The sequence below is a fragment of the Eurytemora carolleeae genome, unplaced genomic scaffold (genome assembly GCF_000591075.1).
Source record: "Eurytemora carolleeae unplaced genomic scaffold, Eaff_2.0 scaffold68, whole genome shotgun sequence".
Classification (NCBI taxonomy): Eukaryota; Metazoa; Arthropoda; class Copepoda; order Calanoida; family Temoridae; genus Eurytemora; species Eurytemora carolleeae.
In genome coordinates this window covers 278,673-399,982 of record NW_019396093.1, presented here as the reverse complement: position 1 = coordinate 399,982, position 121,310 = coordinate 278,673, and the positions used below count along the sequence as shown (strand labels likewise).

At 31.4% G+C, this 121,310-nt stretch overlaps 6 protein-coding genes and 1 long non-coding RNA gene across 17 annotated transcripts in view; 2 read left to right on the top strand and 5 right to left on the bottom strand.

Moving 5' to 3' along the window:
• LOC111718488 (uncharacterized) overlaps positions 1–13,128 on the bottom strand; it is a 70,130-nt gene extending 57,002 nt beyond the window's left edge. Inside the window, exons 1-16 of the mRNA XM_023463690.1 lie at positions 13,056–13,128; positions 12,015–12,090; positions 10,123–10,556; positions 9,289–9,354; positions 8,571–8,619; positions 7,198–7,267; positions 6,794–6,851; positions 6,034–6,080; positions 5,181–5,304; positions 4,478–4,647; positions 4,099–4,306; positions 3,313–3,364; positions 2,585–2,698; positions 1,946–2,083; positions 1,006–1,109; positions 425–591 (exon numbers count right to left, since the gene is read on the bottom strand). Of these exons, the coding sequence (XP_023319458.1) occupies positions 425–591; positions 1,006–1,109; positions 1,946–2,083; positions 2,585–2,698; positions 3,313–3,364; positions 4,099–4,306; positions 4,478–4,647; positions 5,181–5,304; positions 6,034–6,080; positions 6,794–6,851; positions 7,198–7,267; positions 8,571–8,619; positions 9,289–9,354; positions 10,123–10,556; positions 12,015–12,088 (1,875 nt within the window). The 5' untranslated portion in view covers positions 12,089–12,090; positions 13,056–13,128. The remainder of the gene's footprint in view (positions 1–424; positions 592–1,005; positions 1,110–1,945; positions 2,084–2,584; positions 2,699–3,312; positions 3,365–4,098; positions 4,307–4,477; positions 4,648–5,180; positions 5,305–6,033; positions 6,081–6,793; positions 6,852–7,197; positions 7,268–8,570; positions 8,620–9,288; positions 9,355–10,122; positions 10,557–12,014; positions 12,091–13,055) is intronic.
• A 13,043-nt stretch (positions 13,129–26,171) lies between these two features.
• On the bottom strand, positions 26,172–30,578 carry LOC111694720 (uncharacterized). Its single transcript, XR_002763696.1, has 4 exons — positions 30,508–30,578; positions 30,209–30,255; positions 29,339–29,393; positions 26,172–26,914 (listed from the first exon to the last, which is right to left on the bottom strand). It is a non-coding gene; the product is annotated as an uncharacterized LOC111694720 (long non-coding RNA).
• A 3,316-nt stretch (positions 30,579–33,894) lies between these two features.
• LOC111694707 (cilia- and flagella-associated protein 251) lies at positions 33,895–35,714 on the bottom strand. Its single transcript, XM_023463696.1, has 3 exons — positions 35,560–35,714; positions 34,246–34,419; positions 33,895–33,986 (listed from the first exon to the last, which is right to left on the bottom strand). The coding sequence occupies exons 1-3, from the start codon at positions 35,675–35,677 to the stop codon at positions 33,919–33,921; spliced, it is 360 nt and encodes a 119-aa protein (XP_023319464.1). The 5' UTR covers positions 35,678–35,714; the 3' UTR covers positions 33,895–33,918.
• A 6,164-nt stretch (positions 35,715–41,878) lies between these two features.
• LOC111694718 (myb-like protein X) lies at positions 41,879–56,536 on the bottom strand. 2 transcript variants are annotated; one of them, XM_023463709.1, is made up of 13 exons: positions 56,496–56,536; positions 52,570–52,661; positions 50,150–50,217; positions 49,278–49,339; positions 48,446–48,604; positions 47,874–48,177; positions 46,935–47,255; positions 46,631–46,706; positions 46,318–46,356; positions 45,438–45,698; positions 44,670–44,716; positions 44,404–44,469; positions 41,879–42,641 (listed from the first exon to the last, which is right to left on the bottom strand). In XM_023463709.1, the coding sequence occupies exons 1-13, from the start codon at positions 56,496–56,498 to the stop codon at positions 42,379–42,381; spliced, it is 1,761 nt and encodes a 586-aa protein (XP_023319477.1). In that variant the 5' UTR covers positions 56,499–56,536; the 3' UTR covers positions 41,879–42,378. The 2 variants fall into 2 exon arrangements, with proteins under 2 accessions (XP_023319477.1, XP_023319478.1); XM_023463710.1 differs by lacking the exon at positions 44,404–44,469.
• Positions 56,537–60,160: 3,624 nt separating this feature from the next.
• On the bottom strand, positions 60,161–71,066 carry LOC111718485 (metallophosphoesterase domain-containing protein 1). 9 transcript variants are annotated; one of them, XM_023494104.1, is made up of 11 exons: positions 70,992–71,066; positions 69,562–69,615; positions 68,728–68,823; positions 68,286–68,352; positions 67,634–67,743; positions 66,596–66,695; positions 64,318–64,421; positions 63,323–63,455; positions 62,078–62,250; positions 61,549–61,873; positions 60,161–60,909 (listed from the first exon to the last, which is right to left on the bottom strand). In XM_023494104.1, the coding sequence occupies exons 1-9, from the start codon at positions 71,037–71,039 to the stop codon at positions 62,123–62,125; spliced, it is 840 nt and encodes a 279-aa protein (XP_023349872.1). In that variant the 5' UTR covers positions 71,040–71,066; the 3' UTR covers positions 60,161–60,909; positions 61,549–61,873; positions 62,078–62,122. The 9 variants fall into 9 exon arrangements, with proteins under 9 accessions (XP_023349872.1, XP_023349874.1, XP_023349873.1 ...); XM_023494106.1 differs by having other exon boundaries at positions 61,549–61,834; XM_023494105.1 differs by having other exon boundaries at positions 62,083–62,250.
• Positions 71,067–74,795: 3,729 nt separating this feature from the next.
• On the top strand, positions 74,796–79,477 carry LOC111694705 (uncharacterized). Its single transcript, XM_023463694.1, has 6 exons — positions 74,796–74,997; positions 75,405–75,507; positions 76,669–76,732; positions 78,049–78,113; positions 78,424–78,514; positions 79,146–79,477. The coding sequence occupies exons 1-6, from the start codon at positions 74,931–74,933 to the stop codon at positions 79,251–79,253; spliced, it is 498 nt and encodes a 165-aa protein (XP_023319462.1). The 5' UTR covers positions 74,796–74,930; the 3' UTR covers positions 79,254–79,477.
• Positions 79,478–94,562: 15,085 nt separating this feature from the next.
• LOC111694709 (cyclic nucleotide-gated cation channel subunit A) lies at positions 94,563–116,388 on the top strand. Of its 2 annotated transcripts, none has more exons than XM_023463697.1 (22): positions 94,563–94,822; positions 95,360–95,425; positions 96,302–96,430; positions 99,887–99,942; positions 100,699–100,748; positions 101,387–101,482; positions 102,019–102,084; positions 102,304–102,397; positions 104,002–104,070; positions 105,671–105,761; positions 107,034–107,129; positions 107,863–107,938; positions 108,229–108,327; positions 110,373–110,442; positions 111,527–111,711; positions 112,011–112,122; positions 113,470–113,525; positions 114,241–114,291; positions 114,763–114,906; positions 115,521–115,612; positions 115,946–115,996; positions 116,204–116,388. In XM_023463697.1, exons 2-22 carry the CDS (start codon positions 95,391–95,393, stop codon positions 116,244–116,246), a joined length of 1,761 nt encoding a protein of 586 aa, XP_023319465.1. In that variant the 5' UTR covers positions 94,563–94,822; positions 95,360–95,390; the 3' UTR covers positions 116,247–116,388. The 2 variants fall into 2 exon arrangements, with proteins under 2 accessions (XP_023319465.1, XP_023319466.1); XM_023463698.1 differs by having other exon boundaries at positions 116,312–116,384.
• The last annotated feature ends 4,922 nt before the right edge of the window (positions 116,389–121,310 follow it).

Here is a 121,310-nt window from a genome sequence, read left to right as displayed (position 1 = left end):
AGAGAATTCAAACGTTGGTTGAGCCCCTATTCATTTTTCGCGAACACTCCCTTTAAAAAGAAAAGTTGATTTCACGTTAATTATTAAACTAGTGAGAGACAAAAAAACTAGTTATTTAGGCATAAATCGAATAAATTCGAAATTATCAACAACAAAAAACGTCCACATTTTTATTTTTTGATAATTATGACTTAGATACATGATACTTCTGAGATACATTTGTTGATATCCATATCGATATATTTTGAAGAATTTTTTTCGGTCCTACTAGCTCTCAGCTCGACATTTTTTAAAAATTTTGATAATTTTAGTTTGCAAAACTTTAGAACAGTTAAGGGAAGGTATATCACAGGGCCCTAATATTGGTTCCAAAATCGACCGACGACCATGCCGGGCATTAAAGATTGTTCATCTACAAGTTTACCTGAGTTTGACAGTATTCAATCTTTTCCTGGCACTCTGTCCCTTGGAATCCTGGAGAACAGATACAAATATATCCATTGAGTTGATCTACACATCTACCATTGTTCAGACAAGGATCTGGGATACATTCATCTACCTCTACCTCACATCCTTCGCCAGTATATCCATCTAAAATTATATAAATCAGGAATAACATCAATATCATGACCATGATCATCATTGTCATCATTATCATCATCATCATCATCATCATCATCTTCATCATCATCACTATCATCATCATGATCATTATCAAAATCATCATCATCATGATGTTAACCATCATCATCATCTGATTATCATCATCATCATCATCATTATCATGATCATCATTATCATCATCATGATCATCATCATATGATCATCATCACTGTAGATCAAAATCATGATCAAGATAATCATCATTGTCATCATCATCATCATCTTCTTGTGTGATCTGCTTTATAAGTCAAGATATGAAATCAGGATTATTGGTTAATTTTCACCAATTTTTAGAAATGATCAATTCATCCTTTTTTAAATAAAAAGATAATATTTAAATACCTTGGCATACGCACTCAAAATGATTTACTAGATCATGACAGGTTCCATTGTTTAAACATGGTCGATCCTCACATTCATTAATATCCACCTCACAGTTCTTTCCTCTGTTGTATCAAATATACATTGTTCTATAACTATACAAGTTGTAATTTCTCTGTGTTTGTTTGTTTGTTTGTTTATTTGTATGTCCTATCATAACTCAAGAAACCCTTGACCGAAAACCACATGGAATGTTTTTAGCTTGATTTTCAGATTCTGAGTTGAGTTGGTCTACATTTATAGAGAAAAATTAGGTAAAATCGTAATTTATGACCAAGTGCGGGTAAACGGTGGGAGTAACTATGTGTACCCTGGGCAGCAACGGATTCCCAATCTGTACATGGATAAATTTTTAACTATTTTGAAAAAATTAAGTTTTGTTATCATCAGCAATTCTAAAAAGTTAATCAAAAATAATAATAAGCGTTTTTGGAAATCCTGTAAATGATAATTCAACTGTTAGATTGAATTTAATCCTTGTTACATTTAATTTTATAGATTGCTGACAAATCAGATTTGTATTATTTTTGTTTTAAATAGTTCCGTTTTCAGATTTTTGGTTTGTTAAATCTGTCTTCCTTGGTTAAATAAAGTTAGATTTATTTTAAAATTTCTGTCTAAATTCTGGGCCGCTAATTTCTTGATTTATAGACTAGGGTTTATAATTTTTCCAGGATTAATTTGGATCTGTAACAACCTTTCGAAATGTGTAAATGTGTAAATGTGCAAATGTGTAGCATTAAGATAGTGGATCTATTCTGAAATTCCAAAAGAGTTATTTATTTATTACTCTTAACAGCTTCAGAAAAGGTTCCGTGAGTCCTTAAATGATCCAAATTGATCCGGGAAACTGAAACCATAGTTAAATATGACAGGTTTGTTTGTTTAGTATATGAAATCCCTGAATCCTGGTGAGCAGGTACATAGGTAGCTATTTAGCAGATCAACACAGGTAGCATTATTATCACAAGGTGATGATAAACATTCGTTTATCTCAAGCTCACAGCGCTTACCCTCATAACCAGGCTGGCATTTACAGCTAAAATAAAAATAATTTTATTTCTTTTCCTAACTTCGTTAAATAAAAAATATATGAAAGAAAAAATGCGGCTGAAAATTTTGTGACAGCATAAAAATATTAAAAAAAAAAAAAAAAATTAAACAAATTGTTCAAAGGTTTTCTATCTAAAGAAAATTGTCAAATAATGTGGAAAATATTTGAAGATATTTGAATTAATGAATAGTTTTTTAAAGGCAATGCACACAAAAACAAATGCAACAATTGGTCAACCTTATATAATTGTTTAAAACCTTCTAATTATAATCACAAATTCTGTTGTTTAGAGAAATTTCGAATAATTCCGACAACAGAGTCCCTTGGGTTGTTCAGTAAAGTTTTCGAGAGAAAAAAATCACGCATTTTCATCTCAAAAGACGATAAAATTGTGTACAATTACTCCTTCGGTAAATAAAAAAATTTGACCAAACTACAGGTTTCCTCAACCAAGTATGTGGTGGGAACCCTTTGTCTTATTATGACCTGAAGGTATTTATAAGATCAATGCAAGTAGATCCCTCGCGACAAGGTGAGTGAGAGCATTCATTTATATTGATTTCACAGTTCCTCCCTTCAAAACCAGGCGGACACATACATCTAGAAATATACTTTTGCATATTTTGTTGTGATGTGTAGAATTATGAAAACTCAAAGCAAAGAATAAATGACTGATAAAGTAAGAAAAACTAACCAGCTATATAAATTAAACTTCATACGTATAACAATGATATATAAGATATCTCAAAAAAATTAAAGTTATTGGTTCAGTTTTATATTTGATCCACAAAAGGGAATATATATCTAGAAAAAGTTTTTTTGTTGCTAAATTAAGATATTTGCAGTGATACATTACGTGATATGTGGAGAAAATATGCTATATTTATAATTTGCTTGTCTGGGTGCCTGTCCGTTTGAATCGAATACGCGTCAAAATAACTGAACCAATCGGGGACAGATTTTGTGTGGGACCGCACATGAGCCTAGGGAAGGGTTATGGATGCTCAAAATTACAAAAATGTATGTCCAAAAGTTTTTGATTTTACAAAATATTGAAAATTTGCGAACAAATATTCTGAAATCCGCGAACATGTTTTTGCTTTTATTTTATATTGTAAAGAAGAAGATGCTCACAGATAAGACCACATTTAAAAGTTAAAATGGAAGATGGGCGCGAAGCTCCTAAAAAGTCTAGTAAGATTATATTTTAATACCTGTAGGAAACTGTTAAATCTTCACATAAACCTCCATTTTGACAAGGTACGCCTGAAAAATTGACAATAAGAAAAGGATAATTGTTAAAAACCTTCAGAAATGGTAACTTTTATCAGAACAAGCTTGTTCTCGACAAGTTTAGTCTTTTCATTTGTCCATCCTCATTCTTAACCCGTCTCTCAATGGTCAACCTTCGGAAATGTTTGAATTATGTATCTATATATATATATAAAGTTGTGAATTTATATTTGTTTGTTAAATTTTATGTCCTATTATTACTTAGGAACGCCTTTACCGATTTGCCTCAAACTTTTATTGGGAAAGTATTGTTCTTAGTTTGTTTTTTAATTTAAATTTAGTAGGTTTTTTGCGAAAGTTATTTTCCAGGCAAAGCCGGGTTCCCAAGCTAGTTTGTTACATATATAGTACAGTAAAAATGAGTCTTAACAATTAGAACCTATTGTTTTTATGTTTTGCTATTTTATTCTTTTTTTTAGTTAAAAAATTAAGGAATATTTTGGTAAATAAAATGTCCCACGCTATTTGTGGTGAATTTAGAATAAGAGTCCAAAATATGACTGAAAATATTCCGTGCAACGACAAGATGATCACTTTGTTCTAGCTTTTTTTACATGGCCCCACTTAAAATTGTATTCAATATTTCGAGATTTGAGACGGCGCTCAACTAAAACCGGTTTGGTTCAGCTACACGGTTTGAGTTCTTCAAATTCGGCCTCTGAATTAAATGGAATTGAACTTTCAAGCATGAATGTACACTTTAGTACCTGAGCAAAGATCAATATTCTTTTCGCAGAGTATCCCGGCGTACCCTGGAGAACATGTACAGTTAAACCCATCCACTTGGTCGTGACAGGTCGCCCCGTTCTCACACGGTCGCAGAGCACAATCGTCGAAATCTATCTCACAATTGGTTCCTGTAAACCCGTCCAGGCATTCACACTTGTAACCGTTTACTTGGTCGACGCATGTTGCCTGGCAGCATAAAAAAATGAAACTTTGAAAAATTGAAATATGTGCTTAGCAAAAAAACGTTGTACGCCATGATTTTTCACATTTATATATAAAGATATTAATTCTTAAATAACCATCTTAAAAAAAATAATTTGAAGCAACACAAGTTTTAAACTTTGCTAAATTTCATCCCTTGTTTTCACATGGATTATTTTCGCATTCATTGATGTCGATGTCGCAGATATCTCCTCCAAACCCAGGTGGACAGTCGCAGAAAAATCTGTCGACAAGGTCGACACATGTCCCGTAGTTCTGACAAGGATATCCCACACAATCGTCGATATTTGTCTCGCAGTGAATTCCTAAATTCAAGAAAAATATATATAAAAAGAACTATGAATGGAGATATCAACTCGTTCCTAAATATTGCTTAACAGTGGCTTAATTCAGGCACGAGCTGACTGCTCCTGGCCTTAAAAATTGGTGTACACGGTTCACCTAGTACACCTACAGTTTAACCCAGAACTTCGGAGCCATCAAATGAATTTATAAAATGTCGTCTTCTAAACCTTTTGATAATAAAATGCTGCAGTTATTTAGTTTTTTAATTGAATGATTTTTTAGAGCACTTTAACACTGTTCACGCATATTTCTGAAATTTAGGTTTAAAAGTAAAAACCCCTTGACAAATTGTCAAGACGACATTTCATAAATTATTTCGATGTCTCTGAAGTTTTTGGTTAGACTGTATGATATTTTAGCCTGGTTTGGTTAAGGCCAATTTAAGCCGGGTTCCTCTACTAGGACGTATTTGGGGACCGAGTTTTACTTCTAGTAAAGGATAGTTTTAGCATGGGGGGGAGGGAAATTAGAAAACACTAGAAAGTTGTTTTACCTGTAAATCCTTTCTCGCAGATACATGAGTATCCTTCTTTTCCATTTACACAAATACCAGAGTTTTGACAGGGAGCTATTCTACACATATCAACCTCGGTTTCACACAGGGATCCTTCATAACCCTAAACATAAAGTTGTAATCTCTGTTTGTCTGTCCGATCATAACTCATGAACCCTTAGACCGACTTGCCTAAAATTTTGGTTGAAAAAACCACTTAGTTTTTAGATTCTACCTTAAGTAGGTCAACTTATCAGAGAAAATAGCTAAAATAGTAATGTATGACCAAGGGCGGGTAACTGGCGGAAATAACTATTAGTACCCTGGGCAAAGCAGGATTCTCAATATAATAATAATAAGTTATCTAGAGAAATTTTCAATAAAGGGAATATTGGTAAAATTTCAAACTAAACCAATCATTTTTAAGTTTAAAGTGGCAACCATTGTAAATATGACTTTTGAAATAAAGGATCAATTAAAAATTCTTCAATTGTCACTTTAAAATGACAATTTGTATTAAACGAGCAAAAATAGAGGGAAAACCAGTCAAACTTCTTATCCAGTTAAATTCAATTAAATGACGTCATTTTGTTGGATAATGAAAATGGTCTTTATCTTTACGCTTTAACTGATAAAACAACTTTATGCATTTAAAATATTTCAATTTATCTCTAGTTTTATTATTGAAAAGAGAGAACCAAAAAACTCTAGAATAGTAAGTCAAATTTTAGACTCGTTAAATAGTCTAATGAACATAAGACAGTGCAATGAAAACAGACCCAATTCACTTTATAAGTTATATATCGTCTTCCTCTTCCAGAGTTTTCTGGTTCTTTAGTATATTCTAACTTACTCTGGGACACTGACACTGGAAGTTATTAACCAGGTCCAAGCAAACCCCTGAATATATATTTTTATATTTTTATGAAACTATTGTGTACTTTATTCTTTATACTCACTTCATGCTCAATTTTATATTTGCCGTGCTATAAGCCTATGGCGTAGTAATCGTGCTATAAAGTTGAGTTAGCTTTATATTATAGCATCTAGCTTTAAAGTGATAATCGTGCTATAATCCAAAATTAGGAGTATATTTTGATGTTTCTAGATTTTTTTTTCAATTTAAATGAAAATAAAAATGAAAACAACTTACACAAGTACACAAACAAAGCTTAGGACAAAATATAATCTAAAATGTTTGAACCTTCTCGATAAAGAAAAAATATCTGTTCAAAAACTTTATAGCACTGCGAACCAAAATTATTGTTTTATAAATAGTTAATAATTCTAAAGACTCAGGAGAAATAAGAATAAAACGTTTCATCAATTAATTTAAATTCAAGATTCAAAGAAAAAATATTTTTCTCAGGACAACATTTTTGGCTAGTTTACTCTTTCCAAACGAAAAACTAGGATCAAGGTTTAATGCACAAAACAGATTTTATAATTATATCATAACAATTTATATTATATCATTTTTACTTTAGAGCATTTCTAAAACTTTTCATTGACTGGTTTTAATCAAAGAGACAAAAGGTTTTAAATTCCACGAAATTTCTGATTTAATGAAAAGATATTGAATAGAAAGATTTCTCGATGAAAAGATATTAAACCTGAGTTGAGACATGGATCCTGATAACAATCATCTTCGTCAATATCACATCTCTCTCCCTAAACACAAATCACATCAGGGCATTTCTTCAAAAATGTGCAGTATGAGTTTTTGCCACAAACTCAAATTTTCTAATCTCTATTCATTTGCAATCTGATGGTGTAAACCTTTGTTATTTAAAACTTAAATTTTGTGTTAAAACAGAATTCAAAGTTTTAAAATTCTAAAGTCTGAAACAACTTCTTCATGAATAAACCTTATTCAAATCTTGGATCGCTGTAATTAAAGAAAGCCAAATAAGCTGAATCAAATTTAAATTTCTAGGTTTGGAAAGTTATTCTTGAATTCCATATAATATTGGGAATCAATAAACAAAATAAAAACAATTAATTAATGGAAATGTACCTGATATCCTGGTTCACAAAGACAATAAAATCCACCAAATGTGTTCTCGCAAGCTCCGTGCTCACAAGGACTAAATAAGTAGCTAAAATTATTAAAAATCGATCATTAATGTACGCCATTACTACGTTAACTTAGTTGGGTAATTTCATGGTAAACTAAATAGCCTAGTAGCTATTCATTGGTAATAGTCTTACTTTTCAAAGATATCTATATATTTAAACAAAGACGACGTTCTCTCTCTCTGTCAAACCGGTTTCTAGATCCCAACCGTGGATTTCTGGGGAAGTGGGGGAAACGGATCAATCCGTAAAATGTTTAAATTAAGGAATATATTGATAATAGGCCATTTTTAATTAACTTAAAAAAAAAAGATATTCACAAATAACTACTAGATACTACGGTAGTTTAATATTTGAAAATTTAATCAATGTCTATGACAACAAGCATCAAATAGTGTGAATGCAAAAATACCTTTGCGCTGAAATTCTGAACGAAAAATCGGCGTTTTCTCCGGCAAAGCTAGGACTAATACCAATGAATAGCTAATTATAGGCTATTTAGTTTACCCTCAAATTACTCAAATAAATTTCTTCATGGAAACATTCAAAATGAAAGTTCTTTAACATCTTCTTAATCTAATCTTTAGTATTTTTGTTGAATTATTTAGAATTTGAAAACTAAATATTTCGGAGGAAATGAAATGTCATTATTAAATATGCACTAAGTATAAAGTTTACATTTTATTCATAGTTATCAAAGTATGTCGTAGGGTTAGATTTTATAAATACAGGGGATGTTTATAATATAAAAAAATGGTGTATTCTAATTCATCATGGTTTGACATATACTCTACAAGTTCTACATGGCAGTTTTTTAAATTTTTAGATTGTTCTGAGAAACTCAATGGTTTCGAAAAAAAGGAGTTTTTGCCACAAAATAAAATGGTCTTATCCCTATATCTTTGCAACCTGATGGTGTATATCTTTGATATATCAATCTTAGACAATTTGATCCAACAGAATTCATATTTTGAAATATCAAACGTCTGCAACATCAGGTTGCAAAGATAAAGGGATTATAAATTTGAGTTTGTGGGAAAGGCTCAATTCCTTTATTTATTCTTGGGGCTAGTTAAGTGCTAATTTAGTGCTAATAAGTGCTAATTAAGTGCTTAATAATTGCTATTTAAGTGCTATTCAAGTGCTAATTAAGTGCTAATTAAGTGCTAATTAAGTGCTTAACAAGCGCTAATTAAGTGCTAATTATGTGCTAATTAAGTGTTAATTTAGTGATGTAAAAACTGAAATGTATGATCCTAAGAGTGTTAGATGCAAAATGCATAAAATAATATATTGATAGATTTGAAATTATACCTTGAGATACATTCATTTATATCCTCATCACAAGATGATCCTTCAAATCCTGGAATACAAATAAAAATAATGCAAAATCATAAAAGTTTATTTTAATTCATATTTTACATTATTTTAACAAAAGATTAAAAACGAAACAAAATAATAATAATAATTTTGAATATTTAGTTTTGTTAACAATCCTTGGATCTGGATTCAAGTGAAAATTTGAACCCAAAACTTTGACCTTTTCAAGGTACCACCATTTGAAAGATCTGTGGCCCGTCCAATTCACAACGGTACCTCTGAACGTTTCTCAACCAAAGAGACTTTTCCTCCGAATCAATTCAGAAATGATCTAGGTTTTCAAGCCAGAAAAAACAATGTTATGATTGTTTGTCAGATTAAGGTTTCAAGGTACGTTGAAACCATAGTCTGATCAAATATGAATGGTTTTGTTTCTTTAAACTCATCTGAAAGTGAATTACGCATTCATTGCTTATAAAAAGCAATGAAGAAACTCACAAAAATAAAAAAAATCGAATCAGAAAAACGACGATATCTTCCACATTTTTATCAGAATAAGGTTTTAAGGATATCGCTGTAAATCAGACGGTTGATCAATTTACACTTACAGTCCCTTTAATCCAATAAAAAATCAAATAGTATTTGTTTAATTTAATAAATTTAATTTAGTCAATGAATTTTTTAGCCGGCCGGATTTACCCATAGCGAATACCTGCATTGCACACACATACATTTTCTATACAAAAACCATGAACACAGGCAGAGGAACAACCAGAATCTGAATTCGTAAAAACATTTTAGGGTACGTACAGTCGTCGTAGTATATATACATACAATGAATACTACTTGTATTTTCAATTTATCTCAAACAAGATTCAAACAGCTAGGATACACATAAACATGAAAACAAAGAGAATCTGTCAATTAACAGCTTCTCTTTGTTCACTTGTAAACTTGTAATTTGAAGGGGAAAAATCAAATCTCAAATAGAAAAAAGTTGTCTTCATTGTATTGCTATAAACGCCGAAAACAATATTTTTTTTTTATAATTTCACAATTTTTTTCGCCCAAGGAAACGCCAAAAGCACAATACATAATCACTGGTAATAATGGATTTACTGAATTAACATGAGTAAACTTCTTCAAAATAATCTAAACCCTTATTATTTTTTAGATAATTTCTATTTTGAATAATTTCGCTTTTATATAATGTTTGAATAATCTTTCCTGACACTAAGGTTGTTTCCTTTTGCACTCTGAGGTTAAAATCTAAAACAATTTTTTCCACGGAAAGATTGAATTCTTCATTACAACGATAACCAAAAGCTTTAGAATAGGAAAACGACATTAAAGCAATACTGCAGTGCATTTGATGTTGTTACAAAGCAAATAGCTTTACTAGTAAGTTAATAAATTCCTTATAAAGTAAAATGGGCCTGTTACATTGCACAAATGCTGTGCCTCATCTATTTAAAGTCATAACTTGAGTCTAAAAGTCGTTTTTCTATTCCAGAGTATTCTGGTTCTTACTGTATCATTTAATTACTTGGTGGAATGCTGCTTGAAGGAGGTTTAGGTCTTGGTTTAAACCCTCGCTCAGGTCCAGGACCAAATGTGCTGAGGCTGGATTTCGTTCTCGGCTCAGGAACATCTTCATCTCCGGTTTCAGAAACAGGATCGACTCCAGGACCTGGTTCTGAGTCTGACTGTATCCGGGGTGTAAATGAACCTTCCTGGTTAGCAACAGGGAGGAGAAGGTCAGAGAAATTTGTATTCTCAATCCCATTCACATCTCTGGGAATTGCAGATCTATTCTCAAGTTCCTCAATCTCCCCATCTATCCACTGAGGATAAAGAAAATTAGGGTTCGATGTATCCTGATGGTCTATTTCTAGAACAGGCAAGGTTGGGTTCAGCTCCGGTTTAGGTTTGTCTCCAGCATTGAAATGTTCTCTGTTCTGAAACTCAGCAATGGCCGGCCTAACCATTCAAATTGTTTGTAACAAAAACAAATACGACAGAAATCTAACAAAAAAGTTCAGAAGAAAAAACGCAAAACCAGACACAGAGGCCGTTTATGTGGTGGGGGGACGTCCCCTCACTGGGAGTCTTGGGGGGGGGACTCCCCCCCCCTTGGAAAAATTAGAAGCGCAAGAAGAGAGAGCTTGCACCTATAGTCCTGTAATTTTGATTTTTAAGAATAGATTTTTGAAAAATACTGCGAAAAAGGATCAAATAATAATTGAAAAAAAAATAATTGGAAAACTCGTTTAAAAATTTTCTATAGATGTTTTACCTTTTTTAAGTGAATCCCATATAATATGTACTTTGATTAACTTTCTAGCCTGTGTCAGGGCTATGCCAGGGCTATGGGCCTGCTCTGTAATTGTTGTGTATCTTGCTTCAGGCCGCAAACAGTTTAACATTGTAAAATGGCCTCACTCAATATACAATCTAATTTTTTATCTAAACTTTTTGACAGAAGAAGTGAGAATTCATATTATATAATAATTTGTAGTTTCAAGGTTTGGTTTTCGTAAATTTACGCTCAGGTTAATCAGGTTGACATTTTCATCAACGAGGGACAATTAATTTTGTTTGTTAACAATGGCCACTCGTAAACAAGGGAAGAAAGTATTGGACGTGAATAGGACAGGATGGTCGGGCCTTGAATAATAGGTCACAATAGGTCCTGTGCTGTCCTTTAGAAAGTTAAAGTTATAAAGGTAATCCTTATCTCCAGTCTCTCCTTAGTTCTATTCTCATTGGTTCTAAGAAATTAGTTTGTTTGAAGACAATTCTTATTTTGTAAATAAAACAATCTTTACAAAAAAGTTTTCTTTCTANGAAGGACATAATCTGAGAAAATAAAAAGAAAATATTTTTTTATTTAAAAAAAATTTCAAAAAAGGTGTAAAATCATTTCGATGGAGATAATTTTGAAGTATAAAAGTGTTCTGCGAAATGTTACCAAAATTTACTGAATACAAACAGGGATAAATAAAACACTGGTTAACAGGTTTATTATTAAAAGAATTCTTAAAAGAATAACCCTGTTAACCAGTGATGATCAATTCGCAATTTTTTTTCACAATTTCTGAAAATTCGAAAAATGTTGACTAAAAATTTTCATGATTCGCGAAAAATTTTACATTTGTATGAACATCGAATCGTAAGGTTGTGTAAACAATAAATAAAAACGTTACATTGAGCGGTAGACATATTTAGTTGATTCTTATTTCAACAAATAGTGTAATATGTGAATTTGGATAAAAGTAATCAATCCCTTTAATAAACCATTTATCACAAAATAGTCATTTCCTGTAGTTCTATTGTGTTCTTTACTTTACTGTTTCCTTAACTACTGCAAATATTTGCTGCAGTTCTTCCGCGAAAAAAATCTTTGTTTTTCTGCAAAAATGTAAACAATTTGAATTCCTGGTTTGATTCTGGTGTACTATTTCTCCCTCTGTACATTGCAAAAGCAACAACCAAAGCACATATTCAAACATTTCTGAAAACAATTCGTAAATAAATAAAATTTCTAAATTTTATTAAAAAACATTTGATTTTTGGAAAATACAATGAATATAAAATGAATATAATGCATGAAAGACTTCTGCCAAAAATATACATTTAGACCAATACGAAGAAGCTCATAAAGTTTTGTTGATTTGTTACTTGATCTTTCTCTCTTAAAGGGACCGTTCACTTTTTTGGGTAATTTCAGGGTAAAGTAAATAGCTTATTAGCTATTGATTGGTATTAGTCTTACTTTTTAAAGACATCCTGGCCGGAGAAAAAATCAGATAATTGTTTAGAATTTCAGCGCAAAGGTATGAAATGGATTAAAAAAAAATGTTCGGATATAAAATTCAACTATAGTATATAATAGTTAATTGGAAATGTCTTAATTTTTTTTCAAAATTTTCTTTTTCTAAAACAACACTTTTTAAGCAAATTGAATAATACTGAAAACGTATAATTTAGTATTTAAAGCAAAGGTTCCGAACCTTTGCACTGGAATTCTGAAATATAAATCAGCTTTTTCTCCGGCCACAGCTATCTTTGAAAAGTAAGACTAATAAGAATTCACAGCTAATAGGCTGTTTAGTTTACCATAAAATTACCCAAATAAGGGAACGGTCCCTTTAAATTGCATAAGTTTTTGAAAGGGGTGGTTTAAGCACAATGACACATTTCAGAGTAACCTAAAAAAGATTGGCGTAAATGAAAACGAGATAGTTTGTTTTTAATCTTCATAACAGAAATAATCTGAAGAACTGACGAGGCCGGTCAACCCGGACCGAAATATATTTTTAATAAAATGTGGAACTAACATCTACTTTATTTACTCTACAGAAGTTTGGTTCATCACCATCACCGAATTTGAAAACTCGAGGATTATACGAGGTCGCTAAGGTGCCCTAGTAATTTCATATAAATATATCCTTGTTCTTTGCATGTGCATAAATCTACCTGCAATACATTAAAGATACTACCAGGCCGAATTTAAAGTGTTGCAAGGCCTTGACCCGTGGCTTGACCTTTTCTGACATAATTGTAGTTATTTTAGACTCTGGTATCAAAATTTACTGCAAAACACTTGTTTCATTTTAAGTTTAGAAGGTGTAATTAAGAACATATACAAATTAATTTATATTAGTGAGCATCTAGTAAACAATTAAGTGCCTATCCATTGTCACTCAAATTGATATTAATGTCCCCTATTTTAAGTTCATAATGTCATGCGCTAAGTATTTTTATTTTGTAATATTTGATTTTCTAAACATTTAATTGAAGCGTTTGGTCAACATGTTTAAATACATGTTTAAATAATTTTTTTAACTTGTTTAGTTTATATTTAATAATAATATTTATTTTTAATGATCTTTTTAAAACATTTGTTCCTGTTTCGAGGATTTTTGATAATTAAGACAACATTTCCATATTTTCCAGGAATGTTCGAAAATCCAGCGCCAGCGAAATATTATTTTAAAAAAAGAAAATCAAAAACATTATGAAATATCAACTAAATACGAATGCGTCGAAAAATAATCGATGGCTACTGATTGTAATATCTGAATGATTTGTTTGGAATTAAATTGATTGTTTTACGATCCAAGTTGAATGTTGCAACTTTCTGAATTTCTGTTGACGCTGCGCTACATTCTTCAGCATAAGTCATTTTTAACAATTTTCTCCTTATATAGACGCTACAGATAGAAGTAAGATTTGTATCGATCAAAGCGATTATTTCTCGCCGTGAGCTCATACCTCCATTCATTTTTCGCGAACACTCCCTTTTTAATATAGTCAAGAAATAAGAAGTTATAGATTATAGCAAAGGTATTCTACACGACACCACATTGTATAGTAACTGTAACATGATTTGAGATCGGAACTATTGTTGGATTTTTATTAATCTTGAATGCTTGACCTCGATAGCCAATGTGGGTACTGAAAGATTCGGAAATCAATTCATCCCTAAATTAAAATTGGCCCTGTAGGGTATGAACATCGAATACTAGAGAGGAATTTATATTACATAGATCTGCATAAGATGGAGATCAATGCTTGATCCCTATAGTCACAACACAATAATTCTGACTCCTAGATAACTTCATACAATACATGAAAATTTTCATCTTTGTTTTTAGAACCCTTGTCTACTCCTGGTACCGCTATTTTGCCTAGAGCTCTTACAATCTTACCACAGCATTTTAACCCCATTATACCGTCTAAGATAGTCTACACTCTAGGCTCATAAACTCTACACTCTACACTCAACACTCTACACTCTACACTCTACACTCTACACTCTACACTCTACACTCTACACTCTACACTCTACACTCTACACTCTACACTCTACACTCTACACTCTACACTCTACACTCTACACTCTACACTCTACACTCTACACTCTACACTCTACACTCTACACTACTCAACAATCTACGTTCTGCACTCTTCTACTGCCCCTGCTCTAAACTCTGCATTCTGCCGGTCATGTACGTTAATATTAACCAGCTATCCTAGGTATCAGTAATCTGGTTTATTCTGGTTTTAGATCATTTATGTATAGCATTCACACTAGACTAGGTCATGGAAGATAAACAGTTACCAAGAAACCCAATATCGATGTTGATAATGCAGAAGTGTACCATGCATTATCTGGAAGGAACATAAATAAGTTCATGCAACATTACTGGTCCGGCTTTGTATACTCATAGCTCATCGAGTTTTAGTTCAGCACGCAAGTATAAGAAAAGCAAACGAATCCAGTTCATATTTGAAATTCAAAACATTTTTGTTCTTTTCTCTAGCTCTGTAAGAGGAGATATGATTGAAAATATAAAAGATTTAAATCTAACGTGCAATGTATACGAAAAAACCGTCGTATATAATCAAATATAGATGCCCAATTACTTCTTTAAAACTGAACCTAGAAAAAGTGCATTGTGCATCTAAAATGTACATATCTAGGACTAGAAAAAAATAAAGTTAGAGTGGTAAACCCAAAGGTCAAGACGTTGCAACACGTCCAAGTCGACCCAGTCTTAAAAGTTATGAATCTTTTTATAGCTGCCTGGATCTTCACTGGAAACTTCACATCTACTTGTTTTATTGCTTAAAAGAACAAATAAACTCTTTTTCAAATTAAAGTATTATTGAAGCATAGAAATTAAAAAGGCTTTAGGTTAAAATAACTTTTGAATTTTCTGTGTCGGCAGTTCGCCTTTCATTTCAGTTGTAAATCAAAAAATAACAACAATTTGTAACTTTTGGTTGTGAAAACATTTTTGCGTGTTTGTCTTATGAAAAAGGAAGTTGTCTTAAACTTGATTTTAAGTAAAAGTAAAATTAATAAAACGACAATGATAAATAATGGAGCCAAATATGATTTTATGTCGTTCTGTCAATTAAGGGAGAGAAGTTTAGCCTAAACTTAAAAAATAAAAATAAAAAGAATCTCTCCGATCTTCCCCGGACCGAACTCGTCGGTCGCGGGATATAACCAAGAATCTTTTAGGATTAGATATACTTTGGATACTAATCTATATAATAAAACAATTATTTAAACAAAACAGGAAAGAAGGAAGTTACACCAGGAATTCACAAATGTTTGCTTATATTGATAAGCTATAATATATCCCAGGAATTGCAATAATTTATAAAATGGAGGTTCTTGGTTTATCATTCTTGACAAAAACCACCGAACTTAACTTTCAATCTGTATATTTTTTTAACGCACAGGATTTGATCATGCCTTTTTTATTATATAGTTTACCATAAAATTAGTGAGCTTTGATAAAATCATCATTATTTTTGTTTGCTAAAATTGGTTCTTTCTTGGTGAAACGGTACTATTGATTAACAATACAGAAGTGTTGACTGTAACTAAACAATTAAGTCCTGAGGCATCAAGGACTATTTGTGGTTTTAAAACTGTCTCAATGTTTTGTCCTTTTTTGATGTTTGAAGTATGAATGAAGGGGTGGAAGGTTGGAAAAGGAGGAATATATAAATTATATCAAAGTCAGATCAAATAATCTATGTGTAAATTGACAAAGGTTGCAAAGATATAGGAATTGCAAAATTTGAATGTTTGGCAAAATCTTAGTTTCTTTATAAATAGCAAGTTCGAGCTTTGAATTACGATGTTACTTAGTACGTTCTTGTTGGCTTGTTCAGAATATTTTTTAGCCTTTTTTGCATTTAACATTGTGTTGACACTTATTTAAAAACAAATAAAAAGTCTTCGGGCTTTATCTGTATTTACCGAGGATAATTAGCTAATTCTAGAAATTCCTTTAAATACAGATCATTTAAAAATAACAAGAAATTTTCTGTTTAATCTCCTCTCCTGAATCTTTAATTAATCGTATTTTATCATTTTAAAGTGCTTAAATCCAAAAAAATACTTAAAAGGAAAACATATATTTTTACCCCTCACAGACTTAGGGGGAAAGGGGGTATTAAATCCTGTATACGCCCTTCTTATCTAAGATGGCTTTGTAAATCTTGTATTTAAAAAATAAACAATATTCTCACATTTTCTCTTATACAATTGTAATGTTTTACTTTTTTTATCAAAATGATTTTTAATGTCCGGCACCTGGCACACCGTCCGGGTAGAGATCGACGCGTTCGGCTTTTTTTCATTTTGATTGTTCATCATTCATAAACGGTCCATTTCGTTCGTTATTTTATTCAATTGTTGAAAAAAATAATTAATTTCGTACGTTCTCAAAATTATCGTTTATTTTCCCTATGTTTCGTTCGTTTTGTCAATAAACGATTTTTCAATAAAATCGTTAGTTCAGACAAATCGTTCGTTCAATGAAATCGTTAGTTCAGACAAATCGTTTGTTCAATAAAATCGTTCGTTCAGGAAAAAATATCGTTTTCGAAATGTTTTTTTATTAGTAAAAACACTATTATTTTTTAAATAGTGTGCTCGAAAAAATCGTTCATTCTGTATAAAAAACGGTAGTTTTTTTTTTAAATTTCGGAAAATTTATTTGTTTAGTTCAAAAAAATGAACAAAAAAATTCATGAACGATCAGGATCATTCGAATCATTTTAGATCGTTGGTTTTTGTTTTTTACTTTCGTTTTTAAAAAACGATCATTTTTATTTCTCTGATGATCCATTTCATTCTTTCATCGTTTTATTTTCTTTCACGAAAAATGTTGTTCGTTTTAAAAATGTTAAGTTCGTTTGTTAAAAAATCCGCGACCAATATCTAGGCACAGACAATCTCTAAGCACACGGCAATTCATTATGATTAATATTTTTAAAAATAAAATCTCTTAGAAGGCTGCTTCAAGTCTAGTACAATGAAAACCAGAAAACCTTGAAATAGTGCAGAGTAAACAGACCCATTTCACTTAATCATTCATTTAACAAGTGTCTAGTAAAACAGTTTGCTTTGTAATTGCTTTAATGTGCTCTTCATATTCTACAGTTTGTTGGTTATCACTGTAGTACTACGATATTTTTTCTTTTATAATATAATAAGCTATGAGCAGAGTTTCCTAAGACTAACAATGTTTTTTTTTATTTCGTCTCGACGTTTGGAACCTAAAAAGTGTTTTATAAAAGAAAATGTTTAGGGTTAACATTTTTTGCAGTTTAAATGCCTTAGTAGAACATGATTCAAGTATAATTTGGTAAGATTTAATAAATAAGCTTAATTTCCAAAATTTAATCTCTTTAAGCTACCGAACCCAATTAAATGCAATACTAAACAATCCTTAATTTAGATAATTCATCTAATATCAAATTCTAAACTGTTTTGCATAAAATAAGAATAAATTGTCTTGGAAACGTTTTCCCTAATTATTCATATTAGTGTATACACTAATTTTTCTTTATAATATACACTGTAGTGTATATTATACACCATTGTGTATGTACGGGACAGTATTAAAGGGACTGTACGGCACAGTATTAAAGGGACTGTACGGCTCAGTATTAAAGGGACTGTGCGGCTCAGTATTAAAGGGAATGTACGGCTCAGTAGTAAAGGGACTGTACGGCCCAGTATTAAAGGGACTGTACGGCTCAGTTTTAAAGGGACTGTACGGCTCAGTAGTAAAGGGACTGTACGGCCCAGTATTAAAGGGACTGTACGGCTCTATCTAGATTTACGTGAAAATATTTAATTTCCTGCGGATCTCGTTTAGATTTTCAGGTTTCCTGGCTTTTATTCATCCTTATATTGATGTTTTTATTTAGAAGAGGAAATCAGCTGGTATAGTTCCGGTTCCGGTAGCAAGAATAAATATGTACTTTCTTCATGGTACACCAGTTTTGATCCAATATTAACGCATGATTTATGCTTTTAACACATCGTAAAATAAAACACTGATTACAGATTAGGCTTAAATCACAAGTTGCTCAAACTATAATTCACAAATGATTTTGTATTTTTGGTCTTCTCACTTTCAGAACCTTTGGACAACTGAGAGTGGTGGTACGGGGTGGTTCTAGAAAAGTGCATGGATACGGGACTGGATATTTATCCGGGGTGGTTGGTAACCATGGTACCAGGCCGCTAAAACTGCCTGAACTGTCGGACTTGCGACGCATCATGCGCATCAAGCCGAAAACCAAAACACAGAATTAAATACATAGGTGTCCAGATACTAAGATATTTGCAAAAGGGGGAGGGGAGGGGGGCTTTAAACTAAACTAAGCTAAACAAAACTACACTGAACTGAACAAGTTAATATATGTTTTTTTTTGTATATTTAAAATCAATTATAACAGAAGATTTAAATACAAAATCAACATAAATTTCTGCCAAATCTAACAAAAATCATAAGTTAAAAAAAAGTGTACTTTGTAATTGCTTTTAAAGTTTGATAGTGAATTCCTTTGACCACGGCAACATTATGTGCATTAGGGTTATTTTCCAAAAAAAAGTGTTGTAAAAAATGAGAAAAAATTTAACGTCTAAATACGGTGCAAAATTCTAAATTCTGAATTTATATTTGTTTAGTTTAAATTAGTTTGTATCACAACCATTTTAGAGAGGTTTAGTTTAGTTTATTTTGGTTTCATTTAGTTTAGTTTAGTTTAGTTAGCTTAGTTTAGTTTATTTTAGTTTAAATTAGTTTAGTTTAGTTTAGTTTAGTTTAGTTTAATTTAGTTTAGCTTAGATTAGTTATAGTTCAGTTTAGTTTAGTTTAGTTTAGTTTAGTTTAGTTTAGTTTAGTTTAGTTTAGTTTAGCTTAGATTAGTTATAGTTCAGTTTAGTTTAGTTGACTTGAGTTTAGTTTAGTTTTATAGTTTAGTTTAGTTTAGTTTAGTTTAATTGACTTTAGTTTAGTTTAGTTATAGTTTAGTTTATTTGGATTAAGTTTAGTTTAATTTATTATTATTATTATGATTATTAATGCAATAAACATGTTACATTGATTAAACTCTATATAAAGTAAGATATTGAATTTTTGGCAATTGAAAAAATTACGTAATTCCATGCATTTTACTTCCGACATTACACCGAAAAAATCATATTATTGTTTGCTATGCCATATGTCATAGATTTAAGTTCTTCATTTATAAAAAATATTTATCAACTTAATTAAACTTTTCAGTAAACAGAGATATATTTATCTGTTAAATTGTTTTATTATGTATCTAGTCAATATATACTTAAAGTTTACAATGCAGAGATCTAACTATTTGTTAAATTGTTTTAATATTTTTGTATCATTTTTGTCTTGAGTTGATACGATCAAACAAAAGGTTATTTAATGATTCGACTGTTTTGTTAGTTATTATTTATTACAATTTACGTGGTCGGCAGTTAAATTAAAGCATTTAACATAAAATGCAGTCAATGTGTTAAATATGTTCCAAAATCGTATTTTTAATCAAAGAAAGAAACAATTGTTGAAAGAAAATGTACAGTCGTCTCCGAAGTCTCATTACCTAATAGTAGAGAAACCAAGAATATAAATTTCCGTAAATCCATTTTTCCCCTATTTATTAAACGGCATTTTATTAAACCTGAAAAAAAATTATTATGTGCCTTAAAAAAAGTTTTTGCTGAATTTCAGGCTTATAAGTCTAATTCCGTGCCGGGATTTAAGATTTAGGTTTTCAAAAGTGCAAAAATTCACTATAGCGAAAGAATTTTTAAAACATGTCGATATTGCATGAGATTAAGGTATCAAAAGATTCGCCCATGGAAAATTTCGGTGAGTGTCGTCCATTTGTTTTTGTTTCAATATTTTCAAAATTTGTTTTTTATATTGGCCCAAAAAAAATAAGGGACAAATTATTCTCAAAAATCAGTTTTCGCTTCCAATTTATAAGTGAATGTCAATTGTATATCTTTTTTCTTTGAATAAATCTTGATGATAATAATAATTTGTTTAATTATTAACGAATTTTTACTATTTTAAAAATTCTAAATTCCGTGTTTCTCGGATCTTTTGGTTCCTATTCAGATCAATTTTGAAGAGTTTTGCGTTTGTCACTGAGTCAATTTTGTTCTTCATAAAAACCGGTTTTCGGGAGGCAATTTCTACTTTGGTAAAAATCGGGGTTTTTTAGATGTTGTTATAATTTCTAAAACCATCGAATATTTTTCGTCGTAACCTAAATTCCTCTTTCATTTTACTAGTAGTTTAAATATTTCTGAAAAAGTCAAACCTTTCCATTTTTTGTTTCTGGAGATTGAAACAGTCGGATTGTAATTTTAAGTGTTTCACTCAAAGGAACTGAGTTTTTGCCGCAAACTCAGATTTTTAAAATTCCTAGATCTTTGCAACCCGATGACGTAGATACAGTTTGATATTTCAAATCATGAGTTCTTTTGTTATATCAATTATTCTAAGTTTGAAATATCAAAGGTTTACGCCATCAGGTTGCTTAAAGGAATAGAAAATTTGAAATTTGAGTTTGTGACAAAAACTCAATTTCTTTGTTATCGATGAACGGAAAACGTTCAATTTAATGTCACGAGCTGGGGAAGACAGCGGCCCTAAGCTTTAAAATTTTCCCCTTCCATCCCAAATATTGACTTTATCCTCTCTCGGCAGCTGCATGAGCTACAACCGTACGGTCTTCCATGCCGCAGCAAGGCAGTTATTACGTGTGTAAATAGTGCATTGAAAATGATGTAAAATTTATTAGTCTTAAAAAACTTATAAAATTTCTTAAAGGTATGATTTTTCGCGTACTGCACCAGGATCTTAAAAAATTGCAATTTCAATGCCCTAAATTATCACTTGAAAACGTAATAACTGTCAGATGACTCAAACAATGTGGCATGGAAGATCCTGCGGTTGTGGTTCATGGCTGCCGAAAGACAAAAAAAGAAAATAAGTGACATGGAAGGGGAAAATGTTGTGGCTTATGACCGCCTGCCTTCACCCCGCTCATGTCACACGTGCCAATTAATTATCTTCATCGAATAAAAACACTTTTTCAACTTCCAAATGTACCCAACGATCTTTTCAAAGTTTAAAGGTTTTTTTTCTCAAAAAAAATCTTTCAATTTTACGTCTTGTATTGCCCATTCAAGTTCTTTGAATATGAACCTGCTGGATATTCCATGATGTCAAGATGTAAGATAAACTGAAGGTGATCATAAATCTGATTGGTTGACAATCCTATCTAAATATAATCTATACACTACAAACCAGACCGTGGTATTGCAGTGCCGGAAAATGGGGAGTGGGGGGGGGGGGCAGAATGTAAAAATCAGGGAATGGTTATATTTGATAAAGGCCGCGGCGCAAGAAAGATACAATCTTAATTTCGCTTGTCCCTATATCTTTGCAACCTGATGGTGTAAACCTTGATATTTCATACTTAGCCTATTTTATCTGTCAGAATTCAAAGTTTGAAATATCAAACTACTACGACAAATCCGGATGCAGATATAAAGGGATGAGAAAATCAGAGTGTGTGTGGAGAAATCAGTTCCATTAGTAAACATAGATGTGGGGTTCCCTGTGTCCTTGGAATAAGAAAAAGGATAAAATTTTGTGCAAATCGAATTTTAACAAACAAAGTACATTTCAGGTAATTTGGTCGCTTTGTCGGCCCTCACATACTCGACACGAAGCTTGACAGTTCAGAGACGACTTAAATTTTTTATTTTGATCCATTAAGCAGTTTGTGGTATTCATTTGTAAATCTATTTTTACAAGAAAGATTGTGTAATTCATATTAGCTTTTAAGGGCGCTTCTTGTCCATCTTCCATTTTAACTTTTAATCGTGGCTTTATCTGTGAGCATCTTTTCTGACAATAGACAACAACAACAATAGTTTTGATTTGACAATAGTTTTATGCGCATTTTTAGAATTTAACAAAAATCAAAAACTTTCGGACAAAATTTTATGTAATTTTCAGCATTCATAAACGTCTTCCCTGGAGTCATGTGAGGTCCCAAACAAAATCGATCGGTTCAGTCGTTTTGACGTTTATTGGATACAAACTTACAGACAAACAGACAAGCAAAGTATATATTCAGAAATTTTAGATTAATAATACTATAAAGTTCGCATGGGGTGAACATTAATCATATATCAAATCCCTTTAGTCTTGGGATTTCCAAAATGTCATCTGCCATCTTTGTGCTTCAAAAATTCTCAAAGATATAAAAGTCATAATTAAAGAATTTTAATAATAAATTTCAAATCTTTATTTTTAAAAACATTTTTTGCTTTCTACAGTGAAACCCTTAATAACGAATACATCGGAAGAAATTATTAAATGTCGTCTTTAAAATTTACTATAATTCGTAAATTTCAGTATTTGTGAAAATAAATAATAGCCATGAATATGTGGGAACAGTTTTAAAGATTTCCATATAATCATTTAATTAAAAAACTAAATATCTGCAACATTCCATTACCAGAAAGTGAAAAATACGACATTTGATGACTTCTTTCGATGTATTCGTTATTAAGGGTTTCACTGTACTTTATTTTGAAATCTTTTGCATTTGCAATGTCAAAAAGTACATTTAAAAGAATAAGTTTCCCATGATTCTTAAGAAAACTCTGAGCTTGTTAAGTGTCGTAGAAAACTCTGAGCTTGTTAAGTGTCGTAGAAAACTCTGAGCTTGTTAAGTGTCGTAGAAAATTGCATTTTCAAACAAAGTATTTCTTTCTCGAAGTTGGCGAGAATTCACCAATAGAAAACAACTCTTTGCCAAAAATTCATGATTAATTAAACTTGCACCAACATTCTATACATTATAATCTAACACAGTAATCTGGGTTTAATTGCAGTGTATGAAGTTTATATCAATACAATGAAGACGACAATAAATTTTAATTTATAAGCTTTTTTAAAAATTAAAGTTTAGAAGTAAAAAAAAATTGTTAATTGACAGCTTCTCTTTTTTCCATGTTATACGTGCATTAATACTGTTGGAAAGCTGCTGAGTAGAAATCAAAATGAGAAATCATTACAATTAAGAAGTCTGTCCATAGCATACAGTGAAACCAGAAAACGATGGAAGAGAAAGATGACATTATAGCAATATTTAAGCGGTTTAATGTTGTTACAAAGCAAGTATTTTTACTGGTAACTTAGCAAAGCACAATTAAAGGGGAAAAGGGTCTATTAATACACTGTACAATTGCCGTGTCTAATGTTCATTGTTCATTGAACTAGTTTAATTGTCCTAACTTGAGTTTAAGGGTCGTCTTCCTATTACAGAGTTTTCTGGTTATCACTGTATTATTCCATAAAAAACCTACAGGAAACCTTGAATTTAGGAAAAAAGACCGTTTTAACCCAGAATTTTGGAGAAATCGAAAGAATTTATAAAATGTCGTATTGACAATATTTCAATGGGTTTTATACTTTCTCAGCAGTTATTATGAAAATTAATAAATATCCATGGTATGTGCGGAAACAGTTTTGATTTGAAGAGCTCATTATAATTATTTAATTAAAGAAACAACATATCTGCAGCATTTCATTAACAGTATGGTTTGGAAAACGTCATTTTATAATTTCTTTCGGTTCCTCCGAAGTTTTGAGTTTAATTTTACCACATTGGTAAAATGTCTCTGAAGTTGATATCTGAGGATGATATAAACGCGATCGATAATTTAACAGCATACTTTATAGGTCTTAACCTTAATACAATCAAGTGGTTCTTAAACTTATTTTGCATTCATCATTTATAGAAACACACAAACAAACATTAAACCCCGTTGAAGTTTAAAAGAAAAAAACTCGAAAGTAGAACTATTTGAAAGACGACTTTCTCATGAACCTTAATCTTCTAACAGAATGCATATTTTGATATACAGGGTATCCCACGAAATATGACAGTTGGTGAAAGGTTTAAAATGTCTTCTTCCATAATTTGTTTTATACCAAAGAAAATAATTTTAAAATATTGTATGGGAGTCATCTTAAAGTAAAGTTAATTTCAAAGTAAAATATATTTGACTGAAAGATTTTTTTGACAAATTAATGTACAAAAAGTCTTTAATATCTAATACAGTATATGGAAGAAGACATTCAAAACTATTCACCAACCTTCATGTTTCGTGGGACACCCTGTATCTAAGTTCTACGACATTGGTGTTGCTAGTCCTACGTTTAGGAATTTGCGATGGAATTTGTGGCAAAGACTCAATTTCTTTCAAAAATCGTTTCATTATCATGTTAACAATTGTGTCATTGTAATGATAACAATTTTTAATGTTTACTAATCGTGTTAGTGTTAAAGGTTTCAGTCTAAAGATCGAAACATCCTTGTAATGACGCGAAATACGTTTACCACCCTTAATATTTAAGTATGCAATAAAGTGTTTATTTTTCATAGAATTTTAACAATGATAGTTGTTTATATTAAAGAATGAAGATAACTTTCGATTTCAATTTTTGATTTCTACTAAGGTTTCAAACAGTATGGATACACGCAAACAGGGAAACAAAGAAAAGCTGTCTGCAATTAACAGCTTCTCTTTGTTTAATTTAATTTTTGGATTAGAAAAAAAGCTTTTTAGAAATAAAGTTTTAAATAAAACGTCGTCTACATTGTATTTATATAAACGCCGACCGCTGTATCGTACAAAAATCCTTTTTATGAATGAAGCAGTTTAGTTCATTCGTTTTTGTTCAAGCCAGGGCAAACGAGGGGGGGAAGGCGACCCGCACCCGTTTTACCTCCCACCCGCAGATGACGTCACAAAATGGGATTTACGGCATGCGCTTACTATTGTGCCGTCCGACCCTCACCCATTTTGCCTTACGGCAAAATGTATTAATTTGTACATGCATTTATTTTCAGCCTGAAGATTGTTTTTATTTCTGTACGGCAGCGTCAGGCAGGCACTACTAGTTTCAGCAAAAATTTGATAATTTTAAAATATAAATTTTAATTGGATTCACAATAAATTTACCCTTTTTTTAATTAAAGCATATTCTTTTCCTGAATCGCACGCCAAAATGCGAGATTTTATTTGAGAAATTATTTTTATTTAGTGTTAAAAAAAAATTTCCAGTAGATTATCGTGAGCCCTTATATGATTAAATATATTGATAAAGACTATACTACGAAAAACCGCATTTATCTTATGAATACTAATGCGGGTCGGAAGACATGTATGGGTAAGTGACGTATATAGTGCAATGCCGCAAATACAATCTTCACTAACTTTGATCAGAATTTTCAAAACTATCGCTTTTTTCAGCGTGAAAATGTGTTACTATTACAAATAAAAAGTACGATGAATAAGTTCTTTATATGATAGATACCATGACGTCTTTATAAATTTAAATTAATGCTTCATTTGTCTATAATTAAATTAAAAATTTTGCCGGAAGGCAAAACTGGTGAGGGTCGAACGCCACAGGGGTTATTGCGCATGCCACAAATCCTTTTTTGTGACGTCCATGCGGGCCGAAGAAAAACGGGTGCGGGTCACCTCCCCCCCCCACACTCCCCCTCGCCAAACCGATTTTACTGCATTATAAATCTATGTATAAGCGAGCGTAAAAAAATCATTTTTTAGCTTTTTATTTATGGCACTAATAATAAGATTTTGTTGTGAAATAAGTACAATTATATAACAATATATTCATAAATGTAAAACGTATTTATATAATATATTATATATTTTTTTTATACAATACATACAATTAATTACTTAAACAAAATTGTGCGCAATCTTAGATGCAATTAACATAAAACAGAGTCTGTATAATAAACATGGGAATTTAGTGACAACAATTAATGTTTATTGTTGTTATTTGAATTTAATAAAAACCAAACCTTATTTAAAATGTAATATTATGAGATTTGCATAAGACACACATGAGATCTTTATGCTTGGATGAAAAAAGTTTTAAAAAATGCATCTCTTTTTTTCTGCAACGGCTAACCTGATTTAGAAGTCATTTTTCTGTTTAAGAAAAATAATAATAGCTTTTCATTTAGTAGTCGTTCCTTAGGTCCCATTTTAAAGAAATATATTGCAACACAAACACTGAGAAAGAAAAAAATATTTTACAAATAGAAATTTTTAAGTTTTAAATTTTAATTAAAGATGAATATTGTGAAGAAAGATATGCCATATTATCGGCTGGAAATCTCCATTTTTTGATGATAATTTTTAAAGAAGCAAGAAATCGAGAGAGTTTAAACTATATGGCACACCACATATTGGCATACAATGATATTAATTAAATTTTCAGGCGGGAAATATATGCGTTAAAATAACAATATAAACACTAAAATTTATTTTCTGGCATCCATTCTATTCATCGCTCCTTGGGAACCGTTTTCCCCTTGAACCCGTTCACGTAGCCGTCAGACTTGGGGTCAACTCGTCCTTCCTAAAAATTTAAAGGGACTGTTAGATTTAAAGGGACTGTTAATTTAAAGGGACTGTTAATTTAAAGGGACTGTTAATTTAAAGGGACTGTTAATTTAAAGAAAGTTTTCTGAACTGTATCCAGGCTGGGCTATTTTTGTCAGATATAGGCCGGGGAAAGGGGTGTTTCCCCCCCTCTCTCCCAATGATTTTGCCTTTGAGTTGAGACACGGGAGTTTGATATATGTCCTAAGTCCAACTTTTCAAGGCTTGTTCATTACAAAAAAATAGACAGCTCTAACTTTAATGGTTACTGGTTAGGGTACAATTGAGGCTTTTTAAAAAGTTCTAAAAGTACGTCGGAAAAATGTTTAAAAATAATTGTATTTAATTTTGACGAAAATTAACATGTGACACATGTTATTACATCCATTTTTCAAAGGCTTTTTAAATATATGAAGTTTAGCTTAGTAGCTTAATTAATAAAAAAGTTATTTAGCATTTCTGATTTTTTTAACACCGACCCGCCGTTTGACTTTCCTCCACCCTACCCTATGCATAAAAAAGATTTTATCAAAATTTGTTTACAACTATATGATGTTGAAAAAGTGAAGAAGCTTAAGTTTAGTAATACGGATATTTGGCATAAATTCCTCAGAGTACGTACGCATTTTTTATCAATCAGTGCAGTCCGCTCAAATTCCGAGTTTTCTGGTTCGATTTTCATTTTCATTAAAATTTTAGAAAATAAAAAATGCTTTTTTTATAGAAAAGTAGGTGATGACTGGTTGGCAAGTATTACAATATGTCATGTTGTGTAGTAAACCATATTTCAATATATTAATATTATTACAAGATAAGATTGGTTCCCAATACAATTCACTCCCACAATCTAATCAATGGTTTCCCCAATACAGGGGAGTAAAAAGTTTCTTTTCCTTTATTTATAAAAAATACTTCATATTTTCTAAAAAAACTTCACGTCCAAAAAATCCAAAAAATATTATTTATTTTCCGCTAAAAAACATTGTTTTTAGAGTTTCCACCAAAATGAACGATGTACATAAATAACTTTCAAACTCTGACTAAAATAAAATGAGGAGAGAAAATGTTATCTATTAAAAAATTGTATCCTAACCCCATTAATGTTTGCCAACATGATATTAATACAAATATGCATTGAAAACAAATAGAGAAAATAAGATTTTACTTATTAAGCTTTAAATTTTTATTATGATAAATTATTGATACAAAGGTACTGAGTTTTTGTCACAAACTCTACTTTTCTAATCTCTATATCTTTGCTACTCAAGACCTTTGATATTTCAAACTATGAATTCTGTAAGACCAAAAAAATTTAAGTTTTAAATATCAAGGGATTACATCATCAGATTGTAAAGATATGGGGATTAGACAATTTAATTTTGTGACAAAAACTCAGTTTATTATATTCATTTCAATCATTTATTTTTATTCTTTTCTTATGTTTTTTAAAAAGACATAAAAATTCACGCTAATTAAAGATTATTTTTTAAGACTAAATGTTGTTTCAATGTTTTTTTTTAACTGTGCAGTGATATTAAGTTTTTGTAAATTTTGGTAAGTTTAAATGTCGTCTTTTATATTTATTCTTCAAAAGAAAAATCTATTCAATGTTGTTTAATAAAAAGTGTATTGTGTGTCACATATATATTACATAAATTAAATACACAGGGAGTGAAGAAAAAATCATGTACAAAAATTAGATAATTTAAAGTTTAAACATATTGTTTGTAAATATGTCTGTTTGTTTGTTTATGTATTATTGAATGTTGTATAATGTATATGTAAGCAGATTAGTATTATTCAAGACTGTTGTTATAGAGTGGAAAGTCTGATTCACAACGGTACCCTTAAAAGCTTTGTCTGATCAAATTGGATTAGAGATGTTCATGTTTTTGATTTTGACAAATAATTATTTACAATTTTGATTTTTCTACAAATTGGATTTGCGCAAAATCTACTGCTGCACAGAAAGCCAACCCTATGTAGAATTATCAGTATTGATCACTTGTCAAGCTAAAAGAAGGCGTTATCTTCTATATTTTCTATCTGATGATACCGTTGTGAATCTGATCTTCTACATATTCTATCTGATGGTACCGTTGTGAATCTGATCTTCTATATATTCTATCTGATGATACCGTTGTGAATCTGATCTTCTACATATTCTATCTGATGATACCGTTGTGAATCGGGTGAGCCCATCTTTAAATCGAGAGTCGCTTGAAAATACACGACAATCCAGTTAATCGACTGATTTCAGCTTTGAATAAAAAACTAATTGTCCAAAGATCGAAGTCGAATTTTTGGCTTTTTCCAAGAAGATGTTTACCCTTCAGAGGCAAAATTTATAGATTTCACCGTTATTAAGCTTTTTAAAGCTTTTATTTTGATCGACTCTTACCTTTCCTTTCCCCTTTCCAGTTGTATCAAATCTTTGTTTGTGAGTTCCTCCATATCTACAAAGTTTCAACAATTATTTATCTGAGCCAAAAAAATTCATGGATGATTTTAATCATAAATCACAAAAACTAGTACAGAAAATTTCAATGGATATAAGTTATAATGCAACATTTATGGAAAACAAATGATTGACATAATTTTGTCTCATAATTTCTGAAATCAATTTACAGTTTAATTTTACTCTTGAAGATCGAAATCCATGGTTTTCATTTTATGAGTAAAACATACGAAAAATTTCATAGGGTCTTAGGTTCTTCCTGTATTGCATTTATAAAACTTTTATAGAATATTACTTGTAAACTCTCAATTTTTGTGTAAAATTTAAAGATTTTCGGTTTGTAAATGCACTTGAGCTACTTTCTCTTTGTTTACCGAGGGCAAACATGAAACTTTAGATATAACACTTTTGTAACATTTAAACAGTTAAAGAATCTTGATTATTCTAAAACATAAAACATGTTCGCCCTACGCAGTCGGTGTTGAGAAAAGGACGAATATTAAAATGATTAAGAATTAAGACGAGTCTCAAGAAAACGCAATTATCTGCAGAATTACCCACAATGGATGAGACAGACGATTGTACAGAATTTGTTCAGTCCGTTTTCTTGCATTTGGGGTTCCTTGACCAGCCAAAACTGGCTTACTTCTGTGCTGAATCATTTGATTAATGCTCAATTGTATACAGAAACCAAAAATCAAGCTTTAAATCGTCGTATTAATAGAGTTTTGGGTTGTATTTACAGTCTCATCATTAGCGTGTAACCCTGTAAGACTGCTGTGTTTATCAATTTTTTGGGAAACCAAAAAAAACCTGGATGTGTCAGTTAATCTGTCCACTGCTGCATTTTTTGCGACGCTCTAAAAAAATATTTAACAATTCTAAGATACATTAAATTGCATTAGTTTCATTTAAAAAAATCGATTATTATTTTATTTTTTTTATTTCCACAATTTTTTACAAAATAATTCTTTTTTATTTAATGTTCAGAATTTTTTTTATAATATGCATTAAGTGAAATTAATTATTGGTATTGACATTTTTTTTGATAATAAGAATTTTATTCTTAATTGGTTCTGAAAAAGCACTTTTTTATAACATATATTTATTACCGTAGCTCCAGAAAGCCCGGGTTTACCACACTCTACAAGCTTAGTTTTCAAGGTGTTGACATGAATACCCTACCAAACCAACAGGATAAAGGAACGGAACTCATCTTTAAATGCTTTAGTAAAATTACTAAAAAAGCAGATGGAAAAAAAAAATTTTCAGGATAAGCATTTTTTCACGACTACTCGCTGTAATGCTTGTTCAATATATTTTATTTTTGACACTTTCAATTCTGATAATACTATTTCTATTGTTTGAAAACTGTTTGTCACGTAGAACCAAGGTACTAACGCAAGGAAAGTTATTTCATAGGTGTACTAATTTTTTGTACTGCAGTGTACTGTCTCTGGCTAGTAATGTAATCACAAAACGGATGTCACAGCCTGACATGGAATCCATTTTCACATAAATAATCTCTGAAATATTCTGGTCGTAGGGAAATATTACGTGAATCATCAAAATTATCAAAAATAAATGCTTTAATCCTCCTCGGATACTAGACGAACACTGATGGATCTACTCTTGCTTACAAATTCCGCCCAAAGAGAACTGGTTTTAATATGTACGTAGAGTATACATAACCGCAATTAACTTTCCTTGCATTAGTACCTTGCACAGAACTATTTTTTATTTTTATTATTATTTCGTTTTTAAGAACTAAATTATTTAAGTATTGTGTAATTTTCAAGTGTTTGTCTTTCTAATTATGTCACATTTTAGAATAAGTTTTAATTTCAAAACATTGGAAGAATCTCATTTATTTGTTGTTTATGTAAAATGTNTGAAATCTTAGAAAATAACAACAGAACTAAAATCACATAAGAATTATGAATCTTGATCGTTCTTTAACCTATTATTGTAAATATTTCTACCAGTTGATAATGATATTGGGTTGTTAAAAAGTGGTTGTACAATTACTCAAAATGCATGATCGTTTGATCGACGACTGATCCTTAACGTTCGTTGTTTAACTGTGTGGGTTAATGTGTCTATTGATGAAGAAAAAACGATAGATAGTCATTGTAACAAATTCAAATTTTAGCTTATGTAATTTATATTCTTTGGTTCCTTGGAATTTGCGATTTCTTCCAGATACTTGTTCCAGCCGGCAAAGCTGAGCTTCGGGGCGTTCCTAAAATAATTATGATGTCAAAAATGGCAGAGCATCCCAGCCTTTGAGTTGCAAAACTTTGTTGAGTTCCCCTCCTGGGCAAATTTTTGTATACGACCTGAGCTGAAAACTTTAGAATCAGATATCCTTAATTCCGATTGCTTAATCTGAGTTGAGTATCCAATGGACACACTTTTGATTTTCTTCTTAATCCTCTCCTTTTGGATATCCCTATTCCCTACTGTATAAAAGTTACTTTTGATAACAATTACAGATACTATGAATTTAAAAATATTGTAAAATTTAATTAAAATAAATTATTAAAGTTAAAACAGATACGATGCTATATTGATTAGACTAATATCCGATTGAACTATAGTCTCACAAGCAGTCTTTTAGAACAAATAAAGAAATATAAACTTAATCATGTTAATATGAACTTGTTAAAAAACATTTTTTATCACATTTGAGGACTATAGTCATTTTTAACGTTAGTCTTAATAAACATTAATCCAAAACTTACGTTTGTTCAATCGATCTTTAGTTCAATTGATATGACACCATCAACATCAGAAATGCGCAATAAATAAAAATCGGTTTTTCAAAAGTTAAAGAACGCATCTTGACATGGCACGCTGATTGGTTGAATTTAAACTTCTTTCTTGGATATCGAATGCGTATATTAACCTCATCTCGGGTTTAGGAAAACCATCAAGCATCCACCATTTTAAAGTTTTCAGCTCTGATAGCTTTTAAATTTTTTCCCCAAATAATATGGACCAATTAATTTATCTTAAAAGAATAATAATAATTAATTTCAGAATATTAATGTATTATAATTATACTAGCGAAAGGGCCCGGCATTGCCGGTAGAAAAAAAATTTTTAGCCTATGCCACCCCTAGACTACCCATTAGTGTCCACAAAAAAATCAGCCCATTTGGTCTAGCCGTTTGGCCGGCTATAGGGAATATATATTCGAATGTCTTGTTTTACTATGTAGATATCTTACTTTGCAACTTTTCTGAATGCAATCCCAGTATCTGTGGTAGAAATCTTTTTCCCATCGATAACCTAGAAAAATCCAATATTATTCTGCAGGGTAAATAAACTATATCAGATTGACTTTTATTATTATTAATATAACAATATATTATAAGATATCCCCAAACCCCTACACGTTTACTTGTACTGTATAGTTTTCAGAAAAAAACTATTTAGATTGTAAACCTTATAAAAAGATCGCATTAATATAGTCAATAATAACGAGTTTAATCACAACCTGAAATCTTATTTTATTGTGCAAATTTTCTACCAAAGAAACTGAGTTCTTTCCACTAAATCTTATTTTTTAATCCTTATACATCTTTTTGTTGTATATCCCTCCAAATTTAAAGTATCAAATATTCAAGGGTTACAACATCATGTTGCAAAGATATAGGAATTTATAGAAAATTTGGGATTGTAGCAAGAACTCAGTTCCACTGTTCATATTATTTCTGATTTTATTGTGTAAAAAGCATTCTAATATCAACAGACTGAACCTGATAATTCAGATAATTTTAATTTTAAATAAGTTTTTTTAAAGAAATAAGTCAGCACACATTAAACTTTCTTGTTACACTTGTTTTCTTAAATAGTTTAGACGATGTGCTTTTCTTAATTTCGTATTTCGCTTAGCAGTAATAACAAACAACAAATCTTATTCTTATTATATATAATCTTATAAATATATTTTTTCATCTTGAAAAGAGAAACCTATAACTTGCAAATTTTAGGCAATGAATATTTTCTATTTTACTTTTTGTAACCTTAATATATCTAATTTTAGGATATTTCCACTGTAAAGACAAAATATTTTCGACATTTTTTAGTTATTCAATCATTTTTCGTCAAAGAAAAATACGAAATAGATAGTGTGCAATTGTGCATTGAATTAAGAAATTAGTCAAAATCATTTTCCAGTTTCTTTTACATTATATTTACAACCTCTTTATACATTGGAAAACTCTTTAAAAGAATGAAGGAAATATCCCCCCACTTTATAAAAATATGTTTACTTTAATTTAGATCAATATTTTTTCGTTAAAGTTTTTTATAATTATTTATAATCACATTAGCAGTATTGTTTTTTCGTTATTATTATCCTTTATTAATATCAAAATTTTTATCAGTGCTATTATTATTATCTTTAGAAGTGTGGATAGTATCATGATTACCGTATCTAGTATATACTATCATAGATTGTGTTGATGTTATTTAAGCAGTTTATGATGATGTTATTGTTACAATTATTGTTATTTCTATCTCTTGTTAACCTTATCTCCGAATTTTGAAAACAAGCTGAACTGTTCTTTTAGCAGTGCTTTATCTGAAAAATGGCATACCATATAATTATAAAATGTTATACTTAGAATAAAATAATCTTTTAAACTTGGAAAGTCAATTTTGTCGAATTTTAAAATCTGAAGCTCATTTTTAAAGTGATACTTGTGTTTATTTATTTATTCTAAATTCGATCTTTCGATGTTTACAAAATCAGACGTTACAAAGTTGTAATATGCTCACTTCACTGAAAGATACAATCGTTTAAAGCATAATCAAAGAATTAAATCTAAATTAAAAGAAACCTGGTTCCTCTACTTTTTCTTCCTCAGCTTTTTCTTCTACTTTTTCTTCTTCAGCTCTTTCTTCTACTTTTTCTTCTACTTTTTCTTCTTCTTTCTCTTCCTTTGTTTCTTCTTCCACCTTCTCTTCTGATGCTGGCTCCTCATGCTTTTCTACTTCATCATCTGGAGTTTCATCTACAAAATTTAAAAACTGGAAATAAAATACAACTGACTAAATAAAAAACCATTTGGCGACCTATGTCAAAGGAATGTAATTACTTTGTATATTACTATGTCTTGGAGCTTGCCTGGGCCTCCCCTAGGAAGCCCAGGCCCAGGCCTAGGAAGATTTAAAGCTGCTTGGAGGTCAGGTTGAAGCTTACCAGGACCTCCCCCTGCCTGCAGGTAGATTTAAATCTTACCTGGATCTTCATCTGGTTGCAGGTCAACTTGAAACTTATCTGGACCTTTTCCTTCCCTTTAGGAGTCCTAAAGCTCTAATAGGACTCTTGAAGCTCTTAAAGCTCACCTCTACCTACCCAGCTTGCAGGTCAAATTGAAGCTTACCTGGATCTCTCACTGCCTGCAGGTCAAATTGAAGCTTACCTGGACCTCTTACTGTCTGCAGGTCAACTTCAAGCTAACCTGGATCTCTTACTGCCTTCAGGTCAAATTGAAGCTTACCTGAATCTCTCAGTGCCTGCAGGCTTACCTGGACCTCTCTCTGTCTGCAGGTCAACTTCAAGCTTACCTGGACCTCTTACTGTCTGCAGGTCAACTTCAAGCTAACCTGGATCTCTTACTGCCTTCAGGTCAAATTGAAGCTTACCTGAATCTCTCAGTGCCTGCAGGTCAACTTCAAGCTTACCTGGACCTCTCTCTACCTGCAGGTCAACTTCAAGCTTACCTGGACCTCTCACTGTTTGTAGGTCGACTTAAAGCTTACCTGGATCTCTCACTGCTTGCAGGTCAACTTCAAGCTTACCTGGACCTCCCTCTGCCTGCAGGTCAAATTGAAGCTTACCTGGACCTCTCACTGCCTTTAGGTCAACTTAAAGCTTACCTGGACTTCTCTCTGCCTGCAGGTCAACTTCAAGCTTACCTGGACCTCTCACTGTTTGCAGGTCAACTTCAAGCTTACCTGGACCTCTCTCTGTCTGCAGGTCAACTTCAAGCTTACCTGGACCTCTCAATGCCTTCAGGTAAACTTGAAGCTTACCTGGACCTCTCACTGCCTTTAGGTCAACTTAAAGCTTACCTGGACCTCTCAATGCCTGCAGGTCCATTTGAAGCTACCTGAATCTTCTGCAGCCTGAAGGTCAACCTGAAGCTTACCTGAACCTCCTGCAGCCTGAAGGTCAACCTGATCAACCTTTTCCTCCAAATCTTTCATTGTTCCCTCCTCCTGGTTCTCCTGCTCCTCCCGTGTTCCTTTTTCCTGTTCATCGCTCATCTGAAACTACAAAACAAAATTGTGAGATCCATGCTTCATTCTCTATCGATGTTCTTTGTTGGAATTATAAAAAGCGATACGACAAGAAACGGTTGAACCTATTCTCTAGTGTGGCCAATTAAGAATGAACCATAGAAATAGGTGAATTAGACATGCCTAGTTCAACTATTTTTCCATTTATTTTAAATCCAACATCAGAGCTGAAAACTTTAGAATGAGATATCCTTAATCCCGATCGATTAATTTATCTGGAGATTAATAGCAAGAGGAAAACAAGCATTATTTAATCTGGAGATTAAGAAAAAGAGTGGATTAAGCATTAATCCCAATATCCAACATTTTAAAGTTCCCAGCTCAGGACACTTAAAAATAATGATTTAAAAGATAGAAAATGAGATCAATAATTAATCCATCCAACGAAAGTGATAAACGAAGCTCATTATTTTCAATTTTACGATCTACAGAGTCTAGGTATCTTAAAAATAATGTGAAATAAAAAGCGTTAATATTTTTAATGATAATATTATTTTAACAACAAATTCTTTCCGTTTTTAAATATAATATACAATAATATATATAATAAACAAAAACTTTTTAAAAATTAGCAAAAGATGATAATTTTTGTTATGGTTTGGATTTACTTTACATAACTTGTTCATCTAAGAAAGGAGAGTGTTCAGGAGGGATGAAGGGGGATGGAGGGCACACCGGACTAACCCAGAGTGAATAGCATTCGGTTTCTTCTATTTAAAATCAAGCGTGTTTTGGTCTATATTTCAACAATCCTTTACTTTACGGATTTGTTTATTCTATACTTTTTAATTCAAAATGCATATGCCGACAAAAAAGTATTCAAGACAAAGGCTAAAAAATTATGTTTAATGGGTTAAATTGTGAGCGAAAGTCACAGCTTTCTGAAATACTGACAGAACCGTTAAATCCACGTGAGGGGGATGGAGAAGGATGAAGGGGGGAGGGAGGGGATAAAAAGCATAAAATACATTTTCCTCACTTTTATACATATGTAATTTACTTTTAGAACAGATAACAATCTGAATTGTCAACATGTTTCCATAAAATGGTGGAGGTCTTAAAGATAACCGAGTTTTGTTTATACTGAACTAACATTGGACGCAGGATACAGATAAGAAGGAACAGAGTTAAGAATATAATCCAATTAATGTAGATTTTGGAAGGTGCTCTTGTACCATTTTTCTTTTATCTTTGTACTGAGTAAATTAATTACAAACAAGGAAAGATTGGTTTTAGAAATAGGTTTAAAATATATAAGCAATCTTTATATATTGTATATTTATACATATATAATATATTTAATATATATGTATATCCATGTTGAATCTTTGAATTAGACTTCTTGAAGTAACCGAAACAACGAAGCGTAGCCGCTAACTATATATAATTAAATTCATTGCTAGTTTAAACTTGTTATAATGATTAAAACAAATAATTTAACAAGGTTTTTAACGTTAATTTTAGAAACCAATGTTGTGTATATGGATTATGCATATATTGAACTTATTGTTTCTATCTTCTAACTTTAATCTTTATTAATGCGCGGGAGGGGGTTTATCAACCAAAATTGGTATTTTATACCAGAGGCGTTTTCACCTTCCCTCACGATATATCTAGTATTTTACCATTCTTAGATATTTTTTAGTTTTGTACTTTTGAATGAATCTTAAATTATTCGTGTAATCTAGTAAAGTAGAAAAACATCCTCCGAATTGACCAAGGAGTATGGAATTGAAGGGAGATTTATCATTTAACTGACGCGGCCCACCCTCCCATATCATTATACATGCTTCGCAAACGGTACTTCACCTAAATAAGAAATATTTGTCTGATGTACAATTACTGCGTATATTTCTTATATAAATGCAAAGCATGTATAATCATATGGTATGGCGGGCCGCGTCAGTTGTATCTCCCTTCTATTCCATACTCCTTGGAATTGACTTCTAAATAATTAATTTAAAGTTGCTCTTAAAGGGACTGTAAGCGTAGTTTCAACCTCCATGCAAAGACACAAACGTAACTGATTTTAAATGGTAGCCTTTATATAATTTAACTGATCATCGAGAGCAGAGTATATTTTCTTTAATATTGAACAGCTTACAAACCAAATAATCAGATTTCAGGTGTCAATGTTACTAAAGAAAATACAAGGATAAGGCCGTCATCCACTTGAATCTTCGAGTACAGTCCCTTTTATTCTTTCTTTTCTAAAACTTTAATGTACAAAGAAAAAAGAAATTTATTTCACTTTGAACTTTAATAATTAATCCACAGTTACATGAATCATTTCTCTGAGAGAGTAAGTTCTGTGAACATTCTAAATTAGCCATTTTGGTATTGGTTTAGTCGGAGTGATTATTCCGGGTTTGTGCCCTTAAAACGCCCCAAAGACTGGAAATATTTTTCAACGATTTTAAGAATGAGCGTGATAAACTGTGATGCCATTTTGGTTTGAAGAACTTTTAAATCGCCTACAATTTTGTTGTTAAATTGCTTGTTCATATTTCTACATTAAATTATAGAAATGGTCTATATTTAGTTGATAAGAAAAAAGGAAGAGTTTGCAGTTTACATATTTTTATGCAAAGGTGCAAAATGTAATAAATGAATTAAAAACTTGGAGTCCAATAAATGTTGGATACTATAAGTACTAATTACTAAAAAGGTAAAAAGGATTACGTTAATTAAAATATATTTGTATTGCTTTCGAGAAAAAAATGCTTACATTTTCAAATATAGGTGTCGTTTAAATAGGTTTTCAGGACCTTTTATAATGTAATATATTTATAAAAAATACCAGTTTTGGTTTAACTTAATAAATGAAAATAAGAAAAAAATTTGATGTATCTTAATAATTTTGAAGGCTTAAAAAAAGACCGTATTTTAAAAATGGAAAAACAATGATTTTGAGGATTTGCTTCAAATGTTCCGAACTTCCGAACGAACTCAAATGTGGTCTCTTAACTGTCACTCAAAAATTGATAAAAATCTGCAATTACGTCTTTTAACTTAAAATTTAAAAAAAACCCGTTTTATAGCTTGAAAATACACACTTCAAAGCCTACAAAAAATATATAGGAGTTGCGACACTTTAAGGTCAAATCAGATTTAAAAATGTATGCAACTTTTCATAGCAGTCTGTATCTTTATATCCAATATCCATATTGATATTATTTCTTCAACCATAAATGTTTTTAGTCTTCACAAAAATAGGTCAATCATGCATAATTTATCACACGGCTCCGTAAATATTTCTCATACGTTATTTCTTTCTTTTTACACATTACATTCAATGGACAGTTTAAAACATAGCTAAATAGACATTAATTTTAATTTCACTGAATAAGGGTCTAAAAAACAAAAGTTTCAGTCTAGAAATATTATTTATCGATATCAGAATTAAGATAAAAAAGTATTTTATTTTTCAGACAAAAAAATGATGTTTCCTATCAAACAGCCATTAAACTTCGAGGTCAAGGAAACACGTTTTTTACTTAATGATTTAAATACTCAGCTTTTCACTGGATTTTAAATCTAAGTAAAATTAATAAACTTAAAAAAAAGATAATTAAATGACAACCTTTGCGTTCAGAACTTTAGACAAAAGCTTGTTGTTTTTGTAAGCAAATACGGAAAAAAGACGTTTTAATGCATGGATAAAATGAAGAAATTTCGTTAAGTTAATCGAAACTACTAAGTACTAATACAATACTGTCAAAGGCTTTCTGTTTATATATAGACTATAAACTATATATGTGGAACCTTAGAAATTGGATTAACTTTTTATTATTTCCCGCCCTGAAAGAAACAGCTGTGTCCTTTTAGACTAATAAGTTTATCTCTCATTAAAATTAAATAAATCGTCACCAAATTTGTTGACAAAAATACCCTCCAAAATTCTATATAAAATGTTTGCCCAAAACTAACAAATTGTCCAGAATTTATCAGCGTAAATGGCCTCGGCTCTACTACAATCCTCAATCCACGGTAGGTTCTGTTTATCTGTAGAGTTTACCCGCCCTTCATCCTCCGTCCTCCACCCAAAATATCAACAGCCTCCATCCGATCCTAGGGGATCCCGAGGATACAAAATTGAATGATCAAAAAAGAGACTTAAAAATTATTCTTTTGGTTAGAAATGGTCATTTCACATTGTCATTTTGAAAATTTGGCCGTATGAAATTTTGGCAGTATGAAAATTTGGCAGTATGAAAATTATTTGGCATTATGAAAATTTGGCGGTATGAAAATTTGGCAGTATGAAAATTTGGCAGTATGAAAATTTGGCATTATGAAAATTTGGCCGTATGAAAATTTGGCCGTATGAAAATTTGGCAGTATGAAAATTTGGCAGTATGAAAATTTGGCATTATGAAAATTTGGCATTATGAAAATTTGGCAGTCTGAAAATTTGGCAGTAAGAAAATTTGGCATGATGAATATTTGGCAGAATGAAAATTTGGCAGAATGAAATATTGGCAGAATGAAAATTTGCCAAGATGAAAATTGGCAGAATGAAAATTTGGCAGTATGAAAATTTGGCAGAATGAAAATTTGGCAGAATGAAAATTTGGCAGTAAGAAAATTTGGCAGTATGAAAATTTGGCAGAATGAAAATTTTGCAGGATGAAAATTTGGCAGTATGAAAATTGTTATTTCAAAAATTTGGCAGTATGAAAATTCAATTTCATTGACAAAAATTCAAACTCAATATATAACTTTGAAATTCTTTTTTGATTATTTAAAAATTGAATTTTTAAATCTGAAAGATTATGCCTAAACCCTGCAACCATTGCATGACTCACTGTTTGCTTGAGCCTGAGGTTCCTTGATATGACTCATACGCATAATGAGCCTCAATTTAAACTGCCAGGAGACAAGGAAGGATCCGTTTGAAAATTACAATGGAAAGAACCTGTATTTTGCCGCCATTTTGAAATAGTTACGTTATTACGGTTATTTTTTGCCTTTTCATTGCAATTTAACTATTTTACTTCTAGCCCAATCGGATTAAAAACTGTTTTCGTGGCATAATTTAGCAAAAACACAGTTTTGGGATTTGAATAATTGTTATCAGTTATGATGTCTACTATTATCATAAGGAAAGATATTTTATTGAATGAAAAACTTCATGTTAAAAAACCGGAACTGGTAAATCAAAAAAATAAGAATTAGTTTAATTTAGAAAAAGTTTTTATTCATATTTCTAATGAATAATTAAACCGTGAAATTTGATTTTGATTTTAATAATTTGTTTTTTTCCGTTTTTATGAATTTTTAGATAAAGCCTAGGGAATACTTACACGTTGTGTTTAAGTTTTGAATATTTTCCATGAGACCTTTGTGCACTTTATGTTTCATGCTCAGGTCATAGTTAATTTCATTATAGCAATACTTTTCCAGCTTAGTTCTTATATCAACTAAACTTCAAATTATTGTTAACTTTGTCATTTAAGAAAACACTAATATACTAAAAAGAACAATATGTGCACTGTGTATTAAAGGATATGCCAATGTGGAGAAAATGTTGTTAGTGCATATTTCCCCTGGCAGGCGCTATATAACTGTGCAGTGCAACCCCCCTACAAAAAATATATAGGAGTTGCGACACTTTAAGGTCAAATCAGATTTAAAAATGTATGCAACTTTTCATAGCAGTCTGTATCTTTATATCCAATATCANCCCATGAAAACATTATTTGAGAAGAATAACTAGATTTTCTAATCTACATACATAAGAGAACGCATAGTGCTTGACAAAATCGGAGTATTTAAATATTAATTACGTCCTTTTCATGGTAATAATTGAAAGTATCTATACTATTACTTTAACTACACACAAAAAATAAGAGTGTTAAAGTAACTGAGTTTTTGTCACAAACTCTACTTTTCTAATCTCTAAATCTTTGCAACCCAATGTCGTAGACCTTTTATATTTCCAACTATGAATTCTGTAATCTATGTTTGAAATATCAAAGGTCTACATCATCAAATTGTAAAAATATAGGGATTAGACAATTTGAGTTTGCAGTGACAAAATCTCAGTTCCTTTTGCTAATGTTTTTTTGGTATGATTTCAACAATTTAAAACCTTGAAATTTGAAGTGTATAAAAAAATTTGAATCGCATAATTTTTAAAAAAATTTTCCTTTAACTTTCGATTAAAATATCTTTATTTATTAAGTATATTATAAAATCTTGTATGTAGCATACCTACAAATAATCTTTAAATGGAACTGAACACAGCCTCAAAATATAATTTCTAAAACCCTATATCTGCGCAACCTGATGCTGGTTTGAAATATCAAAGGTCTACGACTAAAGGTTGCGAAGATATAGAGATTAGAAAATTAAAGGTTGAATCGAAAATTCAGTTTCTGTAATCAATTAGATTTTATACAGTGATAACCAGAACTTTGGAATAGAAAGTCGACTTTGAGACAAAGGTTTGACTTTAAAGAGTCAAATGAACATAAGGTAGAGAAAATGTGCAGTGTAAACAGGCCAATTTCACTTAGAAAATTATTTAATAACTTTCTAGTAAAGCTTTTTGCTTTGGAACACCATCAAATGCAATTCATTATACTGTAATGTCGTCTTCCTATTCTACAGTTGTCTGGTTATCACTGTATCTTTTACGCGCCTATCACTGATAAGAACAAATATTAACTGCAATTTTGAGCGCACTCCACTACGCACAATGAGTACGCATAAACATCTTCCAAGGGTACGCAACTTGTGACGCAGGATTCTAAATTTTGGTTACACTTGAGTTTCAGCGATTCAATGGTTTCCTCTGCATTGTTTGATGCTGATGTTCCAACAGGGTTTGAAGCTTTATCATCGATATTATTTATATTTTCATCTATATTAGCGCCATCAGTCAACCCTTGGGATTTTGTAGGTAATAAATTCATCTTCATTTTTCCTAAATTTTATAATTATCAGAGAATTACCATCTCACGTTTAAATTTAAAAGAAATTTGCACAGATATTACCAATAAAACGCGTGATGATTGTCGTTTTTGCTTTTTTATTTAAAATTCCATTCCGCTATAGTAGGCGTTTATTTCAATACAATGAAGACGACTGTATTATTTAAGTTTTAGTTGTTAACCCTATTCCTGCTGGGGGGTTCAATTTGACCCCCCCCCTGTAGTTTTTTTTTACATAACTCAAAAAGCATTGGTCTGAGGCTGTTTAAATTTTATGACTTTTCCTACATACCCAAAGCCCTCCCTTTAGGCCTAAAACCGGGCTTTAATACTACTTGCCTGAGTCCTCAGGCACACTGCTTGAATGACTGCTTTTTCCTGTAACAAACTAAGTCTTTGTTTTGACCCACTTCCACTTGTCAGATTTTGATAAAATTCAGCTTTTTAGAAAGCCTTTGACATAAGGAAACGAATTGCACAAGTTTTCCGAAAAAAATTGCAAATTTTTTGCAAACAACCTGTCATAGGAAATTTGCACATTTTCAGTTTTTCTTGATTAAAAATCAGGTTATTTAAAATTTTGCAAAAATATTTGCATATTTGAAATGGCATGGTCAAGGGCTTTTCAAAAATATATAATTTTTTATTTTTTGGACAAATGTTTTTTTGCAAAAATTTTTACTATATAACTGAATTTTGCGATAACAAATTCAATTTTTGCAAATTTGCAATTTTTTTTGCAGATTCTAAAAGTAGAGCACAAGAGCTTTTTAATGATGTATCATTTGTCATATTTGGACATCAAACATGGGATTTCAAGTACCCCAGCAGAGATGCGTTAACAAGTTTTTTTCGAACTACAAGTTTACAAGTAATCAAAGAGAAGCTTTTTTTAATTGACAGCTTCTCTTGACTTCTATGTTCATGTGTATCCATGCTGTGTAACAGCTTGATTTCAATCAAAATTGAAATCGAAATCTGTTTTCATTGTATTGATATAATCGCAAACCACTGTATAGGAATGAGGTATGAATGAAAAAATGTTCAGAGCTGAAAAGTTTAGAATGAGATATCCTTAATCACGATAGCTTAATCTCATTATCAAATGTACACACTTTTGATTTTCTTCTTATAATCTCTTTTTGGATATTTCTACAGCAAAAAAGCTACGTTTGATAACAATTACAGATATAATGCTATATCGATTGGACATATAGAGGATTGGATTAAAGTCAGCTGTTCACAAGCCGGCTTTTAGAGCATTTAAACAAATATAAATTTAATCATGTTAAGATGAAATTATTAAAAAACCCATATTTTAGAACTATTGTCATTTTGAACGTTAGTTTTAATACACTTTATTCCAAAACCTGTTTGTTCAATCGATATTTAGTTTAATTGATATGACACCATCAACAAAAGAAATCAAAACCGGTTTTTCAAATGTTAAAGAGTACATCTTAAAATGACACGCTGATTGGTTAAATTTTTAGCTTCTTTCTTGGATATCGAATGCGTTTTAAAATAGTCTTGGGTTTAGTAAAACCAGGAGTTTAAGCATTAATCTTGATATCCACCATTCTAAAGTTTTCAGCTCTGAACACTATAAATAACAGTGACAAATTACAAAACTTTTAACGGTATTTCTGATTAAATTAAAATATAAAGTTTTTGAATTATAATTTCTAATAAACAATCCAATGTACACTTCGCAAACACTTCAACGGAGAAAGAGTCCATTAAGTTTAATTCTACTTCTAAACTTTAAAGGGACTGCTGTTGAATCTAGAATCTGCTGAACACTAGATTCAGTTATTGTTCCTTCAAAAAAAATGAAAGTTTAAAGAGCTTAAAATATTGATACTTCAAGTGAATGTCTGAGAATTTTCAAATGATTCTACGTTTGCCCGATTGACAAACACGTGTTTAAGCTTTGTCTGACTTCTGAACAAAAATAGGAAAATTGAAGTGTGTTCTAGCCACAAACACTGATTTGACTTCAATCTCAAATACTTCGTTACCTGGTGCCATTACCCTATTTTCACGATTTGTAGGTAGAGGCACAAATCTAAGAAAAAATTTCAAGATTAAAATTAAATTTAAAACTTGTCTTTTGTGAGATTTCATCTACTTCCATTCGTACTCTTCGTACAGTGATAGGCGATTATATAATTTTAATGAGGACAACTTTTTTCAAAGTTTTGATATTAACATAATTGATTTCTATGTTTATGTGTATCCATGCTGCTTAACAGCTTGATATAAATCAAAATTGAAAGTCGAAAGAAAATCGTCTTCATGATATTGATATAATCGCCTACCACTGTATGACTAGCTAGAAAATTCGTACATAGTTTCTATATCTTTGTTTAGCATTGAAATTTTGAAATATCAATTTAATCGGTATCATGTAAATGAAATATAAATAAAAATATTTGTGCGTGATACCGTTGAAAAGACAAAACCTATTAAATTATTTATGTTTCCGTTCTGTTGTCACCAATACTATTCTTTAAATAAATATGGGTACACTTTCATTGATAATTGTTGCCTGTATCGTTTTCTCTCCGTATAATATTGAGCAAAAGTTAAAAGATAAACATAAAATATTTCCCTTTTTTGTCCGTGTAGACGTTTCGAACGACTATTTTCGTCAAATAATCTAACAATTCATCAAACAGAACAAATTAATATAGACTTGGAATTGGGATTTTCATACTACAGCCAACGCTGTTTGAAGCTTGTGACCCCCACCCTCCCTTTACCCCAGCAAACAATTTCAACCCAACCTATTTTGAGAAGTTGTGGAAGTAAAGGATGAAAGAAGTGTTGTTGTTTCCAGATCTACTATTCTAGTTGTTGTTGTAGCTTCCACTTCTTGGGCTGTTGTTGCTGTTGTTGTTTCTAACGTTTGTGTTGTTGCTGCCGTTGATTTAGTTACTGTTTGTGCTGGTGCAGCTGTTGATGTAGTTACTGTTTGCGTTGTTGCAGCTGTTGTTGTTGCTGTTGTACGCTGCAATGGGCGTATCGTAACAGAGGCCGAGAAAAACCTAAAGATGAGATATTGTTTGGGTACGAATGAAGAGAAGATTGTCCTGAGATGGAATTTGAAGAATTTGAGCCGCGGTTTAAATCCGCCAAAACCCGGTTTAAATTAAGCGCCGGCTTAAATTTTGAAACATTTGATACAATTTTAAGTGGAACCAACCATATTTAAACCGCGGCTCAAATTCTTTAAATTCGGCCACTGGGATTTTATTTCACTTTATCTGGTTTTCTCTGTAACCTGCTGCAAGTAAGGCATTTTGAAATATCTTGCACATGTCAAACTAAAGTAAATGAAAATCCTTTATGTTTTCAATCTTAAATCTGCTTATTGAAGAGTTCTTGAGAAGAACAAAGTGTTTGAACGAATTTGTTTTGTAACCGGATAAAGAAATTGAGTCTTAGTAACAAACTGAAATTGTCTAATCCCTAAAACTTTGATATTACCAACTTAGACTCAAATCCTTTGGTATTCGCACACTTGTGCCGTGCGTAAAATCAAAACTACTTGAGCTACGAGGTCACAAAGTAGTAGCAGTAACACTCGCTCAAATTTGACCTTCACTTTCTGTAGAATTCACAGTGTGACTATATAAACTCATAGATCTTAATTGTACAGCTTACCTGCTTATTTCAGATGATAACGTTGAGGAATCTAAGTCCCTGAATTATTAATGTGATAAAAATGTTGTATTGGTTGTAATTTTATAAATAAATTATTCGTCTTCAAATACTTTTCTTTTTTCTTTCGGTTTTGTCCTAATTAAGAATAATGCTATCAATATGACTTGTTTCTCGGGAATAAATTGTTTCTGTCATGGCTTAAACTAGTTTTTTTTCGAAAACATATATTCACTCAATCTAAACAGAAAACATCTTTTAGTTTTAATGCAAATTTTGAAATTTCATGAAAACTTTTTAATTTTTTTAAGTTTACCTTGGTGCTGACGGTGTGGATTGGATTGTCTCCTCTTCAAGTCTACTTTCATTGTTTTTTCTTGAAAACTCATCATCTAGAACAGAAAACAATTATTTGATTTTTCTATCACAAAACAATCATTTTACTCTCAATATAGTTACGCTACTCGTTTTAGAATAAAAATATAAATTTCAACATTAAATCATTTTTTAAGTAGAAAAAGAAAGTCGTTTTTATTTCTTAAAAAGATATTTTTATAATTTTTGTCATGATGTATTTTTTTTAAATATTTTATGAAAAAAAACAGAGAGCAGATTTTTACCGTTCTTCCTGCCCTGTTGCTGATCAATTTTCACTGTTATTGATTCTTCCAATCCAGTGTTTGGTGAGTTTGTAACTGTTTCGCCTAAATTTCCTTCCGAAGTTGATAGATCTAGGATTTTGGTTGCAGGATCGCGCATCTTCTTAGCATTTGTCTGAACCATCGTCCGACTATTTTCTAGTGGATTTGTCCTGATTGACAGAAATCCAGAAATTCGTCTGGATCCGTTTTCCCTCCTTCTTGAACCTCGCTGTTGTGGATTGGATGTTTGAGGTAATTTCTGAACTGAATCTTCCGAATCTGATGTTTTATCCAAAATATCTTAGCAAGGGTATTTATTGAATAATGGAAGAATTATTTTTATACGAAATAAAAACATTTTCAGGAAATAATTTCTTTGAGAAAAAAGATTAGTTTTAATAATTTTTTAATTAACTTTTCTAAATTAATTTTTCTTGCACCAACAAAAAAAATTAACACAAAATTAAAAAGTAGAAAAGAAAAAACTTACTTAGTATATGAACGAAAAGATGTCTGTAAAACTGAATACCATTCTTTTGTTTCTTTTTGGAATAGCAAATTTTTTTAGGCTGATATAGTTACGTTGACAAATTATCGTTCTAAAAGTACCAATTCTTTGGGTTTAATTTGCAAACTTTTAACTGTTTTCACGATTTCAACGTTTTTAAATTTAGTGTTTAAAGATATGATATTTTGATATCATTAAGATATTTGGATAAATTAATTCTCGCATGATTTAATAAATTATTCTGAAAATCTACAAGAAAACTTGAACGAGTTTAAAAATTTTTTTAATCAAAATTTGTTCAATTGTTATTGAGTTCCACATATTTTCGGTGAAAATTTTAGTAAAAATCAGAAAGATTGTTTAAGCATATTTTCTTTCTGAAATTGACCAATTAGCATAAATTCCTATGCCTTGGTGCTTTGTTGATGACTCAAGATTTATAGCTTCTTTGATTTCTGATAATATTGATGAGCTGTTGTTTCTGCGTTCACTGGTAATTGCATTTGCAGGATTTTTCACTGGAACTTCAACATTAATTTTATTTATATCTTTATCAACATCTTTAACAGGATTTCGTTTGATTTCACCATCCTTTAATGAATTACTGCTCAGTTCCTTTTCAGGAGTATTTATTGACACTTTGGTATCTAGGTTATCTTCATTAGTGTTGAATAGCACAGTTGGTACTTCTGTCAATTTTGTTGGCGGTCTTTTCTATAAGTATCAAAATTTGTAAAAAAAGAAATATTTTTTATTTTGAGCTAGCTGAAGCACCCGTGGGAACAAATACCATTTTGAAAAAAAGATTATAATTTTGAAAAAAAAAGACGACTTATTTAGCCTTTGTTACCCCTCGAGTTCCATGGGTTCCCTCAAAAAATGTCAGCCAATTTGGTTTAGCCATTTGGCTAACTATAGCTAACATATACAAGTATAAATATAATATAACTATACAAAGAGCTTTATACTATAGATATCTTACCTTATTATGTTTTCTGTTATTAGTCCTGTTTCTCTCAAATTTGTTTTTTATTGATGTTTTATTTGGTTTGTTGATTTTTTGTTGAACGTTTACTTTCTTTCTTCTTGAGTTTATCCTAACGGTTAACCCAGTGTTGTTAAACACCCTGAGAACTGAATTCTACAAATATTATCATTGTTCAACTTTTTAACGTATAATTATATAAGATATTGTGGTTTGATTGTCTTCAAGAATTGTTAAAAATATTTCCTAAAAGAACTCACAGGTCTGCCGCTTCAGTGATTGTACAGAGTTACCCACAAAGAATGAGAATGTAAAGACTACCCAAAATCTAAATATATGACGATTTAAAGCTTGAATTTGGTTTCTGCATTCAATTTTGTATCTTGATGCTTTATGAAATGATTAAGCACAGATATAATCCAGTTTTGGCCAACCAGAAACACTGAATGCAAGAAAAAATGGACTTTAAAAATTCAGTAGAATCGTCTCTGAAGTCTCATCCTTTGTTGGTAAACCTGTAAATGGGCGGATACAGTCCAAACTAGGACCGCAAATGTTTGCATATTTAATTGTACACCGGTTGTGCGTGTTAAATTAAGATCAAATTAATTTAAATATCATTTCATATTTTAGATGAAAAAACACCGGATTTTTTTGTAAGTAAAGAATTTGATTTTCTTTTTAATGTATTTGTAAAAATAATTTCAGGCATGTTTTTTTGCTAAAATTTCAGGGTCCGGTTTTGTAAAACCACTCCTATTTAAAAATCAATGTTAAAAACATTAATTTTTTGTAAATTAAGATTTAAGATATGATATATAATAATTACATGTTTTCTACTGGAAGGGGAGATTGATGTAAGTATGGGTTCACTTTTTCCAGTTGTGGGTTCTAAATTAAAATATGTTTATTAATATCTAATATCCTGGAACCAGAGGCTGAATTTAAAGAATTTGAACCGTGGTTAAAATATGGCTGGTTCAACTTGAAATTTTAATCAGTGTTTCGATATTTGAGCTAGCGGCGTGCAATTTGGGACGCTGATTGGTGGTTCAAATTCATTAAATTCGTCCTCAGATTTGATAAATAGTGAGACGTAGTTCAACTACTTTTCTTTTACTTGAACCGGCGAACAAGATCAAGGGATGAACTACGTCTGTAAGTAGTTCAACAACTTCTTTATATTTATTAAATCTAGTCAAGGATATCTGATCTATAAATTATAATACAGTGATAATCAAAAAACTCTGGAATAGGAAGTTGACTTTTATACTCACTTTATGACTTTAAATAATCAAATGAACATAAGGTACAGAAGTGTAACAGTTTATACAGACTCATTTCACTAAATAGGTGTTCTAATGATTTAATAGTTAATTAAGCATTTTGGTTTGTAAAAGCATCAAATTCACTTCAATTGCTTTAATGTCGTCTTCCTATTCCAAAGTTTTCTGGTTATCACTGTATCATTAGTCATTTTCAATCAAATTATTACATTCAAGTATTAACAAGGCTCCAAAAAGAGTAAATCGAAGGAAAAAAAATACGGGCAGGACTGCACAAAGTGGGCCTAATTTCAGTCGGACTATACATACGGGAGGTTGCTTATTTCCAGAAGGAGGGGCTCAAGGCATATTTGAAATTTTTAAAAATTATAAATTTTATTATTATCTGTTATTATAATTCATTGAAGAATTTTACCTGAATCAGAATTGATTCCAAACTGACAGTTTGCAAAGTGAATACACCTGCTTTTAGCTTGAGATAATCTAGAATTTATAAAATATAACATCTATTATATCAATATGATGAAGACGACTTTCAATTTAAATTTTGATTTATCAAGCTTTTTAACAGCACGGATACACAAAAATTTTTGTATATGATAATGATTTTTTTTTTCAAAATTCAAAAATTTGAAGTGTTTATCGTAATAAATCTTATTTACCATTTATTTAAAGAGGGGCGTGTCCGACTCACAATGAAACCCTTAAAACCTTTGTCTGATCAATAATTTGGAAGATATTGTCGTTTTGCTAGCTTGTAAAGTGTTTGAATATATTAAAAATTTTTTAATATTACAAAGCTCTATGAAATAAATATTACGTCTACAGTTCCTTTAGGGACCATTGACAGTCCGCATACACTTTATGCTGTAAAAGATAATTCGATTTATAATTTGAAAAAATATTCTCCGAAAGTATTTTTTTGTCTGGAAAAATTCCAGTTTAAATTCTATGGTCTCGTAGAAGCAATAACAACAGAGATAAACAAAGAACACAATATTGTAAAATAAAAATAAGAATATCGGTTATGATAATTATTGCAATATGTAGAATGTACCGCTAACAATATTAATACCAATATTAGATTTTTAAAAACCAAGAGGATTCTGTTTGCAAAATAAACAAAAGAAAAACAAATAATAAGAAATATTAATACAACCTTTAATTATATACTGTGTTACAAAGACTGAGACTTAAATGACGATCTAGAGGTATTTAAATCTTACAATCTTGGGCTGTTGTCTTAGTAAAGTCTTTTACTGATATATATTAAAGGATTTGACAAAGAACAGAACTTTTTTAAAGCTGTATTGCATAGGGAACCATGAATTTTAGGAAAAAGGATTAAAAAATGCTATACAGTCTAAGTCTCATCCTTAATGGTAATTGGGTAACCCTGTAATATATCTCTATATGTTAAAATTAGAAATATAAAACCTCGACGTTTTTGTATTTAGCCAACATAACAAATATTTTTCGTTTTTTCTTTTAAAACTATGCTGATGAGAATTTTTAACTTTTTTAAAATGATCCATCAAACTTTTCATATTCATATTCATTTAATATTGCAATTTGCAAAAAAAAATAAACATGTATATATACTTCGCTTGTCTGTCCGTTTGTGTCCAATAAGCGTCAAAACAGCTGAACAGATCGGGCCCAAACTTTTTGTTGGACCTCACGTGACCCCAGGGAAGGTTTATGGATGATCGACCTTTCACAAATTTGCCACTAACAAAATTTAATTTTTGAAAATTTTGGATATCCACGAAATTATTTTGATAAAATCCGTGAAATTTTCGTTTATTTTTGTTTTACAATGTATACAACGAGAAAATGTTCACAACTGAAATAGATGGGCCCTAAAAGCTTAATATATTTGAATCTATATATACTTGGCTTGTCTATATATATCTGTCTGCCTTTCCCGTTGTATCCAATAAACGTAAAAACGGCTGAACCGATCGGGTCCAAATTTTGTGTAGTACCTTGCATAAGGTTTATAGATTATCAAAGTTTTAAAATTTTGCCTACAATAAAATTAGATTTGCATTAAATTATGAAAATGCACGAAATTTTTTTTTATAAAATCCGCAAACTTTTTTGTTTTTGTTTTAAAATGTAAACAAAATGAAAATGTTCCCAGTTGAAAAAGAAGATGGGCGCAAAGACATAGCTAAAGCTGGCAAAAAGGCTGGACCAAATTGGCTGATTTTTTTAGTGAACCCCGTGCAGGTATTCCATGCACTTTAACTGTTTTCCTTTTCCTTTTAACAGATGTTAGTTTGAAAACAAAACTTGATAAAACTGATTTCTGTAAACGTTTACACGTCGGCAATTTTAAAAGATATTTGATTAATAAAGCATATTTTAGAAACATTACACAATACACAAAACACAAAAATTAAAAATAAGAATTTTTTCAATCGTGAAGGTGTTGGTCTGAAGGTGTAAGTGTGTAGCAGAAAAAAAAACTAAAAAAAGTGACGAATATTCAAACAATGCAATTTTAGACCAATGTTTTCTTTCAGAACAGAACTTGGGATTTCCAAAATAATATAAAACATCTTTTTTAGTTAAAAACTGAGGATTTGACGAAAATTTTAACACTCAAATTAAAAAATGTTCCAAAATGGCCCAAAAATCACGTTTATTCTGGCGACAGGCAAAAGAAAATTTGGGGATTTTTCTAAGTTTCATATACATCTATTTCATAAAAATATATATATTAATTTATTTTTTTATGCGGGAGCTTTTATGTCTTTTCTGGACCTGTTCAAAATCTCGTTTTTTTCAGGCAAACTTTTTTTAAGGCAAACTTATTTTAATCGTTACCTTGTTCCAAACTTTACTCTGTCTTCTTGTATTCCGGGTTCCTGGCACATAGAGGCAGAGAGGAATACAAGGAATACAAGGAATTCAGGAACCTAAACAAATTGGAATACAAGGAATAAAAGGCTTACAAGGAATACATGGATTACAAGGAACCTAAACAAATAGGAATACAAGGAATACAAGGAATACAAGGATTACAAGGAATATAAGGATTGCAAGGAATATAAGGATTCCAAGGAATACAAGGATTACAAGGAATACAAGGATTACAAGGAATTTAGGAACCTAAACATAGGAATAATAGAAAACATATGAATACAAGGAAACATAGGAATACAATGAATACAAGGAATACAAGGAATACAAGGAATACAAAGAATTCAAGGAATGCCAGGAATTCAAGAAATACAAGGAATTCAAGGAATACAAGGAATTCAAGAAATACAAGGAATTCAAGGAATACAAGGAATTCAAGGAATACAAGGAATTCAAGGAATACAAGGAATTCAAGGAATGCAAGGAATTCAAGGAATACAAGGAATTCAAGGAATACAAGAAATTCAAGGAATACAAGGAATTCAAGAAATACAAGGAATTCAAGGAATACAAGGAATTCAAGGAATACAAGGAATTCAAGGAATACAAGAAATTCAAGGAATGCAAGGATTTCAAGGAATACAAGGAAATCAGAACCTAAATATAGAAATTCAAGGAATTATGGAACTTAAACATAGGAATCCAAGGAATACAGGGAATACAAAGAATACAAGGAATACAAGGAATTTAGAACCTATATATAGAAATACAGTGAATACAAGAAATTCTGGAACTTACGCATAGGAATAAAAGGAGTACAGGGAATACAAAGAATACAAGGAATACAGGATATACAAGGAATACAAGGAATACAAGGATTACAAGGAAAGCAGGGAATACATTGAATAAATAGAATACAAGAAACCTTAAAATATGAAATGTTAAGGATACACACAAACATGAATTTTACAACAATTTAAGTTATATTAATAAACTTATGAATTAATTGTTTTAATGTTATTATGACAGCTAAATGCTGAACCGTGAAAAGAAGATTTTCATTGTCAACAATATTAAACGATTAGTCGAAATATTTTATCAAAACAATTTTTCTATTCTTTCATTTTTATATGTGAATCCATTTGATATTCTTTCCAAAACGTGCAAATGCATTTTCAAGTTTACGAAAACAATTTGTCAATATCACATTACACGTTAAGGTGTTGAGAACTTTCAATAAAACGTTAAGACGCATAGAACTATCTGTTATGATTTTAAGGAGCTTGCAATTTTATAGAGAACGTTATGACGCATAGAACTAACTGTTATGATTTTAAGGAGCTTGCATCTTTATAGAGCACTTTAGGGCGCATAAAACTAACCGTTACGATTTTAAGGAGCTTGCAACTTTAAAGAGCATGGTAGGACGCATAGAACTAACTGTTTTGAATTTAAGGAGCTTGCAACTTTAAAGAGCACGTTAGGACGCATAGAAATAACTGTTATCATTTTAAGTAGCTTACAACTTTATAGAGCACGTTAGGACGCTTAGAAATAACTGTTATAATTTTAAGTAGCTTACAACTTTATAGAGCACGTTAGGACCCATAGAAATAACTGTTATAATTTTAAGGAGCTTGCAACTTTATAAAGCACGTTTAGAAATAATGTTAAAACATTCAGAGTTTTTTTAATAGCAAGTTCAGAAGCGCAGAACTATTTAGAGCACGTTAATTAGCTCACAAATGATATCAACAGCTTATAAATATATATATATATCAAAACTTAAATATTTCATGAATTATCAACCAAACTTTTAAACTATGTATTTAAAATATTCTGTGAACAAATACAGCACAATGCCCTTTTCTTTAAACTAAGTGTTCGTAGAATAGATTCAAGCTATTCCTAATTTTGCTGAAAATATGCATATACATAGTTATAATTCTTATAAATTATGTTATTTAGCTGTATTTCATTGCACTTCCTTCAACAAATCCTGGTTTTTTCTGAAACAAATCTTGCGGTTTTCTTTCAATAAAATACATTTGAAATATTTTAACCTTTCAATTTTGTGAGATTTATCATCTTTGTTCAATTTTCTGGGGTTTAGTGAGAACAAAATTCCAATTGGTTTACAAGCCTAACAATTTATCAATATCATTTTTTTTATGCATAATATTCCAAATCTTTAATTTTCAAGGATGTTTATTTTCCTATAAACTTTTCCCAATCCCAACAATAAGAACGTTTAAGGTAGCGATGCTAATATTTTAACTTTAATCTTTATATTTTGCTTGTCTGTTTGTTTGTATCCAATGAACGTCAGACGGCTGAACTGATAGGGCTTAAATTTTGTGTGGGACCTCACATGACTCAAGTTTAGGTTGAGGAATGATTAAAATTTCAAAATTAACCTCCAACAAAATTCTATTTTCATTAAATATTAAAAATCCGCGAAATTTTATATTAAATCCGCGAACTTTTTTTGTTTTTGTTTTACAATGTATATAATGAGAAAATGTTCAATTGAAATAAAAGATGTGGGCGAAGCGCCCTAAAAGCTTAGTAATATACACTTTGGTTTGACAGACAAAGGGTTACCCAAAAAGGATAAGACTTCAGAGACGATTGTACGGAATATTTCTTGTCTAATATTTATGATTCCCTGCAACTGTAAACTAACTTCTTTCTTTTCTAAATCATAAAATAAGATATTAAAAGACTGTATTTAAGGAAGAAGGCTTAATTCAACCTTAGGATCGTCATATTTACAGAGTCTTAGGTCGTCTTTTCATTCTGATCCTTTGTGGGTAGCCCTGCACGTTAGGCTTATATAAATATTTTAGCCTGAACATAATTCAAACTGTAGATTTAAATATTCTTTTAGTTTATTAATTTTAAAATACGATTTCATTTGTCAAGGACGAATCAAAATTCATTAACTGTGCATTCTGGTTTTTACTTCATATCTTATTGTTTATAGTTTTTGTAATTATAAGCCATCCGTTTCATGACTTGTTTTAGTCAGTTCATAAAAAGTTGGTTTTTGCAACAATTTTCATAGAAGCTCGCTTCTTCAAAACTTTCTATAGATAATTAAATAATTAGGTTTTCATTGAATCGCCAGGTTTTCAATAGTTTTACAACTCTTGTGAATCCCTCGAGGGTTAAATTTTTCCATGATTCTATCTTTTCTCAGAGAAAACATTTTAACAGATATTTATAATAACAAAGTTACCTTCATTTCAATATGAACAATGTAACAAATTATATTTTTTAAATAATTTTTATTTAAAAAGGATCAATATTAGTTTCCTTCTCTAGACAAGAAATAAAGAAATAAATACAGTTTGTTGTAAACGTAATTTTAGTAACTTATCAGTTTAAAGTGCCAGTAACAATTCACTACATGGTCACCATGCACCCCCCCCTCTCCCCAACCCTCCCCACCTCCTTAAACAGCTACGCCTAAGACCGAATTTAATTAATCTACGACGCTAAACTACCTATGATGCCGTTCAAACTTTAATCCACCGATTTAAAACTAAAGATTAAGGAAGGAGATTTGAATCAGTGATGCAAATTTGAACCGGCGCGGTGGTAGGCAGTTCAAATTTGAATCGGCGCGGCAATAGGCAGTTCAAATTTGAACCGGCGCGGTGGTAGGCAGTTCAAATTTGAACCAGCGCGGTGGTAGGCAGTTTAAATTTGAACCGGTGCGGCAATAGGCAGTTCAAATTTGAACCGGCGCGGTGGTAGGCAGTTCAAATTTGAACCGGCGCGGTGGTAGGCAGTTCAAATTTGAACTGGCGCGGCGGTAGGCAGTTCCAATTTATACAATTCAGTCATTGAAAACTGTATTGAATTCTTATAGTTTAAAATCCCACCATATTCAATATTAAATTCCATCAGTGTACGCCAGGACACTTATTCTCGTACTAACTATTTAAAACGCGCGTCAAGCTTACCGGGCACAAAGGGGTGCGCGTTTCATTGTGCTCATCTCAATCATAAAAAAATCAATTAAAAAAGTATTATTTCATTATTTAAGTCTTTCCTATTCCTGTCAAACATTGTATTTGTAAAATCAAAAAGCTAAAGTGATCCAAACAGTTGTATAAATTATCCATCAATAATCTAGACCGGGTCGACTTTGAAGCGTCGCAACATTTTTGCATCTGGATTAGTTTTACTAATACATTTATACTTTTCTGTACCCCTAGGACAATACAAAACACGTGTTTCAATCTTTAGGAATAAGCGGATCTTTTGCACAATGCACATACATGCACATCCACTGCCAATAATTTTTAACATTTAAAAATAAATACGTAATTTCCTTTCGATTTATTTTCTTTTTCTTTTTTTAGAATTGGGGGGGAAATTTTCTCACAACTTCCATTTCCGGGTTTTTAAATATTTCCTCTTTCAACACTTTATTTTGTATTAGTTTATTATATTTTATGAATAAATAATTGCATCTTACTAACATTTTGATATAAATTAACGTCCTGCAAAAGGTTTATTAGAATCCTGAATAATCGCCAAAAGCAAAGTTATTGCAGTAATTTCGACTGAGAAGTTCATTTTAGTTTAATCTTAGCTTTGAACATTTAAAAAGTGATATCCATGAGATATTATTTTTGTGGTAACCCTGTAAATTTTGCTTCTGTAGCATCCTGAAAATGATTTGAACAATTATCCACTTGTCCCGGTATATTTCTGTGCTCGAGCGTGAAATTAATAAATAACATAGATGTTGAATTTGTTTAAACTTGTAATAGGTTTAGAATCTATATTAAACAACAAGTTCACACATCAGAAGTTATATAATTACATCGGCAGATTACAGATTTAGAATACAGGGTTACCTGCACAAAGGATGAGACTTCAGAGACAAAAGTACAGAATTTAAAAGAAACTAAGAACACAAGTCCAAATTTAATCTTTATATCGTAATATTTCAAGAAACTCAAACATACTGAAAATTGACAACTGAATTTAAAAAGAATATTTAATTAATACATTTTCAGTATACATTTGGGCACAATCATTAAGTAAAGGAAACTGGAAAAAAAAACTATGTTTAATTCTCCAACATTTCGTGTCGCATTATCTTTATTGAACAATAAAAAAGTGACTTATTCGAGATACATTCAGTGTTGCTATTCGAAATACATTCAGTGTTGCTATTCGAGCTACAATCAGTGTTGTTATTCGAGATACATTCAGTGTTGTTATTCGAGATACATTCAGTGTTGTTATTCGAGCTACAGTCAGAGTTGCTATTCGAGATACATTCAGTGTTGCTATTCGAGATACATTCAGTGTTGCTATTCGAGATACATTCAGTGTTGCTATTCGAGATACATTCAGTGTTGTTATTCGAGATACATTCAGTGTTGCTATTCGAGCTACATTCAGTGTTGCTATTCGAGATACATTCAGTGTTGTTATTCGAGATACATTCAGTGTTGCTATTCGAGATATATTCAGTGTTGCTATTCGAGCTACATTCAGTGTTGCTATTCGAGATACATTCAGTGCTGTTATTCGAGATACATTCAAAGTTGTTAATCTTTTTGGATCACTTCCAGAAAAAAAAATACTAAAACTTCAAAGATTTTGAAAATGTTGGTGAAGAAGCCCAAGGTAGTTACGTGCGCATGCCACGTTGAATTACAAGACAGAGAGAAAGCCTGTTTTCGCCGCGGCGCTCGGTTCGCTAACCTATCCTAGCCACAGCACTCGGCCCAGAAAGTGTCTTAACCAACCCTCACCCTAAAATATATTCTAATATTTCTCTTTCTTGTAATTCAACGCGGCAAGCGCACGTAACTTCCTTAATGTTTGAATTTATTAAACTTAGCACTATCTTTAACCTAAAACAATTTAGAATATATTTGCTTTTCTTACACTATTATAGATTTTGACCCTAAAAGAAAATATAAAACAACGAACCAGCTTATGGTATGTATGGTTGTTAAACAAGAGAATGTATGTATTGTGGAGAATTTTTTTAAGATTTATTTGAGACATATAACACGTTATAATGATGTATAATTTCTGAGTTTGAGCGCAATGTCGACTTTCAAAATCATCAATTTGGGTGATAACGTTTCCGGTTTCGAGAATATTTTTTTATTATTAAATAACGGCGACAAAAAATGTAAAAAATATCTACAGTAAAATAATTATAGGTTTAGAAACATATTTCTTAATTAAAATTTTAGAATTAATCATTTCTTTTTCATCATTATATTGAATTTCTTATCTTTATGAATTTGTTCGCAGATTTCTTCAAATTCTTCAAATGTCGTCTTTTCAATAAAAATTCCAGGAAATCTACAGAAAATGTTTGTGAACAATGATACATTACAGAAACCAATAATTGAATGAAATTACTTATTTTTGATGATAATAGTTAGTTTTTATTTTCTGAACCTGTTCTTAAACAGTTTACTGTAGAATTTTCCGTCGTAGTTATTGAATAATTTTTTAAAACCCGATTCTGAAAATTATTCCTCAAAAATGAACCAACTAGGAGGATTTTAAACATTTAAAGTTGCGCTTTTAAACATTTGTCGTGGCATACAATTAACTGAACTTCACTAACTTTTCAGTCTCTAAAGCTATGAAAGTTGGATTTAAACTTGATCTTCTATTCTATTATTTATTCATATGCAGCATAACCAGAAAACTCTACCATAGAAAGACGACATTTAAGCTCAAGAAGATCCATTTAACTAAAAACTGAATAAGTGATTTTATAAGTATACTAACATCATTGTTTTTGCATCAAATACACCTTTACAAAGTTACCTTTTTGTAGCATAGTTTTCTGGTTTTTACTGTAGCAAAACCTCTTTTTTGATTAAACCAACCTTACAATTTTAACCAAGAAAAGTTTCAATTTTAATGGCCATCCAATGTGAACAAATGAAAAATGTATTATATTAAATTGTTAATTAGTAGCTTAACCACTAGAAACTTTCATTTGAAAACTATCGAAACAAGTGATCCTCGGCCTCGATTATTTTAAAATCTAAAGATATTTTCATTCTTGTATCTTTTCTTGTAAGTCACAGTTCAAATTATTAATTTTGAGATGGAAAAGCAATTCTATAGCATATAATTACGCGCAATTCCGCGAATATTTAATTGCTTTCCTGTTCCTAACTATTGCGCAATTCCACGCAATGAAATGGCACAAGCGGAAGTAATCATTCTGCGCAACATAATTCCTATTGGAAACCCTATCTCCAAGCCTCTGTATTTGAAATGACCTTGGGCTACCCCATACCCTTAAGAATAGATATTTTAAAAGAAAACACTGTATAACTATTCAAAGATTAAATATTTTTATATTTTACACTTTTATTAATTCAATTCTAACGTTTAGGGGTGGCGCCAAACCATTTTAAATTCTCATTTGCGAAAACGGAGGCTTGGAGACCATTTTTCGGGGCTCATCCCTTACAGTATTCAAAGCGGAAAGTTTCGGATCTAAAGATAAATAAATATTTTTAAATATCGAAGTAGTTATTAACTGTTTAAGATGTACCTTTATTTCTCTTTAATTCAAAATTTTCACAAAAAAATAAAAACATAAAAATTTTACAATTATATTGAGGCATGTTGCAGAGATCAGTGTATTTTTTTATGTGAGAAAATGCAGTAATTTCAATTCCAGTGTATAATAATCCAGTTTATTTTACAAAACTATCAGTGGTTTATATTCATTAAAGTCCTCTCCCCCTTCCCTTGTAATCCCCTATTATAGAAATCATTTAATTTTATCATTTTATGACAAAACATTTAGTGACCTCCACAAACCATTGGAGAGGGAAAGAGAAGGAAGGATTTTAAAGAAGATGTCCTACTGAAAATATTGATTAAAATACTATTGTACTTGATCAGTTTAAAGGGATTGGATTGTAAAAACAACTAATTGTATTTAATTTAATGGGGAACCAAAACTTACAGACGAGCATAAAGATTTTAAAAACTAATCCTTGGACCTTAAAGGGCCTTTCAACAAAATTTTCCGGAACTCTTTACATTCAAAAATACCATACACGATTCTCAATCATACTTTTAACAACAAAACCTATTTTGGATTAAAGACTCGTGGATTTTTACGGCATTTCTATTTGGTTCCAAAAAAATGAAATTAATAGAAGCTTAACTTGTAAATCGTTAATGACTTTAACTAAATATGTTGATAATCCAAGGTCTAATTCTCGATTTCACTCTGAACATTAAGAGAACAGTATTTACAATGTTGGCTTGAAAGTGGCGCTTCATAAAATAAAACTCTTTTAACCCTATCACGATTGGGGAAGGGANTTCACAATTGAACCCTTTAAACATGAGAACTTCTTAACTTTGATTCACAATTGAACCCTTTAAACATGAGAACTTCTTAACTTTGATTCACAATTGAACCCTTTAAACATGAGAACTTCTTAACTTTGATTCACAACTGAACCCTTTAAACATGAGAACTTCTTAACTTTGATTCACAACTGAACCCTTTAACCATGAGAACTTCGTAACTTTTTGAACTTCATAGTTGTCAATAAATTTTGCTTAACATTTATTTATGGGTGCAGAGGGTAAGGTGTCGGTGTTTCAAAAAAAATCAGAAAATATTTTATTATTACATTTTTCAAGTAAAAATATTAATCTTTGTAAATTTTCCGACGCACATTTTGAAGTTTTTTTAATCTTTCTTGCTCCTTGCACGCTAACCATCTAAGATAGAGGTCTAATTTTTCATTAATGAGCAGGCCTCGACATTTTGGACTAGGAACATGTATCACACTCCCCTATATCAACACAGATAAAATCAAATGGGATTCGACCCCCCCCCCCCCTCCTTTCACTTGTCTATATTAGACAAAAATAGTCGGGATAGGGTTAAATTGGCAATTTTACGAATAGATTTTATTTTGGAATGTCTTTTGTGTCAGCTATAACCGGCTTATTGGGTCCGCCATTAATTCCTGGTTCTTTGCAATTGTCGAGTATTAGAAGAAAATTAACATTTAAATTCGGGGAAGACGAGAATACAAAGAGAATATTTTAAATTAAATTGAAATTGAATGAATGTAACATTTCAAATTAAGCTCGCATTAGGCAGCCACAATATATAAAATAGAGTGGTCCCTAATAAGTCTAGAACAATATATAGAGTGGTCACCGATCAGTCTCACTGATCAGTCTAGAACAATATATGAAATACGAGTGATCACTGATCAGTCTAGAACAATATAGGAAATAGAGTGGTCACCGATCAGTCCAGAACAATATGTTTAAAGGCATCCGTAAATAAAGTAAATATAAAAAGGGGCATTTATTTTCCAGAATTTTCAAGTGATTTTTGGAATAAGTATGAATTTTGTTTTTAAATTTTCGCGAAAACTCTCAAATTATCTTCGGATACAAAAGTAGAAAATATACACCCCTGTCCTAATTATTGATAAAAACTAAAAATATTGAAAACAGTACTTTATGATTTGGTTTGGCCAGCTGGAAGGTTTATATCGAAGACAATCGGAGGATTGCAAGGAATATAGTTGATATCACATGTGGAGGCATTCACGTACACGACCTGGCCGTCAGATCGAATCCCATATCCTGTAAAATGTACATAATTACAAAAAATCATGTTTGAAATTCTTTTTTCACATTCAAGGATGTTTGGCTTTCAGAAGACCCAGTAAAAAGTAATTGAGTTTTTGCCGCAAACTCCAATATTCTAATCCCTATAGCTTTGCTCCTTTCATATTTCAAACTTGGACTTTTTAATCTAACAAATTTATAGTTTAAAAAGTTAAAGGTCTACAAAATCAGGTTGCAAAGATTTAGGGATTAGAAAATCAGAGTTTGTGACCAGAACTCAATTCCTTTGCAAGATCTCAAAAATTCAAAATATCATTTTCTAAAAGTGCATTTTACATTGTGCAAAGATTTTGACCGAAAATATGTCTGAACAAACAGAAATAACAGTTCGTTAACTAACGATTTGAAAATATGTCTGAACAAACAGAAACAACAGTTCGTCAACTAACGATTTGAAAAGTCGTTTTAGTAAAAGTACATTTTGCAGATAATTCTATCTAAATGTTAAATGAGCTTNATCCCCCCCCCCCTGTGTTCCCACACAAAGTATATTTGCGCAGAGCGGAAAATATTTTGTATGACTTTATACGCTGAATTGGGAAAAACGCTTTTTTTTAATGGAAAAATTAGTATTTTTTTGGGGAAGAAAAAAATTAACAACGATTATTTTGCAGATAATTCTATCTAAATGTTAAATGAGCTTCTGAAAAGTATTAACAACTATTCTATCTAAATGTTAAATGAGCTTCTGAAAAGTATTAACAACTATTCTATCTAAATGTTAAATGAGCTTCTGAAAAGTATTAACAACTATTTCCCAAAACTAAAATTATGAAGGATTTATCACAGCAACGTTTAACCATTTTCTAACAAAATAAAATGAAAATATCATTGATTTTCTGTATGAAAATTTATCATTTCGACTATGGTTTCTCAATAAAAGTGATGTATGCTTCAAAAAAAATTGAAAAAATTGTTAACATTTAAGAAATTCCGACAATTTTTTAAACCTTGTTACATAAAAAGGGTAAAAATCTAGCATGTAACTCTCATAGCATAAAAGTTATTTAAAATTATACATAGTTACCTTCATGTATGTGCCCGTATACATGATATTTAGGTTTAACCCTAAGTTGAACCGTGTTTAACAAATCTACACAACCAGCTCGTATACCCGTACTGCACAGGTCTCCGAACCCAACTGGAGGAGAGTGTGTTATCTAAAACGCAAAAAATTATGCTAATTCTTTTAACAGGAAAAAAAAATAGTAACAAGGCTTCCAAAGGCGTTTCGGCCCCAGCTTCGATTTGAACTTTTAATTGCTGCTCTTTCATCAATTTTCGTGAATTTTGAAAAATCGATATTCTTTTAGGGCAAATTTGTTCTATTCTAACCATTTATAAAGCTTTCCTGGAATCATGTGAGGACCGACAAAAAAATTTAGACCCAATCGGCTCAAGTGTTTTGTCAAGGGAAAAACAGGGGTCATCATTTTTTTTAAAACCCCCCCCCCTTGCTATCAAAATGTTCTCCAATATTAAACCTAGATTAAAGGTGAAATTAAGTAATCTTTTTACAGAGAAACTTATTCTAGACATTGTGGACTAGACAGAAGGAGAGGGTGAAATTCATGCGACAAGACTGGTACAACTTTGTAACCTCGCAGCTCATCTAGATTTGATTTTACGCACAATTATGAGAAAAGCAAATTTATTTGGTTACATATTAGAAATTCAAAACATTTTTCTTCTTCTTGATGGCTTTTCAATGAGACATGGAAACATATAACATTTCAATTTTACGTACAATTCACTTAAGTTTGACGTGATTATAAGGTTGAAAAAGAAACCAAATCTTGTTTAATTACTTGATATTTGATAAAACGATGTAGGAAACAAATTCTGATAAATTCAATGAAAGATGTTTTGAGTTTAACTAGATGTGTAAATTTTTCAGAATCCCCCTTTTTGAGAAAATAAACACCCCTGAATCGGCTTAAAGAAAATAGGATTAATTTCATCCTAAAGTAGTTTAACACCAATAAATTTTAAAAGTTTTAATCTGAATGATTAACTACGTACCAAGATATCTGTGTTTTCAGGGATCTGATTCCATTTCTGTAAACATTGTTCTCCACGTACTAAGTTAAAGGCCCAGTTCCCAAACTCAGGCTGCCAGGGCGTACCTAACAGAGATAACAATAATGTTTAGGATCCATTTCATTCTGATGCGAATCCGGATAATGAATCCGGATAATGAATCTGGATAATGAATCCGGATAATGAATCCGGATAATGAATCTGGATAATGAATCCGGGTAATGAATCCGGATGATGAATCCGGATAATGAATCCGGATAATGAATCCGGATAATGAATCTGGATAATGAATCTGGATAATGAATTCGGATAATGAATCTGGATAATGAATCCGAGTTTCAAAAATGGACCGAGTTCTTATTAATAATATAGCCCCAGTTTGATAGAAAAATTTGAATCTTTTTTCGTGGTTCCATTTTTCTTAGTCTTTTCTTTACAATAAAATAGAAAAATATCCCAATATTTTTTCCAAAGATTATGATTGAGTAAGCAATAAGTAGATTTAACTCTGATTTGCAAATATTTTTCAAGGCAGCAAACATTTTTATAATGTCATACCCTTAAATAAATTAAATGTTTTTTCAAGGACAATATATGTAAAAAGCTTGCATGTAGGGTTCATTCTTTCTTTCTTCCCTGATATCTGATTCATGTTTACCACCCTAGGCTAGGGGGTGGGGTTATTTTTTTAATTTTTACCCCCTAAAGTGATAAAGCGACCACAAAAAAAAATACAAAATAAGAAAAAATCTCTCAAACCCCCATTCAATCAATCTTGTTTTTCGTAATTTATTCTGAAGAATAAATAAAAATCATGGTTGAAATCTTTTTTTCAATTTTTATACAAATCTTATGGAGATTTTTCAACTTCTAAAACAAAATATAAAATTTTGATTAACATAAAAATCAAACTTCTTCAGGTTTTAATAATAACTGTAAAAATCTATTTGGTTTTATTACACTTATTTTTAAGCTCAGAAACCAAATCTGATTAATGTTTGTTGTGATGTTTTAAGTTGTAAATCCGCAAAATTCGCTATCAATTGGATTGCATTCCAGGGATTACAATTTAACATTGCGACCCTGGTTGCAAATTGCAATGTAAATATCAAATTTTGTTCAAAAGTTGTAAAAATTACACCTCTCTTTCATTCACATGGGGGAACAAGGATGCAATAAATAAAGGAGGGAATATTACTTTATATAGGATGGGAAACTTACACTGTAATATTCACTCTTATATTAATTGCAATCCTATTGTCTTCCATGCATGTAATGAAGAAATTAATAGTTTTTGAATGCATTTATGATTTCTTAAAAATGAAATCCTACAATACGATTTATGAAACTTGGTGCGAAGGAATTGAAAAACTATAGCCGAAGATAAATGAGTGACAAATCTTTTTGATTGATTCACTCAAGGTTGTATATTTTCAAGAAAAATCCCCCCCCCCCTGTGTTCCCACACAAAGTATATTTGCGCAGAGCGGAAAATATTTTGTATGACTTTATACGCTGAATTGGGAAAAACGCTTTTTTTTAATGGAAAAATTAGTATTTTTTTGGGGAAATAGTAATGAAATTGATAAAATAAACTTGCTTTTTCATTCATCTCCCTAGATATTTAAAAAATTCTAAAAAATTCTAAACCTCTGGAGTAGGTTTAAAAATTCTAAAAAAATATAAACCTCTGGATTAACTTTGAAAATTCTAAAAAAATACATAAACCTCTGGATTAACTTTAAAAATTCTAAAAAAAAATATAAACCTCTGGATTAACTTTGAAAATTCTAAAAAAAAAATATAGACCTCTGAGCTGAAAACTTTAGAATGGTGGATATCAGGATTAATGCTTGATCCTCTCTTTTTGATAATCTCAAGATTAACATAATCTTGCAAGATTATCTTAAAAGTGTATGAAAAACGATAAAATTCATATTAATATTTAATCATCTGAGAAACTGTAGCAGCCAATCAGAGAAAAGCGGGCAACCAATGAGAGAACAGAAATATTCTCATTGGAGAAAACAATTAACGGATATCCAAGGAGAGAGAAAAAGAGTGGATTAGAACAAAAATGAAAAGTTTCCACAGTGGATATTCGGATCAAGAAGTCAGGATTAAAGTTTATCCATTCTAAAGTTCCCAGCTCTGGATTAACTTTAAAAATTCTAAAAAAATATATAAACCTCTGGATTAACTTTGAAAATTCTAAAAAAAAAATATAAACCTCTGGATTAATTATAAAAATTGTTCTCACCGTAGATATTAAGTCCGTAGAGTACGATGCCGCTATCCTCTAGATATGTACACTCCGTCAATTCTTTCTGCATCTCTGTTGCTGTACTGTTAACAGGTTCCTAGATAAACATAACAAAATTATGATATAAATCAAAGGGAGTGTTATAAGAATGTATGACAGAGAGTTGTTTAACTTTAACTCTACATTCTAGCTTCGGAACCCGGCGCTGCCACGGTTACTGAAAGTTACTTCAGCCGTTTACCCGCACTTGGACAGTTTTACCGGGAAACTAAATGTTCGCTGTTTAAGTCGACACACTCAACTTAGAATCTCAAAACTAAGAGTATTCCCGTGGGTCTCCCGTGTTCCACGATCAAAATCGGTCCAGGGGTTCCTGAGTTATGATAAGACAAACAAAGAAACAGATAGACAAACAGAGAGTGCAACTTTATATATAGATATACTTTGCCTGTCTGCTGGTTTGTTTGTTTGTATACAAAAAAAAACGTCAAAATGACTGATCAAATCGGGCCCAAATCGGAGAAAAAAAATTCTTTTTAAGCATGCAAAAATTAAGAGATAGACAGCTTAAAATTATTCTTTAAAAAATTCCTCGAGACTTATTTAGAAGATTGGCAGCCTTAACTTAGAATCAAGATACTAGAAAGTTAAACTTAAACTTGAAAATCATGAAAGAAGTCAAGAAATCATGGAATCATTGAATCAAGAATTCAAGATAAAAATTCAAGAAATCAAGGAATCAAGAAAAAAAATATCAAGGAATCAAGAAATCAAGGAATCAAGGAATCAAGAGATCAAGAAATCTAAAAATCAAGAAGTCAAGAAATCAAGAAAATCAAGAAATCAAAATATCAAAATATCAAGAAATCATGAGATCAAACAAGCAAGAAAGCAAGAAATTAAGAAATCAAAAAATCAAGGAATCATGGAATCATGGAATAAACCAATCAAGAAAATGTAAAAAAAAATGGAGCTTTTAAAAAATGTGGAGAAGTAAAAAAATTAAAAATTAAAAATAAATATCAACTGACCGACCTTATCTTCTGCCGAAGCTGAGGTGGGGGTATACAACATTTTCTGTGATATATGTAGCGGAGAGTTTCCAAGATGTTCGGATCTACAGTTTGTGGTTTCCATATTCAACCCTGCAATAATTTATCTAGTCAGGCATTTTGTTTACTTACAATTAGCAATAGCTGACAGATATGTTTAAACATTTCTTATAGTAAAAATCTAGCTCATTAATAAATAAAACTAGTTATGCTTGATATGGTGTATTTTTTTTTTAAATCTATGTTTATCCAACCTACATTGTATATAAAAATTACAGATATAAAATATGTTTATTATTTAAATATCTAAAATCAATCTTACCAAGTAAATGTTAATATAAGCTCTGAAAAGGTGAGTTAAAAAAACATTTAAAAACTCGAAACAAATCAAAATAAATCTAAAAAGAGAAAATCTAATCTAATAAGAGCAATTCTGACCTAAACCCTTTTCCATGTTCCATGCAAAGCTGAAAAAGTATGAGAATATGTTGCAATCTAAATCCAAATCTAGAACTGACTAGAAAAAGTATGAGAATATGTTGCAATCTAAATCCAAATCTAGAACTGNTTTATGTGAGGAGAGAAAGAATATACAGGCGACAGGCTCTGGTTTAGATTTCAATAACTTTATTTACCTTGAAATGAATTGTCAAAGCTTAGCTCGTGATTCCCGGCGATAACAATCTTGTGTTTATGTGGCAGCTAAAAATATACATTTATTTATTTATAGCAAACTGTTAGAGGGACTGAAGGCAAACTTTCAAGTTTCCTTTCATTTGTAGAGTGGCATACCCGATTCACAACGGTCCCTTTTATTCCTTTTGTCTTTCATCCAGAAAAAATAAGAATATCTCCGTATTCGATGATCAAACACAGGTTTAAAGGTTACATTGTGAATTTGTCATGTCATTTTTAAAAATAGAGGGTCCCTTTAATTTTGTTTATTTATTTTAAAAGAAAATTACATTTTCTCGTCAAATAATCTTTGGAGCTCAAAACTAATTCATAATTTTGCATTTAAACCTCAAGTAAGAAAATAATACATCGATGATAGCTGCTTAATATACCACCAGTTACCTTAGATATCCAGGCGTTGAAATCCCTGACCTCAGAAACTGAGCCACAGCGTGTGAAATCCCCAGCATGGATAAACACATCTCCATCCGGTATACTCTACGCTAACCCAACACTTGGATGGGGAAATTCAAAATTGGGGAATATGTGGGCAAAACAGTCTCAAACATTAACTATTTAATTCTTCTCGGATATTGAATTTTTTATTTCAAACCAAACCTACTGGCAAATCTATATACTGACAGGGATAAGTGGCCGAATTTTATGAATTTGAACCACGTTTAGACGCGGTTCAAACATAGCTTGTTCCACTTGAAATTTTAATCAGTGTTTCGAGATTTGAGCCGGCGCTCATTTGGAACAGGTTTAATGGCGGTTCAGGGATGCGGTTCAAATTCTTTAAATTCGACCTCAGATTTGATGATTAGCAATGCGCTGTTGAACCGCGTAGATGTGGTTCAACCACTTCAGCTCAGCTTGAACGTCACATAAGATAACTGGTTGAACAACTACTTATCGCTATCCATTAAATCTAGTCTCTGGATACAATTTTAGAGGTTTTAGCCACTAAGGGGGAAAACAAGCTTAATCTATTTAACAGATCTAATTGATACTTGAAATTGCAAGCTATAAGTATAAATTAGAATTTTAGAGGTTTTAGCCACTAAGGGGGGAAACAAGCTTAATCTATTTGCACAGATCTAATTGATACTTGAAATTGCAAGCTTTAAGTATAAATTAGAATTATATCCGAGATAAATTAATACTTTAGAAAAGTAGGGGAAACCTGAACAAAAATGTCTAAAGTGTATCTTTAAAAAAAATGAGGCAGCTTTCCTGTTTAATATGTGACGTCAGAGAGTGAGTATCCGACATACAAACAAATCTAACCTGAATAATCTGTATTATTTGCAGTAAGCATTAATGAAACAAAGTCAATATCTATCAATACATTTTAAATTCTATGATCTGTCATATTATCAACCACCTCAAGTCAGAGGTTCATTTAATTACATTTCTCATCCCAAATGGGATTGGGGTTGAAAGTAATTTCTGTGTCATTGTGAACTTTGGCAAGTTTTTTGCGTATTAGTACTACACTTTAGAAATTGTACTACATTTGGAGCGTTAAAAGATGTCAATATCAGTAATCAAAATAAGAGATAAATATTATGATATTCAGAAAAATAAACACTTCTTTGCAGTATAATACATTTTTCCTACAACTTGACATCCTACTTCCAATTGTTAACAACAACAATATGGATAATTTCTGCCCCTAATATCAATTAATTAACATTTGGGATCGTATTAGATGAAGTGCCTGGCGTTGCCCGTAAAATTTCAAAATTTGTCAAACAATCGACAAAAACATCCCCCTTCGATGAAACAGTTATTCTAAGGGATATGCCACATATTTTAAGTTACAAAAGGTGGAAAATGTAACATTTTTTATTTTGGTAAATCTTTATAAATATTACGGTTTGGCCGGCTACAGTAAACATACAGATATTACACTTAAACAATTTCGACGCTCATACAAGATGTTCCCAATAGTTCCTAGTGTTAATTGGTTTTTAAGTCTGTATGATACTAACTTTGGAACCCATCGTTGCCAAGGGTCATTTCTGTTTACCCGCACAATTTTACCCGGTAAACTTAATTTTTGCTATAAAAATCGACTTACTTAACCTTTGTTATTAATCTTCGTGACAGAAACAATCTCAAGAACTGACGAGAGTCAACCCAGACCGAAATATATTTTCAATAAATGTGGAACTACCATCTACTTTTTTCACTCTACAAAGGTTTGGTCCATCACCATCACAGAATTTTAAATTTACTTAACCTAGAATCTTAAAACCAGACTAAAAACATTTCCGTGGTCCTACCGAGTTTTCCAATTTAAGCAAATTGGTCCAGGGGTTCCTGAGTTATGATCAGGCAAACAAACAGACGAACAGAGATTACAACTTTATAAATATAAAGACTACCTGAAGTGCCCGGCGTTACCCGTAAAATTAAATATAAAAAATTAAATATAAAAAATTTTGAACAAAAATTTCCATCTTGAAAAAAACAAATCGAATTTTTTAAGTCCATGTTACTCCCGGGCTAGTCATGGGGTTCTTAAAAAAATGTCAGCCTTTTGGCCAGCTATAGCTAACATATAAATAAATATTTAATATATATGTGAGCAAAAAGCTTTATTATATAGAATAGATAGATGAAACCCACCAAATTTGTTCTAACAAGCTAATACTCGCCTTATTTTCGGCAACAGGAGTAGATGGAGACTTCACATTTAGTCTCATAACATTTGCAGTTTTCTTCCACGCCCTGTAATAAAAGTGTTGATAATAATAAAAGAGTTCATTTTGGATGTTTAACATGGTCCATATTTTTCAGAACCCCCCCCCCCCCCCCTTGGGGGGAGAAATGATTTTTGATGATTCGGAGGGGGGGGGATGAAAAATGGGACATCATAAGGCAATATTATTTATTCTTTTTGATACTTTATATCCAAAATTTCTTTATTTTACGTTGCGTAACAATCATTTATTTTCTTCAAATTCAGCAAAAAATCCTAGAGAAAATCCGCCGCTTAACGCATACATACAATACATCTGGCGAAAAAAAACATTTTCATAAACGGGGGAGATTTGATTTTTCGAGAAAATACACACCCCTGATGTTTAGTTGAGTAATTTCCTAGAGATATAAAGTTGGCCCTAAAAAACAGGGATTAGCGTTTTTTCAGGACTTTTTATCATTTAAAATTACTAGAAAAGGTGCTCTAGTATATAATATTTAATTTTAGTTTGTTTCGATTGACGTTTTCGTTTGACGTAAATCTTTGTCTCGAACGTTTGAAAACCTCTCTGCATGCAGTTTACTTTCAACAATTAATAATTATCATTATTCTACTAAAATCTATATTTGAGAGAGAAAAAACCATATGTTTTGAGAAATTATAAATGCATGATAAAATTACTATTGTTTATATTTTAAATAAAATTTTCTTAAGAGTCCCTAACTTGATGCCATGCAAAAAATCGCTTATTTCTGCAGTTTGCAACTATTTGGCCGAGATTGCTGCAACCTCTCTTTATAGTTTGTTTTACAAAGAGTTCTGGGTTTAGGACGATGTATACACATTGGATACATGTAAATGATTTTGTTTGTTTTTTGAACAATATTGGTAAAATTATACACCTATGAACATTTTCGAGTCATTTTAAATGATAAAAAGCCGAAAAACGCTATTCCTTGTTTTTTGGGTCATATTCTACGTTTTTCGTCGACATTTGCAGAGTAAATACTAATATAAAAACCAGCTTGCAAATAAAATCAGCAATGATTACACACATTTCTGTATAAGTAGGCAAATATAAGGATAAGCCCCTCATCATTGATCAGTTTTAAAGGTTTAAAGGGTACTGAATCATCCACGCAACTCTACAAATGGAGGGTTACTTAATTTACATTTTTTAGATGTAATTATTCTTAAACCTCCCTAGCACATTGACTATAAAAGATAGAGGCATATTCTTTATGTCTATATTTTTAATATTTCTAAAATAATTCATTTTTCACTTTTAATCGTAAAATCTGTTTAAGTGTTTTTATTACTTACATTTTTCATCCATTATCATTGACACTGCACATTACATTTTCCTTTTTATTATTCCCTTTATGTTTGATTGAACATGGCCCTGAAGTGCTATAGAAGTATAATAATGGTCTTTTTTCTCATTGTTATAAACATATTGGGAGCATATTCAATTTATACACTAATGGGGAGTTAGTTGTAATCCTGAACCTTAAGTTCATATTTTCTGTTCAGTTTATATATACCATGAGTAAAGCAGGGAATATATATCATCAAATTTCCAGTTAAAGGGACCGTAAGCGTAATTTCAAGTGACCTTTTATTAAGAAAGGTCTATGACCAATTCACTACGGTACCCTTTCTAATCTGATCAAGAAGACTGTGTAATATATATAATATATCCATTGATTCTGATATTATATATAATATCTCCATTGATTCTGATAATATATATAATAGCTTCATTGATTCTGATAATATATATAATATCTCTATTGATTCTGATATTATATATATAATATCTCCATTGATTCTAATAATATATATATTATCTCCATTGATTCTGATAATATATATAATATCTTCATTGATTCTGATAATATATATAATATCTCTATTGATTCTGATATTATATATATAATATCTCCATTGATTCTGATAATATATATATAATATCTCCAGTTATTTTGATAATATATATATAATATCTCCATTGATTCTGATAATATATATAATATCTCCATTGATTCTGATAATATATATATAATATCTCCATTGATTCTGATATTATATATAATATCTCCATTGATTCTGATGATATACATTATATCTCCATTGATTCTGAAGCAAGAAATTCGTACAAGTCACTTTTGAACCACTTTTGAACCGAAACCAGAAACGAACATAACCAGTTTTCAAAAACAAAGCATTGACAATAGATATCCAATTCATACTTGATCAGAAAAATCGTTTGAAGGTACCATTATGAATTGGACATTCCACTCTAACAATGGAGGGTTACTTAGTTACATTAACAGTTCTTTTAAGGTTTCGGGAAAAATCGATTAAAATAAATTCTAAAAAGATGTCAGATAATCTCACTAGACTTTACACTCAGAGGTAAGCCAGACTTTGTCTTTCTCGATAGTACTGAGTTTTTCGCAAAAAAATCTTTTTTTTAATTACTCTTTAAAAATATTTCTAAAAATTCAAGAGTGCATTTATTTCACGATGATATGCTGTGGCATAAAAACGTGTGTTTATAGTTTTATTCTGACTTTTTAATCAAACACAAATGTAAAATTATTTAATGAATTTTTCATTGACAATTTGTTGTGGTGGAAAAAGGGCAATAATATATAGGGATGTTTACGTTTTTATTTTTTGAAAAACGATCGCTTTTTTCGTTTTCCTATCGTTTTTTGTTTCGTTTTCCGATCGTTTTAAAAACTATCATTTGTTTAAAGTTTTTAAAATGATTATTTTTTAAATGATCGGAAAACGAAAAAAAAGATCGTTTAATGATCGTTTTCAAAAACGATTAACAACCCTAATAATATATTAACATTTCTTTGGATAACATCATCTTCGTCAGACGTCAAATTCAAGTAAATTACACTGTACATGTAATTGAAATCTTATATATTTAGTAAAACAAAATTGTTTTTTAAAACAAATAGTAATATGTTACCAAATAAAGGAATTGAGTCTTTGGAACAAAATCAAATATTTAAACCTCAATATCTTTAGAACCCGATGTTGTAAACCTTTGATATTTCATACTCAGATTATTTGATCTAACAGAATTCATAGTTTAAAATATCTAAGGTCTGCAACATTGATTATAAAATCAGAATTTGTGACAAAGACTTAATTCCTTTGCTTCTCTCATAAGTAATACTTGTGCGAAAAAAAAACTAGAAGAGCTATGAGGTCACAAAGTCCTATCGGTGATGTGGCTTAAACTGTACCTTCTCCTTCTGTCTAGTATATGCAGTGTTCAATCTGGAATTGCAGATTCAATTTGCATTAAAAATGTATACATGCAGTGAAAGGATTAGATATTTTCCCACTGTAAGAAGAACCGATTGAAAATAGTCATACAATCCATTTTAAATCTAAAAATTGTCTCCTTGATGGATTTCTTAACAGATTTAAAAACTTCGGCTCGAGTCATAATTAATTCCTTAAACTCTACTTTAAGACGCAACACTGACGACAGCTTATGCCATGTGATTGACAGCTGCAACTTGCAAGATCTTCAGCTCGACTTAAGAAGTTAGGCCCAATGAAAATAAAACCGACCTTGGTTAGTTTTAGTGCAGAACAAGGCTCAATGTTGAGCCTTGTTCTCATAAAACCCAGAATGCGCCAATTCCTAACATGAAAATCCTCCAAATAGAATATTAAACCGGTTCTTTGAACTCAACTCTGTGGACGATAAGATGCAGCTTGAATCCGAAAGCTCAAGCCATGAATAAGGCCCAACAACAGCTTAGACCCGAGACGTATTTTCCCGAATTTTTTTAATCGAGGGCTCTGACCTGTTTTTTGAATCATTTTAAGGATAATTTATTGTTTTTATAGAAAACCAATGATTGATATGGTTTATCAAAACACATGGAATGAAATAGAAGAAAAAACAAGGACCAGAACTAATGGTAAAATTATCAATTAATCTTATTTTAAATCACCCTACTGTTACGAGTTTACAGACACCACAATTGAAAATCATTTTATTAAAGATAGAAAAACAATAATATCTATATTTATTGGGTCAGAAGAAGGTTTTCAGTATTGTGAATAAAACATAAAAATCTCTGTGAGACGCAAAAAAAAGAAAGATTTGCACTTGATCTTTTTTTTTTGTTTTTCTAGGAAAAAATTCAGTATAATTTTTGATGAAGATTATATATCCATTTATAAACAAAATTTTATTATTTTCATAAACATTTTTTAGATAAACGAAAGTTATAATTTGTAAAGTTTTAATTGAAAAAGAAGATATAAAGATTAAAAAATTTAAGTTTGTGTCAAGTTCCTTTGTAATGTTGTGTTTTTATCACAGGAGGAGTAAAGGAGAGTCGTCCAGTACAATCCATGTTTGTGGACAGGAATAGGAATATTTGTATTAACAATATTCAAGATATTAAACTTCAAAACGGACAAAAGTACGTATACATATATTTAAAGGTGCTGTTGTTGTAATTTAATGTAAATAGGACTATTCTCAATTCACAACGGAACCCTTTAATCGTGAAAGGAGTTTAGTTTTCTATGAGTTATGATCGTACATCACAGAGACAAACACACAAACTTAATTATGTAAATTAAATATTTTAGAAACCGAATAGCTAATCTATAGTTACCTCCATCAAATGCGATGTATATTATGTTTATACCATTTTAACCTTTGTCTGGTCAACAATGAATGAGATATCCTTGGTTTTCTGACTCTATCTTGATTATTTACATTTGTGGGTTCATGCAATAAAATAAGTAGGAAATACACTTCAAGATAGAAATACCACGACAGCTTTCACATTGTTGTTAAGATAATAGTTTAGAGTGTATTTAAATCGCGGAAATATAATTATAGTTTCCATTGCGCTATATACATACTTAAATACTCAATACTTAACTTTTTCGAGATGGGGTGGGGGTGTTTCCATCCCCCCTGTGGTTTTTCCTAAATAACTTAAAAATGGCTGACATTCTTCACTTTTTCAACTTAATAGTTCTGAACAAATTTTTCGGATTTTTTTTATTCATAGGGTAGGGTTGAGGACGGTCAAGCAGGGAAACCCCCCCCCCCCCATTTTATATTGACAAAAATAGCCCAATCAGTAAAGAGTATATGACTCGGTAAATTATGAAATTTTTAAAAAGTTTCAATGGATTTTCTTTCTGGACATTTGCCAATAAAAATATGTATATAACATGAAAAAAAACTATTTTAAACGCACTACGCATTGCAGGGCCTTTTCAAGTTTTATCAGCGATCCTATCCTAAAGTTTAAAGAGATATTGAGCATCAATTTAGAGAAGTGCTTTTTTTGAAATTGGAAAAGTTACCGCGCGCATCTTTTTTTAAAAGATGGTCATCCATATGGACACCTTAATATTGGTATAGACCATAAACCTTACAATCTTTCTCCGTAAAAGGTCGTCTTAAATCAAATTATTCTCCGGAACCAAACCCACCTTTTCTCCGGTAAACAGAGCTCAGCATGGGATTATCAACCTTAGACCAACCTCGAGGCCCCTTTTGAGCTCAAAAAATATACATCTACCATAAGTGTATTAATGCTCTGACAACGTTAATTTTAAAGAATTGATGAGTTAGACTGGACAAGGAGAAACAAAAAATCATATCAGACAGCTTTACTTTATCAGGTAATAACAAAGGAGTTCAACCTTGACTTTTATGGGGAGGGGGTATTTCGCTCTATACCAATGGACATCTCATTTTCCATGCAGCTAAAACTAAGGAACTTAACACCATACAAAACTGTCTGCTGTATTTAACCCATTTAATCCCTCATACTTACACATTTGGTCTATCCATAGCCGTTTCTAGAATTGTTAGTATTTGGTTGTTTTTACAGTTATTCTCAAATTTTGTGTCTTCTGTTTATAGAAATCTAAATAAATCTACAGAACTGAAAGCTTTAGAATAGTGTATATAGAGATTACTACTTGAATCTTTTTGTTTGCTAATCTAAAGACTAATTGAGTTCATTAAGAATGGGACCGAGTTTGATTTCATCGTCTTCTCTAACTAGTTTTTCTTTCGGTTGCATACGCGTAAATATACTAATTAGAAAAATGGTCGTAACAACGAGGTCAAAATCGCTTCCGGGGAGGTGTGTGTAGTAATGGTTGATTAATATTATGTTTTGGTCTAAATCCATATTGATGTTGATAGAAAATCTTAAACTTGTTAAGATATTTAAAAATTTGTGTTGCAGCTATTTTTTCAAGAAGTTTACTTAGCGCTGGGAGAATACTAATTGGTCTGTAGTTATTAAATTTATCTTTTTCGTCAGTTTTAAAAATAGGAATTATTTTTGCACATTTGTAATCACTAGGGATATATCCTGTTTTAAAAGAAAGGTTAAACAAATGAGCTATAGGAAAAAAAATACTATCAACTATTTCCTTCAGTAGCTTGGTAGAAATATTGTCCTTACCTGAAATGTTTTTAGGTTTAAGTTTACTCACTGTTTCAAGAATAATTTCTGGTGTAATATTTGCAAACACAAAGTTTTCCTTGGATGGCTCCTTTAGATATGTTTCAAAATTGTTATTGGAATCCGGAATATAACTAGACAATCTCAGTGTCTCAATGTTTATTAAGAATAACGTTCGAAAGGAATCTAGTCCTCAAACGTAATAAATATGCTTTTATTAAGTTCATATAGTTGTATCCACAGTGGATATTCAGATTAAGCGATCAGGATTAAGTGTATCCAATTCTTAAGTTTTCAGCTCAAATCACTTGAAGAGATAAATAAGTAAAATCTAAAATATCCATTTTAGGCAGAAAAACAAGGAAAACTGATCGGAGAGTATATTTTCCATCTTTATCTGATAAAATATTTAAGAGACATTTTTGGTTTTCTGTTTCAAGAATAATAAACACTTTTTCTACATTATGTTGGAATTAATTCCATAAAGATCCAAGATTGCATTATTTTTGTTTATTAAAGGGAAAAAAGTTCCGGCAAAAGGCTCAATTCAATTCTGCCAAAGAAATGCTAATTCAGAGTCTAAGGTAAATTAAAAAGTGAAAAAAAACTAAATCAAATTGAAAATAGTTGTTTTATTATCTATCAAGACAGGCAAAAATTATGAAAAATTGAATTGGATTCAGTTGTAAACTACAAGTTGTAAGATACAAAGCAAGAAGCTATATAAACCCCTCTGGTTTATGCACGTGGCTAAAGACTTTCACTAAAAAGTAAATATTTGGAAATTATCTTTTAAATCATGATCTGAGTTCGTTTCCCTTTCGTCTATTACAAAGTTTTGGTTCATCACCATCACAGAATTTTAAGACTTTCACTATGTTCAATGATGTTTAGGTTAAAAGGGGGTCTGGATATACAAACAAAGATAATGGTTGAACTGGCTCAATGCCATCTTAATCTTAGAGAGTGGACTCAAGCAATTCAGGTCTGATACGATGGTAGGCGATTATAATGAAGACGACTTTTGTTTTATATTAAGCTTTTAAACAGCATGGATACACAGAAACATAAAGACAATTAGATCCTGTCAATTAAAAAACTTCTCTTCATTTACTTGTAAATTTGTAATTCGAGAAAAGCTTGTTAAAAATTAAAACTTTAAAGAAAAGTCGTCTTCATTATATTGCTATAATCGCCTATAACCGTATAACACAGGGTGTATTGTTAAAAAAAAAACTTTTAGTTTCATCTATCGTCTTCTTTCCTTTTGTTTAAAAATGACAGCGAAAATAATGTTTAAAGATTTTTTTTGATAAAATGTATTGAAATCAAAATGAGATTTTTTTTATCGGTGGTACTTTTTAAACCACAAAAAAAACAGACCAAATTATGGAAATGGAAGAAGAAATGTCCCTCTGTACTTCTATAAGTAGTGTTTTGATAAGTGTAATACATTATCTAATTAGACCCAGTATGCAGTGTAAAAATAAAAACTGTCAGGTTTTTGAGAAAAAAAGCTTATTATTATTTTATGTTTGATGACATATAAAAACACTAGAACTAAGTCAGCATACATGGTCCAAAAGTGAAAAAAAAGTAATTATATATATTTTTAGATTGCCAATGATCTTCTGAGTGAAGGAGCTTGCAATAGAAATATTAGAAGACGATGTGTTCTGTCCATAGTTCTCAACACAAAGGAACAAAATCTTGAATATTACTAGATGTGTTCTATAGTTCTCAACACAAAGGAACAAAATCTTGAATATTACTAGATGTGTTCTATAGTTCTCAACACAAAGGAACAAAATCTTGAATATTACTAGATGTGTTCTATAGTTCTCAACACAAAGGAACAAAATCTTGAATATTACTAGATGTGTTCTATAGTTCTCAACACAAAGGAACAAAATCTTGAATATTACTAGATGTGTTCTATAGTTCTCAACACAAANCCATCTTGCAGTCCCCCCCCACTCCCCCTGTAAGGGGTATCTGTTTATCAATTTTAACAAGATTTGTGATGAAGGCAGAAGCATTGTTTCAATTAAAGGTAATATTTTAATAATTCTCACACAGATTTATTTTCTAATTAAAAAGGATGGTGAACGTCATTTCAATTAAACCTCCATTTAAAGAATGGTATGCATGATTCACAATTCACGTGTCTGAAAAAGTATCTCATTCTGGCAAAGCAACCAATACACAGCTTGGAAATTATACATAGCAGAGAACTAGGGTTTCCAGCGAACTAGGGAAAATATTTCACGAAAATTTCGCATTTTTTGCCAAAAATTCCGTTTTTTTCGCGTTCCGTTCGTAAAAAAGGTTACGAAATACGAAGAAAATGTTTTCCTGAAATGATGCAAATTTTCGCAAAATTTTTCTTTCGTTTGGAAAACTTGCGTATGACCTATATTACTGTGGAATAGGAAGACGACAAGCGTGTTCCAAGTTATTTCAGAGCAAAAAAGTTCCAATATTTCCTTATTAACATAAATAAGTCTGTGTCACTGCACAATTTCTGTGTTTCATGTTAATCATAACTTGAGTCAAACAGACGTCTTCTAATTCCACATTTTTATGTGTCCCACTGTAACTAAAGGATTATGAGCGTTCTCTAATGTACTACTGGCGTGGTTATCATGCTTCAAGAGGAAGTATAAAAAAGAATGATTCAAAGCTTGGAATATACAGGTATTTATTTAACATTTTTTTATGTCTATTTGCCACAAACTCCAATATGATAAAAATATATCCTTGCAAACCTTTGATCTAAAAGTTAGAAGATCAGAGTTTGTGGCAAAACTCAATTCCTTTCTCATTAGAGTTCTAAGGAACTGTCTACGTAAGTTGAAGTTTCTCAGTAGAGTTACATAACTGATTTCCAACGGTGTTCTGTACAATTTTATCTGGGCCTTAAGAAGAAAAACATCTCGTTTTTCTATCTTGAAATTATATCAATTCTGCCAATTTGGATCCTTGTCTCTGATACATAAATGCGTCACTTTTATAGGAAAACCAAAATTTTAAATAATTAATTTTCAGATGTGAAAAGCAGATACAAGAGAGTCTACGTGGATTTGAGATCTGCTAAACAAATGTTATTTTTCATCAAAATTATAAAAAATGTTTACTTAATGAATGTAATCCAAAAACATTTTTTAATCATAGATTTAATCGAGAGTTTAGAAATAAACAATTTTTTAAATAGCAAAATAATTTTCATTTTAAATAGTTCTTGTCTGTTCTTTGCTACCTATCCGCAAAGCTCAGTAGCTATAATTATGTCCTAGCCTAACCGAGGAAAATTGTCCTCATCTAATTCTCGCAAGTATTAAAGAAACCGTTTGTTAAAAAAAGTAAAAACCATTCAATAATTAGAGATTTTGAAAAAAAAACATAGTGGGTGGGTGAATTTTTCATTTTTTCAAAATATGCACAGCTCGAACCGCAGAATTTGTTCGTTTTTATCAATATTTCAAAATGTGTTATATGGGATTTTTACGATTTTAAAATTTATCATTTTCTGAATTCAATTTCGCCCATTTTCTCCAAAACTGCTGGTACGATATTCTTAAGATAATAAGAAGCTGTAGTAATAATATACTCTCGTACTTTTGTTTTTCTACTCATCTAATTTTGAGTAAAAAAATATTAAATCTAATACATTTTTGTCAAAAATTGAGATAACAAAAAAAATGCTTCATTTGATTTTAAGTCCCCACTTTTTGTATTTAAACCCCAATTTTCATGGAGATCCAAATTGGAAATCTTGGGGTCTCCATTGAAATTCTGGTGGTCTCCAAAGAAAATCAGGGGGTCTTCAATGAAAATCTGGGGTCTCCAGTGAATTTAGTGAGGTCTCCAATTAATTTTGTCAGTTATCCAGTGAAAAACTGGGGGTCTACGACGAAAATCCTGGGTCTCAATGATAATCTGGGGGCCTCCATCGACAATCTGAAGTCTCCAATGAAAATCTAGAAGTGTCTACCAAAACTTTGGGGTCTCCAATGAAAAGATTGGGGTCTCCAAAAAATATCTGGGGGTCTCCAATGAAAATCTAGGCCCGGGGGCTGGAATAAAATCTGGGGGGCTCCCACACCATTCTGGGGGGGGTCTTTGGGGTTTTAATGAAAATCTAGGGGTCTTCGCTGAAAATCTTGGGGTCTCTAATAAAAATGTGGGGGATTTATTTGGGTCTCCCATGGAAATCTGGGGCTCTGCAATTAAAAGCTATGGGTCTCCAATGATAATCTGGGGGTCTCAAATGAAAAGTTTGGACTCCCAAAATATGGGGTCTCAAGGCAGAAACTACTCATCTTGGGGAATTTCCCCCTAATGGCCCTAATGGTCGGTTTCTATAAGGCAGAAAACGCACATTACTGCAATGGTCAGATTCTAAAAGGCAGAAACCGCCCAATACCCCGAATTAGTCTGTTTTTATAAGGCATAGAAACCGCTATTACCCCTTATGGTCGGTCTCAAGGGTAAAAACATGTTTCAGAACCCTAACTGTATGTAGAGAGATTTCAGCAATCCTGGCCCATGGTTGCAAACAACAGAAATAGGCGATTTGATTGCACATTGCATCAAATTTGGGACTTTCAAAGAAAAATTTCGAAATATAAACATAATTTTAATCTAATTAAGTATTCATAATATAATTGAAATTCACCCCACTAGAACTTAACATATAGAATTTTGTGCAAAAATCTTTTTATTTCACAAGAGTAAAACATCCATTGTTCATATAATAATATCACTGCTTATAATAATTATGCATAATAAGAATATATTTTGATATTTAAAGTGTTTAATCGGCAATAAGAGGCCCCTTCTTCTTCTTCTTCCCGACCCCAGCCTTAATATAAAAACAGAAAGAAACTGAGTGTTAAACCATCACACTCAAATATTCTAAACTATCCATATTTTCAACCTGAGCTGGGAACTCTTGTATTGTGGATATCGAGATCAATCCTTGATCTTAATCTTTTGTTAATCCTGCAGATTTATTTAATCTTAATACTATATCCGCAGTGAAATTGCACCCTGAAGAGATAACTGAAACGAAGAAATTAAAGGGACCGTTCACTTATTTGGGTAATTTCAGGGTAAACTAAACAGCATATTCGCTGTTGATTAGTAATAGTCTTACTTTTCAAAGACAACTGTGGCCGGAGAAAAAGCCAATTTTTCGTTCAGAATTCGAGCGCAAAGGGACGGTCCCTCTCTATAGACACTAATTGATATTTTTTTCAGTATGTTGTGGATCAAAATAAATTTCGAATATAAAATTAAACTGTAGTATCTAATCGTTAATTGTAAATGTCTTTATTTTTTTTATTTTTGTTGTTTTTTAACTTTCTATTTCTAAAATAACACTATTTTATCGCATTCAAAATTGTGTATTGCCTGTGTAAAAAGCTGAATTGAACGCGGCATGACAAATGAAAAGTTGTGCTTATGCGGGAAAAAATTTACAAAATCTACGAACCTATATACGAGTAATGATTAATTGATTGTCGTAGAGACGTCGTCTTTGTATACACATTTTACATGTTTTAATACGAAATATGTAAGTTTCTTGCTAACTCAAATATCAAAAGTTTTCATATTTTAGTACATAATAACGAACACATAATGACATTCAAATATAATGAATTTATTTGTTATTGGGCTGCTGTTACTGAAAGAAAACTTCAAATAGTGTCTATAGAGAGGGACCGTCCCTTTCCGCTCAAATTCTGAACGAAAAATCGGCTTTTTCTCCGGCCACAGTTGTCTTTGAAAAGTAAGACTATTACCAATCAAGAGCGAATAGGCTGTTTAGTTTACCCTGAAATTACCCAAATAAGTGAACGGTCCCTTTAAGTAGTGATCCTCAAATTAAAAGTGCCCACAGTGGATAACGAGACCAAGCAATCTGGATTATGAGTATCCAACACAAAAGTTTCCAGCTCTGAGCTGAAAACTTTAGAATGGTGGATATCAAGATTAATGCTTAAACTCCTGGTTTTACTAAACCCAAGATTATATCAAAACGCATTCGATATCTAAGAAAGAAGTTATTAAAAAATTAACCAATAGGCGTGTCATTTTAAGATGTACTCTTTAACTTTTGAAACCCGGTTTTGATTTCTGGTGTTTATGGTGTCATATCAATTGAACTAAACATCGATTGAACGAACGTAAGTTTGGATTAATGTTTATTAAGACTAACGTTCAAAATTTCAATAGTCCTAAAATATGTTTTTTAATAATTTCATGTAAACATGATTAAACTTATATTTGTTTAAATGATCTAAAAGTCGGCTTGTGAACAGCTGACTTTAAATCAATCGGATATTAGTCCAATCAATACAGCATTGTATCTGTAATTGTTATCAAACGTAACTTTTACACAGTAGATATATCCAAAAAGAGGATTAAAAAGAAAATCAAAAGTGTGTACATTGGATAATCAGATTAAGTGATCGTGATTAAGGATATCCCATTCTAAAGTTTCCAGCTCTGATCACTCAAACCTGACATAATTTAATCTTTGATTCTTTGATCTTGCAAAATTCATAATTTGACATGTCAAGGTCTTTAAACATCTGGTTGCTCACATATGAGGATTAAAAAGTTAGAATTTGTGGCAATGATCTGTTATGATCTAACCTGTCCATTTTCAGCCCCAATGTCATCGAACATCTCCTCCTCCTCCCTCTGCTTCTTCCTCTCTTCGATCATCTCGGCGGCCACCATGGCTTGCACCTCGTCGGCATTGTAGTACTCGCCCTTGGTTGTGTAGCAAAGGATGAATCCCCAACCAACCAGCAGGGATCCTAACAGGGATTGTCAGTCTTATTAAACAGACTGAAGACGTATTTTAATTGACAAGTGACCCTTCATTTATAGATTGACATGTCCGATTTACATAGGTACCCCTTAAACCTGTATCTGCGTAACAAAGCTATAGAGATATTGTCGTATATATCTATTTGAAAAAAATATAAAATTCTAACACTTTCACTCTGATTCATGTCTAATGCTTTGACCCAAAAGTCCCCCGCACTTGAACACAATCAATTTTAAGTTAGAGAAAGAGGTTTAGCTCACATAAAATTTAAATGGTACTGCCAAGCCAATCTTGGAATGGAGGGTCACTTGAAATAAAGTTTACAGTCCCTTTAAAAATCACATCTTATAAACCTATTCATAACAGCACCCATGAAAATTCTGACAAGCAATAGTGAACAAATTTTTTTAAGAGAATTTTGAATCCACATATCGCTTATTAGAAATAGTCCAAGCCGTGATTTTAAATATTAAGCTTGTATGATATAAAAAATGACAATTTTATAGGCTTCTAACATTTCCAACTAGAGTGGGAAAACTGTACGAACTTGAGGTCAACATCAGAACAGAAATAGTTGCCCTAGAGCCTTCTGTCTCCCAAAAGGCTATTTTTGAATTTAGATAAAGAGCCCAAAAATGTCTTGCTGCTAATGGTGGACATTTTGAATAAGATTGTAACAAACTGTAAACTAAACTGTAACAAACTGTAAACTAAACTGTAATAAACTGTAAATTAAACTGTAATAAACTGTAAACTAAACTGTAATAAACTGTAAATTAAACTGTAATAAACTGTAACCGGTCATTGAATACAAAATTGTGCAAACTGAGATTATCTTTACTTTTTACTCGCTCCAGTTGGAAACTTTAGAAGCCTGTAAAATTGTTATTTTTAAATCAACAAGCCTAATATGGGACTCATTGAATCGGAAATTGTACTTAGATATAAAAATTGTCTCAATCTTAGAAATCCGATTACTGTAGACCCTGATACAAAATTGCCCAAACGGAGAATATCTTTATTTTTACCAAATTTACTCAATCCAGTTAGAAACTTGTATGGAAATTGTACGTAGACTTTAAAAATGGTCTTAATCTTGAAAATCCTATTTAAAACGAGACTGTAGACCCTTATTCTCAGTTTTTTTATACAACTTGTATCTATTAATGTATTAGTTAATTATTTTTACCTATGACCATTAGGACAATGCCAACTATATGACTCATCTCAAGCTCCATCTTGCAGTCCCTATTATCTAGTTGCTGCAGTCCCTATTCTCTAGCTTGTGCAGTCCCTATTCACAAGCTGATGACTAAATAATATTAGCTTGTTAACAATCGCTATGCTCTGGTTGTTTTGTAAGCTAAATTGTCCAAATAGAAATGACAACGCATTTTTCAAAACATGATTTTCAAACTGTCGTCTACATATTGTCTCTCTTTAAAAGATTACAAAAAGATGATGGATGTTTAAAATGTTTATTTAAATCGAAATTTCCACGATTATCTATCTCCCATTATTATGAAAGCACAAAAATATGAACACATTTAAAAATCTCAGGGGTTTAAATGATCATTGTTCAAGAATCACTGGTAAAATTGGTCTAACTTGATTTATGAAGTCGGAACTTATCTCAAGATATAAACATTTTTTTCACTTCTCATCAATAAATTGTGAAATTAAAATGACCGATCTTTCAATTTTTAATGTTGTTGGACTATTCGCGATCAATATATATGGTAAATTTTGTGAAAATGTCGAATAATGTCAATCTGAAGTTCTTAAAGGGTCTGCAAATGGTCGTAATTTCCAGGAATCCTCCATTTGTAGGAGGGCACACCCGATTCACAACAGTTCCCTTTAAACCTTGAACCGAGCAAAAATAAGAAAATATCTGTGAACGTTTTTTATCAGCTTCTGCATGGGATAGGATTGAATTTTGAAAATTTCAAACAGAAGGGTTATACTACATATATACTATAAACATTAAATCGGACAAGCCCTTTAAAAGGTAAAGAGTAACTTGAAATTACATCTGCAGTTCCTGTTGTTAACTTGTTACCAATTTATGAATGTTAGGTGATCTTGCTGATCTTTAACTGCCAAGTAGTCCCGAACTATTTCTGATAAATGGTGTATATCTGAGTCCGAGAGAACATGCTACCTACCAATAGAGATAGGCATCGATTTCAGGTTCGTTATAGAACATTAAAGGTTTACAGGTCCTTTATAGAACATTTAAGGTTTACAGGTCCGTTATAAACATTTAAGGTTTTCGGGTCCGTTATAAACATTTATGGTTTACAGGTCTGTTATAAACATTTAAGGTTTTCAGGTCCGTTATAGAAAATTTACGGTTTACAAGTCCGTTATAAACATTTCAGGTTTACAGGTCCGTTATAAAACATTTAAGGTTTTCAGGTCCGTTATAGAACATTTAAGGTTTACAGGTCCGTTATAAACATTTAAGGTTTACAGGTCTGTAATAGAACATTTAAGATTTACAGGACCGTTATAAACATTTAAGGTTTACAGGTCCGTTACAAAACATTTAAGGTTTTCAGGTCCGTTATCAAACATTTAAGGTTTTTAGGTCCCTTATAAAACATTTAAGGTTTTCAGGTACCTTATAAAACATTCAAGCTTTTCAGGTCCGTTATGAAACATTTAAGGTTGTCAGGTCCGTTATAAAACATTTAAGGTTTTCAGGTCCGTTATGAAACATTTAAGGTTTTCAGGTCCGTTATTAAACATTTATGGTTTTCAGATCTGTTATAAAGCATATAAGGTTTTCAGGTCCGTAATAAAACTTTCAAGGTTTGAGGTCCGTAATAAAACTTTCAAGGTTTTCAGGTCCGTTATAAAACATTTAAGGTGTTCAGGTCCGTTATAAACATTTGAGGTTTACAGGTCCGTTATAAAACATCTAAGGTTTTCAGGTCCGTTATAAAACATTTAAGGTGTTCAGGTCCATTATAAATATTTAAGGTTTTCAGGTCCGTTAAAAATATTTAAGGTTTTCAGGTCCGTTATAAACATTTAAGGTTTTCAGGTCAGTAATAAAAAATTCAAGGTTTTCAAGTCCGTTATAAATCATTTAAGGTTTTCAGGTCCGTTATGAAACATTTAAAATTTTCAGGTCCGTTATAAAACATTTAAGGTTTTCAGATCTGTTATAAAGCATTTAAGGTTTTCAGGTTCGTAATAAAACATTCAAGGTTTTCAGGTCCGTTATAAAACATTTAAGGTGTTCAGGTCCGATATAAACATTTAAGGTTTTCAGGTCCGTTAAAACTATTTAAGGTTTCCAGGTCTGTGATAAACATTTAAGGTTTTCAGGTCCGTTAAAAACATTTAAGGTTTTCAGGTCCGTTAAAAACATTTAAGGTGTTCAGGTCCGTTATAAACATTTAAGATTTTTAGGTCCGTTAAAAACATTTATGGTTTTTTAAAAGAGGCTACACAAGAATCTGAGATATTTCAACTATCTTGAAAAGTTTGTTTTTATTAAATCATAAGAAATTTTCACTCTGACCAAAGATATTAACCAAAGCGATTGGTAAATTGTGTTGATAAATCGTTTTAAAAATTGTTAAAAATTAGCAAAATTTGTTTAAAGGAAACTTATAAAAAAATCTAATTTTGCTTAGTGTCAAATCTTTCAGATTCTTTTTAAGCACCTTTCATGCCCAAAGCTAAAAAATTTAAATGTTAAAAAACAGACCTCTAAACGGACCTCAAAACGGACCTCAAAAGGATACCCATCTTATGTAAATGGGTAATTGAGTAAAGCCCGGATTTTCAAACACTGATTTTTAATGGGGAGGCCAGGGGTATCCATAATACTATAGATGAAAAAATTTTAATTTTGAATGCAAAATTATGACTTAAAGAATGCATGCTATTTGCCGATTAACCTTGTAGGAAACCCCGTTGGTTTTCAAATTGTTGACGAACGAAAAGAGCCACTCATAAAAAACGAAAGAGAAAAAAACTATATATTCAATTATTATTTTTTTAACAAACGGATGCTTTTTTGAACGTGATAAACTCTTCAATGTAGCATCCTATTGGCGGTTGATAATCTACAGCGTTTTAAATCTGGCTCCAAAATTATCTCTGAAAAGTTCATCAAAGCACCCTACGTTGATCAAATACTGTCTTTATAATAGGTAAAAAATGATTGAGGAAAGCAAGTATAGCTCGTGGTATAGTAGCAACCAGGGGATAGTCATAGAGATAGTTTAACCTTTCTATACAATAGGTTTTCATACCAGAATAATTAAATATGTATACACACTCTATACTAACTTACTCACTTACTCACTTTATCTATCAGTATACACACTCTATACTAACTTACTTACTCACTCTATCAATCACTATACACACTCTATACTAACTTACTCACTTACTCACTCTATCAATCAGTATACACACTATATACTAACTTACTCATATACTCACTCTATCAATCAATATACACACTCAATACTAACTTACTCACTTACTCACTCTATCAATCAGTATAAACACTCTATACTAACTAACTTACTCACTCTATCAATCAGTATACACACTCTATACTAACTTAATTACTCACTCTATCAATCAGTATACACACTCTATACTAACTTACTCACTTACTCACTCTATCAATCAGTATACACACTCTATACTAACTTACTCACTTTCTATCAATCAGTATACACACTCTATACTGACTTACTCACTAACTCACTCTATCAATCAGTATAAACACTCTATTCTACCTTACTCACTTACTCACTCAATCAATCAGTATACACACTCTATACTAACTTACTTACTTACTTACTTACTCATTCTATCAATCAGTATACACACTCTATACTAACTTACTTACTCACTCTATCAATCAGTATACACACTCTATACTAACTTACTCACTTACTCACTCTATCTATCAGTAATACACACTCTATACTAACTTACTCACTTACTCATTCTATCAATCAGCATACCCACTCTATACTAACTGACTCACTTACTCACTCTATCTATCAGTAATACACACTCTATACTAACTTACTCACTTACTCACTAAATCAATCTGTATACACACTCTATACTAACTTAATCACTTACTCACTCTATTTATCAGTAATACACACTCTATACTAACTTAATCACTGACTCACTCTATCAATCAGCATACCCACTCTATACTAACTTACTCACTTACTCACTCTATCAATCAGCATACACACTCTATACTAACTTACTCACTTACTCACTCTATTTATCAGTAATACACACTCTATACTAACTTAATCACTTACTCACTCTATCAATCAGCATACCCACTCTATACTAACTGACTCACTTACTCCCTCTATCTATCAGTAATACACACTCTATACTAACTTACTCACTCTATCAATCAGTATACACACTCTATACTAACTTACTTACTTACTCACTCTATCAATCAGTATACACACTCTATACTAACTTACTTACTTACTCACTCTATCAATCAGTATACACACTATATACTAACTTACTCACTTACTCACCTAATCAATCACAGATCACTGAAGGGACTCTCTTAATTACACGTTCACTAAATCTACTTGAAACTTCTACACTTATAAGCTCACTCGCTAACTTTTACTCTGTATTAAATGCCCTACTCCAATAAATCCTTTTCGAACCGTATCAATCCAGGTACAACCCTATTCGTCTCGTTGGTCTACCTTATCAGTTCAATAATACTTTAGTATCAATATCAATCCAGACACAACTCAATACACAATCCCTCTCGCTATGATCGGCGAGGCATAAGAACTAGTCAGTTCAACAATAGTTTAGTATCAACGTCAATCCAGACACCACTTTATCTGTACCAATACTTTACTATCAATGTCAATTCGGACATAACTTTATCTGTACCAATACTTTACAATCAATGTCAATTCGGACACAACCTTATCTGTACAAGTACTTTACTATCAATGTCAATTCGGACACAACTTTATCTGTACCAATACTTTACTATCAATGTCAATTCGGACACATCTTTACCTGTACCAATACTTTACTATCAATGTCAATTTGGACACAACTTTATCTGTACCAGTACTTTACTATCAATGCCAATTCTGACACAACTCTATCTGTACCAGTACTTTACTATCAATGTCAATTCGGACATAACTTTATCTGCACCAGTACTTTACTATCAATGTCAATTAGGACACAACTTTATCTGTACCAATACTTTACTATCAATGTCAATTCGGACTCAATCTTATCTGTACCAATACTTTACTATCAATGTCAATTCTGACACAACTTTATCTGTACCAGTACTTTACTATCAATGCCAATTCTGACACAACTCTATCTGTACCAGTACTTTACTATCAATGTCAATTCGGACATAACTTTATCTGCACCAGTACTTTACTATCAATGTCAATTCGGACACAACTTTATCTGTACCAATACTTTACTATCATTGTGAATTCGGACTCAATCTTATCTGTACCAATACTTTACTATCAATGTCAATTCTGACACAACTTTATCTGTACCAGTACTTTACTATCATTGTGAATTCGGACACAACTTTATCTGTGCCGAAACGTTACTATCAATGTCAATCCAGACACCACTTTATCTGTACCAGTACTTTACTATCAATGTCAATCCAGACTCCACTTTATCTGTACCAATGATTTACTATCAATGTCAATCCAAACTCCACTTTATCTGTACCAATGATTTACTATCAATGTCAATTCGGACACAACTTTATCTGTATCAATGCTTTACTATCAATGTCAATTCGGACACCACTTTATCTGTATCAAAACTTTACTTTCAATGTCAATCCGGACACAACTTTATCTATATATATCCCAATCTTTTTTGTCTCAATCTAATTTCAAAATTACTAATACCCCTCTTTTTTCACTCGATTACAAGGCTATATAGTCGTTACATCATTTATAAATCACTCGTTTACTTACTTACTTACTCACTTACTTAGTTTTTACATTCAAACACAAATCTTAACTATCAATATTGAAGTATTTATAAGAATGCGCCAAACCCCCGTTATCTAGGTCTTGTATGCGTAAATACACATACATACATAAACACCTACATGATATATAAATACAGTGATAACCAGAAAACTCTGGAAAAAGGAAGACGAATTTAAAACTCAAGTTATGACTTTAAGTAGTCCAATGAGCATGAGACACAGCAATTACAATTAAGCAGAGTAAACAGACCCACTTTACTTATTAAATGATTTAATAACTTACTAGAAGAACATCAAATGCTATAATGTCGTCTTCCTATTCAACAATTTTCTATATTTATTTAAATATGAAATCAGCATATACAGACATATATATACAGACATATATATATACAGACATATATATACAGACATATATATACTAGGCTTTTAGGGAGCTTCGCGCTCATCTTTTTTTTCAATTGTCAACATTTTCTCTTTTAATCTATTATCTATACATTGTAAAATAAAAACAAACAAAATTTTCGCGTATTAATTTTTAAATTTTTTATTTTATCATCTTTACAAAAGTGTGAATAAATGGTTTTTAGAAAAATTTATAAAAATTTGAATGAATCAATTTGCTGTATGTGAACTATAGTGTTACCCACAAAGGATGAAACTTTTAATGACGACCTTCAATATTCTTTGAATATAACGATCTAAGAGTTTAATTTTGTTTCTGCCTAGAATTTATCCTATCAAAAATTTTAGACGGGAATTAATTTTGAAAAACAATTCTTATATGAGAACTTTATTATTTACGATATCGGAATATACAGGGTGTCCCACGAAACATGACTGATTGTAAATAGCATTGAATGTCTTCTTCCAATGTACTGTATTAGATATCAAAGACATGTTGCAGTTTATTTTGTTTTAAAAAATCTTTTACTCAAATATATTTTACTTTGAAATTGATTTTAATATGATATGCATGCCATATAAAATTTTATTGTTTTGTTTGGTATCAAACCACTGATCAAATTTTGGAAGAAGACATTTTAAACTATTCACCTACTTTTATGTTTCATGGGACACCCTGTATTTTAAAACATTTATGCTTTATAAATCGACGTAGTCGTACTTTGGGTAAATCCTTGTTTAAAACCTCAAAATCAAATATATAAACAATTTTTAGTAATAAAAAGTTCGCCAAAATCATTTTAGAAGTCGTCTTCTGTATTCTTTGATTGTTGAAAAATAGAATACAGGGTTCCCAACAAAGGACAAATTACTTGAAAATTCAAGTTTTACACTGCAGGGAATAAGGAATGTAAAAAAAAGAGGGTCCATAAAAAAGGATAAAATCTCAGGGTAAGAGGGGATTAGAGCAAACTGCCAAAGCTTTCCTGCCTGGATTTTGTGAACTGCGTGCAGGCTTAAATGGAAATATATATTTTAAATATTTGTGAAGATATAAAAAATCCCAACTTTTCATTTCCTCAACTCTGAAATCATCAAACATATATAGAGGGTGAATACAAAAATGTGATTAGAGGCGTCTGGTGCAAAATTGTACTTTTATTTGTGAAACTCTCCTGTATATTATTTTTTCAGTATTTTATGGAACCTTTTTTTTTGGTACTCCAATAGCCCCAAAAAAATCCGAAAAAAAACCTTTTTTCTTTCTCAACATCTAAAGTTCAGAAAAGCAAAAATTTCTATATATTTTATTTCTATCAAATTTTTTAAATTTTTAAATATTGAATCACAGAATCACAGAAATTTCCCAAAATTTTGTATAAAAATTTACAATTTTCAGTTCTGGTCAAATTTTTAAGGAAAAGTTGTTTTTCAATGGCTCCTCCGTTTTTAACTGAACAGCGTATGTTTATAACTTTAAAACACGAAGAAGAAAATAAACTAGTGGCCGGGTAAACAGAACTTTTCCTTAAAAATTAGAACAGAACTTAAAATTGTGAATTTTTTTATTACAATTTTGCAAATTTGCTGTGATTCTGTGATTTAATCTTGATCAAATTCTAGAATTTGATAGAAATAATATTTTTACACAAAAAACATTCATGCTTTTCTGAAATTTTGATCTTAAGAGAAAAAAGGTTTCGCGGATTTGAGTATATTGAAAATATTGAAAAAATCAATACAGGAGAGTTATTCAAAAAAAGGTACAATTTTGCATCAGACGCATCTAATTTTTTTTTGACTCACCCTGTATATGTTCTCTTTCAACCTTTCTTTTCTACTTATTTGGTTTGTTCTCCATTATTTCCATTTCCCAGTTTGTTTCCCTTCTCTCTAAGTCTAATCCGATTAATTTATCCAATTTTTCAAACTTGTTTATTAAATGTTTATCATGAAATCATCTCCTTCTTGTTGTCATAGTTGCACATATACATAAGCTGAGAGAAATAACAACATGGATCAGACTCTAACATTTAAATTTAAAAATTAAAACATAATTTCAAACAAAATTTGTTCTTTAATGATTAAAAAAATGAAACAATATTTTTTAAAATCTACAAATTGCCCCCCCCATTCCCCCCTGTGAGACTATTCTCCCGAGAGGCCGTGCATCCTCTGCTGTCCTCGACAAATCCTGGTATCTCTATACTGGATTTTCTCCTATCTTCTAATCTATCTATCTATCTATCTATCTATCTATCTATCTAGGGATGTACCGGATCGACCTGTTGGTAGTGTGTGAGGGGTGACACTCCTAACAACAAGCAGTGTGTCACATCAATACCTTAAGTAATTCGTCAATTACTTAGATAAAAAGGACGAAATATGGGAAAAGTGCTTCAACACCAGTTTGACAGTTTAAGATTGCAAATGAAAGACATGACTTGAGTGGAAATATCTAAATAAAGGGGAGGGGGAGGGGGGGGTTCTCGGCTTCATTTTTTTTTTGCTGTACTCTTGAAAATTCCACTTTTTTATGATTTCAAACAGTAACAATGTTTTTTTCTTTTTTTCTTTTATTGTCTACAATAAAATTACCAAATAATGTATTTGATTTTTGTTCTTTTGTTCGACAAGCGTGCATTCCGCTTTTAAAGTTTGTTTTCTAAAAATTGTGCTTTAAAAGGAATATACGTTAACTTGTCATTGTCAATAGAATCTTGGCTCTCATTCCAAATTTGATGAGAATTTCAAGCTTACTTGAAAGTTGAAATCACACGTTTGGAATTTTTAAGCAGTAATAAATTTGTGTTGCGTTTTGTAAAAAAAGTCGTCTAAAAGATTTCATGAAAAAATTTGAATTTAGATAAATCATTTGCCTTCGTCTCGCAAACGTTATATAATTTTAAAGGATATATTAAAAAAAAATGTGATTTGCCTTAAGGCAAGCAAAGTGGCCTGATCTCGGACCTCTGTGGAGGGGAAACTTTCGGAAAATTCATTTAAAAACGGTAAATTATGAAATGTTGCTTTATATGGATATATTTATATGGATATATGGATGTGCTGCCACAAAAAATCTAAATATTACGAATCTGCCAAGCACTTTTTAAACATAGAACAAATTCTTTCAAGCTTTAATAAATTCATAGTCAGGGGTTCAAAAAAATGTGTTGGTAAGTTCTAATCAATGACACTTTTAAGTTGGCCTAATCTGAAAAGTTCTTTTTTAGTTAAAATACAGAGTTACCCACAAAGGATGAGACTTCAGAGACGACTTTACAGAGTTTATACTGTCATTTCCTTGTTCACGATTCCCTGCATCTTTAAACTTGTTTTTGCTATGGAAAATCATTAATAAGCCATTAAAAGACTGCATTCAAGGCGGAAGACTTAATAAAACCTTGGAGTCGCCATATCTTAAGAATTTTAAGTCGTCTTTACAGTCTCATCCTTTGGGGTTAGCCCTGTAGCTATGTGGGTATATTTCCAACTCATAATTTGTTTATATTTTAACTATATCATGTATTACTTATAAATAAAAATAGGTGAGAAGAGTTATAGTAAAGGATTGTCGTAATGGAACAAAGCTCGGATGGCGTCGAAACAATTGAGTAAGTTATTACAATTTGCAATTAAAGGGACAGTGATAATCGTTTTTTATCTGCGCGAGAATATTTTTTTAATAATATTTGATTGAGTGATAACTATTTATTTCTCACAAAACAAATTGTTACAGATATTACAAATGATTTCCCAATTTCAAGATTCTTTCCAAATTCTCAAATTTTTAGAAGTTTAAAACAAGAAAGGAATTGAGTCTTTGCCACAACCTCTATTTTTAATCCTTATATATCTTCGCAATCTGATGGTGTAAACGTCTGATATTTCAAACTTTGATTATTTGATATAACATATTTCACAGCTTGAAACATCTATAAGATCCTATGACGTTGAGTGTGAAAGACATAGGGATTAGAAAATTAGAGTTTTTGGCAAAGACTTAATTCCTTTTCGTACATTAGAAATCCTTTTTTCTTTGGCAAAACATTTTTTTGTGGGAAAACCTTTTAATAGTAAACAGCAAACAATATTATGGTTCAAAACCAGCATGACGAATTTAGTTTATTGATGATAGACAGATGTAGTTGAATTAGGTACAACTTGTTATACTACCGTCCCAAATTGAGATTTCAGGTCAGAAAAAATTGAACTAGTCACACTAAGATCAACTACCGCTCTGTATACATGATTTNTTTTTAAATCGTCTTTAAAAAACGGTCTTTTTTAAAAAGGAAATAATCTTTTACAGAAAAAAAAAATAAAAACGAAACAAAAAACAATCGTTTTTTTGATCGTTTTAAAAACAATTAACAACCCTGCTTATGTGACCATGTGGTTCCAGATTTGTCACATGTGATAATTTCGGGACCATCATTTGATTCAATTTCCAGGATAAACTTAATCTTAAAATATTGTTATTTTATCAGGCAAGATACTGTAATAGTTGTTCCTAACGGGTTAACAGTTCAGGAGAATAAAAATGTTTCTTCCTTTGGCAGAATTCTCTCAATGTTAAAGAATACTAGGATTGGGCCAAACCTTGGTCCTAGTACTAGGTAATATTCGTAACAAAAATTTAGAAAAATAGTTTGAAGGGACTGTAATAGGTTTGACTGACTTTTTATTTCAAAGGGGTTTCCTTGATTCACAACGGCACCATTAAAACCATTTAATGATTAGGATGTCAAGCATAATCTACACAAACGCTTTTAATTGTTAAACACTTTGTTTGCAAGCTGTTATATATTTAAGATATATCAATAGTTAGTTTCCAGTAGCAACATATCATCGCACATCGAAGTTTGTAAGAATAAAACGGTTTTCTTTGGTTTACACACAAAGATCTCTGTACTCGATGACCGCACAAACGGTTTAAAGGGTACCGTTGCAAATTGTGCATTGCTCTCTTTGTATAAAAGGTCACTTGAAGTTATGCTTACAGTCCCTTTAAACAGTGCTTACAAATGTTTCCATATATCTTCAGAATATTCAATATGCAGAGTTGTAATGATAAAAATTTAACATTATATTATTTCAACTAATTTTCGTCGAACAAGTTTAGGCCTAATTTCAAAAAAACCGTTTGGAGTTGTAAAAAAATTATAAAATTGTTCATTCACAGTTTCCTACAGAAAAATAAATTCAAATAAAAGTTCAAATTTAAAATACATATGCGCAGAGAATGCTTGTAAAATAATGCTTCTTTAAACTGATACTGAATCTGGGGCTTCAATGAAAATGTTCGGTCTCTGATGAAAAGCTGATAAAGGTGTTCACTGTCCAGGGTCCACGGATGACCATTTTCAGAAAATAGATCAAAAAAATCAAAAAAGAATTTTTTTTAAAGTCTAAATCTTCTTTTTTAAATTTATTTCTTCAAAAACTCCTTTATGAAAACGAAGAAATTGATTTATAACATGATATTTTATGAAAAAAATATTTTAGCAGTTTTTGAAACTTTAGCGGCGCTTATATGAATACCTTGAATTTCAGAAAAAGCTCATTGCGCGCGCCTTTTTTTAGATTTAGTAAGCAATTGTGGAGTGTGCATGTGGACACACATTAACGTGCAATGTGCATATATTCATAAAAATATAGGTTTTATAAATATTTACATTTTTGCATACCCATTTTTGGCATATCCCATCAGTTTTCATGAAGAGATGGACATCATACAGGGTATCCTACGAAACATGAAGAGATGGACATCATACAGGGTATCCTACGAAACATGAAGAGATGGACATCATACAGGGTATCCTACGAAACATAAAGAGATGGACATCATACAGGGTATCCTACGAAACATGAAGAGATGGACATCATATAGGGTATCCTACGAAACATGACTTATTATCATTTATATTTGTCTAAAGCAAAATTACGTTAATCAATATAAAAGTTTACAAACTAACACTCTTTTCTCTGGATATCATATTTTATAATTGACAGGGTTTGCCAAAAAAAACGGGTGCAATACAAGACTTTTAGCATGAGTATAGTTTAGTTATTCAGAGGTGGTTTTCAGAAATGGAGTTTCTTGGTCCCAGTCTATAGTGTTTTTCGTTTTCTAAAAATGTGGTAAGATGACAACACTGCAATGCTTGATAGATTTTCGCACATTGCTTTGAAACTAACACTAAATTTGCAGAACTTATGCAGTTTCTTTAGAATTGCTTTATTTGATGGTAAGTATATCCTCTTGAGCCGATTTCAAAAAGGGTGAACAGACACGTTGTTATATCTGTGATAAAATGTTCTTACTTGTTCATTATTTGAGTGTTGGCATTTTTAATATTTGTTTCCAATGGGACAGTAAGCTCAAAAATATCCATCTTTTCCTCGATTCTATCTACCTACAAAAGCCACAAACTTCTCTTAGTTCTGGCATTTCTAAAATGTGGTCTGCCTTTTTTGAGCTGTCAATATTACCAGAGATATTACGAATTTTGTTCAGATTTCAATTTTATGAAATGAAGCCAAAATTGTCGAAATCTAAACGAAAATGTTTATATCTCCGGTGATTTTGAAAGCCCAAAAAATGCAGACCACAGTTGGGAAGTTCCAAGATTCAAGACTGTGAGTATTTCATGATTATTAACTTTAGAATTTTACTTCCAAACAATCAAAGACGACCTTCAATTCGTCTTGCTACTGTGATGTTTCGTGGGACACCCTGTACATTAGCAAGATGGTCTTCATAGTACATGAGGGACATAGATTCAGCCTGCTTATAAAAAGTATCATCAATTTTAAGACAGGGTCGACTTTGCAGTGCAACCTTGCAACCAGCGACGTCACGCAACCAGTCCCATTAGGTCGAGATAGGACATGTTGGGTTGGGATTACGTCGAATTACCAAAATGGTCTGAACATGACTTGTCCTCTTAGGTCGGGTTAGGTCAGGTTACGTCAGATTACCTGACTGTTCGTAACATGACCAGTCCCCCTCCTAAGTGACGTCATTTTGACATCGAAAGATAGGTCGTGAGGATGTAAAAAAGTGTGCGTTTAACGTCCCTGCAAGTTGGAACGTCCACAACACCTTAAAGATGATTTCCAATGGACCTCGGATTGGTATTTGATGACGTCCTCATGACGTCCTTTAGACGTCCCCTGGTTGATAGGGTGTCGCAACGCCTTAGGCTTTTATTTTACCGCACTAGCGCTTTTCTGTAGCCCTTTACATGAACATTTTAGCATTACAGAGCATTTGTTGTTAACTTTGGTTTGTAAGAAGTAATTGGCAAATTTCTGATCGATTTTTGCTTGAGAACTTGAGAGCTTGAGAGCTTAAGAGCTTGAGACCTGTAAAATGCCTGTAAATCATAGGGGAGAGCAGTAAACCGGTAATATCGTTGTTTAACTCATCACAAACTTTTGGCAATCCAAATGCAAACAAAATTGATTACATATTAAATAAATCAGCAAAACATTTTTTGTGGTGGAATTTAATCCATGTTAATCTAGAAAAACAACGACTACTTTTACAACATTGATTAAATAAAGGTTAAACGGTACCGTTGTAAATCTATTGTAAATGGAGTCTTTAACCATAGATAAAGATAGATTGCGCATAAGACGACATTTTTCATCTTGAAAGATATTCCTATTATATAGATTAACTAGGTCGGTTGTGAACATTAGCTGTTCTTATGTCATTGAGTACCTGTGGTGTTCATGAGTTCTGCAGAGAGAAATTTAAGCTAGTTTAGTCCTTCTCATGTCCTTCTTCAGTTCTCGTCAATATGATATATTGCTCAGTGAAATATTGTTGTTCAAATAGTTCCATAAAATTCACTCCTGAGTGGTTTAATAATTATGAAATCCATTAAAACACCAAACCACCCCGCTTATCATTGAAGTACACTTTGACCCCTAGAAGTATGGGTTCGCGGACTGTACAATTCTTGGTGATTTTGCGTACATAAGCTATCTATGTTTTTTTATTTATCTATGTCTTTAACTCGAAATTACAACGACGACCTCTCGTTAATATGATATTTTATCAGTGGTGAGGCAGGTGTGGAGGGATCAAGAGAGGGTCTTGTTCAAAATGGAAGCCAAGGTTTGTGCAGTAATATTTTAATTTAACAGAGACGGCTGAACCAATCCGAAAAATTAGAGTTAATAATAAATGTGTATCGTGTACGTCAGACGCGAAAGTTAAATGTATTTTTGGTATCAGGTACATCCAGAAATATAATTTTTATAAATTGTTCCTATAAGTCATTATAGAAAATGTCGAGCATTTGCAATAAGAACCATAAAACTCCAAATTAGAAAGACGACTTTTAGACTTAAGTTATGACTTTTAATAGTCCGATGAACATGAGACACAGCAATTGTGCTGATTTAAAATGCGTTCCTGACTCAGAACGCGTTCTTTATGATTCCTGATTTTAATGTTTTTTTGAAGCAATTTCCGTTCCGTTCTGCTCTTTTACTAATCGTTCTAATATTTTTAAGAACGCGTTCTATGCGTTCGTTTTTTTGATGGGATCTTCGTGATAGTTTCAATCGTTCTCGTGAAAGAACGATCATTCTCCTGGAACAATGCCCAGCCCTAATTGTACCTTCATAAGATTTTCTTCTTTTAAAAAAACAGGAGAAAATATTTTAAACTTAAAATTCAAATCAAAATAATTTAAAGTACTTAAAAAGGAATTTAAACAATGCCCGACGAAAAAAGGCGTGGTGAGAAGAAATAATGGTAAATTGTGAGTTGTGACGTCATATGTGGTCGGACGAAAAAAAATGTGTATTGCGCCTTCCCTCCCTCCCACAATGTAAAACAATTTTGTACTGTTACTGCTTTAATCAGGCGGAAGAGCATCTGGGTTTGCGAAGCTGATTAAAAAATACATCGACAAGGTAATTCTTTAATCAAAATTCATAACATTTAAACTAGATTTATGTTTTAGTCAAGAGACAATAATGTTTTTTATATTCACAATTCAGAGAGTAACCGGAAGTAATGTAAAATATATATGAAAACCGGAAGTAATGTAAAATTCAGAAGGTAACCGGGAGTAATGTAAAATTTAGATGGTATCCGGAAGTAATGTAAAATTTAGAAGGTAACCGGATGTAATGTATAATTCAGATGGTAACAGGAAGTAATGTAAATTTCAGATAAAAACCGGAATTAATGTAAAATTCAGAAGGTAACCGGAAGTAATGTAAAATGTTTATGAAAACCGGAAGTAATGTAAAATTTAGAAGGTAACCGGAAGCAATGTATAATTCAGAAGGTAACCGGAAGTAATGTAAAATTCAGAAGGTAACCGGGAGTAATGTAAAATTCAGAAGGTAACCCGGAGTAATGTAAAATTTAGAAGGTAACCGGAAGTAATGTAAAATGTATATGAAAATCGGAAGTAATGTAAACTTCAGAAGATAACCGGAAGTAATGTAATATTCAGATGAAAAACGGAATAATGTAAAATTTAGAAAGTAACCGGATGTTATGTAAAATTCATAAGGTAGCCGGAAGTAATGTATGTATTCAGGAAGTGACCGGAAGTGCTGGAGATGTGAGTCCTGATTATTTCCTTGAAAGAATCAACTTTGTCCAGGAGGAGGATCCCGTGTACGCAGATAGCAAGGTTAAATATTCTCCATTATTCTCCCCCCTTCCCTGCCCCCCATAGGTTTTCCCGTGGCAGTTTTCCCACTTCCTACTAGCATTTTTTCATTTCCCCTCTTATTTTTTTTTACTATTTCTACTTTTTCCCCCTTCATTCTGTTTTTTCTCTATTTTTTTTTTACTTTTTCCCATCTTTTCCTCCTCTTCTCTCTCTTTGGCCCTTTTCCTCTATTTTCACTTTTTTGTCAGTGATAAAGTTTATATTTGCTCGTATATTTAAAAAATAAAGAGACTTGTGCTTTTTAGCCAAAATTTTAGTCTTTTAATTTCGATCTTTAAATCGCCTTTTTTCATTGTACTATAATAAATAAAAATGTTCGCAGATTTTTCTGTTTTAATTCTTGGATTTTCTAAAATCGTAGAAGAGTTGTCACACCAAATTTTTTCCCGATCGGTAAAAGATAAAAAAGGGAGTAGCAGTGTTAATTGTGAAACTTTCAGATTTTTTCTGTAGAACAATATGAATATGAAAAAAAATAATGCTTTTATTTATAGATTAATTGCTGTGGAAGGGAATGGGTTGAACTAGTTGTAGATACAGGAAAACCGAGCCATTACAGGGTAACCGAACAGTTTTGTCAGAAATGTGTTAAACAATATTAAATATTGAAGACAATAATTTTTAAATCAAATTGGGACAAAAAAAGGTTTTGTGTTTTACATCAGACATTTATCAGCTATGATGTTATTGTTTTTATTAAGAAATTTAACATAAAATAAAAATTAAAAACATTATTTTAAATGATAACTTTTATTTATAAAATTAAACTTGTTTTGCAGTGGTTGTGGGTGATAACCCTAGCGGTGTTGTACAATGTACTGTTTGTGGTGGGCCGAGCCACATTTTGGGAATTGGAGGGAATTTTCCCCACAGGTGCAGACTTACTTTGTACTTTAAACATCGATTTGTTGTACTTCTATTTTATGACATATTGTGAAATCATAGTATACTAAAAGGAAGTCTATTTTGATCGACATTAAAGGTATGACATTGTGACCTCGTAGCTTCTCTAGTTTTACGCACAATTATGAGAAAATTAAATTATCTGGTAACCTACAGGGTGTCCCACGAAACATGACAGTTGGTGAATAGCTCAAAATGTCTTCTTGCATAGTTTGATACCAAGGAGAATAATAAAAAATATTTCATGCCATTCATATTATAGTAAAATGGATTTCAAAATAAAAATATATTTGAGTAAAAGGTTTTTTTAACTTTATAAACTGCAAAACATCTAATTTAGTATATAGAAGAAGACATTCAAAACTATTCACCTACTGTCATGTTTCGTGGGACCCTGTAGTAGAAATCTAAAACATGTTCGCTCTTCTCATTAACTCTTCTAAAAGAGAAGTTATGATTGGAAACATATAAGATTTTAGTCTCACATTAATCAAATGGATTATCAAGTACAATAGGTGGCAACAGAGATATGGCGCAATTAAATAAAGGGTTTCCATCGAAGGTTTCGTTCGATCATTTTCTTTCAAAATGTTCGCGAATTTCGATGTATTTTGACGAAATTTTCGACCTAATTTTTGCGAAAATTTTGTCCATTATCGCAAAATTTTCGTTCGATTTTTCCATTTTGCATCAAGAAGATTGGGTTTCCTCTAAATAACATGATTAGGTTGATAATTTTATTTAAATTCAATTACATCTATTCTATGACTGAATAATTTTTTTGCTGAAATTTAGGTCAAAAATTATTTTACAGTGATATATTTACTTGGATAAATTGGTTCCAAGCATCCGATATTGTTTTCCTATTTGATCAGGTTAATGAGTCTCACTGTCAATCTTTAACTATTTAACAAAGACGAAAACATTCTGAATTTTGTCTTAAGTCTCATCTTGAAAAGACGACCAAAAACTCCTAAATATGACGATTCAAAGGATAGATTAAGACTTCCTAATCTTCCGCCCTAGATATATTAATCTTAATGATTGGCGAAGAAATTAACAAGTTTACACTTGCAGGGAATCATGAATATTCGAAAACATATTAAATATTCCGAATAATCGTCCCTGAAGTCTCATCCTTTGAGGGTAACTCTGTATTATAGTTAGGCATGTTAAAATTAGCAAAGGAAATGAGTGTTTGCAAGAAATTCTGACTTTCTAACTCCTATAACTTAGCAACCCATTCTCCTAGACCTTTGATATTTCAAACTATTAATTCTGTTAGATCAAATAGTTTAAGTTTGAAATATCAAGGTTTTGCACCACAGGTTGCGATTGCGAAGCTATAGGGGTGAGTGAGTTTGTGAGTTTGCTGCAAAAACTCAATTCCTTTAGTTGTCAACTTGAGTAAAATAAGGTTAAAATTTTGTGAAAATGGGTTGTTGAAAATGTTTGCAAAATAAATAAGATTTTGAACGAAAGGTCGAAAGTTTTAACGAGTTTTGCGATCACTTACTGTACTTTTAAGACTAGAGGAAAGGACAAAAAAAACTAATTAAATTATTCTTGCCTAGGATGGCTGGTGCTTGACTATTTTTGTGATTTTTTATACATAGTTGATATCTTCATTAGAATGCACGAAGGTAATTTTTGTAATTTAAAATACGAATTTAAAATAAATTTATAGGATTAAATAGATTGGCGGTAAGAAACACCGAACAACGCATTAATTTCAATTCTTGGATTTTTTACGATTTTTATTTTGAATTTTGAATTTTCAAGTGTTTCAAAGGTTTGTGCTGTTCAAGCTAAATTTACGCACACGTTCTACAAGTTGTATTTTATTTCTTCTTTTATAACAAACTCCAATATTAAGTTTCAGGAAAGTATCCAAAATAAATAAAAGTAATTTTTCCTTGCAGTGTTCATTTATAAAGCCAACTGTAACGTTCTGAACTTTTTCAAGCCGTTAGTTAAAACACTTAAAAAATCTTTTTTTTCATACAGCCGTTCGTTTTTCAGCGAAATATAAAATGTTCGTATTGTTAACGGTATGTTTCGTTATTTTTAAACGATCTCCTTAATGATCTCAATATTTTAACTACGTTTACGGAAACTATTTTTGAAATTTTTAACCGTGCCAGCAATTAGCGATTCGTTAACGATTATTTTATGTAAAAATAGCTGGAAAAATATGTAAAGACAACATTCGAAAACATTAAAATACCAAAAATTCTATAATTTAGCAAATAAGACAACATTTTAAAAAACAAATAAAATACATAAAAAATATTGTTTTATTATCTGAAAGTTTCATGCAATTAATTTTAAGTAGAAAAAAAGAACGAAAGTCGCAGCTTAGTTTAAAAACATACTCGTTTTTTTCAACCGTTATTTTTTTCTTCGAAATCGGCTATTTCCGTTTGTTAACGTGTTCAAATTAAACGGTTTTTGCCGTTCGCGTTAACGGACTTGTCCGTTAATTTTCAAAAACCTCCGTTTCTTTATCGTAAATTTTCCCAGTTCATTTAGGCTGATGCTTATCAACCTATTGCCCATCAGTATAATCATAGCAAAAACTTAGTTTTAATTTCAATTATAAGGTTTAATTGTAATTGTAAATTTGTATAAGTTTTATATCCTGATTTAAACAAAAATTTACTGATTAAATGGATGATTTCGATATGGTCTATCAGGGGAAAATAATCGGCAAAAAAAATTTTGTATTTTTTAATCACACTTGGATTCCGTTATTTTGCCCTTTAATGGTTGATGGCAAATGTGCAACCAAACTGGCAAATCTAAAAGAAGTCTAAATCTTAATGATCTGTAGTTTTAATACATACTAGCTGAAGGGCCTGGCGTTTCCTGTGGAAAAAAAAATTTAAGCCTGAAACAACCCCGGCTACCACAAAAAATCAGTCCATTTAGTCCAGCTGTTTGGCCGGACTAAAAGAACGGAGATTTGGCACAAAGCTGTGGTCATGATTTTAGAAATAAGAGAAACTTTTTCTTTTGAGGATAAAATTGTTGAAGAAGAATGAAGAGAAATAATTTCCAAAAAATTGCTGAAAGGGATTGTAAGCGTAATTTTAAGTACTCCAGGAAAACATTTTAGGAGAACTTGCCAATTTTAACTCTTGACAATATCTTTCACAGTATATTCTTGGCATGGAAGGTCGATCACCTGAAATTACGCTTACAGTCCCTTTAATTGTTAAAATATATTCATTTTGCATCCAGGGTACCTGGACCAGGGATTGTTGGTTCGGAAACCGGATCTTTTAAGAAGAAATTACATTAGAAGTAGATATTTACCTCTAAACATTATCAGGTCAGAATCAGGGGAATGACTATTATTAGTTAATGAATATTATTCATATTTTTCATCCCACACATGTTAGCCTCAAACTCAAGTTTTCAAATCTCTATATCTTTATTACCAGAAGGTGTAAACCTTTGCTATTTCAAGCTCAGACTAGTAGATCTAACAGAATTCATAGTTAAAATATCTAAGGTCTAAGACATAGGATTAATAAAATATAGGAATAGAAAATTTAGAGTGTGTGGCAAAGACTCAACTCCTTTCCATTTTACTTTGAAAATTTTCTTCAATTAAGTCTGAAACGGTTTCGTAAGTTGTTTTTTAATTTAGTTCAGCTCAGTGACTGCGACATTGTGACTTACAAAAATGTCTATGTACATACTGCATGTTATAAATAAAACCGCATTATATTAGCCCAGTAATAATAATACCCAGTAATACCCATCTATGTAATTGTACACCATTAAACAATTGATACATATTACTATTTATATCTTTTGACAGAGTCTAGAATATTTTTTTAAATTATGAATAAAGGAATAGAGTTTTTGTTTCAAACAAAAATTTTCTAATCCTGAAATCTGTACCTGCACCTGATTGTGTAAACCTTTGATGTTTCAAACATACACTACTTCTTTTATCAGAATTAATAGTTTGAAATATAAAAAATCTACGGAATCGGGTTGTTAAGATATGGGGATTAGAAAATTAAAGTTTGTGGCAAAAACTCAAATCCTTTAAAACCAAAAGTTCTTGTTTAAAAGAATTGAATCTTTGCCACAAACTCTGATTTTCCATTCCTTGTATCTTTGCTACCCAATGTCGAATACCCTAGATATTTCAAACTATTCATTAAGTTAGATTGAATAATCTAAGTTTCAAATAACAAAAAAATATCCGGTTGCTAAATTGTAAGGATTATAAATTTGATTTTGTGCGGCTAGGATGGGCTATGGGGCCGAGCGCCACCGCTAGATCAGGCTGGGGGCCAAGCGCTGCGTCTAGAACAGACTTCGGAAGTTGCCGCTTGGGAAATTGCGCATATTGGAAGTTGTCACCTGGGAAAAATCCTTTGGGAAAGTACCTAATATCTTGTAAACTCCGGTTCATTTCAAGTACTGGGCCGACTTTTAATAAGCTGGAACAAGACTTAAAAGTACAAAACTGGACAAATGAGTGATTCCCTTCTTGTGAAATTTAAGTGTCTTTCATATTTCCTAATGAAATTGAACTTGAAAGAATTAAAAGCATACAATTTTAATAATTATAATTGGTTTTCAGTATTTTGCCAACAGATCTAGCGTACATCTGGTTCCCGGGGGAGTGCTCAGAGTTCATACCTTGTCCAGTCATTTTCAGAATAAACAGGATACTGAGGTTGTACATTTTATAATATTCAGAATAAACATGATACAGAGGTTGTATATTTTATAATATTCAGAATAAACAGGATACTGAGGTTGTATAATTAATAATATTCAGAATAAACAGGATACTGAGGTTGTACATTTTATAATTTTCAGCCCCCCCCCCCTGAACAGGCACAATGACATTTGGAACTTTGATTGAGAGGAACAAATGTGTCAATCACAAACAAAACAAGGGATTCAAAAGAAATGAGTTCCATTTCCGGGAAATTCCATTCCATCACCCAAATAAACAATTTTCTACGATTTTGATTTATTGGAATATCCAACAGACCCTTTTCAGTCAAATCTGCTTTACCACCCTTTTTCAGTTCTTCTGTTTTTTCCTGGGTTCATGAATTTATACTTTTTTATATTTAGAGCAGATCGATAATTTTTGCCATAGAATAAGAGAAATACAGATAGAACACTAGATGACGTCTTTTCAAGGTTTAGGGTTTTTTCGTTCACAATAACCCTGAGGCATAAGACCAAAGGAGTTCCGCGAATGCAGCGTGAAAAGCATGCGCGTAACTTTCTTGACCTTTGTCTTAGGGTTATTGTGAACGAAAACCCCTCTAAATCTTGAAAAATTAACCTCTCGTGTTCTATATGTATTGTTAATTTATTTATGATTCTTCCTCTATCTTTTTGATTCTCTTGATAATTATAATTTATCGTTTGATTTCGTTTATTTTCAACAGGGTGGATCGTATGCTGGAATTCTTCGATAAAACAGAAACAAGAACAAACTTCCCTAACGCTTTCAGAATACTGCAGGTTATCCTTATCCTCATCCTCTCATCCTCATCCTTTCATCCTCTTATCCTCATCCTCTCATCCTCATCCTCTCATCCTCATCCTCTCATCCTCATCCTCTCATCCTCATCCTCTCATTCTCATCCTCTCAACCTCAATCTCTCATCCTCATCCTCTCATCCTCATCCTCTCATCCTCATCCTCTCATCCTCATCCTCATCCTCTCATTCTCATCCTCTTATCCTTATCCTCTCATCCTTATCCTCTCATCCTCATCCTGATTATAAGTTTTGTATATATATAATATCCAGGTTGTTCTACTGATCCTAATCCTTATCCACTGGAATGCTTGTTTCTTCTTCGCAATGAGCTTCTATATTGGATTTAAGTCTGATGAATGGGTTTATCAGGTAAAACATAAATAACTAAAAAGCGACTGTCGACAAATGTTAGTTAGAGTGAGGAATATATTGTTGTTTCTTTTCAATGTCAATGCTTGTTATAAAACCCGCAATAGAAAAATGTCAATAATCAGTTTTAAAAAACAGAAAAAAATGCATAAAAATGTGGGCATGGAATATTTAAATTAAGTCACTGTTAACTGTATCGTTCCTGTGAGGAAAGTATTCGGATATTCAAATTACCATTAAAATCCAAGATACACTGCAGAATTTAGAGTTTTATAGTCTTGAAACTTTACAACTTTAAACCATGACCCTTCGGTAAAGTTAAAAACAGATATAAAAGTATACATATGCTTTGTAAAGGCGTCAATTGTGTTCAAACGGAGTGCAAAACGAAAAGTAAAAATCAGGCAATTTGAGCGTGTTTTGAACTTAGTTAACTCTTCAGGTGATTAGATATTATTCTGGTATCCTGCATCTTCTGTGCTTAGAAAATTAAATACCTAATGAAAAAGGCTATGTCCATGAATACTTTATGTTTTTATAATCAATATAGTGCAAAGACGTACGAGGGAAAAAAGATTGCCTGAATATTTAACCTAAAAGATTTGATATTTTTACCTTTTCTACTATAGACTTGAAAAGAACTCAGTAGTAAAAAGCCAAGATTGATTGAAACAACGAAGCATGGTTGCACACACAATATATTTACATTATAAAGATACAAACGATTAGTGTTGGACCAACTAAAGTTGATCTAAATACGTACGACATTTACCTGAGGCCGTTCCTTCTATAGATAGTGGACGTGTAGTTCACGTACTTTGGATGACGATAATTTGGCCACTAGATGTCTCCCGTGAGTTGTTCATGGACGGACAGAGTTTCTCACGCCATACGGTATCTGTATCATTAGCCGTACTGTGGCCATGAATTACTTTGAGAAAAGGTGGCAGCACTAATCAAAGTAGCTCTCTGATTTCATTTCATAAATTGATTGCAGTGTTTTGTTTTTGAGATCCATTATGAATTTGAAATTAAATCAAAGTGCAATTTCCTATGTTTAAGATAGTTTGCCGAGTTCAATTCAAATTCGTAATAAGCTTTCCCTTTTTTTCCGTCGATAGGGGTCGCATATGTATGTGTTTATGGTCGGACAATACTCGGACACTGATAACTCATGGAAGAACGCGTTTGAACAAAACACTATTTCTCCGTACATTTCACGACCAAAATAGGAGACGTGAAGTTGTCGACCAATGTAGTTTATGGAAGGAACGGCCTCAGAGGCAAATATGTTTCCGTTCGACTCTTCTGATCAAATACTTTGTGAGAATTGGCTTGGTCCTGGGGCATATGATGGCCGACAAAATTGCTTTCTACCTCAGCTCTAGAAATTCCCATTATACTTCTTTCTCTAGCAAGGATCCACCCCTAGCTCCGCCCTTTAAACGGAACCAACTTAATCTCTACCAGATAAGAAAGGGTTCAAGGGTTGCGGACCTAGTCCAAGGAGTATGAAATTTAATGAAATCTATTTCATACTCCTTGGCCTAGCCTGTTACATACACTCTGGCTGCACCCATACTAAGGGTTCATTATCCTCTTGGGCCTTGGTTTAGATTGTTTGGCTTTATTCTTGGACTGGATTGTTTGGCTTTATTTCTCTTTGGAGTAATGAACCATACGGTGCTATATACAAATGGAGAACCCTTGGTTGGGTTCACAGTACTATCCATGAATATATAAATATATCATATATATAAAGTATTAATCTCTGTTTGTCTGAGTGTTTATATGTTGGATCATAACTCAGGAAACCCTTTGACCTATTTAACTAACATTCTGATTGAGGTAACATAGGAGAGCCATGGGAACGTTATTAGCTTGGTTCTTAGCTTGAGATCGTAAGTTGAGTGGGTCCACTTTTAAAGGGAAAAATGTCTAAAACCGTAAATTACAACAAAGTGCAGGTAAACATGAGTATTGAGTACCCTGGGCAACGCTGGGTTCCCAAACTAGTGAATAATATAGTATGGATATTTATTAAGGGTAACCCTGACCTCATATCCCAGTATATTTACAGCTTCTACTGGTCAACGCTCACCTTAACCACCATTGGTAAATAAATTGATAACCAGAAAACTCTGATATATAAAGAGTCAAAGAAATTGTGCACTGTGCAGTGTGTAAGCAGTGCAAGGCCCATTTCAATTTTCTAATGATTTAATTAGTGTTTAATAAAACTTTTGGCTTTGAAACCGCATTAAATACACATACAGGGTTATCCAAAAAGGATGAGACTGCAAAGATGACCGGAAACTCTTAAAATCCCAAAGAAAGATTAAGTCTTTCGTCTGAGATATATTAATATTATGGCTTTTTGAATGATTTAGCAAAGAAACGAACAAGGGAATCGTGAATTTAAGAAAACACACAGTAAAAATTTCGTACAATCGTCTCGTCCTTTGAGGGTAACCCTGTAAGTATTGCTATAATGTCGTCTTTCTATTCCGTTGTTTTCAGGTTATCACTGTATCTATACTTTATATCTAAAAACAAAGAAGGAAAAGACAAGATTTAAATATGAACGATGTTTTACATCAAGAAATAGATAATATGATAATTAATAAAAACAAGACGAAATCTGTTATTAAAATATCTGTTTTGATTTGAAAATAACTCATATCGATCCGAACAGGAAAGTTATCTGGTGTACAGCCAATGGGAACCATTGGTGCAAGGCGGGCTTTTTGTGCTTTTAATTCTAAAGCTGATTCGTCACAAAAAGAACAAATTGATTTTTCATGGGGCCTTATCAAATATTCATATAACATTGCAGCCTTTTTGTTTACAGTTTTGTTAACAGTTTGACATACTGAAGATTGAGTTGGAGTATTTTTAAAGTTTTGATCAATTTATATATATAAAGTGGTAATCTCTGTTTGGGTGTCTGTCTGCTTGTTTGTTAATCCGATCATAACTCAGGAACCCCTGGACCGACTTGTCTAAAATTTTGATTGGGGAACTCGGGAGAGCAACTGGAATATTCTTAACTTTATTGAGATTCTAAGTTGAGTGAGTCCAATTTTATATGGTAAAATAGCTTTAATCGCAATGTACGACAAAGCGCGGGTAAACGGTGGGACTAACTATGTCTACCCTGGGCAACCAAGCTAGTTTTATATGATTTTGTTTTAAACAGGAGAGACTCCACAGCCAGTGCAGGATGCAGAGTATGTGTTCGTCACGATAGACTTCATGGTCGGGGTTCTCATATTTGCTACCATTGTTGGTAATATCGGGTCCATGATCACGAATATGAATGCCGGGAAGGCGGAAATACGGACCAAGATGGACGCCATTAAACAGTACATGAACTTCAGAAAGGTAGAGTACATTATGTACAATATGCAGTACACTTAAATAGTAGAAAAAACCTCTATGGAGCTAGAGACAGAGCTCCCCAAAATGTATGAGACTTCAAAGACGACTTTATATAATTTATTCAGCTTTCTGAAATATAAATATAATATAATATAATATAAATACCTGTAAATACATATTATATTCTAAGCAGACGAGAACATGAACCGTTTAATCGTGAAGTTCCATTGAAGCCTTGTTCATTTTGGATACCACTGTACCACTGTACATGGAAATCGATTAAACTGTTTGATCTTATTAAGGTTGGTAGTGAAATGGAAGGCCGAGTGATCAAATGGTTTGATTATTTGTGGTCAAACAAACAAGCATTTGATGAACAGTCTGTGCTGGAGATGTTGCCAGATAAACTGAAGGTATTACAAAATAATTATTTAAAAAAAATATATTATATATATGCTTTAAAAATTTCATACTCAAAATTTGTTTATGAAAAAAAGCTCACTTATTATTTAAATATAACTAAATAATTGATTGTTATATATATAACAATATATATATATATATATATATATATATTTGTTTGACTGTGTGAAAAAAAAACTAAACATATAAGGAGATCATGAACCTTGGCTTTCGGATATTTATTAAATTGTCAAAACTTTAAAGCAATGTCAGTGCAAAACTTTTTATAGTAATTTCAACATTTAGGGACACTTTTCACTTGATAATATTAAACTTTTTTTATAGCTAGACTGCAGACCCCTCTTTCCCCTTTGAAAAAACCTTGCAAGTAGGGTTGGATCCTTTCCACTTTTTTGAAAAACAGTCGTTTCGTTTTGAAAACGACAAAGAAAAAGGAAAAACGATTGTTTATTAAGAACAATTTAAACAAACGTTTATTTTAAAAACAGTCGTTTCAAAACGATCGTTTTTCGTTTAAAAAAAAAGATCGTTTTCAAGTACCATAGTATGGAGATGCAAATGAAATGCATGTAAAGGATCCATTTTTTAATGCCAGTTTGAATACTTTAAAAACTTGAAAATAACTCCAATTTCAATATTTTTCTTATTGTAAGTTGTTATATAGTGTTGTTTACATTTGAGAAATTATGTTTTTGCCACAAACTCAAATTTTCGTATCCCTTTATCTTTTGAACCTGGTGCTGTAAACCTTTCACTTTTTAATTTAAATCATTTAATCGGAAAGAATTTATAGATTTAAATATCAAAGGCTGCTTTTCGTGCCTTATTATAAGGTTGTTTTGTTATACAAAGTTTTCAATATGAAACAACAAAGAAAATCTATTTACAGTTTATTGATTTATTGATTATTTTACTCTTTAATAATTGATTTCCCAAATTCTTCCCACGCCGATAATCTCATTTATTCTTGATCAAAACAATTTTCAATTTTCGACAAAATTCTTCATCGATAAAGAATCTTAAATTAAGTTCTAATTTGAAATTAGACTATAATAGATTTGGTTTCATTCTACAGAAGACAGATCAGTTTCTTACACTACGTATCTTTAAAGGGAATGTACGCGTTAAATCAAGTGACTCCTGATGCAAAGATTCACAACTGTACCCTTGAAACCTTTATTTGAAAGTTAAAGATATTTTTTTTTCGAAGTCAAACCTTATAGAAATACAACTTATAGAAATCGCTAGGTATAGTAACAAGGAGTATTTTCCGGGAAAACATTTTTTATATTTTTGAGAAATTAAATATCAGTGTAAAGTAGATACAATATTCATAATCTGAAATAGCTATACACGTGCACTTAAACACATTGAAGAAGGTTCGAATCTTCCAGGTCAAATATTTTTATGGATTTACGTTATTAAAATTTTTGTGTTTAATATTAAGACTAAGCCTAAATTTATGTGTTGGCTGGGTTCATGCTTATGGTTTGACCTTACCCGCCCATTTTCTTGTATTCTTATTATGTTGTTCCTTAAACATCTATAGTGTGGATTTTTATTGCAAAAATAAGCATTTGTATTTTTTTAATGCGTAAAAGAATGATAAAATTAAAATTTTTCCTTAAATCAAAGGCAAGTATTCTTTAAAAAATGATTTAGGTACAGGATGTCTCAATAAACATGGGAATTCAGTGACGATTTTGATATGGTCTTTGAAAATGATTTTTCGATTTAGTTTGGTGATACCTACTGAGAAAGCTGTAATCCATAGATGTTTCGGGTGCTAGAGTTTATAATGTGTTTGTTAATGTTTTGGTTAGTAAAAAAAGAGATGTTGTTTTCAAACACATTACAGTTATTCCTCTGAACTGTTAATCTTGCAGAAATGTTATAGAACATTATACAACGTTTTGCAGATCAGCAAATCAGCCTTTTACCGTTAACATAAAATAAACTCTAGCAGGCGTATCTTTATTATGACCATTGAAATTAGGTAATAAAGCGATATTTCTCAACAAAGATGACTTCGAGCTCGTTTCTGAATTCCCATGTTTATTGAGACACCCCTATACTTGATAAATAAGTATTATTTGAAAAATTTATTAGGATTGTGAGAAAGGGCTTCTTGTTGATCTTGTTCTCAAGCTTCGGCTTCAGGTAATATAGAAATTTTTAAATCCTGATTCCTGAATGTTTTGTAATTTTGAAACTTGTTATAAAAAATGTCAGCCCATTCGGTCCAGCCGTTTCGCCAGCTATAGCTAATATATATACAAATATATATATATATATATATATATATATATACAAATATATTTATATATATGTGAGAGAAGATCTTTTTTATATAGACTATACACTTATTGACATAACACTTAAAGATTTAAAATAACTAATTGGTTAACTGAGTAAAAACTGATCGATGAATAATTTACTGGGTCAAATATTGATTTATTGAACTTAGTAATAAATTAACTGATTTTTTGATTGATTGATCGAGTGGTTTATCGATTTATTAAATTTGAGGTAAATTGATTGATCAATTGAAAAATTTTTAATTGATAAATCAATTGACCAAGTTGTAAATTGATTTATAAAAATACAGACTTTGATTGATTGATTGGATAGGTGTTCTCCCCTGGTGACTATGTGTGCCGGAAGGGTGATGTGGGGAAGGAGATGTACATCATCAAGCAGGGAAAGCTCGACGTGGTGGCAGACGACGGGAAACAGATCTTTGTTACACTAGGAGATGGTGCTGTCTTTGGAGAGGTAAACGTACTGCAGTATGGGGGGGGAGTAAAAACAAAATCAGTTTAAAAGGACTGTAAGCATAGTTTCAAATGACCCTTTATGCAAAGATGGAAATGTTACCCTTTAAACTTTTATCTGAAAATAATGTGGAAGATATTGCCGTTCTTATAGGTTTAAAAGGGTTTAGTTCCTAAATGTTTTCCTGCATTAGAAATGCGCAAGTCACTTTTCTGTAGAAAAATCACAATTAAAAATAATCTGTCTTCCAAATTGTTATATATAATATATATAATTCATGCCTGATTAGTGAAAAGCTCTATTGTGAATCGGGCAATGCCATCTTTTCATGTAAGGATCACTAGAAATTACGCTGACAGTTCCTTTGAGTTTAACTTTAAATTAATGTAAATTAATGTAAATTAATGTAAATTAATGTAAATTAATGTAAATTAATGTAAATTAACGTAAATTGATTTTAACTAATTTTAATTAATGTAAATTAATGTAAGTTAATGTAAATTAATGTAAGTTAATGTAAATTCATGCAAATACATGTAAATTCATGTAAATTAATGTAAACTAATGTAAATTAATGTAAATTAATGTAAATTAATTGATTAATCAATATTCAGGTTAGTATACTAAATATACCTGGGAACAAGACTGGGAACAGGAGAACAGCAAATGTTCGCAGTGTGGGTTATTCAGATCTTTTCTCGCTTAGGGATAATCAATCAATCAATCAATCAATCAATCAATCAATCAATCAATCGATCAATGAAGACATAATTTCATAAGTCAATCGTCAACCATTAAATAAATAAATTTATTAACCAATGAATAAATCAATTCATCAACCAATCAATAAATTATTAAGAAATGATTATATTTATTACATAAATGAATCAATTTTTCCTAAATACATAAAACCAATTTTCTTCCTCTTTAATTATACTTTTTATCAATTTTAAATTATTTATGCATTTCTTCCTAAAGATCATTACTTTTTATAATAAGAATAAAGGAAAACATCTAAATTTAAGTTTTGATTGTATAGCAAAGATGACCTTTGGGAAGCCTTGTCAGAATACCCAGAGGCAAAAAAAAGGTTTGTTAACAAATTTTAAAGAAATTAAATTCAACTTTTAAAAGCAAAATAACTATTTTCAACACTGCAATTTTGGTTCGCAGTGTTTTACCGAGAAGCTTCAAGCCTTTTAAAATTTAATTTTGTTGCGAGCTCTAGCGAGCTTTAAAGTACTTGAATATTTAAAGTGGTTGAATAATGAAGGATATATATATTCAATATATTTAGTTTACTGGATAAAGGGAGGCAGATACTAATGAAGGATATATAGCATATATTTAGTTTACTGGATAAAGGGAGGCAGATACTAATATAGGATATATAACATATATTTAGTTTACTGGATAAAGGGAGGCAGATATTAATGAAGGATATATAACATATATTTAGTTTACTGGATAAAGGGAGGCAGATATCAAGTTTCCTGTTCTCATGGATGTAAAAAGAAAACTAGAGAAGTTTTGTAATGCAACCAAACAAGTTTCCTGTTCTCATGGATGTAAAAAGAAAAAAGAGAAGTTTTCTATTATAACCAAACAAGTTTCCTGTTCTCATGGATGTAATAGAGAAGTTTTGTAATGCAACTAAACAAGTTTCCTGTTCTCATTAATGTAAAAAGAAAACTAGAGAAGTTTTGTAATGCAGCCAAGCAAGTTTTCTGTTCTCATGGATGTTAAAAGAAAACTAGAGAAGTTTTGTAATGCAACCAAACAAGTTTTCTGTTCTCATGGATGTTAAAAGAAAAGAAGAGAAGTTTTGTAGTGCAACCAAACAAGTTTCCTGTTCTCATGGATGTAATAAGAAAACTAGAGAAGTTTAGTAATGCAACCAAACAAGTTTCCTGTTTTCATGGATGTTAAAAGAAAACTAGAGAACTTTTGTAATGCAGCCAAACAAGTTTCCTGTTCTCATGGATGTAATAAGAAAATCTCATGGATTTTAAAAGAAAACTAGAGAAGATTTGTAATGCAACCAAACAAGTTTCCTGTTCTCATGGATGTAATACGAAAACCAGAGAAGTTTTGAGGTTGATAATTTATGACCTTTTCTTACCTGATTTTTGGAGGAAAATAATTTAATGTTTTAAATTTTTAATAAAATATATTCCCATCTTTACAATAGGATTAATTGCTACAAGAGTGTATCTATTTCACAAATTTTACAAGAGGCCAATATGAATTACCAACAAAGAAATTGAGTCTTTCCTACAAACTTAGTTTTTTTTACTTTCCTTCTTCGTAATCCGATGTCGTTAAGTAAAGCGGAAATATTTGAAGGTCAAATAATTTATGATTGAATATTGGGATAGAATATCAGGTTGCAAAGATATTAGGATTTGAAAATTTAAGCTGGTGGAAAAGTCTCAAATCCTTTATACATTTTTGGCATCCTCTCAATACAAATATTAGCTAAGGAAATAAATGAATAAAAAAACAAGTTTTACCTGCTCTACGGAGGTGTTTACATTAACTATTTGTCTCTTTATTGAAGTACCGTCCTTATTTTTACATGAATAGTTACATATTATATCCAATCTATATTTATACTTTGCTTGTCTGTCTGTCTGTCTGTCTGTTTGTCTGTCCGCTTGTATCCAAAAAAAGTCAAAAGGCTGAACAGATCGGGCCCAAATTGTTTGTGGGACCTCACATGACCCCATGGCTGGGACGGTTTATGGATGAATTAAATTACAAAAATGTGTCTTCAAAGATTTTGATTTTTGTTAAATTTTGAAAATGAGCAAATAAAAACTATTAAATCCGTAAACTTTTTTGCAATTGTTTTATATTTTACAAAAAGAGAAGATTGTCACACTATTATAAGTTGAATTGGAAAATGTAAGTGAAGCTCCCTGTAAGGCTAGTCTTACTATATTTTTTAATTTGTCAGACTTGACTGTAACATGGATAGTATGTCAACAAGGTTCTCTAGACTTCTAGCTGAATATTCAAGCTTTCAGGTAATCACTGTACATTGTACTGTACACTGTACATCGCACTGTACACTGTACATCGTACTGTACACTGTACATCGTACTGTACACTGTACATCGTACTGTACACTGTACATCGTACTGTACACTGTAAATCGTACTTTACACCGTACACTAAAAAGCAAACTATCCCCATCCCCCACCTTCCATTGGTTTTTTCACTAATTTATTACACAATGTACATTAAAAAATTAAGTAACCATCATAAGTATTGTAATGAGCACCAAAAAGAAAAACATAAAATTTACATTTTCGATGCAGTTTATTTTTACGTTGTAATTACACCATTTATGTTTTTAACGTTGAACATCGCTGACTCTTTACAGGATAAATCCTACTGTTTTACCAGATTTTAAAATCAATAAAGGAACCATGAGTCACAAACTCTAATAATCTTTATATCTTTGCAAGTCAATGTAAAAGACCTTTGCAATTTTCAACTATGAATCGTTTTAGATCAAATAGTCTAAGTTTTAAATATCAAAGGTTAACTCCGTCAGGTTGCAAAAATATAAGGATTAGAAAATTTGAATTTGTGGCAAAATTTCAATTCCTTTCCCAGTCGAACCAAGCAGTATTGAGACCAATCAAAACAGTATTACATATAACATAACAAGCAAGTATTCAGACTTTTTCAAAGGTTTTAAATTCAATCTATTTCCCTAAAATATCCCTAGGACAGTTTCAGCCTAGAACGTTTCCCAACCTTTTTTAGCCATCAAGATATTTTATTTTTAACCTTAAAGGGACCGTTCACTTATTTGGGTAATTTCAGGGTAAACTAAACAGCCTATTCGCTGTTGATTGGTAATAGTCTTACTTTTCAAAGACAACTGTGGCCTGAGAAAAAGCCGATTTCTCGTTCAGAATTTGAGCAGAAAGGGACGATCCCTCTCTATTGACACTAATTGATGTTTTTTTCAGTAACAGCAGCCCAATAACATTTAAATTTATGATTTTTTAATGTCATTATGTGTTCGTTATTATGTAGTAAAATATGAAAACTTTTAATATTTGAGTTAGCAAGAAATTTACGTTTTTCGTATTAAAACATGTAAAATGTGTATTCAAAGACGACGTCTCTTCTATAATCAATTAATCATTACTCGTATTTTGGTTCGTAGATTTTGTAGATTTTGTTCGTGTATGTGCACAACTTTTCATTTTTCATGCCGCGTTCAATTCAGCTTTTTACACAGGCTATACCAATTTTGAATGCGTATTGCTTATTGCTTATAGTGTGTTATTTTAGAAATAGAAAGTTGAAAAACAAAAAAAAGTTACAAAATAATGACATTTACAACTAACGGTTAGATACTACGGTTTAATTTTATATTCGAAATTTATTTTGATTCACAACATACTGAAAAAAAACATCAATTAGTGTCTATAGAGAGGGACCGTCCCTTTGCGCGCGAATTCTGAACGAAAAATCGGCTTTTTCTTCGGCCACGGTTGTCTTTGAAAAGTAAGACTATTACCAATCAAGAGCGAATAGGCTGTTTAGTTAACCCTGAAATTAACCAAATAAGTAAACGGTCCCTTTAATCGACATGCAGAGTAAACTTTCTAAATTCTAATTACATTTTGGCTCATGGGTTTTTATCAATAAAAACAAATTTAATTTCAATCTAGTTTCCGTGTTTTCGATAAAACATGTGACTTTTTATTACTTAAAGATTTACAAATTTGGTTTATTTATAGTTGTATTTAATACAGTATTGAAGAATTAGGAAACAATCAGTATTGATTTAACTTTTAATCCTTTTTTAAAATAAATATCTTAAACTTAATTCGTCCATTTACAATTTGTGGTTTTCAATTAAAAATGTTTAATTATGTAATTTAAAAACATATTAAAATCTATCTAAATCTATAAATATCTATAAAGTTTGTGATGTAAACGAATCATTTGATTGTCAGTTATATTAAATAAAAACATTGTTACACAACGAAATTGCATTTTTCTGTTAAAAACGAACATAAACTACTTTGGTAGTAAGGTAAGGTAAGGTAAGGTAAGGTAAGGTAAGGTAAGGTAAGGTAAGGTAAGGTAAGGTAAGGTAAGGTAAGGTAAGGTAAGGTAAGGTAAGGTAAGGTAAGGTAAGGTAAGGTACGGTAAGGTAAGGTAAGGTAAGGTAAGGTAAGGTAAGGTAAGGTATTGGCTTGATTTTGAAATAGAATTCTGGTTCAACAGTGGTTTTGGTTTTCCACGCGTTCAAACATGCGTTAAAAGCATGTTTTCTTGGTTGGCATTTTTTAACAGACAAATATCTCTACACGTTCTAAATGAGGCGACTTGTGCACCCGCCCCACTGTTCTCGTTGACTACAGATTATTTACAAGTAAATTTCTCTCCATGCTTACAAAAGCATCCAGGCACTCTATCCTCGTAGTATTTGAATTCGAACAGGACCTGCCCAGTTTGTACTGGCCTGCCAGATAACAGCGTGTACTGACCCGATCATGGTACAGTACGTCGCCCTAACCAGACTAAATAATTTCGTTTATTAAATGAGTTTTTCATGAATATGAAAAACTGCCATTAGTTTACCTAACTTTTCCTAGCCCTTAGCCCTACTCATGAAGCCCTGAAAACTCAAAAAACCTTAACCCTATTCAGGCTGAAGTCTGGTTTACCCAAAACAGTCAGTGGGGAGAGGTTCCCAGGGACCCCCCTCTTTTTTCTTATTATGAAACAAATCTTTAACATACGATACATTTGGAAAGCCCTTTAATATCTGCAAAAAAATAAAAACATTTTTGTAAAAAATGTGTAAAAACAAAAAGTGCGCGAAATATGTTCAATTACAAATTTTAGAAGTGCATTTATTGTTCCTCATATAAATATACGATATTTAACGAGTGTAATAAAGGAGAGGAAGATAAGTAAGTAAGTCTTCTCTGGTTCCAGGATCCAACACTACTGATTTGCGGATTTCATAATACTCGTTCGTGGATTTCTTCCTCTAGAAATTTTTTTAAGGCACATGTGCGAAAATAAATGCAAAACTTTTTTGCAAAAATTGTGCAATCTGCTTTCTTTTGTTCAAGGATTTAAAAACAAATTATGAAACGTTTGTGTATATCAGTCTTATTTCTAAATCAAATAAGCTTAGAAACAAAGCAGAAGTCAAAATATAAAATATAAAGATTTCCATTCCATTTTATTTAATTAAAAATAAATATTTTGGCAGTATCCTAAATTTTTTTAGTCCGAGAACCAATCAAAATTTTATAGCATACGTACTTGCTAAAATATACAGCTAATTTAACTTGATAGTACGATGCGTACTTTATAGCACGGCGCTAAAAAATAGAGCTATAAATTTAAATTTATAG

What these genes read in the sequence shown, in the direction of transcription:
- LOC111694707 (XM_023463696.1), bottom strand. Translation starts at nt 35,677, where the DNA reads ATGAGCGATGAACAGGAAAAAGGAACACGGGAGGAGCAGGAGAACCAG. An exon ending in TCAGGCTGCAGGAGGTTCAG is followed by an intron (nt 34,420 to 35,559) that starts GTAAGCTTCAGG and finishes TAAATTTTGTAG; the next exon opens with ATGAAACTCCAGATGATGAA. An exon ending in AGAAAAAGTAGAGGAACCAG is followed by an intron (nt 33,987 to 34,245) that starts GTTTCTTTTAAT and finishes GCCATTTTTCAG; the next exon opens with ATAAAGCACTGCTAAAAGAA.
- LOC111694718 (XM_023463709.1), bottom strand. An exon ending in TCCACACCGTCAGCACCAAG is followed by an intron (nt 46,357 to 46,630) that starts GTAAACTTAAAA and finishes TTAATAATTCAG; the next exon opens with GGACTTAGATTCCTCAACGT. An exon ending in AGTCCCTTTAAAGTTTAGAA is followed by an intron (nt 42,642 to 44,403) that starts GTAGAATTAAAC and finishes TATAAAATTTAG; the next exon opens with GAAAAATGAAGATGAATTTA.
- LOC111718485 (XM_023494103.1), bottom strand. Translation starts at nt 71,039, where the DNA reads ATGAGACTAAATGTGAAGTCTCCATCTACTCCTGTTGCCGAAAATAAG. An exon ending in TGACGTCACATATTAAACAG is followed by an intron (nt 68,824 to 69,561) that starts GAAAGCTGCCTC and finishes GGGTTAGCGTAG; the next exon opens with AGTATACCGGATGGAGATGT. An exon ending in CTGAAAACACAGATATCTTG is followed by an intron (nt 63,456 to 64,317) that starts GTACGTAGTTAA and finishes TTTGCGTTTTAG; the next exon opens with ATAACACACTCTCCTCCAGT.
- LOC111694705 (XM_023463694.1), top strand. Translation starts at nt 74,931, where the DNA reads ATGATTGATATGGTTTATCAAAACACATGGAATGAAATAGAAGAAAAA. An exon ending in ATGCTAATTCAGAGTCTAAG is followed by an intron (nt 78,114 to 78,423) that starts GTAAATTAAAAA and finishes AATGATGTTTAG; the next exon opens with GTTAAAAGGGGGTCTGGATA. An exon ending in AGTGGACTCAAGCAATTCAG is followed by an intron (nt 78,515 to 79,145) that starts GTCTGATACGAT and finishes ATATATTTTTAG; the next exon opens with ATTGCCAATGATCTTCTGAG.
- LOC111694709 (XM_023463697.1), top strand. Translation starts at nt 95,391, where the DNA reads ATGGAACAAAGCTCGGATGGCGTCGAAACAATTGA. An exon ending in CTGATGAATGGGTTTATCAG is followed by an intron (nt 108,328 to 110,372) that starts GTAAAACATAAA and finishes ATATTTATTAAG; the next exon opens with GGTAACCCTGACCTCATATC. An exon ending in TTCTCAAGCTTCGGCTTCAG is followed by an intron (nt 114,292 to 114,762) that starts GTAATATAGAAA and finishes TTGATTGGATAG; the next exon opens with GTGTTCTCCCCTGGTGACTA.